At 38.7% G+C, this 134,162-nt stretch overlaps 1 protein-coding gene across 5 annotated transcripts; it reads right to left on the reverse strand.

Moving 5' to 3' along the window:
- Positions 1 to 35,023: 35,023 nt before the first annotated feature.
- Positions 35,024 to 120,356, reverse strand: LOC118824208 (TOG array regulator of axonemal microtubules protein 1). 5 transcript variants are annotated; one of them, XM_036594212.1, is made up of 23 exons: positions 119,677 to 120,354; positions 117,980 to 119,081; positions 100,791 to 100,854; positions 96,540 to 96,656; positions 95,343 to 95,594; positions 91,727 to 91,968; positions 91,377 to 91,606; positions 73,703 to 73,779; positions 72,842 to 73,006; positions 72,675 to 72,740; positions 70,655 to 70,824; positions 67,906 to 68,074; positions 67,585 to 67,812; positions 66,877 to 66,994; positions 59,991 to 60,096; positions 49,670 to 49,905; positions 48,782 to 48,940; positions 48,511 to 48,637; positions 48,236 to 48,348; positions 47,972 to 48,143; positions 42,553 to 42,772; positions 37,173 to 37,259; positions 35,024 to 36,716 (listed from the first exon to the last, which is right to left on the reverse strand). In XM_036594212.1, the coding sequence occupies exons 2-23, from the start codon at positions 119,009 to 119,011 to the stop codon at positions 36,457 to 36,459; spliced, it is 4,410 nt and encodes a 1,469-aa protein (XP_036450105.1). In that variant the 5' UTR covers positions 119,012 to 119,081; positions 119,677 to 120,354; the 3' UTR covers positions 35,024 to 36,456. The 5 variants fall into 5 exon arrangements, with proteins under 5 accessions (XP_036450105.1, XP_036450107.1, XP_036450106.1 ...); XM_036594214.1 differs by having other exon boundaries at positions 95,343 to 95,474; positions 117,980 to 120,354; XM_036594213.1 differs by having other exon boundaries at positions 72,842 to 72,928; positions 117,980 to 120,354.
- Between the last annotated feature and the right edge of the window lie 13,806 nt (positions 120,357 to 134,162).

The raw sequence follows: 134,162 nt of genomic DNA on the forward strand, positions 1-134,162 counted from the left end.
AGCGTTTGAGTGCTTGTGGAGTGCTGGAAACGCCTTTTCAGGGACAACAAACGCCGACAACCACGACTTCACGATTGTACAGGTGTAGGCACCCAAGTTAAAGCAGTCATATTTTTACTAAAGAAAATATTATTTATTATCCTTCAAAATTCATTTAAAGGATATTCTGTCGCAGAAATATATGTTTGTCATCATTATATGATCATGTCTGGCTCAGGGTTACTTGGTCTTGTCTTCACAATATTAGTTTCCTCCTCTATTGTAATAAGATAGAGGCATCTGGGCCTGTGTTGAAGAGCTCATGTCCCATCTGGCTCTTTCGAAATGGAATAGCTCAAACTGGGTGTTGGCTCAGATATTCTATTGCACTTTCTTTTTACCCTTGGCCTCAGTTAAGGAGTGCAGTAATAAGACCATGGGCTTTGGCCTCCAAATTACCACTCAAATATAATAGTTCCTATTCTAATACGTTGGGTCTTTGCCTTATTCTGATATTTTGCTTTGCTGATATGATACTGCAAACTGGCCTCAGAGCTCCTATTGCAAATTTTATTCTTTGGAGTCCAAACGGCTGGGTTATAGTACTGAACATTTGCCTGCCAGGGTTTTAGGTCTTTCTTGTCATCTTTATTGTCCCTGTTTTAAGGTTTAGTACATTGTTACTGGGCTACGGACCCAAGCCATAGAACACTATTTCTGGCCTTCAATCTTTATTAGCTAAACGAAACAATCTTGAGAACAAGACCCTGGGTCAGGCTGTTGGGGGAGATGATGTTAGGCCTTTGCTCCTGTTCAAGTTTCTGATTTAGACACTGATTGTCTGGGTTATGGTTATTTATTCTCTTCTTGGGCTTTAATAATTTCATTGCAATTTCTTATTAGCCGTGGAGTCTAATCAAGGATGTACTATATTTTCTATGTGTAATTCTTGGTGTTATTTACTGGGCTTTTGACCTTTGCCTCAGAATCATGGCCTAGATTTCATTATTTCCAAGCAATTTGGCAGGATAACCTTAGGCAGGGCCTAGGCTTCAGAGAACCAAACAAAATTTCTTGGTGCTATTGTAAGAGTTTGATTTCGAGGCAGATGATGTTAGGCCTTGTTTCCTTTTCAAATGTAAAATTTTTTCGGCCCTAAATGTCTGGTTGATGGTGCTTATTATTTTCTCAGGCTTTAGTAATGTCATCGCGATTTCTTGTCAATCATCGAGACTAATGAGGATTTTATTATATTCTCTGTCCTTACGTGTTTGTTTTCATTTCCAGGGATTTTGGCCTTTGCCTCAGAATCCTGCCCGAGATTTCATTATTTCCAGGCCATTTTGCAGGCTAACCTTGGCCTGGGCCTGGGCCTTAGCTCTGCCATAAAAATAATTTGCTATATTCTAAGGTGTTTTAGGTCCGCGAGAAGACACTGGGCCTAGGCCTTATAGCTTCCATTTTACATTATTAATCTACAGTCTGGCTTGGGCTTTAGTAGCAGATCCTTGCTTGAGTGTCAGAGCTGCATTTTGGGTCATTTTTAAATTTTTGATTTTCAGACACTGAATGTTATGAATGGGTTATGGGTATTTGTTCTAATCAAGGATTTACTATATTCACTATGAGTAAGTGTTAGTTTTTGTTCCTGGGCTTTTGGCCTTTGCCTCAGAGTCATGCACCAGATTTTGTTATTTTGAAGCAATTTGGCAGGGTAACCTTGGCCTAGTCCTGCACCTTAGCTCTCCCAAAAAAAATGATTTGCTATATTCTAAGGTGTTTTAAGTTCTCGAGAGGACACTGGGCCTAGGCCTCAGAGATTGCATTCCACATGTTAATCTTTTACAGTCTGAATGGCTTGGTCTTTGGTAACAGACACTTGCCTGATCCATATTTACAATTTCTGTTCAAGCATCTGAACAGTTTGGGATTTTGGTTCAAAGACCCAACGACTCCAAGCTCCCATTCCAATATTATATTCACAATTGTTGAGGGTTGTTTATTATTTAGTGGGCCCATGACCTTTGGTTCAAAGCTCAGTGTGAATATTTTTTTCAGCCTAAAATCTGGGTCATGGTCACTTGGTCTTGTCTTCACAATAATATTAGAGGCCTATGTTGAAGAGCTCATGTCCCGTCCCATCTTACTCTTTCAATATGAAATGGCTCATACTGGGTATTGGCTCAGAGATTTCATTGCATTTTCTTTTCATCCTTCGCCTCAGAAGAGCATTTATAAGACCCTGGGCATTGGCGTCCAAATTTCCATTCAAATATTATAGTTCATATTCAAAGAAGATGGGTCTGGGCCTATTTCTAATCGATTTTATGTCCATGAACTGAGGCCAAGGATGAAAAGAAATTGCAATGAAATTTCTGAGCCAATACCCAGTTTGAGCCATTTTGTTTTCAAAGTGTGTGAGCTCTCAAAAACAGGCCCAGAGGACTCTATCCTATCACAATAGAAGAGTGAATTAATATTTAGAAGAAAAGACCTAGTAATCATGACCCAGACTTTTAGGCTTAAAAAAAAATTAATCTGAGCTTTGAGCCAAACGTCATGGGCCCTCTAAAAGTGACCAACCCTTAAGAATAGTGACAATATTATTAGAATGGGAGCTTGGAGTCAGTGGATCTTTGAACCAAAATCCCAAACTCTTCCGATGCTCTAAAAGAAATTGTGAATGCAGCTCTGAAACCCACATCAGGATCTGCTACCAAAGACCAAGCCATTGAGACTGTGAAGAATACAATGTGGAATGGAAGCTCAGAGGCTATGGCCCAATGCCCTGTTGCAAACATAAAAAACTTTAGAATGTAGCAAATCATTTATTTTGGGAGAGCTAAGGCCCAGGCCCAGGCCCAGGCCAAGCGTACCCTCCCAAATTTCTTCGAAATAATGAAATCTAGGGCATGATTTTGAGGCCAAGACCAAAAGCCCAGAATATAAAACCAATAATTGCAACTAGAGAATATAGTAAATCTCTGATTAGTCTCTGTGGTTTTAATAGAAATTGAAATAAAATTACTAAAGCCCGAGAAAAGAACAACTACCCATAAACCAGATATTTAGTGTCTAAAGATCAAAAATTTGAACAGGGTCCAAGGACTAACATCATCTCCCCCAAATTAAAATCCTTATAATAGTAGCAAGACATTTTGTTTGGTTCTCTAAAGCCCAGGCCCAGGGTCTTGTTCCCAAGCCGCATTTGTTTAGCTAAGAAAGATTAAAGTCTTGGATTTGTGTTCTGAAGCTCTTGTCCACAGGCCACTAACAATAAATTAAACCTTAAAACAGGGACAATAATGTAATAAAGAAAGAACTAACACCCATATAAAGATCCTGCAGCATGAGTGGACTCTAAAGAATAAAATTTGGAATAGGAGCTCTGAGGCCAGGGCCCAACATTCATATGACCAACACAAAATCCTATAGAATTAGACTAAGACCCAAGCTCTTAAAATAGGAAATATAATACTTGAATGGTAATTTGGAGGATAAAGGCCAGGGACTTATAACAGCTCTTATTGCAGAAATGTCTGTCGCTCATCATTATGATAAGTTCACGTTAGGATAAATACTGCATAGTGATTCCAGCCTTTCTAAAGCGTTTGAGAGCTTGTAGAGTGCTGGAAACGCCTTTTTAGTGTGAAGAAACGCCTAAAACCACAACTTCAAGGTTGTACAGCTGTAGTCACCAAACTTGACGAAATCTTTTCAGTGTGAAGAAAGTCCATAAAAAACAACCTCAAGATTGTACAGGTGTAGTCACCCAAGTTGAAGTTGTCATATTTTGTCTTAACATAGCATAGAAAGACTGGTTTATAGCAGAAATGTCTGTTTCTGACCATTATGAGGAGTTCAAGCTAAGAGAATACTGCATAGCGTTACCAGCCTTTCTACAGCGTTTGAGCGCTTACGGAGTGCTGGAAACACCTTTTTAGTGTGAAGAAACGCCTAAAACCACAACTTCAAGATTGTACAGCCGTAGTCACCAAAGTTGAAGAAATCATATTTTTTCCTAAGAAAATGTGATTTACAGGCTGTTCAATTACAAATAAAGAGGGTTTCATAACAGAAATGTCTTCTTCTGATCATTATGAGGAGTTCATGGAAAGAGAATACCGCATAGTGTTACCAGCCTTTCTAAAGCGTTTCAGTGCTTACGGAGTTACGGAGATGATGTTAGGCCAGGGCTCCTGTTTAAATTTTTGATCTTTAGACACTGAATATCTGGGTTATAGGTATTTGTGCTCTTCTTGGGCTTTTGTAATTTCGTTGCAATTTTCTTATCAACCGTGGAGACTAATCAAGGATTTACTATATTCTCTATGTATAAGTGTTGGTTTTAATTCCTGGGCTGTTGGCCTTTGCCTTAGAATCATGCCCCAGATTTCATTATCTCAAGGCAATTTGGCAGGGTAACCTTGGCCTGGGCCTGGTCCTTAGCTCTCCCAAAAAAATTATTTTTTCTGTATTTTTTTTACTGTATTCTAAAGTGTTTTAAGTTCACAAGAGGACATTGGGCCTATGCCTCAGAGCTTCCATTCCACATGTTATTCATCTACAGTATCAATGGCTTGTTCTGTGGTAGCAGATACTTTCCTGAGTATCAGAGCTACATTAACAATTTCTTTTCAAGCATCTGAACAGGTTGGGATTTTGCTTCAAAGACCCAACGACTCCAAGCGTCCATTCCGATATTATAGTCACTATTGTTAAGGGTTACTTATTATTTAGTGGGCCAATGACATTTGGCTCACAGCCCAGATTGAATATTTTTTTAAGCCTCAAAGTTTGGGTCATGGTTACTAGGTCTTTTCTTCACAATATTAGATCCCTCTTCTATTATAATAGGATAGAGGCCTCTGGGCCTGTGTTGAAAAGCTCATGTCCCATCTTATTCTTTGACAAACGAAATGGCTCAAACTGGGTATTGGCTCAGAGATGTCATTGCACTTTCGTTTTGTCCTTGTCCTCAATTCAGAAGTGCACATATAAGACCCTGGACTTTGGCCTCCAAATTCCCACTCAAATATTGTAGTTCTGATTTTTAAATATTAAGACTTGGCATAATTTTAAAGGATTTTGTGTTTGTCATATAATGCTGGGACCTGGCCTCAGAGCTCCAATTCCAAATTTTAGTGTTTAGAGTCCAAATGGCTGGCTCATGGTACTGAACCATTCACTGGGTGTTAGGTCGTTCTTTTCAACAGTATTGTCCCTGTTTTGAGGTTTAGTTCATTGTTTGTGGGCTGTGGATCAGAGCTTTATAATACAAATCCTAGACTTCAATCTTTTTTAGCTAAATAAAACAAGCCTGATAACAAGACCGTGGGCCTGGGCTTCAGAGAACTAAACCATGTTTCTTGGTACTATTATAAGAATTTTTTTTTTTTCGGCTCCTATTCAGATTTTTAATCTTTAGGTACTACATGTCTGGTTCATGCGTACTTCTTCTTTTCCTGGGCTTTAGTAATTTCATCACAATTTCTTATCAATCATGTAGACTAATCAGGGTTTTGTCATATTCTCTGTGCAGAAGTGTTGGTTTTTGTTCCTGGGCTTTGCGACTTTGCCTCAGAATCATGGCTGGATTATGGTACTGAACATTTGCCTGGGTCTGGGCATTAGCTCTTCCAAAAAAATTGTTTGCTACATTCTAAAGTGTTTTATTTTCACAACCGGACACTGGGCCTAGGCCTCAGAGCTTCCATTCCACATTGTATTCTTTACAGTCTCAATGGCTTGGTCCTTGGTAGCAGATCCTGGCATGGGTTTCCAAGTTGCATTTACAATTTCTTTTCAAGCATCGGAAGAGTTTTGGATTTTGTTTCAAAGAACCAACTCCAAAACCCAATCCAGTGTTATAGTCACCATTGTTAAGGCTTGATTATTATTTAGTGGGCCCATGACCATTGCCTCAAAGCTCAGATTTAGTATTTTTTTTATATGTCTGGCTCACTAGGTGTTCTATTGTAATAGGCCCATGTTTAAGAGCTCATGTCCCATCTGCCTCATTCCAAATGAAATGGCTCATTCTGGGTATTGAGTCAGAGATTTCATTGCAATTTCTTTTTATCTTTGGCTCATTTCAGAAGTGCCCTTGCTTTTGGCCTCCAAATTACCATCCAAATATTATAGATCCTATTTTAATAGCTTGGGTTTTGGTCTAATTCTATAGGATTTTGTGTTAGTGATATGATGCTGGGACCTGGCCTCAGAACTATTTCAAATTTTATTCTTAAAGTCCAAATGCCTGACTCATTCTACAGGACCCTTGACTGGGTGTTAGTTCTTTCTTTTCAATATTATTGTCCCTGTTTTACGATTTCGTTTATTCTTACCCGGCTGTGGGCCAGAGCTTCAGAACACAAATCCTAGACTTTAATCTTTCTTAGCTAAACAAAAGAAGCTTAAGAACAAGACCCTGGGCCTGGGCTTCAGAAAACCAAACAAAATTTCTTCATACTATTATAAGGATTTTAGGTTGTGAGAAATGATGTTAGGCATTGGCTCATGTTCAATTCTTTTTATCTTTAGACACTAATAGTATGGGTTATGGGTACTTGTTCTTTTTTGGGGGGCTTTAGTAATTTTATTACAATTCCTTATCAACCGCGGAGACTAATCAGAAATTTTTGGCCTTTGCCTTAGAATCATGCCCCAGATTTAATTATTTTGAAGCAGTTTGGCAGGGTATGCTTGGCCTGGGCCTGGGCCTTAGTTCTCCCAACAACAATGAATTGCTACATTCTAAAGTGTTTTATGTTCACAAGAGGACACGAGGTCTAGGTCTAGAGCTTCCATTCCACATTTTATTCTTTACAGTCTCAAGGTCTTGGTCCTTGGTAGCAGATACTGGCATGGGTTTCTGAGCTGCATTCACAATATTCTTTTCAAGCATCAGAATAGTTTGGGATTTTGGTTCAAAGACCCAATGACTCCAAGCTCCCATTCCAATAATATTGTCACTATTCTTAAGGGTTGGTTATTATTTAGAGGGCCCATGACGTTTGGCTCAAAGCTCAAATTAAATATTTTTTTAAGCCTAAAAGTTTGGGTCATGATTACTAGGTAATTTCTTCACAATATTAATTCACTCTTCTACTGGGATAGGATAGAGTCTTGTGGGCCTGTGTTTAAGAGCTCATTTCCTATCTTACACTTTGAAAATGAAATGGTGCATACTGGGTATTGGCTCAGAAACTTCATTGTAATTTCTTTTCATCTTTGGCCTCAGTTGAGAATTGCAGTTATAAGACTCTGGGCTTTGGCTTCCAAATTATTATTCACATATCATAGTTCCTATTTTAAAAAGTTGGATCTTGGCCTAATTCTATACGACTTTTTTGTTGGTGATATGATGCTGGAACCTGGCCTCAGAGCTCCTATTCTAAATTTTATTCTTTAGAGTCCAAATGGCTGACTCATGCTACCAGAACTTTGCGTGTGTGTTAGTTCTTTCTTTTTCAATATTATTGTCCCTGTTTTTTAAGATTTGTTTTATTGTTAGTGGCCTGTGGACAAGAGCCTAAGAACACAAATCGTAGACTTTAATCTTGCTCATCTAAAAGAAATCAGCTTGAGAACAAGACCCTGTGCCTGGGCTTCAGAGAACTGAAAAAAAAGATTTTGTAAGTATTATTGGGTTTTTAGTTTGGAGTATGTGATGTTAGGCCTTGGCTCCTGTTCAAATTTTTTATCTTTAGACACAAAATGTCTGGGTTATGCATAATTAGGAACAGGAACTATAATATTTGAATGGAAATTTGGAAGCCAAAGCCCAGAGTCTTATAACTGCTCTTCTGTGGCCAAGGATGAAAAGAAATTGCAATAAAATCTTTGAGCCAATACCCAGTATGAGCCATTTCATGTTGAAAGAGTAATGGGATGGGACATGAGCTCTTCAACATAGGCCTAGAGGCCTCTTTCCTATTACAATAGAAGAGGGAATTAATATTGTGAAGACAAGACCGAGCAAACATGACCCAGATTTTAAGCTTAAAAAATATTCAATTTGAGCTTTTAGCCAGAGGTCATTGGCCCACTAAATAATAGGCAACCCTCAATAAGATAATAAGAAATTGCAATGAAAGAATAAGAAATTGCAATGAAATTACTAAAGCCCAAGAAGAGAACAAATACCCATAACCCAGATATTCGGTGTCTAAAGATCAAAAATTTGCACAGGAGCCAAGGCCTAACATCATTTGCCCCAACATAAAATCCTTGTAATAGTACCAAGAAGTTTGGTTTGGTTCAATGGAGCAAAGGCCCAGGGTATTGTTCTCAAGCCTCTTTCATTTAGCTAAGAAAGATTAAAGTCTGCCTCAAATTAATGAGATCTGGGGCATGATTTTGAGGCAAAGGCCAAAAGCCCAGGAACTAAAACCATCACTCACACTTAGATAATATAATAAATCCTTGATTAGTCTCCACGGTTGATAAGAAATTGCGCTGAAATTACTAAAGCTAAAGTAAAGAAAAAATACCTATAACCCAGACATTCAGTGTATAAAGATCAAAACATTTGCACAGGAGCAAAGGCCTAACATCATTTGCCCCAACATAAAATCTTTGTAATAGTACCAAAAAAAGTGTTTGTTTGTATATAGCCCAGGCCAATGGTCTTGTTCTCAAGCTTCTTTCATTTAGCTAAGAAAGATTAAAGTCCGGGATTTGTGTTCTAAGGCTCTCGTCTGTAGCCCACTATCTATGAACTAAACTTTAAAACAGGGACAATAATGATGAAAAAAAAGATCTAACATCCAGGCAAAGGTCCAGTAGCATGAGCCAGCCATTTGGACTCTAAACACTAAAATTTGGAATAGGAGCTCTGAGGCCAAGTCCCAGCATCATATGACAAATACAAAATCCTTTAGAATTAGGCCAAGACTTAATCTTTTAAAATTGGAACTATAATATGTGAGTGGGAATTTGGAGGCCAAAGTCCAGGGTCTTATATGTGCACTTCTGAACAGAGGCCAAGCATAAACAGAAATTGGAGTTAAGTCTCTGAGCCAATACCCAGTATGAGCCATTTCATTTTGAAAGAGGAAGATGGGACATGAGCTCTTCAGCACTTTCCTATTACAATAGAAGAGGGATCTAATATTGTGAAGACACGACCAGGTAACCATGACCCAGACTTTAAGGATTAAAAAAAAATTATCAATATAAATCAGTTCAATCGTGAGCTTGCAGTTTTAGGGGTTTGTTTAGACAAAAATCGCATTCAGTGCACTCAATAAGTGAACAAGCCAGAAGCCCTATGCAGTACTGTCTTAACGTAAAGACATTTTAATAACTATAAACAGACATTTCTGCCAAAACATACCCAATGATTCCAAAGGTACTGAGCTATGACCAAATTTTAATGACAAAGAACACTAAAGCATTAACTAGGGTGACCAAACCTGTACAACACTGAATGCTCATGTCACGCATCATTCAGGCTCTGAGGTCTCTAGGGACTCCATTTCCCAGAACCCCCAGGGGGATCACATGATTCTCAGTTCTCCATCTCGCCCCAATCACCGCTCTCTGTCACCGGAGTATTAACTGGTTTCACCTGTTGTCGTATTCACCCAACTTGAAATAATCATACCTTTTCTTAAGAAAATGTGATTTGTGGTGTGTTCCATTGCATATAAATAGTGTTTTATTGCAGACATGTCTGTTTCTGATCATTATGATGGGTTCAAGTTAAGAGAATACTGCGTAGCCATTCCAGCCTTTCTAAAGCGATTGAGCGCTTGTGGAGTGCTGGATACGCCTTTGGAGAGTGAAGAAACGCCTAAAACCTCAACTTCAATATTGTAAATGTGGTCACCCAACTTGAAATAATCATATGTTTTTCTCAAGAAAATGTGATTTATGGTGTGTTCCATAGCATATAAAGAGTGTTTCATAGCAGAAATGACCTTTTCTGATCATTATGTTTAGTTAACGTTAAGAGAATACTGCATAGCTATTCCAGCCTTTTTAAAGCGTTTGAGCGCTCGTGAAGCGCGGGAAATGCATTTTCAGTACAAAGAAATGCCTAAAGCCACAATTTCAAGATTGTACAGGTGTAGTCACCCAAGTTGAAGAAATCATATTTTTTCCTCAGAAAATGTGATTTACAAACTGTTCCATTGCGTATAAAGAGTGTGTTATACCAGAAATGTCTGTTTCTTGTCATTATGATGAGTTCATATTAAGAGAATAATGCATGGCGATTCCAGCCTTTCTAAAGCGATTGAGCGCTTGTGGAGTGCTGGAAACGACTTTTCAGCCTGAAGAAACGCCTAAAACCACATGTTCAAAATTGTAAAGGTGTAGTTATCCAAGATGAAGTAGTCATATTTTTTCTTAAAAAATGCAATTTAGGGTGTGGTCCTTTATACATAAAAGGTATTTTTTTGCAGAAATGTATGTTTCAGATCATTATGATGAGTTAAGAGAATACTGCATAGCGTTTCCAGCCTTTCTAAAGCGTGTGAGCACTTGTGGAGTGCTGGAAATGATATTTCAGTGTGAAGAAACACCTAAAACCTCCACTTTAAGATTGTACGTGTGTAGTTCCGATTTTAAGAGGTTGGGATTGGCCTAATTCTTAAGAATTTTGTATTTGTGATATGATACTGGGACCTGGCCTCAGAGCTCTTATTCCAAATTTTAGTATTTAGAGTCCAAATGGCTCATGTTACGGAAGCTTTGACTGGGTGTTACTTTTTTTTCAACAGTAATGTCCCTGTTTTAAGGTTTAGTTTAATATTAGTGGGCAGTGGATCAGAGCCTTAGAACACAAATTCTGGACTTTAATCGTTTTTAGCTAAATGAGAGAAGTTTGATAACAAGACCCTGGGCCTGGGCTTCAGAGAACCAAACCAAATTTCTTGATGCTATTATAAGATTTTTTTTTCAGATGAGATGATGTTAGGCCTTGATACCTATTCAAATATTTAATCTTTAGGCACTAAAGATTGGTAAAACATGGGTAATTGTTCTTTTCCTGGGCTTTAGTAATTTCATTGTAATTTCTTATCAATCATGGAGACTAATGAGGGTTTTACTATATTCTCTGTGTAAAAGTTTTGGTTTTAGTTTTTCAGCTTTGGGCCTTTGCCTCAGAATCATGCCACAGATTTCAGTATTCTGAGGGCAGGCTATTCTGGGTTTGTGTTTAAGAGCTCATGTCCCATCTTACTCTTTCAAAATGAAATGGCTCAAATTGGCTTTGAGATTTGATTGCAATTTCTGTTCATCCTTGTCCTCAGTTCAGAAGTGCAGTAATAAGACACTGGGCTTTGAGTGTCTCCAAATTACCATTCAAATATTATAGTTCCTATTCTAAGAGGTTGGGTCTTGGCCTTATTCTAAGGGATTTTGTGTTGGTGATATTGACAAAGATTTAATGAAACATTTCTGATTAATAATCAATAAACTAAATATTAGCTAACTTCAGCATTTGGAAATCTCCTGAAAAAAGGTATCATTGGGAAGTAGGATATAGACCACATGCATTTGAGATATCGCCTCTAAAGGGGATGAACTCAACGAACTTTTGAACTCACACATAAAGAGATTGTACAAAGTGTAGCTACTATTTAGGGCTGAAAGGAAGGGAAATTCTGGATGACAGTATGAACTATAGCCAAGGTAAAAACTAATAAAAGGGGAATTCTGTTAGATGACAGTACAAATTATATCTGAAGTGAACTCCTGAACTTGGGTGAAGGAGCTGTGTAAGATGACCTTGAGAGGATGAAACAGCCTGGTACATCCAGGTCAGAATGATTTTTAAAAAAATGACATCATGTGCGTTTGGTTTTAAGGGGAGCCAAAAAGGTGCAGGGTTTGGATACAATGGGGACTAAGATGATATGGAATTGTGTAAAAAGGGGTGGGGTGATTACTTCATCACCCCAAAAAGGATATAAAAAGGGATGCTTTGTGATGATATTTGCATTGTGGTTGTCCGGGAACCATCTTGCCACTTAAAGCTCAATAAAGAGAAGGCCTTTTCCTTCCTTCCACAAGAACTCAGCGGCTGAAGTCTTTTTATTCTTTTTCGTTCCTTTTAATCCTTTTTTACTTTTTGTTGATATTCCTTTATTCCTTCAATTCTTTTTTGAAGAAATTAGACTACAGTTAGTTATCAGGGCAATAGTATCGAACATATTAGAGATATTCATCTCACAGCCTCCTCATGACTCTGTGGAAAAAGGTCTGCCCACAGCGCACACATACTAAGGTGAGCAAAGAGGAAAATGTAAATAAGAAAAAAATATTATAAAAAGGAGTAATAGTTAGAAAACAACTGGTGGAAAAAAGAAAATAATTCTATAAAACCCTCGCTAGAAAAATGAAAATAATTAATGAAATCCATCAAAATGAAAATAATGATGAGAAAAAATATCGATTGACCAAAAACAGTGAACTAATAAGAGAAAAAGCATGCCAGAGAAATGAAAGGATGAAGAAGAAATAAAGATATAAAGAGAGAAAAAAGCATGCTATAGAGAAAAAATGCAGAGAGATAAATGCTAAGTGTTTGTCTGTGTGATTTTGTCTGAATACGTGGCCATAAATAAAAGGGGTTAGGGAATAAAATTCTAAATACATGACTGACTGCAGCACTTATGCGAAAATTAGGAAACAGACTTATATTTCATAGAAGTGTAGAGGTGTGTATTACAACACTGAGAAATTTTGAGTGAGTTGTAATTAGGATCACAACAGTAATGATAAGAAATAACAAAGTCACAGAGCAGGAGGTGAAAATAACTGGGTATCAGTAAAAATGAGAATATATCCTTTTGGGAGATCCATTAGATCAGATGAAACACGTTTGTTACCAGCAACACAAGAGTACGTACCAGCAGTGTCATTTAAAGCCATAAAAATATTACTGTTCAGAAGGAAAAAGAGGCAAATGATGAAATTACTTGAAGTGAAGTTTAAAAGTAGGATTAAATATGAGCAGTTGACAATAACAATTACAACAGTAACGAGTGCAAATGTCGATGGAGAGAGAAAGTGGAAATTAATTTAGACTTGGGTAGGCCCCAGTCTAGTCCATAGTAATAGGACGTAGCTGAGTCCTGATATGAACCGAGCCCTGGGCGCATCAATAGAAAGCAGAGTAACTGGATACCAGTTGTAGCCATCCCATGGATAATAACCTATTAACAGAGACACAGGGAATCCGAACTCATTTTTGGTTTGAAAAAAAACTTATAGAGACATAGAAGGGAGAGAGAGAAGGGAGAGAGAACTGAAAACGTTGCATGGAAAAATGGAATGAATTAACACGATTTGAGGAAAAACAGTGGCCTCTTGGGGGATCATTTGACACTGAATTATGCACAATCGAAAAACATTTAGAGGAGAAGGGAACAATGAACACACAAGCTCAACTAGCTGAAAACCAAAGCAGATTAACAACTGCAAGAAAGAAATTGAAAAAGACACAGGCCCAACTCACTGAGAAGCAGCGTAGATTAGCCATCCTGCAGGCCTTTGGAGTATGTGCCATACAGTCAAAAGAGAAAGAGCAGAGTTATACACAAACACGGGAAGCTGAAAGAAAAATGGTCAATATGCAAAAGCAAATGAAGGGAGACCTCCACCTTATGCACAAGAGCCCCCTACTGCTCCAAAATGAAAGGATGTGGCTTGTCAATATCCAATGCTCATTTCAGAAGAATTGACAGAAGCAGAAGTGCAGATGAAAGGATCTGTGAGGCTCTGCTGTACAAGGGGATGAGGTGCACCTATGTGCCTTGGTCATTCATGTACCTGAAAGGCCAAGTTGAACAGCTGCCAAACATGAATAGCGGAGGCCAAAAATGGATAACTGCCTTTGAAGAACGTACAGCAGGACAACGATTGGGATGCTATCAGAAGAGAATACCCATCAGTAATGATACCATAGTGATGGATCCCAGACAACAATGGAGCTGAAATCAGGTGCATGTGTCAATGAATTCATCAGCAATTTCCAAAGAAAATGGTTGGAAGAGACAGGCTCATCCTGGAACCAAACTGTAACCAATCAAAGGCTTTTTCAAATGATGCTCAAGAGGAGTTTACCACAGGAAGTGCAGAAAGCACTTGACAAAGTTGTGGGACTACACAACATGGAATGGAAAGTCTTTAAAGATCATGTGATTCATCATGTATAAAGATACAGGAAGAAGAAAGAACAAGAAAAAGAAAACAATGAGAAATTGGCAGCACAACTACAGAAGGCGAAGCTGAACGAGTTAAAGAAAAAGGACAAGAAGAAAGAGGATAACGCCAATCAAGCTGCAGTAATAACCCCACAGCTGGGAGGAGCCCCAGTAGGCAAGCAGCAAGATCAGTTAGTCTCTGCCTCACAAGACAATGTAATTACACAAGCAGCAGTCGCGACTCAGCCGAATCAAATACCAGTCAGTAACCTGCAGAATATGCCAAATGCACAGCCTGTTCAAGCAACTTCAGGGTTACCACCCATTAATGTCTATGTGAATGGGGGACCAGGAAATAGAGGAAGAGGAAGAGGAAGGAACAGAGGAAGAGGAGGCCCAATGAGACCAATAAGCATGCCTCCAATGGGCATCCCACCTCAAGTAGGAAATCACTCAAGGTAGTCAACAGTATCCGACCCCCAGTATACTGTTGGACATGTGGACAAGTGGGGCTCATAAGCCGCAATTGCCCCAACGGAGAGATGCTTGATCAAGAATTGTATTGACGGTGCCCAGAGAGCCAAAAGGGGGAGTATCTGCAATTTGTGGCCTCCATCTCATCAGTCGGGGAACCCAAACTGCAGGTGTCAATCAATGGTTTACAAACATTACCTTTTCTGGTGGATAAAGGGGCCACACATTCAGTGATTGGCCCAGAAGGGGCTTACCTCCCCCTGTCTAGTTAGAGGATCAGGACATAAGGCTTCTCTGGGAAAATGCAAACATTGAAATTTACTGAACCACTAGAACTGGCCATTGACACACAAAAAATAATAATGCCCCTGTTGTATTCAGATACGTGTCGAGTCAACTTATTGGGAAGAGATTTACTTTGCAAATCGAATACAGACATTAAATGTACCCCTGATGGAATTCTGGTAGACTTTCCTTTGCCTGTGTGGCAAATGCTTTTGACTACTGCTAAACATGAACTGCAAATGCCCAGTTTCCACTGGTTTATTGGCTGCGACTGATGGAACCCAATCTGTATAATAACTTTATGACATGGAAGACTTGGATACAGGCAGTTCAACCTGAAATGAAGGAACTGTTTGATGACTTACACTGCACACTGTTATATGACCCAAACACCGCTCATGAAGAATATAACTTAGCTTGGAAAGAATGCATGGACGGACGATCCATCCTTGTGACGACTGAAGACATGATTATAGGTCCACAAGGCGTGGCAGTGGAAGCAGAATTGGATCTAGACACAGCTCAATGGTACAAAGTGCCTGATGCCGTTCCACATGTTTCACTAATAGGTTCAAAAGACTGTCAACCCAAAGATCTTGAACCAATGATGAAAGCCAGCAAGGAAATAAACTGGAGCAGATGGGTCATATTACCAAATAGCTATAAAGTCAGTGGACAGAAAAGTGGCAGAAAAGGTGTTAGTGGACAGAGTAAAACCAGCTTCTCAATATGTTTTGAGTACAGAACAAGAAGAATTGTTGAAACACGTGCCAGATAAATTATGGACCCAATATCACACTGATGTAGGCTTAGTGAAATCTGCAGGAAAGGTTCAGATCAAAGTAAAACCAAATGTGCGACTTCCTTTCCAAAGGCAACACCCACTTAATGCAGCAGCCTATGAAGGCATCAAACCTACAATTGAAGGGTTAATGGAGGCAGGAGTCTTGGTTGAAATGAAAAGCCCTTGCAATACCCCAATTTTTCCAATTAAGAAACCAAATTCAGACAAATGGCGCTTAGTGCATGACTTACAAGCAATTATTTTGTGGTTGATGCTCAAACACCTATTGTACCAGATCCATATACTTTGCTCTCAAATATACCAGCAGATACTATGTATTACACAGCCTTCTTCAGCATTCCATTGCATAAACAATCAAGGTATTTGTTTGCCTTCAGCTATGGGAGTAAACAATACACGTACATGAGACTGCCACAAGGCTATTGTGAAAGCCCATCAGTGTTTAACAGAGTAGTGGCGACAGATTTAAGTGACATTGAAGTGGAAAGTACAATCCTACAGTATGTAGATGATTTGTTGATTTGTAGTCCAACTAAAGAACAATGTGAGAAAGACTCTATTACTGTCCTAACAGCACTAGCAGAAAAAGGGCACAAAGTAAACAAGGATAAGCTACAATTTTGTGCAAGGGGAGTGGACTATTTAGGCTGACATCTCAAGGGAAATGAACGCTCAGTTATGCCATCTCATATAAAGACAGTCCAAAGTGCGCCAAAGCCAACAACAGTTTCTGAAATGTTGACATTTTTAGGCACGGTAGGGTACAGTAGACAATGGATATGTGATTTTGCGCAAAAAAAACAGCCCCATTAAGAAGACTGATACATAGTGCAGGTCAGCAAAACCTTAAAGGAAGGTTAGTATGGGGTGATGAGGCAGAACAGGCTTTTGAGTGTATCAAAATGGATCTATGCACTGCCCCAGCACTCGCTAGTCCTGATTACTCCAAACCATTTCAGTTATATGTGGCTACCAAAAATGGGTATGCTAATGCTGCTCTGACACAAGAACATGACGGCCAAAGCCAACCAATTGCCTATTTTAGTACTCAACTTGATAAGATTGAACAAGGAATGCCACCATGCTATCAAGGGTTGGTGGCCGCAGCATTTGCATACGAGAAAGCAACATCCACAACGATGGGACATAGGTTTGAACTTTTTACAAATCATGCTTTGTACACCCTGTTAACATCTAACTCTTTTGTGTTGACCAGTGCTAGGAGGACAGGATATGACACCATTCTTTCAGCTGCTAAGTTTCTGTTGAGAGAAGTCATACCTAGGTTCGGCATACCGGATAAAATTAGCTCTGACAATGGCCCATACTTTGATAATAAAGTCACTGACAAAAACACACAGGCATCACGCAGATTGGGATGAGTATATCATCCATAATCACAAGGCATGTTGAATGTCAAAATGGTATCCTTAAAGCTAAAATCGCTAAGCTGTGTGAGGCAAGTGGACAGAAAATTAATTGGCTTAATGCCCTACCTCTATGAGCATGAGAATGACTACCAATCGCAACACACATCTGACCCCACATGAGATGCTTACCGGATGACCAATGCCAGTAACTTACTTGAGGGGACCTACTAGAGCCGCTTGACTCAAGCAACTGCAAAATGAACAGCACAAGTGCTCCCTGGTGACTACGTCTACATAAAGACATTTAAAAGAGGCTGGCAAGAACCGAGATGGGAGGGTCCCTTCAAAGTGGTCCTAGCCACTCCAACAGCAGTCAAAGTCGAAGGACGAAAAGTGTGGATCCATCTGAACCACTGCTCCAGAGCACCAGCAGCGCTGAGACCATGTCAGCCGAGTCAGACTACAGACCATCCACCAGCTCAACAGGAAGATTGTGACCGTGAAGATGACTCTCCAGAAGGACCAAGTGGACTCACCAGAGCTCAAGCCCGTCGGGAGACACCACCTGTACAAGTGGACAGCGATGACTCAGATTAAAGTAAGGATAAGGAAATTGAGCAGATTTAAGGATGCAGCTGCAACTTTTTTGATGACGTTTTTGGCCATGTTTATCACCATTGCTCCACAAGGACTGACTGTGTGTATGTTGTATGCAAAGTACAACCCTCCAACTGGAACCTGTTGTCTGCAAAATGACACAAGTAAAACAAACTACTACTCCCATGAGCGAGTGAAAAGAGCAGAACCGGAGTACTCGCTCATCCAACAAACCTGGAATCTAACTGACGGTGTGCAGTGTGAACGTTACTGTCCAATTTCCGTTCAAAATGTCTGTCAAGGACTCTGTGGAAAACCAGAAGATTTCCTGGTGTTGCACGAATGGACAGTGACAAAAGGGACACAAAAATTCAACCGATCTCACCTTTGTCTGTGGTTTCCAGGTATTTCCAACTGTACACCAACTGAACCAAACTGTGTAGGGCCCAGTATGGCTCCCAGTAGAAAGAACAAAGGGCTGCAATGTGTGTTATCTCTTTTGTTGCTCCTCAAACATAATTATTCACTACCAGCAGGAGAGTCCTATGTAATGTATAGATGCACAGGTACTAAAGCCTTTCTAAAAGACATTAAGGGGAAGATGAAAGGAGTAGGGATTCTGAAAACTGAATAATGTAAAGTTCCTATAAGAATGACACAAGGAGTGAGATGTGAGTCAGTTCTTTGTGAGGGTTATCAATGTGAGCCAATCATTTGCTATGAGATGAGAAAAAAAATAAATCCAGGAGAGCTGTTGTTCAGAAATGGCATGCACATGAGTTAATGTAATTAGGTCAGGAAGACATAGGAGACACACTAGATATTGTTGAATCTGATGAAAAAGGATTAATAGTCATGGACTATGCATCACAAAATATGTTGTATCGTTACTTGTGCTATACTGCTGAGACTACCACTAATGAAGATTGTATAGCATGTCACACCAAACATGTACCAACAATAGTAGCTATAGGAGAACTCAGAGGCTGTTGGGAAAGTGTTGCCATATGTCCTTTGCTCTGTTTACTGGACAGCTTGAATCCAAGAATGGTTAGAAGCAAAATTTTGGAAAATTGTACAGCCATGAGTAAGCCAATGACTGCTCCGCCACCTGTAATTAGAGATGGTTCGATACCCATTTTGTTTTTGTCAGGGTGAAGACTTTGGGGTTAACAGTATTATAACCAGATGTGACCAAGTGTTAAATGCTACCATTCAGATAAGTACTAAGGGAAATGTCACCTTAAACGTAGACTTCACTGAAGGTTCAAATCCTGTAGCAGACATATTTTGGGTTTGAAAGAAGGGAAAGAGTTGCTACAAGCCCTACCAGATAATTGGATATGTTCTTTTGTTTGCATGGGGACAAATAACTACTAGACAGAAAAGAGATATTACTTGGGAAGCAGAGAAGCCAACATTAAACTGGGCAGGTATTCCTGTTAACATACCGTCCAAATTTTCAGCCATGACAGATGTAGGTCTGGGAGGTTTGTTTGCATTTCTGCCAAGCATCCAAACAGCTGGAAATACAAAATGGATAAACTATATCTGGTATAATCAACAAAGGTTCATGAATTATACCATTAAGGCTTTAGAATTGCTAGGTCAGCAATTAGATGCTACATGGCTATACAGAACAGGTTTGCAATTGACATTATGAGAGTACCAGATGAGGGAGTGTGTGTTCTATTTGGGGATAAATGTTGTACGTTCATTCCAATGCACACAGCCGAAGAAGGTAATTTTTCAAAAATAATGGATCAGTTAAGGGCACTTAGAAGTGAACACTTATCAAATACTGGGGGTCCTTCATTACTGACTGGAGGTTGGTTTAAATGGTTATTCTGTGGCCAATGGAAAGCCATTTAGATAAGAATGGGGAAGATTTTACTGATTTCTTGTTGTTTTGTATGTTTTGGGGCGCTGTGTTATACCACTGGTATGCAGTATGATAGGGAAAATTGTGTCCAAAACATTGGGATGTTATCCAGTGCAAGTTGAAAATCCTACAGACAACGGCAACATCTGTTTAATCAGCCGTGTCGTACCTATAGCTATGGATGATTGATTGGGTGAGATGATGTACTGGTGACCTCTCATCTTGGCCTACATCGTGCCTCTCTACGTGATGTAAAGTCACTGAGGCAGAAGAGGAAGATTATGCATTGTCTACAACTGTTTGTGTTGGTTTTAACCATTTATTTTTGTTAACCATCAGTTACTCAATTTTGTAATCTACATTTATTTCTCACTCAGTATACTCCCACATATTGTGTACACTTTTCTATTACATTTTATCCTCATCTAATCTGTCCTTTAGTGCCATTGATTTGTGCTTTGGGACCTGTGACCAATGTATTGGCCAACAAAAAACCTTGCTTTAAAGAACTCTCATGAGTCTGGCTTACTTTTTGGCTAAAACCGGTTTGCCAAAAAGTAAGCCAGACTCATGCAAGGAGTTGGGGTTTGGACACTGGCTGTCGCCCTTGGGGCTGATTTGGGACTTCTGAAGGGAAATGATGGTGGATTGAATTTTGATTTAATTCCAATTATTCTTGGCTTAATCCTGATTTGGTTTTGACCTTTGACTTTTTGATGTCTTTGATTTATTTTGCTTATAATTTGATTTTGATTTGATTTCACAATTTACAATTTAGTCCCAATTCTTACATATCAGTTTTCACTTATGTTATTTTACTCATTTGGCATTCATAGTATATTATCTTGTATTATTCACAGAAAACAAGTTAGTCAATTATAATGTTCATGGTTAAAAACCATGAAAAAGAGAGAAATGACAGAAATATTTAATGAAACATTCCTGATTAATAATCAATAAACTAAATATTAGCTAACTTCAGCATTTGGAAATCTCCTGAAAAAAGGTATCATTGGGAAGCAGGCTATAGACTGCATGCATTTGGGATGTCACCTCTAAAGGGGATGAACTCAATGAACTCTTGAACTCACAAAAAAAAGAAATTGTACAAAGTGTAGCTACTATTTAGGGCTGAAAGGAAGGGAAATTTTGGATGACAGTATAAACTATAGCCGAGGTAAAAACTAATTAAAGGGGAATTCTGTTAGATGACAGTACAAATTATATCTGAAGTGAACTCCTGAACTTGGGTGAAGGAGCTGTGTAAGATGACCTTGAGAGGATGAAACAGCCTGGTACAATCAGGTCAGAATGGTTTTTAAAAAAATGACATCATGTGCGTTTGGTTTTAAGGGGAGCCAAAAAGGGTGCAGGGTTTGGATACAATGGGGACTAAGATGATATGGAATTGTGTAAAAAGGGGTGGGGTGATTACTTCATCACCCCAAAAAGGATATAAAAAGGGATGCTTTGTGATGATATTTGCATTGTGGTTGTCCGGGAACCATCTTGCCACTTAAAGCTCAATAAAGAGAAGGCCTTTTCCTTCCTTCCACAAGAACTCAGCGGCTGAAGTCTTTTTATTCTTTTTCGTTCCTTTTAATCCTTTTTTACTTTTTGTCGATATTCCTTTATTCCTTCAATTCTTTTTGAAGAAATTAGACTACAGTTAGTTATCAGGGCAATAGTATCGAACATATTAGAGATATTCAAATATGTCTAGACCCTGGGCAGAAGAGACAGCTCTTGGTCTCAACAATATGTTCAAATGGCTGGCTCATGCTACTGGACCTTTGCCTGGGTGTTTCTTCTTTTTCACGATTATTGTCCCTGTTTTAAAGTTTAGTTCATTGTTAGTGGGATATGGACCAGAGCCTTAGAACACAAATCCCAGACTTTAATCTTTCTTAGCTAAATGAAAGAAGCTTGAGAACAAGACCCTGGGCCTGGGCTTCATAGAACCAAACAAATTTTATTTGGTAGAATTACAAGGATTTTATGTTGAGGGAAATTATGTTAGGCCAGGGCTCCTGTTCAAATTTTTGATCTTTAGACACTGAATGTTTGGGTTATGGGTATTTTTTCTCTTCTTTGGTTGTAATAAATTCATTGCAATTTCTTATCAACCGTGGAGACTAATCAAGGATTTACTATATTCTCTATGTGTAAGTGAAGGTTTAAGTTCCTGCCTGGGCTTTTGGCCTTTGCCTCAAAATCATGCCCCAGATCTCATTATTTCAAGGCAATTTGGCAGGGTAACCTTGGCCTGGGCCTGGGCCTTAGCTCTCCCAAAAAAAATTATTTGCTACATTCTAAGGTGTTGTAAGTTCGCGAGAGGACACTGGGCCTAGGCCTCAGAGCTTCCATTCCACATGTTTTTCATCTACAGTCTCAATGGCTTGGCCTTTGGTAGCAGATCCTTGCCTGAGTGTCAGAGCTACATTCACAATTTATTTTCAAGCATCTGAACAAGTTGGGATTTGGGTTCAAAGACCCAACGACTCCAAGCTTCCACTCCAATATTATAGCCCATGACCTTTGGCTCAAACCTCATTTTAAATGTTTTTTAAGCCTAAAAACTGGCTCATGATTACTATGTATTTTCTTCACAATATTAATTCCTGCTTCTATTGTAATAGGATGGAGGCCTCTGGGCCTACGTTTAAGAGCTCATGTTCCATCTTACTTTTTCAAAATGAAATGGCTCAAACTGGGTATTGGCTCAGAGATTTCATTGCAATTTTTTCTCATCCTTGGCCTTAGTTCAGAAGTGCAGTTATAAAACCCTGGGCTTTGGCCTCTAAATTACCATTCAAATATTATAGTTCCTATTCTAAAATGTTGGGTCTTTGCCTTATTCTAAGGGATTTTCTGTTGGTGATATGATGCTGGGACCTGGCCTCAGGTTGTCTATTCCAAATTTTGTTCTTTAAAGTCCAAATGGCTTGATTATGCTGCTGGACCTTTGCCTGGGTGTTAGGTTCTTTTCACCATTATTGTTCCTGTTTTAAGGTTTAGTTCATTCTTAAACACAGGCCCAGAGACCTCTATCCTATTACAATAGAAGAGAGACTTAATATTGTGAAGACAAGACCTAGTAATCATGACAGAAACTTTTAGGCTTAAAAAATATTTAATCTGAGCTTTGAACCAAAGGTCATGGGCCCACTAAATAATAAGCAACCCTTAACAATAGTGACTATAATACCAGAATGGGAGCTTGGAATATTTGGGAACTCCCTTGATATGCAATGGAACCTACCATAAGTAACATTTTCATGAGAATGAACACTGAAGCTTTTAATTTGGTGGCTAAAAGTGAACTACACTGAAATCTTTGTTGTAGACGCTGAGTTGCCCTGAAACGTCGTTTACAGCACTCCAAAAGTGCCCAAACGCTTTAGAAAGGCTAGAAACGCAATATTCTCTTAATGTGAACTCATTATAATGATCTGAAACAGACATTTAATATAAACAATAAAACACCCTTTATATGCAATGGACCGTAAAACACATTGTTTGAGAAAAAATACGACTATTTCAGTTCGGTGACTATACCTGTACAATCATGACGTCATGGAGTTTAGCGTTTCTTTACACTGAAAAGGCATTCACTGCACTCCTCAAGCACTCAAACACTTTACAAAGGCTAGAAATGCTACGCAGTGTTCTCTTAATGTGACCACTTTATAATGATTATGAACAGACTTGTCTCTAAAGGAACAAATTTTCATGAGAAAGAAGACTAAAGCATTAACTAGGGTAACTAAACCTGTACAATACTGAAATCGTCCTTAAGTACGCTAAGATACACTGAAAAGGCATTTACTGTACTCCTCAAGCGCTTAAACACTTTTGACAAGTTTTTTATTTTTGAAAAGTGTTCTGTTCATGTGAGACAACATAATGATCATATACACACATGTCTGCCATAAAATATCCTGTATATGTAATGGAAAAGATCATAAATCATATTTTTAAGAAAAAATATTACTATTTTAAGTTGGCTGACCACACCTGTACAGTCATGATGTCGTGGGTTTAAGCTTTTCTTCACTCTAAAAGAAGGCATTTCCGGCACTGCACAAGCCCTCAAACTTCTTAGAAAGGCTGGATACGCTATGCTAGTTTAGGTGTTATTAGGTGTATTAGAGTTAGGTGTTATTACTCCTTATTAAAAGAGTGTTTCTGATGTTCATGAGCTTATTATTTGTTAATCATTTTTGATAATCATCACTTTTTACACTTAATTGTTTATCATTTTATGCAACAAATAACACTGTATTTGTATTTGTTTACTTGTCTTTTTTTCAGTGTTATTCTTGTTATTCTTCAGTGTGGACCAAAGAGTAAAGATGGAGATAAACAACTGAACAATTAAAGAAGATTATCTGTATAGAAATGAAACAGAACAGAAATAATAAATTAACAACATGTCTATATATGTATATCAAAATATAGTTACTAGCAGTGAGGATTACCAGAGACTCCACAGTATGAAATTATCATGGTATTTGAGTCATGTTATGATTCTACTGTGATTTTTAAAGAGTTCTGATATGCAGTATATGAAATATTGAAAGTTTTGGCTGTAAATTTTGCTATTGAAAGAAACATTTCTTTGTTTTGTCAAAATGTACACATTATGAATCTCACTTTAATATTTTAATTGAAATAAAGCTGAATTTTAAAGTAGATAAGGGAACTCATGATGGACTTCTCAGCTCCATCTTGTGGACGAAGAAAACAATGCATTTGGGTTTCCTATTAGTCTACCAATGAGTTTAGAAAACATCAATAATTACAAAGTGAATTATTATCCTCCACAAAACATTGTGATGTGTTGTATGATTTTATTCTCCCAGCCCTAATAATTACATTTATATTTAAATAAGGTATAAACTCTATCAGAAGTCTTTATCTCATCTTATGTACCAGCACAGTCATTAACCAGTGAAGACATTTTTAATCCACTCACCAACCTGCAGACAAAAAGAGGAAGACCCTGCATACATTTCCACACACTGACAACTGTATATCATTTAATACACAATACATCATTATTTCAGACAGTTTGTTTACTTTCCTTTTTCAGTGCTGTCATTCGTCAGAGTGTAGACTCAGATAGGGAGGCGGTAAAAAGCGCTGTTAGTCATATTTAGATATACAGTCATATGAAAAACTGGATTCATACCTGGAATAGTTAGTATAGCTTAGTATAGTAATAGCTGGTATAAGCCAGTTATGGCTGATTCAAGCACAAGAAGTCATCATATCTTAATATATGTTTATTTACTTACGAGCAGTATTAACTGTTTCAATATGATGGACATGCAGACACATCACTGTAACTTTTTTCTAACACAGTGACTACAGGATGGACACACAAAGGAGCCATAATGACTGTTTCGGGGTAAATAAATACGTTTAAATTCAGATGTCAATAATTGATTTCACTGTTATGTAAAGAATCTGAATCAGCATCTATAACAGAGTCATGACAAAAGCAAACTATGAGACTAAATGAAGAATAATGTAAATAAATTCACTGCTTTACATCATCTCATGTTTTCTTTTTACACGCACTGATCACACGTTTCATTTAATGACACATGCACTCTGTTGTGAGGATCAGGATTATTCATCAGTTACAGATTAAGATTAGCATATGAATAAACAACATATTTAGTAAACCATAATTAAATATATGTGCACAGATCTGCTTTTGGAACAATCCAGCGATTCTAAAACCAACATTATTTTCAAACAATATTGATATTAAGAATATTTGGACTCAATATTGTTTTAAGTCAATCACTCCATGTAAAAAAATCCTCAAGGGAATGTTTATTTATTTGTTGGGTGACAATGTTGCAGCCAAAAAGTCTCCAAATGAACCTTCAGAATCTTACCTTTTTGTTGATATATTGATTATTGAGCAGAGCTGTTTACTGTGTTTAAAGATGATGAATTTATCTCAGACCCAAACAGGGTCCCTTTCCCAGAGCTGTCCAGAGTGCTGAAGTCCATCACCTCTTACTGAAAATAACTGTTTGTTTTATTTTTTCTTTATTTTATTTATTCATACATAAAAAGAACTTGTTCTGTTGGACATATAAGCACGTTTAACATATCACAAACAGTAATAATGAACTAAACCGCTAAACAGAGGATCATCCAGGATCTTTTGAGACAGTAAAACTCATCTCTGTCAGTGTTTTTCAGATGTCAGGCATCGTCTCTAGCAGGTCCAGAATCTCTTCAGAGCAAAAAAGATCCTCTTCAGATGAAACTATGGCATCATAGTGGAGTCAGTTCGAAGTCGAGTACATGGAGGTTCCACTGTGGCCTCTTTATCAGAGGTGGAGTGATCTTCATCAGTAAAGTCCCTCCTCTTCCTCTTCCTCTTCCTCGGCTCTTGCTTCTGCAGCTGATGTGTAAGTAGATCTGCAAATAACATGCATTAATCACAACTGATCCTTTAATGTTCTGTGCTGCTAAGAATGTTCATTAAACATGTCTGTTTAATAAAAAGTAAAAAAGTAACATGGTGGACAGAAAAATTAGAAATAGGGAACAATTATTAAAGGTGCAAAAGTCAATTATTTACACTTTTATTCTTATAAATAACAAGAACTCATATACAATGTAGAACTAGAAGAAAAACAATTGATGTGAAATCAGATTTCTGAGAAAGCCTGTTTGGAAAAACTGAGTTTCGGACAGAAATCTTGTTTGTGTTTATATGAACTTCCTGTCAGTTTTATTACAGACTCTCTCCAATGCCCTTTCACTCCACCCACATCTTACCAAGGTTAGCCCTGCTTAGCTTCAAAGATCAGTCAAGCCTAAGGGTTCCCAGCCTCATACATTAAATTCCAGTATTGGCCATTTAAAGAATCTCACCACTCTATTATGACTCAATAGAGACTGACTTTTTAAAAATTCTTTATTGTGAGTCAAATTTATTTTTATTTCAAAGTAAAGGTTAGGTTCACAACCTGATTGCATGTCTAATGTCAGTCAGTTTTCAATACAAGCCTTGACCAAGCCCCACCTTTCTTAGTTCTGACATGAAACCAGACCAAGAGTTCTCACAGTTTTGTATACAGTGATTGAAGCTGGTAGCCAATACAGGTCTTCTAAAGTACTTCAGTAGAATATATAACCGAGTACATGCAGACTTCCTATGTTCTGCCTTAAGTTTTCTGCTTAGCCCCACAGTATAAACTACTTTTCACTGTATCCAAAGTTTAGTTTCAAAATAGATGTTTTGGTGGAAAAGCTTAGGACTCCCGGGGAGGCAGTGTGGTCTCCCATCCAATTACTAACCAGGACCGGCCTTGCATAGCTTCATAGATCAGTCAAGCCTAAGGGATCCCAGCCCCATAGAGCCACTGGTTGAGGCTGGCTTCCAGTATTGGCCATTTAAAGAATGTCACCACTCTATTATGACTCAACAGACACCGACTGTTTTAAAATTCTTAATTGTGAACCAAATTTATTTTTATTTCAAAGTAAAGGTCAGGTTCAAAACCTGACTGCAACTTCTAATGTCAGTCAGTTTTCAATACAAGCCCTGACCAAGACCCACTTTTTGTAGTTCTGACGTGAGACCAGACCAAGGGTTCTCATAGATTTGTATACACTGTACTGTACAAGTATTTCAGTAGAATATATAACCAAGTACATGCAGACTTCCTATGTTCTGCCTTAAGTCTTCTGTTTAGTCCCACAGTATAAATTATTTGTCACTGTATCCAAAGTTTAGTTTCAAAATAAAAGTTTTGGATGAAAAGCTATGAACTCTCGCCAAGTCAGTATGGTCTCCCATCCAATTACTGACCAGGATTGGCCTTGCTTAGTTTCACAGATCAGTCATAGATAGGCTTATTTGGAAATTGCAAGATTAAATCTTTAGCTGTGTAATGAACATTCCATCTTATAGATGCTTGCAGTTCCTGTCTTATGCATTAAGAGCGCAAGTTTTTTTGGATTTCCTTTCCTTCTTTCTTTCTTCCTTTGCTTCTTTTTGCTGTAATTATTTTGGTAATATGTTACATTAAGGGTGAAATTAATTACTGCATTAGTTAACATTAATAAATCATGAACTTCAACATTATTAAGACATAAATAATGTTTACAACGTATTTAACACTTGTATTAAATGATTTGAATGGTTTGTTAGTGTCAATTAAATAAAAAACACTTGAATTATATCATGTTTTTTCTATGACTATTTTTTTACTTTTTCTTTTTTTACTTTTTTTCTTGTTTATATCTTTGCATTTATTCATTACAGAATACGATTTCATATACTCAATATTTACTATTTCATTTAATATTTAATGTTTAAGAACTATAAAGCAAATTCAAAATTTCTTTACGATGTCTTTTTACAGGTATCATGTATTTTTTCATGCCTTTAAATCTCTCACTTCATTCTCAGCCTTTTGAGAATTGGGCTTGTGCCTTTTTTTCCCCCCTCACCAATCTATAGAACTTCTCAGGTTTTTTCCCCCTCACCAATCTATAGAACTTCTCAGGTGGCAGAGCAGTTCTGTGAACATGACAGAACAAATGCACCTGAAAAAAGCAGAAGCACTTTAAAAAATAAAAATAATATAGTGCTGGATAATTCACTAATGAGTCAAATGAAACGATGGAAAAAGGAAAAAAAATCAGGTTTCCTCCTATCAACCAAACAACCATCACAGGATGAAGTAAATTTAAATTGCCACATTGCTAAATATTCTCCGTCCAAAACCAAAATTCCAGACAGCAAGCATATATTGGTCCACTGGTTTGAAAAGGTAGGCACCCCACTTACTGTTTACCACTGCTGGTCCACCCTCGGACCACCCAAATTATTCACCTGCATACAAGCTCTAACTAGTTTTTAATCTCCTCAAATGCCTTAAATGCCCAGAGACTTTTATTTTAGAAAATAAACTTACACAAATTTTACAAACAACCAAGACAAAAAAAAATGACTAGGCCTAATAAAAAATCATTCTATAGAAAATGTTGCTGACACTGTGCTAGATTAAAATTATTTACTAATCTGATTTACAAAGTGTAACTGAAGAAAGGAAGGAAGGAAAAATCAGTAAATTGGACTGTGAGTGGAAAATGAGCGATGATGAAGTGGACTTCTGTGTAATATTCCGCTTAACCGCCAGTGGACGCGCTGCCATTTTGGGGCGGTCGACATCACTGCTGGACTGCATTCAGTACTATTACAGAGCGGCAGTTAAAAAAAAGATACTGTCCAAAATAATACTATTTCAAGAATATTGCACTGAGAAAGAGGGATAGGATTATATAACGGAGGGAACGCGGCGATCCACGCTCATGTTTCTGAGACGCGTATTGTTTGTGTAATGTTTATGTGTAGAGATGGCTGTGTGGTTGGTGATGCGCAACCTGTTGATGTGATTGTTTTTGCTCTGGTTTTATATTAAACTTATTTAATTTAATAATCGATTCAGGGGATCTTAACGTTATGTAGTAGTTATTTATTTACAATGATGGTTAATACATTGTAGCTAGGCAAGTTATAGCATTTCTTAATCCGTGTAGATATAATAGATTAACGTTAGCACACAAACCTGAAGTTAGCTTCTTATTTGCCAGCATCTTGTTCAAATTTTCCTGTTCCACTGTAAATGGTGCATCAGCCAGCATCTTGTTCGAAGCCAATATAGCTTTGTCCTTCTTACTGTGTTTTGAGAGGTTTATTTTTATTTTGATGGGGCCCACTCTCATCTGGACAAGGGTGGTAGCACTGTAAGAGTCATGTTCTTTGATTTTTCCAGTGCCTTTAATACCTTTTAGCCCCTCCAACTGAGAGATAAGCTGGCGAGTATGCAAGTTGATCCGCACCTGATCTCTTGAATTACTAACTACCTCACGGGGAGATCACAGTATGTCAGGCCGAAGGACTGCACAGGAGCACCACAAGGGACTGTACTTTCCACTTTTCTCTTTACACTGTACACCTGAGACTTTAAGTACAACTCTGAGACGTGCCACATGCAGAGGTTTTCTGATGACACTGCCATTGTGGCGTGTGTAAGGGAAGGGCAGGAGGAGGAGTACAGGAACCTGGTGAAGGACTTTGTGTCATGGTGCTGTAGGAACAGACTGCTACTGAACACTTCCAAGACCAAGGAGATGGTGGTGGATTTTCACAGGGCTGGGCCACTCACACAGCCAATCTCTACTGAGGGGGCTGAAGTGGAGAGGGTTCTATCAGACCATAGTTGCCAGCTGTCTTTTTTGTGCTGTGGTGTGCTGGGGAAGAAGCATGAAAAAGAGAGACAGATGCAACTGGACAAGCCAGTCAGGCATGCAGGGTCAGTGGCTGGTGTGAAACTGGGCTCTGTGGTTAAGGTGGCTGAGAGAAGGACATTGCACAAACTGTTCCTCATTATGGAGGATGATGGCCTGCTGCACACCATCATCATGGACAAGAGGAGCATGTTTAGTGGCAGGTTGCTGTCACAGAGCTGCTCAACCAACAGACTTCAGAATCTTCTTCAGAATCTTTTGTCCCTAGAGCCATAAGGCTCTTCAACTCTTCACAGTGGGGCCAGAAGAGGAGAGAGAAGAGGGAAGAGGATAGATTACGACTGAATCTCTTCTGCTAAATTACAGGTTTATTTTATCTATCTGCACATATGGACACCTTACTGTACATATTGCACTTTCTGCACATCTTTTCACACATCTTGCACATCTGGACACTATTCCACACCTAGACACTTTATTTCATTACCAATATATGCACATATTTATTCAGTATTGTCATTATATGCTGTTACACTCAAAAAATGATTTATGGCCATCATAAACATTAAGCAAATATTTTATATAAAACTTATTTAAAAAACATAAAAATATACTTTACTTATTTATATTCATTAGAAGCAACCCAATTGGGATAAATCCAAAACTGATTTAATTGAATTGTATAAGACCTATTAGATTTTTCCACTAAATCTTATTAGGAGGCACTGCGCATGTGCAATAGTAACAGGAAACGCATCATCAACCAGGAAATTGCTTCAGCTGGCACAGTGGACATAAAATGGCTCTTTTTATTTTTACAATCTCCTGCCATCCTTTGATATACAGTGCTACTGCAATGAAATAGTGATGCGAATTAACTTAATTTGTGTTTTTAATGTTTTTGACCATATATTAATGTTTCATTTTGCTTATTTTGAGAAATACTCTAGACAACACCAGCAAACTAGCTACCTAGCATCCTTGCTAGGTCTGCTGTCATGTTAACGGGTACAAAAGGTAGATTAAATAAACAATGGGAGTGATTTATTGTGAAGCATAGTATATAAAGATGTATTCCATTAATATTCAAACCAACAGTTCATGGTTTTTTGTAACTGTAGGTGACCTCAACATATTAGCATGGCATGACGTGACTGATAGCGTTAGCTAGCTAACTTGCAAGATGGTTAGCATGAGAGTTGCACCTCAATAGGAATGTTGTGTGCACATAAACATTTGCTTTGATTAGTAGTTAAGTTGCGAGTGAACAGAAATTCTACACCAGGGAATTTGATCACAGCTAAAATATCTAAAGTTATATTTATTAATTTCACATTAGACTTTAAAGTTTACATGTGTCTTGTAATGTGCATCAGCAAATACTGTTTAAAACTGTTTGGAATACAATTAATGTTTGTGAATTTAATATGTATTGTAATTTAATACATTTACACAGTCTAAGCAATTGTGCTGTGAACACAGAAGGTAGTATTAACTCTTTAGAAATACATAAATGTTATGTAAAAGAATTGCATAAATCCTACAAGTACTTCTAATTTAAACGTTATTTAATTCATTCAGGTTAACTGAACATGATGGAGAAACAAATTATAATACCATTTTTTTTACATTGGATTTATGTATTTAAATTGAATGGAAAATTGACATTTAATAATAGACATAAATTTTAACTTTTGGGCTTAAATATTTTTTGAGAGTACCTGCGACTCCTTGTACATTCATTATAGCCCTGCCTATTTTATCTCAGGTTATAGATCTTATTGCATATTTTTGGATATTTCTTTTTGTATATATGCCTGTAAATAGGCTTTTGTATATATTCTTCTTTTTATATTTTATCACCCTTTTTATTATAACTGTTCTGTGTTGTGTGACTGCTACTGGCTGCAAAATTTCCTTCAGGATCAAGTGTCAACTTGTCTGTCTGTCTGTCTATCTATCTATCTATCTATCTATGTATGTATCTTTTATTTTTATGTTTATTAAGATTAGAATTAATTCACGCATTGATGGATTTGCTGATGTGTGTCAGTTTCTACCGGAGCTCGTCCTAAACTCAGTTTTTAACGTCAGGTGCTGACTGAATACTTTTCTGCTGGTGCGGACGGCTAATTAGCACAATCAGTTATTAAAGAAATAAAAGCTACCGAGAGCATTCCGTGCAACATAGATTAATCTATGTCTGAGGATTATAACAAAACAAATGTGCTGAAAATCGGTAATAAGAAAGGCCGATTTAATCCTGAGAACTCATCGGATCTTGACCGCTCCAACATGGCGGATGCGCAGACGTATTGCCTCAGATAGAGAACATCAGACAACGCTGCACCTAGGTATGCAGAGAACCAACCCCCTCTTCACAAAGATGTAACCACCGATAACCTAGTAGACGACCGCTGCCGTCGAGTTTTCCTTCAACAAAAGAGACAATTTCCTCCGAGTCTACCTGGTTTTAGTGGCTCTAAAACGCCGTCGTACATATCTCCTTAGTTCGCTGGTCTGGCCTGCAGTACTATGTAGGTCCAGCGTAGCTCCACAGGAGTAATCAACTCAGCGGAACAATAAAAATTCTGCTGGCCACCAGTAAACTTCGAACTGGGCAGACCGACTCTCCATAGAATCCTAGGCTGAATCTTTCGGGGAAGGAGGGGATATGTAAATTCAGCGCATTCTTCCTTATGCCTTAACTAAGAGACGGGTCTAATTGCAGCACCATATGAGGGCGTTTCTGTGATGGAGACACGCCCCCCAGGAACGCCCGTCATGTGACGTCAGGGGCAGGTGGGATTTGGAGTAAAAGCTACAGTAAAGTGAGTAAACAGAGCTAGGAAGGCGTTTTAGGGCAGCTGTTAATAAAAATAAAAATGGTAGACTTTGAGAATAAAGTCGTAATATTTCGAGATTAAAGACGTTAAGTTACGAGACTAAAAGCGATATTTCGAGGATTAAGTGCTAACTGTAGGGGTGCTGCCATAACGCGTAGGGGTCTCGGTTGCTGTACTGGCGACGGCAAAGACGCTGAGCGCGCCAGAGTTCCACTCACTCCTGTCTCTTTGTAGATCGATCATTTTGATCATCATTTCCATTGTCTGTGAAACTTCATGCCCTCTTTGAATGGCGCGGAGATGTAGCCACCGATAGCCGTGTAGACGATCCTGTCTGTGGTTCTCCTTCAACAAAACAGACAGTTTCCTCCGAGTCCGTCTGGCTCTTTATTCTAAATAAACACAGTCTCCTGCTCAGCCGTTTCAGCCGTTTCTTATACTAATAACAGGCAGGTGCTGATGTGGAGGAGAGACAGGGAGTCTTAATATTTCTTCATGGGTGAAATCGATATGAAAGTGTAACTCCACCAACTCAACGCCCCTCATTTAACAGGAGGAGGTGCTGCCTTCCCTTTTACAGACCCTTTGGCCGTTATATTGCGAGCTTTCCTGGTATTAATGCCACTGTAATGTCGTAATTCTACAGTATTATCATCCAAATATTATTACTTTCTTCTCAAAATATTACGATTTTACTCAAGAAAATACGACTTTTTCTCGAAATATTACGACTTTATTCTCGAAATCTACTATTCATATTTTTTTAACAGTGGCCCTAAAACGCCCTCGTACAGAACACCGCGAAAAAAATGGGAAAGATTAATAAGGTCGAAATCAACGAGCGCTTTCATTGCAGATTATGATGTCGCTAAGTTTACTGTTACATTACCATTTTAGTACGACCTTAAAACTTGTGGAAAATAAGCACATGGTTGCTTAATAGTCAACAATACTCAACCTTGCCAGTTAAGTTATTGTGCAAGCTGGCAGCACCACGGTAACCCCTGCTGAATAAAACCATTAGGATTAAAATCTAATGGTTTTTGCCTCCTAATGGTTACCATTAGAGACCACTAGTTTCCAAGTAGAATTAGAAATGTATCTGGAACCTTTACACTATCAACCCATAAAGAAAAGCCAAAATGCATTACAAACCCCCAAGAACCAACAGAAACTCTTAGTGGTTTCTATGTTTTGTTCTCAGCAGGGACGTTAATATTATAATCCACTATTACACATTAATTTAAATAACGACTGGTATGGAGCAGATTGCGTAGTACTGCTGAAAACACTGCTGATTGCTACCGTTATGATAGGCATACAGACCGCAAGTTCAAGTCGGGGATCACAAAACCGCGAGACAGAACTCTATACAAATCACCAGAAGCTATACATTACATATAAATATTTGTTTTTAAATGCCAACATTAGGTAAATATGTACAAACAATATTAATTTAGTATTAGTAACGTCTTTACAAATACTGATGTATTTTCCCCATTGAGTCGTACCCACCAATGAGAGAAGCCATTTTGCAGATATATCGGTCAATGAATGATAAGTGGGCGTTCCTGATGTGGGCGTTCTTGTTTTACGGAAACGCCTTTCATTGCAGTTCGACTCTATTAGGGAAGCAAGTCACAAATACATCTTTGTGAACCTACTACTGTTTGAAGCAAACGTTTAAGCACTGTTGTGTACGCGGCACTGAGCACATGGTAGACCGAAAGTTTCCTGCTGCTCCAGACAGCAACTAGCACGATGATTCACTTATGAAATAGCAAAAAAAAAAAAATCAACCAAGAGCCTTTAAAGTGACATGCCTCTCAAAATAATGCAAAAAGAAAAAGACTCCTTTAATGTCACAAAACCCAATGTCAACCCTCTTAATTACAAACAAACTGAAAAATGACCTATTTTGCCAGTATTTATGAAAATATTTATATACTAATAAATGAGTCACATTAATCTGATTGTAACATTTCTTTCTAAAATCCAGTCATATTTGATTCTGTTTTCTCTTCAGGTTATGAGGGCCCGGATGTGTGCTGTTTCTGTGTTAAGACAGTAATTAGCTTAGGAATCAATAAAGTGTTGAAGCATTTCCCCCCTACTTGCAATTCCTTTCAGATAGCCAAATGTTCTTAATGGGGCTGATTATATACAAACAAGAATGCATACAAAACTGATATTTATGCTGATCAATAGGTTTTCTCATAGTTTAATGGCTTTTATTCAATGTAGTGGCAGGAATAACAAAACATAATAGGAACTGAAAATGTGAAAGATTATTTATAAATAACAATCATAATTACTATAAATATTTGTGTTCTTTTTTTGTCCTAAAAGGCTGTGAATAATGGTATTTATAATCATTCTACAATGAAGTAAACATTTTTCCTTTTTTCCTTTTGGATAAAATTGGAATTGGAAAATTGGAAAAATTCTGTATTTTATTTTGATATATTTTGTGGCAGGATTGGGCAGTTTGTTTATGTTTGTCACACTGGGGTATTCTGTCATTTTTCACACACTTTTGCCCTTTACCTGTGAAGAAATGAGAAAACGATGTGTGTTGTAAATATAAATTCATAAATGTTTACAGAAATAAAACATTTATTATATTGATCAATCTACATACCACATTGAGTATAGTTTATAATTTAATTTAACTTCAGATTTCAAAATAAACTACTTGAGACTGGCACTATACTAAATAAGAATTAGAGATCTGGGCATAAATGTGTGTGTTGCCTATTAATATACCTGCTAGTTTTGAGCCAGCTTTCATCATTTTGCCTGTTCACCAGAAATACAGTTGTTTTACATCCAGATTTCATTCTGGTGTTGGCGTACATCAAATTGTCTGACTAGTACAAATACATTCTTTTCATTCCACCAATAAATGTGTTCATGCAAAATTGTTAGGACTAGGGTCCCACTTATAACAAAGGCCATAATTACTCAGTTAAGTTACTACGGAAGTGTTCATCTATGCATATGATGCATTGCATATTGCAACATTATACAGCAAGTACATTAAGGTAATACTGTGCCTCTACACTTCTTAACTACACAGTAGAAATGTTTTTTGTAAATAACTTTTACTTGCACAAAGGTTTAGAACAACCACTTAGGACTCTTCATATTCAAGTTTTATCACAAACATCAAAAAATAAGGGTACACAGCCTTTTCATTTTGCATTCCAAAAATTACATTCTGCATGGTTGTCTCAGGATATGTCAGCATTTTGAAAAACCCACAAACAGAAAAATAACAGTAACAATCTCAGAAAAATGTATAGCTATAGTCACCATGCAACTTATGAGGATAGTGTTAATGTTTCAAAGTGCAAAAAGAGCAGCGCTCTTGAAAATATTAATCCTGATTCCATAAACTAAAATCTGTACTCCTATACTGAAGGACTTTTCAGGACTTAATGTCCTGCTACTTCAAAGTTTTAAAAATCTTTTTTTTTGTAGCTTTTTCTTGTTCGTTTTTTCTAAAGTGCAAACTTTCTGAGAAATGCAAAAACATATCTACCGTAAAGTACTATAAATGTTTGTAATCTGTGTTGTTTTGGTCTGGACATCTTAGTCATAGATCTCAAGGCTGGGAGGTTCTTCAGGAACAGATTCTTTTTTTCTTTTCTTGTTAAAAAAGTACAGGCACTGTAAGAAATTCAAGAACACATTTCTTGAAGTAGAATTCATGTTTGATTAATTGAGTGTAGTTGTCATCTGGACATTTGGGTGGGATATCTCATGGGGTTGGAAGGTTCTTCAAAAAGTGATTCAGGCTCTGGTGAATGTTCAAAGGTTGAGAAGCAGCACAATCTATCAATGCTTGGCCCATGTGCGTGTAAAGGGCTTGGCACAGGTTGGCAGTGGCCCCTCTCACACTACCGCCCCTCCCACGGACAGTGCCACTGTTGCTTGAAGTCCCCAAGAGGTGCCAGAGTAGAGGCAGCACTTTCTGCTCTACTAGCTGTGGTTTGCGTGGGTACAGCTCCTTAACCAGTTCTACAAAATGAGAAAAAAACAAACTGACAACACTAAGCATGCCATGAGCTCAAGAGCATTTCAGGAAAAGGATTCAGAGGATTAAGATATGACAGTAGTGCTGAGGCAAAACTCTAACTTGGGTTTACATGTAAATAAATTTTTCCAGTGGCTAACCAACCTAACCAAGAATTTTCCATCACATTTTTACCCTATTTGAAAAAGTGAAAACTACTTGAAGTCTTTGGTTATGATTACTGACATGACTGATGTTCCACTCAGATGAGATGGCATTCACTGACAAATTTAAAACTAGACTGAATGATTTTAGAATCAGTGGCATTGTATTATGATTACTATGCATTATGACATTTTTGGCACAGCAAACTGCCAATAGTGTTTCTTGAAACAGTTGACTGTGCAAACTCTCCATGATCACGTCAAAGGCTAAATGCACCATGGATATCTTGTACTTACCTGCAACTTTATCAACAAGGTCCACTTTAGCCTTCCCACTGAGAAACTGAGCCTTTGTGCAAAAGATCTGAAGAAGAATCGTGTTGTCTGAAAAATGAGCAACAATTGGTAACATATGGTAACTTGTTTAATTTCTCTGAAATGTATTTTGCTCATTTTGCATTGAAAATTAAAAACTCAAACCAGCTAAAGAGAATGGCTAATTATGATCACTAAATATACATGCATTGCATACTCCATTCTAACTTCAAAAGATCACACCAAAATCCTAGTGCACAATCATCCGTTTTCACAATAAACAGAGCAGAAGAATCCATCTATTCTAACCCACAAGATACGTTAACATAACTTTTTTTAAACATCACCAGTTTAAACATTTTATGAAGATAATGCATGATGCACATCAGGCTGTGAGTTTGATATCATGTCATTGCTATTTTAGCTTACATCCATGTCCTGACAAGCCTAAATCTGAAGGTGTGTGAATGTGTATGTAAAGTTATGAAAAAGAAATATCAGTAAGTCTACACTATCAACTAAAATCATTCATTAAAACCATTTTAAAGTAGAAGACATCCACAAGTAGCACTAGCTGAGAAAACAGTAAGAGATGTGCATAAAAGTAAACGTCAGCTAGCTAACGCAAACAGTGAGAAAGTTCAACTTCAGCTAAAAAGCTCCACATAACTTTTCACGAGTCAACTAATCAAAAACAAGGACATGTCAAATTGAACCAGAGAGCGAACATAGGGCAGTAGCACAGTTTTGCTCGTATTTACAATTTAAAAAATATTCTACTCGAGAGAAAAAATATTTATACACTGGCATTTTAGCCTTTCTCCTCCCAAAAAAATTCACTAAGTGCAAGTTTCATGAGAACAGACATACTCTATTCTCAGTGGCGGTGCCATACGTTTTTTACAGAGCTGCTAAAACCTTTGACAAGGGGGTGCTTTACCTATGGCTGTTGTGGTAGCAAGATTAGTGATTGACCCATACTGGCCCACAGTTTTAGCTACACACTGAAATTAGTGTGAAGATGATATTAAGTTGCAGTATTCAAGCGCACATCTAGGACTTGCTGTCACCTTACTTTCATCAACACTGGGTAGAAAATGACACATTCTATCAAGGATGGGATCCATCATTTATAAGTCCTACAGGTACATTGTGTGAACATAGCTGGAGCTTAAAATTCAAATGCTGGTGCACCGACAAAGAACTGAAGGCTTGAGGCAATCGCAGCTAGCAACAGTTGCTAATCAGTGACTGGAGGGCCAACAAAAAGGCAGAGCTTGGCGGAGAGTGTAATGATTTGACTGGCCATAATACAGTGACAACGATCAAAGAAAACAAATCAAATTTCTTTATCTTAAAAATGCAGCTTTTTTGTTTTAATATTCTGTTCTCATTGCAGTAAAGAAAATGATGAGTTAATCCACTCTAAGTTAATTTTGAGTTATGGTACATTTAAACACCACAAGCCCTGCACTATATATTTTTTTCCAGAAATATGATTGTGATGTGCCATGGTACCGTGGTGTTGTGGTGGTCCTTACAGCCATGATCACAGGACCTCCATGATGCTTGGTCCCCCATGTGATCAGAAACAGAATAAAAATACTGCTATTTGTTTGTGCTGGTTTGTGCTGTAGGAATCATCATTTGTGCTGGTACCGTTTTTGAAAAATTAAATGTATTTTATTACCTGTGGTGTCACTCAGCCCCCTCATCAATGTCTACATTGCAAAAAAGTCTCTTTCATTTGTGCTATCTTTGTGCTGCTAAAATAAACATTTATGCTATTTTAATTCTCAAGTTATTAAGCAATGAGGTTTGAAATGTGATGTCACTCAGCTCCCTATCAGCAGCTAAATCTATATATATTTATTTTAACTACATGTAGTAAAATGTCATTATTCCTAACTATATATTAACTACATGATCTACTATCTCCAGCTGATGATGATGATCTGAGAAACATGCATTTTGTCTCCTGCTTTAATTATTCAGGTTCATGATTGCCTTGAGCAGAACTAAAAGTGACTGAGTAGAAGTGATGATTAAAATTTCTAAACTGTTTTAAGCACATTTTCATAATGAATCAAGAAGCATAATTATTGTGAGATTACATGTTAATGTCACTCTTTTGCTGTGTGCTATTGTTAATTTGTGACTAAGAATCCTTACAATTATCCCAATAACAGCTCTAGACTTCTTGTGTATATTCCTATCTGTCCCATCTCAAAGGATTCTTTCAATTTTATTTTTACAACCAACAAATTGCAAAGCTAGTAGTTTGTTATATTTAAAATTTCAAATTCCAAAAAAGCTTTTAATATGGTATAGGGTCAGGAAGCCTTAAATTTAGCTTCAATATTGCATGCAGAAATAAAATATTCATAGGTGTGATAGAAATGTAGGAATAATTTTCAAAGACTAACGTTTGTACATAAATAGCATGACATAAAAAGTACAGCCTCTAAAAAATTGACCAGTTGTGGGAATTTATTAACATTAAACCAAACAGCTTAAAGTGAAATACTCTTCCTAGCATATTTATATAGTTAAAATTTCAGTTCAATCTGTAGGCAAATTAAATATTTAAGATGTAATTTAGTATTAATGGGGCAAACTTAAAAAAAACTATAACTTTTTCATTTTTCTTTAGAGACCAGACAGGTTATTGCTATGCTGCCATGAACAATATTTTTTGTGACTGATTGAAGGTCAGCATTTTAGTGTCAGCTAATGGTAATGTTTTGACTAAGAGTTAACTAGGTACACAAATTACTTGTGTGTACGCATATCTTGTGGAAGGTGGAAAAGACTTATGAACTGGTAACCTAATTGAATTTATGAACATTTTCCCATAATTTTTCCCCCATCACCTGCATAGTGCTGCACTTGTGTGTTCTTTTTAGTGGGTATCAGAAGATTTTTTACATTGGCATTTTGACAAGTTATGTGACCTAAACCCATGCCAAAAAGGTTACTTCAGCAGAAGACATGTAAGCAGGAAGAAGCAGCAGGTCTGAAGTTTTGTGTGTAAACGATGTGCAAGACTGTGTGTACATTTAGAACTACTCCTAATCATGCACATGCAGAAACCTTTAATGTTGAAGAATGTGACTGTGGGCAAATGATTGAGAAGCACAAACTCACACTTACTGTCAACCATTTACCAAAATCAACGGAATGACTGTTTACTATGGAGCTCATATGGATGAGGTGCAAACAGATGTCACAGATAACAGCTGATTTAGATTTATAGTTCATAGAAATCATATATAAGGACCACTGCAGAGCAGGTATCATTTGGGTAGTGAATCATTCTCAGCACTGCAGTGACACTGATGTCTCTGGGCGTTTTCACACTGGAGCCGTTTCAGCGTCTGAAGTAGACTCAGACCGCTGAGTCATGGTTTCTTTTGCATATGTGAACACGCCAAACGAACTCAGACCCCCCTAAACGGCCCTAAAAACGAACCGAACTGAGACCACCTCTCGAGCTGGTCTCAGTTCGGTTCGTTTGTAGTTCGTTTTGTGGTTCGATCAATTTGTGCATTGTGAAAACAAAACAGCCCCAGTCCGCTTTAGCTTTGCTTTATGGTGAAGACCTCGATGCTCGCCGTACACACAGTCTTCAGCACTTCAGCAGGTAAACAGACCCAGGATCATTTATACGGTTCTACTCAGGATAAAGTCTGTCCGTGATCTACAGCAGCGCTGACTTATTAAAGCGAGCAGATGCGAGAGCTCGCGTGATTATACCGTGTTAAAGGCTCGAGCTGGGCACGCAGCGCAGTTTTCAGCTGCTTTCACACTGAACGCTGAATGAATGAAAACTCGCCGGGTGGAGCTTCAGTGAGGAGCACAGCCGAAAACGGAGCCCACCACGGCAGACCCGCAGGGCCGTGTTTCCAATTTTGCGCGATGCACTTCGGTCAGTCGTTTCAGCGCGGCCATTAGGAGAGCAGCAGGCGGGTCTGGCGGTTCTTCTCGTCACCTGATAGCTCGGATTTATCAGAGAACGCGGCCCACTTGGCGAGCGCTGTGCAATGCTGAGAATGATCCATCACCCATATAACACCAAATCTGTGGGGATCCTGACCACTGATGCATGCAGAGAAAGAGATGGACTACAATCTGTAATTGTAGAACTACAAAGTGCACCTATATGGTAATTTGACCTGATGAAATGGAAATTGACTGATGATGCAAAGAGGTGTACTTAATCAAGCAGCCTTTCAGCATACAATGTTACAAAATTTTTACATGTCACCGTTCAATTAAGCATTTCACATGATCCAATCGCCTGAAACAACCACTACATTAGGATACTGGCAATGGCTGGATCTTCCATCAGAGCAACCTGGTTGAGCATAGGGCCCTGTGTGATGGAGGGCCTTTAGTGTATTGGGGTAAACACTAAAAACATACTTAGGCAGGAAGTGTGTTATACTCACAAGTATTTTGCAACTTGTTAAACAGCATAGCCCAGATTGATCACAGATCTACTAAGTCAAAATGGGGAAAAGTATTTTCAAAGTGCTAATTTAAGAGAATAAAATTTGACATTTTATTTGGTCATCATATTATAGGTAATCAAAGTCCTGACACTCTGCATCATTCTTGAACGTGCAAGGTAGTCCTTTTGACGATTCCCAAGACCTTCCTTACTTTCTTAGCCCTCCAATCACTGCTTACGATCTGTTGCTATCTGTCCTCACCAACCTGTTTTCTGCTCATTTCCAAGGCCAAAAGTTTCCAAGCTTTGCAAATTTGATACTTGATCCTCTTTTATAACAATCACTCAATAGTCTCTGTCAAAATGTCAAAGCATTGTCTATTTACTAAAAACATCACAGAACTCCAAAATGTTTTTATGTCCACCATGGCAATTTGTTTCAGCCCAAAATGACTGACAGTAAATTTTTGAGCTGGTCTTGTTTTTGCAAAAATTTTTGTGTATACCTGTCCTATTTTATGCTTCATTCTTTTGCCTTGTCCATCTGGACTTGCATCCGTTATTTCATACATTGCAAAAATATGTAAAAACAGATTATGTAACATAATTGTTTTTGCCATACAGTGACAGTACTGCTAATTATGCTTTATTTGTATTTATCAAAGCACCACCTGTTTTGATGTTAGTGCTGCAATCAAATGATATATATATATATATATATATATATATATATATATATATATATATACACACACATATACATACATACACACACACACACACACACACACACAGCAGGCATTTTCAAATTGCATCAATAAATAATAGTACAAAAACATAATACAAAGGAAAATCATTTATTTGACCTCAGCAACAAGTGACATATTTTAAAGAGACAAAGGAACTCACCGATGTTACTGATGAGAGCTTGAATGGCACCTGTTGCAGCCATGTAAACTGCATCATTCTTGGAGTTGAGGTGATTGTCCACTATAGCTGGCACAAGGATGTAAACCACTTGGGCCAAGTTGTCTCTGAGCAATGGGATTATCTTCTGTAAGGCCTCCAAGGCATACAGGTTAACCTTGTTATTTGACTCCTGCAGTCGTGATTTAAGGGCATCAAATATCTGTTGCAAAGGAAGAGAGACCTAGAGTGAGCAAGATGTGTCCAAGTAAGTTAACCAAGTTCTTTTTGAGTAATTTCTTGAGTTGTCTGACCAACAGCTGCTTATATTGCTTAAATGGTTTGTTATTTATTGTAGCTGCCTGGCTATGGAAGCTTATCAGTATCTAAATTAAAATGAAATTGTAATATATGTAAAATAACAATGTATTTTTATGTCTGCATATTTAGATTTTCCACTCATACATGTAAAGTTAAGCTCAAAATTCATATAAGTACTGATTTTAATTTGCCATTTAGTATACCATTATTGACATTTCATTTACAAAGAGATTTTAGAAGCTTTATGAGTAGCTTTATTTAAATTAAAATGTATTTCCAGACCTGCATATGTCTAAAATGCTAATGCAATAATTGTGTCAAAATGATGATTAAAATATAATTTATCTTATTTATCTTAAATGCATTTCACTCCCTAATAATGCATTTAAATTGCATTATCAAAGAGAACATCAAGCTAGAAAATGGCAAATTCAATGCATGTGGGACACAGTGCTTCTCCTCTTTGCAGTTACATATTCTCACCTACTGCACTCAATTTGTGTAAAAGTCTTTGACAGGTTGGGAATACCATGAAAGTGATAGTCTAGTCAAACTCATTTTCAATCATCCTATCAGGTCAGGGCCAACAGTATGCTCAGCAGAAAAGACTTCATCTAAAAACATGGCAGCCTTAGAGTTTATGGCTACTCTTATGCTAGCAGATGAGGCGAAGAAGAAAAATATAGCCACTTGTGATGCTTAATGTCTATATACATGACCCCATGAGAAAGTGTTTAGTTGAACGTGTGGCCAAGTTCTGTGGTTTATCAATCTGGTTGATAAGAATGAGGCTTCCTTTTCACCAGCATGTTTTTCAAATTTTCCAGTCCACCTTACAGAGCGTCTGAATGTTGCAGCAGCAACGTTTAAGGTGGAACAGGAAAAAAAGCTAACTTCAGCCTTTATAAACTGAGAACAGTGGGTGAAAGTGAAGCTGGACACAGAGATTCCAGTTGATGCAATGCAGGGATATCTTTTACAACATGAGCATCAGATGTGGATATATTGCTCTGCCATCAGCTCAGCTGCCAATGTACTGCATGAATTTGAGGACTGCAGAATTAAGCTAGATAGCTAACGCTACATTGTGCTCACTATGTCACACACATATACTAGTGATTTTTAAAATATTAATTTTTAAAAAGCAAAGCAGGACATTAGAGACCCCCTAGCTGAATTCAGTTAGAATATGACAGGGTACCAACATGGTACAGTGGCTGATACCACTATGACAAGGCGGTTATGTGATTTACACGTCTAAGTGTACTGTTACAATTACAGCAAATTTTATGAGTACATTTTTTGTAACAGATAAAGTGGAACACAGCAACATCTCTGATGTTCACTTTGTAAGTTAGAAAATTGCCCACAAACCTTGATTAATCTCTATCTCCTGCATCTATTGCCTATGGTTGGCTAGCAAAAACAATGTTAATGCAAACAGGACGGGTGCTGTTTCCCATTTACATTTGAATTTTGCCATCTTACTAGCTTGGGGTTCTCTTTGTTAAAGCAATTTAAATGCATTACTAGTGAGTAAAAATGCATATAAAATTGCATAAAGCATCTAAATCATTGTGTAAATTAAATGTCAATACTAACATACAAAATGGCAAATAAAATCACAGTACTGAAATTGAGCTCAACATTGCACAAATGTGTGCGAAATTTAAAGGCAAATATACAAATACATTACCATTTTACATTTTAATTTTAATTTTGACACATATGCTTTCATACCTGATTACATGATTCAGAAATCTCTGTGCCTTCTTGCATTAGCTACTCACACTTATCCCTGATATTTTACATGAAAGCAGAATGTTTTGTACACTACAACACTGCTTTGGACAACATGTGAAAATGGACACTTTTCTACTGTAAAACTTGATGAACTTTTAAAAGAATGTTTTTTCACCATGTTAATGGTTCCAAAGCACATTAGATGCTGAGTTCTGATTAATGCAGAGTCATGTAGCACTGTTGGATGTTCCACCAAAATAAGTTAGAGAGCACTTTTAGAAACTACTTTTCTTCATCTTTCCTGAATATTTGACTGATGCATATTTTATGATTATTACATCATACATATGTGCACTCACCAAGACAAATTCTTTGTATGTACAAAATGCTTGCCAAAATAAAGTAATTCTGATTAGTTTCCTTCCATCATTCCACATGAGTATATATACACATGTATATCATAACTACCTACCTACATACCTATCCATCCATCCATCCATCTATTTATCATTGTAAAATATTAAAATCCTTTTCCTTGAGACTTTACTGTGATATATATATATATATATATATATATATATTTTTTTTTTTTTGATACTGACACTGTAGTCTCTATGTTCTTGGTTCTGAGTGTAGCATGCTTTGCTGTTTTTAATTCATAAACTTATCAGAACGTTTTGAGCAAAGTGAGATCTGCATCTGCATGCGGCAGCATGTTTAGAAGGACAAATAGTAAATTTATGGCTGACTGCTAAAGACACGTCTCGCAACCCCCATTGGCCCCCCCTTTGGCAACCTGGTGCAGAAGTGGGGAGGGGGGTGGCTCACCTCAGAACAGACCTACTTTGACCCAGAGGTCTGAAGACTTTCTTTTTCTTTTGACTAACAGTTTAAAGGCAACGTAATGGAACGTCATGCCACCCCTTTATAAAAATCCTGAAGAGACCTTTGGACATCATTGAAGTAAATTTTGGGATACTGATAAATTGTGACTTTTGAAAATTCCTTTCCCTCTCTCTCACACCCATACATCTCACCTTCCCCCACAAAGAGAGACATCTAACCTAAAACAAAGGCCAAAGATGGCCCACCAATTAACTCTGGGTGAGGGGACTGTTGAGACCTCACGAATCCCTGAGCAGACCCTTTGGTGTGGCCAGATACTCTTAAGTGCATTCCTTCAGTATCATAAATTTGGGGTCTGTGCAGAGGCTAGGCTCTTGGGAGCCCTGCTTTCTGGCAAATTATTCACAATGTGATCTTTAATCAAGTATCAATCAAATGCCTTTCCTTTATCAAACTGTGAAGAACACCTCTGTTACTGTTAACACGTTGCCTTGTCAGACGTGAATTGATTAATCCCTGTCGAAGGGAATTAATACCAAACTTTCTACACTATACTCTTTTATATTCTAGTAGTTATTTTGATTCTTGAATTGTAACCCTTCTTCACTGATCTAGGTTATTGTATTGTTCTTTGATCATTCACAACTGTTAATTTCACCCATTATATAATTTTTCTTTTGTTTGAGAAACAACCCATATGTTTCAGGACCACCGTTAATCTTATATATCTGCTTTTCTTGCAAGTCTTCTTGTAGTGTTATTAGAAGTAGGATTCTAAAGTGTGTAGCTTGTGTGACTATGTATAATCATAGAGTTTCTGCCAACATATCTACAGAATTATTGATGATTACGTACTCAATTATTTTACTCTGAATTATTATGTAACCGTTCGTGTAAGCATTGTTTAGAAATAGTAGTGTGACGTATAACCTTGAAATTGTCTTAACAATTTAATTCTTTTGTCTATGTAGTTCCTACTTCTTATATGACTAGAATGGTTAAGGATTCAACTAATTGTATGTAACCATATTATGGTATACGTTTAGGTATAATAATCTGTAAGCTCCATAGCCATTTGTAATAGTCACTATGGAAACAATAATGTTTTATGTTTGTGAAATTGCATGCTTCTAAGTTTCTTTTACTTAAGTGTAACCACACCCAGAATCTCCAAAGGATTATGTGACACTTGAGCAGCATTCAAAGAAATTACATATTCATTATATGTAACAAAGCAACCAAAACCTTTTCCCCGCCTTAGCTCTGCCCCTCAAAGTTCTTTCTTTAAAGCCGGCAAGAAAGAGTAACAGTCAGGAGAACAAGAAGAAGAAACAGAAAGACAGGGAAAGTTGGCCCTGAAGGGAGCGAGACAGCCAACATGTAACCTTAATGAAACTCCAAGCAAAGAAGCCCGCTCTCCTCGTTCTGCAGATCTTAAACGTTAGTTGTTTGTCTTGTGTCTTAATCCGTTTTGTTTCATTTACTCAGTAATCTTGAAGTGATGTAATTGTAAGGTTAAGACTATTGAAGAGCTGCATCTAGCTGCGTTTGTTTTTCAAGTTTCGTTAATCCATTTTGAAAGTCTAATTGCCAATGATAGGCCGCTCAGAACCTAGTTTTAGAACGGAAACAGAGGTAAAACAGTGCTGACTGAAATCCACATCAAGAGCCTGCTCCGACCACTGCCTGTCTCCATCGCCAAGAAGAAGATCTGTGTTCCTCACCAGAGAGGCCGCCAAGCATTGCAAGAAGCCTGCTTGCCAGTGGGGCCCAGTCCAAATCATCAACCTGCAGACCCGTCCTAGCCTGTGTGAGCAGCGGGCTCCTCTTTCTCAACATGGCACGCGCATCAACCCGGCTCTGAGGCATCCAGCAGCTTTGACCTTTGACCTGCGGACCCTGCTCCAGCCCATGCCAGCAGCGGCCTCTCTTCCCCTCAACGCGACACGCGCATCACCGCAGCTCTGAGGCATCCAGGTCGTAGATTCACTTGCACTGCCCTTTTGTGGTCTCAGTCTCACTGTGATTTTGCTTTTCTTTATTGACACTTAAGGCCAGCTTTACACTAGTGTTAGGGTTGTTCTGCTGGCTGCTCAAAAGCCACAAAATTTGGAAAATCAGCTAATCTTAGTACTTTTGTTCAGTATATTCAATATCTCTGGTTTCTTTCCACAACTAGTAATCCAATATTTAGTGCCTATATACCTTTGTAATCTATTGCTTTGTGTTTATATACCTCTATCAATAAATAACCCTCTGTCACGGTGTGCATATGAAAAACTTCAATTCGGTTCTGTTCCCTGGACCATGGTCAAGCCCTCACTTGAATTTAAATATTGAATTTAAAAAATACCCGTGTCTGCAAAAATAACCCAAAAAAAGATGTCTGCAAAGTCCTTGGGTGAACGAATTCTAAGTGCCTGAATTTTGATATTTCTTCTAATGTGTTGACATTTACATTGACATCGTAGGTCTGAAAGCTGCTAAATGCACTAAAAATCAAATGAGTTACCGGGAACATGTTGCCCAGGATCATATAGGGGTTATCCTCACAGTCAGTGACCAACTGATCAATGCCCTTGATGCGTTCCCTGAAGTCTTTTGAACTCAGCAGGACTGCAAGCTGCTTGATGTACTCTGTCTTGTCTGCAATGCTGTGGGTCTGTGCTTTTCCACCGTCTTTACTGAAATACACAACAGTAAAAGCTCTTTTACAGAGCCTGAGCAGACAATTTATATAATGCATTTAAAATTAAAAGACCAAAATCACAAAGACCTGAGGGTAAGTTGAGGTTCACGAGCGTGAGAGGAGACGCGCACCAGTCCAACACTAGGGATGGAGTGTCTGCCTCGAGCTGAAGGAGTATCATGAGGCATCTCACCCAGACCCTGAAATCACATAAACATCAGTCTCTGACTGTTGTGATGATTCTCAAAATAATAATGCAAACTTCATTACACACACAGAACAAGTCAGTAAATGAGAACTCTGATCCTAACAAAAAATACTTGGCATTATCATGCATTCAAATAGATGTGCTGTACTGTCACCTTGGTTTTCAGTGTGAGGACAGTGTCCCTGATGGCTGCCAGGTCTTTGTCAGGGATGTACTTTGCCACCATTTTATCAAAGTCATGATGAGACAACAATAACAGCAGCATCTGCCGACCAAAGTATCTAAGAGAAATAATGAAAACACAAAAGTTTAGTTCAACTGAGACTGTGTTGAGAAAACTTAACAGTGATTCAGTATTAGCTGGGTAATTTAAACTGTAACATTTTTTTGTGATCTGAAATTGAAGTAATAAGGGTAGTGCAAACCTGGTCTCTTGGGAAGAGTCCTGTGCCAGTTTGGCTATAGCAGGCAAGATTCGGTCTGTGAGATCTTTGGTCCCAGACAGTAAGCGCCCAGCACCAATCTTTTCTACCAGAGTAGCCAAGTGCTGAGAAGTGCACTTTCTTACTACTGGATTCAAGTGACTTTTGATGAAGAAAACAGAAAAAGTAACAGACTTTATTTATGGCATTCATAATTAAATGGAGAACTCATCCATTCAAATGATACAGTACTTTCTAATTCTGTAAAAAACACTATACAGTCCTAAGTAAATGACATACTTTGTTGATTTTCTAAGCAAAAATATGTTATCAAATCTTGTACAGGGAAAAAACCTAAATGGAAAAATGGCATTACACAATTTATATTTATTAGCTTTAATACAGAGTTTAATATATTGGGGAAAAAAAACAAAATATAAAATGTGCCATAACCTTTGCACAGGCCATAATTTATGTATTATTTTTTTAAATATGTTAAATTAACCAACTATACAGTGACTGTGCAAAAATCTGTGTACTTACTTTCACATAGAAAATGACCAGAACAAGTAATTTGACCAAGGGTGCCCAAACCTTTGCATACAACTGTATATAGCTATGGTCGAAAAAAGTATCCTGTGCTATTTAATAATTTTTCTCTGTTTTTTCGACAAAGCTGTCCTTATACGTGGATGCAGTGTTTAATGCAGTTTTACAATGTTAACCTACTATATAACAAGTACTTTATGATGCACTGCCCATATACATGACCATCTCTCACACTACTGTGTCAGAGGATAAATGCAGAAAAGACTTTGAGCCAAAAATATTTTTAAACAAGTTATTATATGACTTCCTGTGACTGCTGCCTCTAGCTGGAAGCTAACTGACCCAAGTCCTCCAGTGAGAAGGGCACTCATGCCACGGGTAGGTGTGCAGTTCTGCACCATGCTGTCCAGTGCTGCATCCACATCCTGCCTGATAAAGGCATTGGATTCTCCTGCTTTGTGTAAGAGTGCCTTGGTTGTAGCTTCCAACTCCTGGTCCATTCCCTTCTGCAGACAAGAGTACAACTCTCCCAAAGTCACTACTGCCATGCGTGACACTCCAGAGCGCAGGTTTCGCACCTTTTTGACAAAAGAAAACAAACAAAAAGAAAACAGATGTGCTCCAACAATTTAGCTTATTCCAAACATTACAATTACAATCTTTGCATGAACTTTGTATTTGCTAGTTAGTAAGCTCAATGCCAAACGGCATTCTATTGGTAATGCTCTTCTATGGAGATTACACAGCTGTGTGCGCAAAATTAATTGCTTCAGGATCATTTTCTGGGGTTTGATTCTATATTCAAAGAGAAGACTCTCATTGGTCCACTCCATCAGGGCTGTTCCACTCAGTCACACCCCCATCAGGGTTAGGGTCGGGGTCAATGTCGTCATTGTATTGCTGTATATAACTCAAAAATGGCTCCACTGGACCATAGCACTGTGAGACTATACAGTGACAACTAAAGTTTCCTGAACTGTCAAGGAAATACAGATTTGTTTACTTGGTCTCTTTAAAGTAGCTTAATTTGCTAATTAAGTGTCTGGATACTTTAGACATTGATATTTAGTGTGTAATGATGACAAAGTACTTACTTCCTATACTTGCTAAGTGGCTGACAGACACACTAGCAAACAAACTTCTATGTATCATACTACAATTAGAATAACAGTTTAAAATCAAATATGAAAGTTGTTTTTGAATAATAAATTTCAAGTGCTATAATAACTGACTAACTTTATTGAAGGATCTGCATATACTTTTAAGCAGTCACATCATTCAACGTACATGCTGATGACAAATAAGAATTTAAAGGTGTTATATAGATATTTATGAGTCAGTAGATTATTCAGGTTTTTATTAATAATCTTAAAACAGAATCTTTAAGCTGGGTCATCCGGGACCGCCAAACTGCATGTACACACTCAAGGGGGATGAGTCCATGTTGGTGCATGCTCAGGGAGTAGAGGGAAGACCCTTACAGCTGTGCCACAGACAAGGAGATCTAGTTCAGCAATTCTCTCATTCTTTGCACATGCCCACGAGAATGCACGCATGCATACACACAAACACACACACCCTCATTGTGACACACATAAACATCCACATGAACATTCCCACACACTCATTAATGTAATTTATCTATCTTATTAATTCCATATTCCATAAACGTCCTGTTAAGCACATTGTGATAGTTATTGTTATCATTGGTGTCACTGTATTGCCATCATTGCCAGTGTTTCTGTTATTCATGTGCTGTTATTAGGGGTCCAAGCACCTTTAGGTGCATGGAACCCTATTGCTTTTGCTAGGATTTTTCTTCTTCTTCTTCTTTTTAGGGTACAGTTTTCATCCTATCTTCATGTTTCTGGTGTCAAAAAATTCAGCATAGCCAGAACCTCAATAATTACTGAACATATTTTAAATTTTTTAAACAATATGGCTGCCATATGCTAATTAATCCTTCTGGAACAATCAATTCTTATTTAATTAAAAAGCTGTAACTCAGCAACTTGACAGGCTTATTCCTAAGGAGACTCTGAGGAAGCTTATCAATTTTTGTGTGCACAGGTCATTAAGGGGTGCTGTCAATGCTACATAGCTTTTTCTCAGCATCCGTACATCCGATTAAGTTGAAACTTTGCAAATAGCATCTATTACAAACACTGTAAGTGAATCTTTAAGGACACGTGGATATATTGAAATTTATGGCCGCCATCAGCCAATAAGCTTTCAGCAGCCCTTTGAGAGGCTTACCATTGGCCAATCATCATGATACTTGACACCTGTCTCTATCTCACCACCTTCTAACAACCTGTGAAGTTTCAAAATATATGGCCACTGCGGGGCGCTATTAATGAAAATCAAGCATATCTTGTACAGATTTTGATTTCTGGTCAAACAACTTAGATGACCTCATGCAGTGCAGTGTTCCAAACAATTTTGTCATTATAAGTGTACTAAAAAGGTGCATAGTTTTTTTCAATCGTTAATTGTTTGAAAATAGCACTTTTCGAACTAGTCTGTGGAATTTGAAGCTAACTTCTCAATCCTGGTCTAGAAATCTCTCTAGGTAAATAATTATCCAGCACATTTTCATTTTTTTGCTCATTGTGGTCTCCCTCCATCACTGAATCATTGTGGTCATGGCATTGCTAGCTTAAATTGATATAGCTCATCAGTCATTGGTCCAAATCACCTTAAAAAGTGTCTATGAATTGAGACTCTGATGTGGCTTGCGAAATTTGATCCTGATTGGCCCATAGGGGGCGATTTAGCACTCAAAAATACCTAAAATCTTTAAAAATGTTATTACAACGATACTACAAAGTCTACAGATAAATAAGAGGTGCCCTTTGATTCAGTTCAATCATCTGAATAACTTTGTAATTACATGTTATGTCATAAATTGCGCTCCTTCTCTAGTATTTTGAATTATTCATTTAAAGACTACAGCTTATTATCCCAAGGTCAAAAGGTCAATCTGAACAAAACTCACTCATCTTTGATAAAGGTCCCTGATCAATTTTCATAACATGTGGAGACCGTTGGGCCAATTCTGACCCTCTTTCACTGAGGTCCTTTATGCTAAAAGGGCCCTTATGAGTGCATTGGGTCTCTTTATGCCATGCTTATCAAAGCCTTTAAAATAGAGAAACAAAATACTTTGAAAACACTACTAAGACACTACTAAGACAGAAATTTTACCATTACTCATGTATTTTTGACATCATGTTGATAATCTTTCGCATGTTCTACAAACCTTTGTAGATCAGTAAAGTGAAATGTAAACATACGTTAGGTTTAAAGCCCCCTGCTCATTGTTCATGACAATCGAAGGCCTGTTGATTAACTCAGACTTCTTTTCAGCCTCTCTGCCTAGAAGGCCCAAACTGCATTAGGCCTTATTAGGCCTATTTGGCTCAAAGTGCACGAGAGCTTCTTGTGCTTATGCATGCTTGGACCCACTCATTGTCGCTTGCAGCTATACAGCTATATTTATTATTTATTTCCTATTGTGGATTGTGGAGAAGACACCGTAGTCATCCAAAGACCAAACTTGGAGGGTAGATATAGAATCCCCCCCACTACTCAGGAAACTGAAACGACCCCAGTTGGCCTGATGGTGGCGCTATAGAACATTTTACGTTTTGGCTCATATCTCCTGAACCGCGGGGCCTACAATCGAAATTCTTGCTTTTACATAATGCTTGCTTTATTCTACATAAACGCTCCACTGCATGTATTTTGCTTCGCCCCCATATTTTCCATCATAATTGGCAAAATATGTGACATCTACATTTTTCTACTAGTCTGAGGTTTTTCAAGATATCAACATGTTCAGGGAAGTCTGGAGGTCAAGAATTATCAAAAAAAATTAAATATTTTTAAACAATATAGCTGCCACGCGCCAATTAAGATCCTCTGGGTTTGGCTTAATTCACATAAATGGCTACAGATCGAGATTGCTTTGGCCAATTCTCATCAAAGGTATCAGTATGATTCTGTGGAAGCCCACCAAGTTTGATACCAATTACTCAATAGGGGGCGATACCAAAAATCTGTTTCTCAGCAACCGCTTGGCCAATTGAGCTGAAACTTTGCATGCTATATCCATTGCCTAATATATATGTGATCTATTACGGACAACTCAATCATTCTACAAATATGGCTGCCAATGGCCAATAAGCTTTCAACAGGCATTTGGAGGGCTTAGCATTGGCCAATCATTACAAAAATTCTCTCATGTGTCCACATAGGCAATCTCTAATAGCCTATAAAGTTTGACCTCAATTGGCCATGAGGTGGCGCTATAGAGCATAAACAAGAATAAGTCCTACAAATTTTATCACAGATCAAAATAAATCAATTCATATCATTGCTTACACTGATAATGACATTATCAAATACAAGTCTTTTAAAATTCTGTAAAGTTTTTCCTTGATTGATCAATGTTTGAAAACTGAGCTTTTCAAACTAGTCTGTGGATTTTAAGACAATTGTTTCAATGTTGGTCTTAAACAATCTGTGGAGTCTGTAGGTAAATAATTATCAAAAAAACCTTGACTTTATTGCAAGACCGGCAATGAGACACCAATGTATCTGTTCAGCCTAGCCTTTTCTGACTTCGATATATATAGATTCTTTAGTTTTTATGTGATTGTGACAAATCTTGGTAAACATGTACATTATTTTCTGAGGAAACATGCAAAGTTTCATTTAAATTGTCCCCTACAATACTTAATCTACTGCCCTGCGATGGACTGGCGACCTGTCCAGGGTGTATCCTGCCTTCCGCCCAATGACAGCTGGGATTGGCTCCAGCACCCCACCGCGACCCAGAAGGATAAGCGGTTTAGATGATGTATGTATGTAATACTTAATCTAGGGCATAATTATTAAAATGTCATTATTTTCTTCTATGATTGAAATAAAGAAAAGATAATGGTTTCAAATTACACATCTCATTAACATCTAAAACATTGCAATTATATGTATGTTCCAAAATTGCACAGAAAATGTGAATATTTGACTTAAACCGAGGTTGGCCACATAATCAGTAACGGTAATATCTTTTCTGCCCAGCAGAGGAAGCATCAGCTTTAAATGCAAATTATGACTTCAAACATACTTATGGTCGTAGTCTTTGCAATATCTATCTTGTGGCAAAGGAAGTTTCCGAATTTTATGTACTCCACCAAGCCAAGCAATTTTGCATATACAAGTCTGTTAAAAACTCTATTGTTTTTCTGTAAATCATCAGAGTTTGAAAATGAAAATGTTTTTGCATCATCTCAAACTTGGTCTCAAAACAACCATCAAAGTCTCAAGATCAATAATTATTTAAAAAATCTTGTCTTTTAAGCACAATGTTATTGCAAGTTATGGAATAATCAGTTCAGTCTGGCCTATTCTGAAACAGGGGACCACAAATTTGTCTGTTATGCTCTGATTGTGACCAAAATCGATTTGTATATTGATAATCAGTTGAGGAAACGTATGACATTTGGCTTGATTCTGCTTATGTTAGCTCTTACAATTTTCAATTTACTGCAAAAAATCAAAAATGTAATTGTTCTTGTCTAAGAATAAAAACAATGAAAACATGACAATTGTTTCAAATTATGCATCTTAATGAGAATTATCACTTTGCAAATATGTGTAGGTTGTACTGTACAGGAAATCCTATAATTTGATTTCAGCAAATTTTGGTCAGAGCAACAAGTGTTGTATTTTTCTCTGGCCACCAGAGGGAGCCAAATCAGTAACTGCATGTGTCATTGTTGACATATACATGGAAAGCTTTACTGTATGTCTTTAAGCAAACAGCATTTCTGAATGTTATTGAAAATATCATGACTTTTAAGCACAGTGTGGCTAAAGATTTGAATAAATTTATGTGAATTGGCTTATTCTGCTATAAAAGGCTAAAAATGCATCAATAACTGATTATAACCAAATTTGACACAAATATACAAAATGACAAACTGACCGTGTATCATGATTTCATTTGGAATTATACTACTCAATAGTCACAGTAATTGCAAGGTGGGAACTAATTCCCAAAATGGTGCTTGGTTCCTTATTGCTCCATACCAATAAACTGTCTCAAAAAACAGCCTTTGAAGATTAAGGTCATGGGTTTGATTCCCTGTCACAGATGTTGGATGGTGCTGTAGCAACTGTTCTGAACACACACCTAATTATCTTAATCTTAAGGAAGGGTCTTTGTTAAAAATCCAACGATTTGCCATCTATGACCAGAGACATGAAATTTGTTTATGCTGCTACTTTTCCTAAAATGGTGCATGGTTCCTTGATGCTTCCTTTCAATACATTGTTTCAAAAATTGCAGCTGTGCCACAAATGTCTTGTGGCTCATCATGAAAGCCTCTGCCTTTGAACTCTACGGTCATGGGTTCGAATCCCTGTCATGGATGTTAAACTGATTTGCGTAGATTATAGCAGATATAATCACCTTAATCATAAGAAAATGAGATCCTTCTTAAAAATCTAAACATCTGCTGCATTCTATGACTAGAGGCCACTACTTTAATCCTCAATGTCTTCCTGGTGCTTGGACCCCGCAGATTGCCGCTTGCGGCTATATTTTATGTATTGTTATAGTAATTACTATGAACTATTGTGTAATCATTGTGTGACTACTATAGTTGATAATAATTAGCTGTAGTGCGAGATGACGTTATTATGATGACGATGTCCGTTACAGTAAAATATGATTAAAGTAAATAATTAAATACCTTTAAAATCATTCCAACTAATTTTATCATTCTCTGCTGTTTTTTGACATTTGACCTGACAGCAATCATTTTATAGCCTAGTAATCCTAGCCTATGTTTGAGCTTTCACTTCCTATTTATTAGGCTTTCAAAATGAATGACTACTTTTTTATTTTTTAATCATGTGCAGTTTGTCGTGCTTGCTTCTATAGTAATTATAGTAATTACTATAACAATATATAAAATATAGCCGCAAGCGGCAATCTGCGGGGTCCAAGCACCAGGAATAATATTTTCTTTCCACGCCGTAAGTTTACTATCTGGTGAGTCTGTGGATTTTAAAAGATATTAATTATTAATATTGTAGATATTAACTGTTTTCCAAAAGGGATTTTGTACTAGTATACTTTCCAAAACAAATAAAGAAGGAATACTCCAGAGCTGACATTGATAAGCTGCAATAAAACTTTTAAGTTGTCGAAATTAAAAAAAAAAATGTTTTGGGGAGAGATATCAAATTTTTTCCTCAAAAGAATATCGTCATCAGATGTAAAGACATCTTTAATTTGCATTATCCCTTTTTGAGTCCAAAGCTTAAAGCCTGTATCAGATACTCCTGGTATGAATAACTTATTTCTCCAAATTAGGCTGTAATGAGAGAACTGAAATGATTTCTTCACATTTCTTCACTTCAGCCATATCACTGTGATATTTCTCACTATAAGATTAGAGATTGATTTCTTTAAGTTTTGAGGGGTTGGCTGAACACAAAAAGGAAGGGAGGGGGTTACCATCAGGGAAAATCACACTGCCTAGTAATACAATCTTAAATTGAGAAGTTTCAATCCCCCTCTATCAAAGAGATAGACGCAGTCTGGGATGCCTATTGTTCCAAATAAAATTGCTAACCAATTTCTGTAATCCTAAAAAGAAACCAGGAGGAGGCAGCCTATTCTGAAAAAGATAGCAGTTTGGGGAAAATACTCATTTTGTTTATATTAATTCTTCTAATCAGGGAGATTGAGTGTTGTCATTCTATTAAGGGATTTTTCAATATGTTCATCTTCCATGTTAGAGTAAGCAACTTACTGTAAATTTGGTAGTATTTTTACTCTTAAACAAATAAAATAATTTACTGTGTTAAATTTGCAATCCTGCTGTGGTGGGCTCTTCCTTTCTTCTGACTTAAGTAACAGAATAGAGGATTTCGAATTATTTACTCTGCACCCCGAGAGTTCGATACAATTGTTGGTTTCCAGATATATTGGTATAGAATTGCTTACATTTTTTAGAAAAATGATCATATCATCAGCATAAAGAGCCACCCGATGCTCTGGTCCTCCGATGTGTATACCTTGAAGTCCTGTGTTCTCACTGCTATTGCCAAAGGTTCTACAGCAATTATGAAAAGATGGGGTGATATTGAGCAGCCTTGTCCACAACCTCTACTAATTTGAAAAGGTTTAGAAATCCTATTAGTTTTATTACTAATCCTATTATTATTTTTGTTTATGGTTCGTTATACAAAAGTGTTATCCTTTTACAAAATATTTTCCCAAATCCAAATTTCTTCAGAACTTCAAAAAGATATACCCATTCTGCTCTATCGAAGGCTTTTTCAGCATCTAGAGATAAAGGGCAGTATCTAATAACTCTGATATTGATATTAAAAATTCCTCTTACATTGTGAGACCCTTGATGACCAGCAATAAAATCATTCTGGTAATTTTTTCATTATAGTAGGTAACACATTTTCTAATCTATTCGCTAAAATTTTACTAGGTGTTTTTAAATCTGAGTTTAGAAGGTCAATGGGTCTCATATCTACACTATATTGCCAAAAGTATTCACTCACCCATCCAAATCATTGAATTCAGGTGTTCTAATCACTTCCATGGCCACAGGTGTATAAAACCAAGCACCTAGGCATGCAGACTGCTTCTACAAACATTTGTGAAAGAATGGGTCGCTCTCAGGAGCTCAATGAATTCCAGCGTGGTACCATGATAGGATGCCACCTGTGCAACAAGTCCAGTCATGAAACTTCCTCACTACTAAATATTCCACAGTCAACTGTCAGTGGTATTATAAGTGGTAGGCCACATAAAATGACAGCGGGGTCAGCGGATGCTGAGGCGCATAGTGCGCAGAGGTCGCCAACTTTCTGCAGAGTCAATTGCCACAGACCTCCAAACTTCATGCGTCCTTCAGATTAGCTCAATAACAGTGTACAGAGAGCTTCATGGAATGGATTTCTATGGCTGAGCAGCTGCATCCAAGCCTTATATGACCAAGCGCAATGCAAAGCGTCGAATGCAGAGGTGTAAAGCACGCCGCCACTGGTCTCCAGAGCAGTGGAGACGTGTTCTCTGGAGTGACGAATCATCTTCTCTGTCTGGCAACCCGATGGACGAGTCTGGGTTTGGCGGTTGCCAGGAGAACGGTACTTGTCCGACTGCAATGTGCCAAGTCTAAAGTTTGGTGGAGGGGGGATTATGGAGTGGAGTTGGGCTTGGCCCCTTAGTACCAGTGAGAGGAACTCTTAATGCTTCAGCATACCAAGAGATTTTGGACAATTTCATGCTCCCAACTTTGTGGGAACAGTTTGGGGATGGCCCCTTCCTGTTCCAACATGACTGCGCACAAGTGCACAAAGCAAGGTCCATAAAGACGTGGATGAGCGAGTTTCGTGTGGAAGAACTTGACTGCACAGAGTCCTTACCTCAACCCGATAGAACACCTTTGGGATGAATTAGAGCGGAGACTGCGAGCCAGGCCTTCTCGTCCAACATCGGTGTCTGACCTCACAAATGTGCTTCTGGAAGAATGGTCAAAAATTCCCATAAACACACTCCTAAACCTTGTGGAAAGCCTTCCCAGACGAGTTGAAGCTGTTATAGCTGCAAAGGGTGGGCCAACATCATATTAAACCCTATAGATTAAGAATGGGATGTCACTCAAGTTTATATGTGTAGGCAGATGAGCGAATACTTTTGGCAATATAGTGTATCAATGGGTTTCCCAGGGTTTGGCAAAAGTGTGATAAGTGCTCCCCTGCAGGTAGTTGGAAGAATTCCATTTTTTAAAGATTCTAAAAAGAAATCCTTAATAGCTGGTCTCAGCTTTAATTTGAACTTCTTATAAAAATCTACAGGCAACCCATCGGGCCCTGCTGCTTTTCCATATTTCATTTTCTCCAGTACATCCATAATCTGCATAGTTATCTCAGCCTCTAAAGGCTGTTTATCTTCCTCAAAGATTTGGGGGATATTAAAACCATCTAAAAATGTTTTATATCCTATATAACATAACAGTTTATTATATCTATTTCTTGATTTCTTTCAGTATTGTACAGTTTTTCATGGAACTTTTCACACATTTATTTTAACTGGTCCCCATTATCATTTTTAAGGGCAGTGAAAGATCTTTGAGATTGGAGTTTCTTAATACGCCAGGCCAATATTTTTCCAGGTTTCTGGTCAAACAAAGATTGATTGAGTTTTAATAAGCTAGCAGCCCCTTCCAAGGCAGACGTTTCATTATATTGATCCCACAATACAAAAATCTCTCAATGGAGTCTGGGCTTTGGACAGAAAACAACAGAGAATATGGCCTCACTGTGAAACAAAGTAAATCAATCTAAATAAAATAGGAAAACCAATGCCAACCTAAAAAAAAACAAGATAAAAGAGAATACTATAGATATAAGAGATATAGAAAAAGGGAAGTATAGAGTAAAGAAATGCATTTTCAGTTCAAAGGAGATGGACAAGCAATTACAAATGCATTGGGGTGAAACAAATGACACTGATATGCAAGTTATGTAGTCATTGAAGTGAGAAACTGATGTGTGTGCCCACATACGGGCCTTTTGGGTTTAAGAGGTTTAGTTACAGGGAAGTCACAAGAAGGTAGTGATTCACCTCTTGAATGAGAATCAAGCAGACATCATGGAGCCTGCTAATAAGCACATCAGAATGATACTGTGCTAAACCACGTAGAAAACCCAGGCCCTCAATTTTCTTCTCCCTGTATGAAGAGATCAGACAAACACAGATACACTGAATAGGTAGAAGGTTATTGTAACTGAAATTTAGTAATGAAAAGACAAGGAAAGACTGTACTAAATGTAATCTTGAAGTACACAGAAAAATCAAAGTTATAAATTACTAAACACTTCTAGTTGACAGGTAAAATCAAGTTTTTTGTTTTGGGTTCATAATACCAAAGTCCCTTTTAACCCCTTTTCTAAAACAAAGACAAAAAATGAGAGGTACATGATGATTAGACAGTACAAAACATCATGTTACTATTAAAAAAAATTACATGGAACAGCAACACGTGCTCTAACTTCTATATGATGAGGCTATAAAGTTTTTAATGCCACATTTGTCATGGCACGCTTAATAACTTGTCAGACATAGCAACAGCAACCAAGGGGGTAAGAGGACAGCTGATTTGTTTGACATGTTGTACCCATATAAAAGCTAGAAAGCTAGCTATACCTGTACAGCTACTGAAAAATGTCAAATGGATGGCTATAAACTAGTGCTGTAAGTCTGCTCTTTTTCTGAGTATTGCACCCAACTTGAGTTTCTGGGAAAGCAGCATGGATTCGGGAAGGTGTTTTAGTAAGGGGTGCTTTTTATATATATATATATAAAACTGACACATTGAACCACTGCAAAATCTTTGGATGAACTTGAACATCGCAAATGAGCTAAGCAGTGACCAATCAGATTATTGATATGGGCCACAGTAACCGACTGTGTCACACCCTCAGTTACACAGTGAGATTTAATGTTGGAACCCACAATGAGCAGGAGATATAATGGTTGACAAAATGTTACTATTACGTTGGATTATTTTTTTAAGTTAAAAAACAATATTAGACTGCGTTGGAGCTCGATTTTCTTCTCTTTGCATGAAGAGATCAGACGAACACAAATACACTAGAAAAGCAAAAGGTTATTGTAATTGAAACAGAACTAGCCTATAACTCCGCATAGACATTCCCTCTTTGAACCTCAACCTGCGAGTGTTTGAGGATGCACCCGCAAAGTGGCCAGCTGTTTTCGGCTCACTGTAATGAAATACGGAGTTAAGCAAAGCAGGGCTACTGCAGATTTTGAAAAAAGAACTCCACTCTGAAACAAGCACACAAGGGTCTTTACTACACTCAAATTATTGTAAAGTTCAGAATGTTTTCTTATTATAATTATTATTATTATTAGCAGTTGCAATCCCAAAATCGGGGGTGCAGCAGCACCCCCACTTCCCATGTCCCTGCGATGCACGATGTATTGAACAGATGAAAATGATATTAACATTAACTATAAAATAAAACATTAAGTATAATAGCTAAAATACCTCACAGCACTTTTACTTTTGATAATTAAGTATATTTATTTGAACCAAGGTCTTTTTATTGTTTTTAGACAATAAAAAAATGCATATAAAAAAAAGAAACATGAGAAACAAAAACCCTCCCAACAACGCTGCACCACAAAGGGTCATTCAACCAGTATACACTCATATATACACATAAACATACATATAAACACACATATAAAAACAAGGAATTATATAATACAGTGAAAAAAGTGACACATTAAAGTCAATGAAATAAACAAACAAACAAATAAATACATTTTTTCAGAGGGAAATTTCAAAAATGTGAAATATCGATTGAGTCCATGTTTTCTACCTGTGTCAAGACAGGTTGCCAGGTCTTACAGAATTTATGATCACAACCAGTCACAGCGTAAAGAATTTTTTCTAGACTCACGTAATGCATTAAATCCCTAATCCAGTATTTAAAGGTGGGTGGGAACTCATCCTTTCAGTAGAACAAGTTCCTCTTCCCACGGTTGTTTCAATAAAGTTAGAGGCTTCAAATTATATGAATTAAGCAGAGAGTACACCACACCAATGTATTTCTTAGACTGTGGGCTGGTTTTCAATATAGTATCTAAAAAGGAGTGAGGCGGTAATGATGGAAATTGCGAACAGCTTGATATAAAACTACGAAGCTGTAGGTATCTAAAAATTGTGATTGAGGAATATTAAAATGTGTTCTAAGTTGTTCAAAAGATAAAATATCCCCAACAAACAGGTCTTTAACTATTCTGATTCCTTTTTCAACCCAACATTTGAAGACACTATCGGCAACAGACGGGATAAACATATTTTTTGTTATTAGGCTGTAAACAGAAAATTCGTTAAGTGAAAAAGCCCTCCTAAACTGTGACCAAATCTTAAAGGAATGTTTTACATTGGATTGAAGGAATAAGTAGACACGGGCTCAGACAGAGGCATCCTTGAGCAGAGTAGCGTGTGCACTGAGGTATGGCTACAGGATGCACTTTCCATTGATAACCACTTGGGAATAATCTGATCATTAGGAATATTAATCCAATAGAGTAAAGCCCTAATATTAGAGGCCCAATAATAATATTGAAAATTTGGCAAGGATAGTCCACCATGCTGACGACGTCGTTGTAGTGCATCTTTGCGGGGGTTTTTATTACTCCAGAGAAAACCAGATATCAATTTGTTTAAATAAATAAAAAATGATTGTCAGAAAAATGAGGAGACATTGAAACGAGTATAAAAATCTAGACAATACATTCATTTTAAAAGGTATTAACTCTACTCCCTAAAGATAAAGGAAGTAAATTCCAACGTTCAAGATCTTTCCTGAGACATGCTATAAGTGGGGGAAAATTAGCTTCATAAAGGTTTTTAAACTTGTGTAATCCCAACCCCTAAGTATTTGAATTTTTCTGTGTTTATCTTAAATGGGAAGGAACTATAAGTAATCTTCTGAGAAGCTGCATTAATGGGTACAAGCTCACTTTTTTCCAAATTAACTTTATAGATAGATTAACTTTATATAGATATTACGCTAAAAGTCTCCAAAAAATTAAGTAGTTTAGGCAGACTAACAAGGGGATCAGTTAAATATAGGAGCATGTTGTCAGTGTATAAAGAGCTCCCCCTCTGTATACCCATAATAGAGGTCTCATCACGCAACGCTGTTGCTAGTGGTTCAATCATTATGGCAAATAAAGTGGTGATAAGGGGCAGCACTGTCTAGTTCCACGATGTTATGAAAAAAAAGGGGACAGATTATTATTCATACAGACTGCTGCTTAAGGAAATGAGTAGAGTAGAGAACTTTGATCCAACTAATGAATTTTGGGCCAAATCCGTATCGTTTTAATGTATAAAAAAGATAATCCCACTCCACCCGATCAAATGCTTTCTCTGTATTAAGTGATATTACTATCTCCGGAATATCGGATGGAGTGGGATCGTAGAGGATATTGAGAAGCCGACGTATGTTAAAAAAGGAGCACCATTTTAATAAATCCTGTTTGATCATCAGATATTATGGAGGGTAAAACTGTCTCTAGTCTGCCAGCCAACATCTTAGCAAGTATCTTGCTATCCACATTTAAGAGTGAAATGGGGTGGTAAGAGCCACACTCTAAAGGATTTTTATCTTTTTTAGGAATGAGAGATATGACTGCTTGACACATAGTTGGAGGTAAAGAGCCAGAAATAAATTATTTTTCGAACACAGAAATCAAGACAGGGGCTAGATCCTTTTCTTAAAAAATTCACTCGGAAACCCATCTGGTCCTGGGGCCTTTCCGTTTTGCATTGATTTCACTGCGGAGATAAACTCTTCAGTAGTAAATGTTATCGAGTTCCGCTGCAGCCGTCATATCTATAAGTGAGATATTTAACTTATTGAAAAAATCCTCAAACAAAGACTCGTTCTTACGTGACTCTGAATTATATAGTTTAGAGTAGAACTTATGAAAACATTGATTAATCTGTAAATATTCCGTATGTTTAACACCTAAATCATCATTTATTTGAGATATACATCGATCAACAGTCTTCTGCCGTAACTGATACGCCAAAATCTTACCAGTCTTATCACCATGCTCATAAGTCCTATGCTGTGTCTTATTCATGAGAGTTTCGATATGTTTAGTAAGTAAAAGATTGTATTCTGTTTGAAATGTTAATCTTTGTTTATATAGTTGAGGCGATGGTGACCCAGCTATCTACTTTTAAGCTGTCATTTGTTAGATTCTCAAGACGCTGCATCCGAGCTTTCCTCATCTGAGCACTGTACAATATAATTTGCCCTCTTAAATGTGCCTTCATTGATTCCCATATGACTGACGCGGACATTCCAGGCGTTATTGTATCGTAGAAAGGTGGCTATTTCATTTGACACAAAGATAACAAAGGTCTCATCCGAGAGCAGTAGTGTGTTCAGACGCCAGGGGTGGTAGTTATCACGTTTAGTTGGTAGGGGCAACATAGGGTCATGAGCAATGGGGCATGATCAGAAATTACTACTGCGTGATATTCAGTCACTTACTAAAGGAAGAAGTTTCCTGTCTAAGAAAAAAATAGTCCATATGTGAGTATGTCTTGTGAACCTGTGGGGAAAGAACAGAGTAGCTCCTAGATAAAGGGTTCCAAAATCACCAAACATCAGATATTCCATATGTGTCAAGAAATAATTTATTGTATGAGCTGATTTAGTTTGAGTCATGGTGTTAGATGAACTACGATCTAGAGATGGTGATAGTACACAGTTTATATCTCCTCCCCAGATAAGATGGTATGAATCTATGTTTGGTAGACGGGAAAGGAAATTAGTAAAAAATGTGCAGTCATCCCAATTTGGCGCATACACATTGGCTGGAATGACTGGCATATTGTATAATCTACCTGTAACTATGACATACTGACCTGCAGAGTCTGCATCAACCTGTGGCATAATGAAAGGAATATTCTTGTTAATAAGAATTGCAGTTCCTCTAGATTTAGAGTGAAAGTTAGAGTGAAATGATTGGCCTATCCAGCCTCCTCTCAATCTAAAATGATCAAATGTACGCAAGTGAGTTTCCTGAAGGAAGGCGATTCCCACCTTAAGTAGCTTCAGATGTGAAAGCACTTTGCTACGTTTAACTGAATGATTCAGAGACTTAACATTCCAACTTGCAAACGTTACCTGACAACCTGCAGACAGATTAAGCGGCCATGCTTTTGCAATTTAAAGTAATAAAAGATATTAGAATACAGTTAAGTACCTTGACATAGGACATAGATTAAACAAAAAACAAAAAAAAACAAAATTAACTTCTGGTGCAGCAAAAACCCAACCTTTGTCACCTAAAAGAACAGGGTGACCCAACGACCCCATAAGAAAATATCCACACATTAAGTGCTTGTACTGGTGAGGCCTAGACGAACAGGCTGCTCTGCTATACATATTAAATTGAGCTGCACCTTTAGCAAAACTTGGATACAAAAAACAAAAAAGCTATTAATTGTCCAATGTAGACACCGGGGCAGAGTACATACAATAAAGTAAGCAATCTAAATTGTAAACATTTGTTCTTTCTTGATAACACAACTGAAGGTTCTTAGAAGGTAAATCGGCTCTAGCTGTGCTTCTTTTACATCACGACTATTCTAAGAAATATTATAATAAATCTGTCTCTCTAGTGAAGCAACCCTACACCAAACCTGTTGTGTTCATCCACCTTACAGAACATTCGCCTTCACACAAGCCATTGCCTGCTCTGGATCCCGAAAGTCCTTTTCTATTCCGTTGTGCGTGACGTGGAGCCTGGCTGGATGGAGAATGCCATAGCGAATGCCATCTTGTCCCCGGAGTAGTTTCTTAACATCATTGAAAGTGGGGGGGATAGTCCGGGAAAATGAGGATTGTAGCTCCTCTGAATTGCAAGGGTCCTGCTTCTCTGGCACGGCGAAGAATTTCGATGCAATCTTGGTAGTAGTGCAGTTTAGCCACGATAGCCAGCGGCTTCCCGCCAGGCCGCTGCGGTTGAAGACGTCGGTGTGACCTATCAACCAACACCTCTTTATCCATGTGCAGAGCTTCTTTTAGCAGCTTTGAGACAGCGGTTTTTTCCTGCAGATTAGCCACCTCCGCCTCGAGCTTGCGTACAGAGGCTTGGAGAGATGTCACCTCGTCTGAGCACGCAGAAAGCCTGCGTTCCATTTCTGTTACAGTCCCCTTCATCACATCCAAGTCAGAGCGAAACAACTGTCTTTACTACTTGCAGTTCGGCATTCACACCATCGAATTCGGCAGCAAGAGAAGACTGTAGCTCTGACCTGAGAAGTGTGGAAATGTCCGCTTTTAGAGCGGAAAGAATCTCGGCTTTCGTGTCTGCCATGTCGGATTGCTTAGCTGACGGCAGCGAGTCGCTCGGCCTGTTAGCGTTGCTCTTCCCCGTGTACGTGTGTTGACGCAAATTCTTGGCCATGTACGCGTCAATATCAAAGGAGACGAATGAAAAATGAAAAATAATAAATTTAGGAATATATCCTATACGTTTTGCTGAGCCAAAAGGTGCCGAATGTATAATTTTATATCGAATTTTAGCAGAGCACGCCAAACACACAAACTACTCCATTACTGGCTCACTAGACGATAATTAAGTATATTTAAAGGAAATACGTTTGCACTTTAATTTAGAAATATAAACAGTGGACTACGTTTACTTCAGTAATGCTTCACAACAATAAATGTTATAATTGTCATCAGTGATTAATCTCAGGCGCGAATGGTAGACTGAAGGGTTTGAGGATTAGAGGCTAAAATGCATATATTGGAATCTTAGCACCCTCAATCCCAAATGAATCAAATCGTGTGGTGTCTAGAAAACAGGCATATGTTATAAAGGAGATCATTCATGTATCATTCACGTGCTTCATGGGTCATAATTCTGCCGGTGGCAAACTCACCAGTCTTCTGAGTTAAGCAGTCTGAAGCTCTGAGTAAGGGCAAAGTCTGGTTTAGAGAAAGGACGCAGCTCATTCTGCTCAGGAGGATCTTTCTTGGGGGTACCTGGTGTGAATTCATCTAAGGAAAGAAATAAAAATGTGTCTTCTATCAAGATGTGGTCATAAACAAAAGGAATTGATGGTTTCCTTTCCTAAACTTACTATCACATGTGCAAGCTTGAAGTCCAATTATAGTTGAGGTAGAGGTGACAAAACAGTCTTCATAATAATATATATTTAAAAAGTATTATCCGTATATTAGTCTAGATCAAGGGTGTCCAATCTTAGCTGCAAAGGGCCAGTGTGGCAGTAGGTTTTCCTTCCAATAAAGCAGAGGCACACATGCTCAATTGTTAAACTGATTAAACAAGTGGAATCAGGTGTGCACCTGTTTGTTTGGAATGAAGACCTGCAGCCCTTTGCAGATATGATTGGATACCCTCCTCTAGATCAAAAACATCGGTTTGGATTGGCTGTGAATGCGTTTATTTAGGAAGCTGGCAACGTCTTATCAAAATTTACCAACATATACAAGATACGTAGAAAAAGCTGCTGAACAGGATGGAAACCATCATTCCATATAGCAGGACATATTTTAGTTCTCAAAGTAAAAACAAATACTCACAACTGTAAGTCACTACACATAAGGGGCTGGACAACATCACTTACCAGAGCTATTAGAGACAGATGGATGTGTTCTATTTAGACTGGTAGCTCTTCTCCGACGTGGCTGCATGCGTCTAGTGGGGAGGGCTGTAGGGGGACTGGGCTGATGGTGTGGACTGAAACATTTAACTGGACTTTGCGATTTCTGCAGACCAGTAGGGCTTGAAGCCAAATCATCTGCAGGTGTTTCTGTCTTAGTTGAGGCTACAACAGTACCGTTCAGCTGAAAATCTAAGAGAAGTAGGTAAAGAGGTAATAATGATACCATCTGTGTGAGCCCTGCTTGACATGGAAAGCAGGATAACTGCTTAGTTAAACTGTAACCTTTCAGAGGTGCTGATTCATCAGAGCCCACTTCAGACACTGTGTGTCTAAGATGCTGCCTCATTCGTTCCATGCGCTGTCGCTCACTCTGCGTGGGGTGGGCTTCTTGTTGCTCTAAACAACGCTGATGCATCTTTTCTCTTGTAAACCTGGACATCTTTACTCTTTCCTGTAAATTTACAAACTTAAAATGCTGCTTAACATCTACATGTGAGACAAACAATTAGAAACTCTAGCTGGCAAAAAAAAAAACACAACACAGTACTGTAGATAATATGTAAATTAATATTCATATTCATTCATATTCATTCAGCCAATGGCCTTAATCAATAAGAAAATTACTTAACAACCCAGCACATTTCTGTTTTTTTTTTATTCAATTACAAAAGTAACATTTTAGCAAACTACATAATTCAATCACCTTTCAAAATGTTTTCCTAAAAGAGCCTTTTTTTCTGTCAACTTTTTTCAATGCGCTCTGTGAGCATAAACCCCAGTGTATTGCACATTCCTTTTGACTGCTAGCTTCTGCATCACACTTAATGGTGCAGTTCTAAGCTTCACATATGCCACACAGTGAAAACAACATCACCCTAACCCAAACTTACAAGTAAAAATTATTGTAAGTCTTATGTATTTATTGTACTGTATTGTCTGCACTGTGCATATTGTATTGTTTTGCACGTGTTCCTGTGTTGCACCATGGTCCTGGAGGAATGTTGTTTTGTTTCACTGTGTACTTGTATATAGCTGAAATGACAAGTGTATAAAAAAGTACACGGCCATGCAAACTCCATAGACAAATATTGGCAGCAGAATGGGTTGTACTGAAGAGCTCAGTGACTATACATGTGCCACTGTCATAGGATGCTTCTTTTGCCATAAGTCAGTTAGTGAAATTTCTGCCCTGCTATAACTGCCTCAGTCAACTGTGTTATTTTTGTGAAATGGAAGTGTCTAGGAGCAACAACAGCTCAGCCCTGAAGTGGTATAGAGCACGCAAATGCAGGGGGTGGGGGTTGTAGTGTGTAACTCCTCTGTTGCATCACTCACTACCCAGTTCCAAACACTGGAACCTCTGGAGGCAACAACAGCACAAGAACTGTGCATCAGAAGCTTCATGCAATGGGTTTCCATGGTAAACCAGCTGTACACAAGTCTAAGATCACAGTGCACAAAGCAAGGTCCATAAATATATATAGACACGTTTGGTGTGGAGGAATTTCAGTGGCCTGCACAGAGCCCAAACCTCAACCTCAGTGAACACTTCTGGGTTGAACTGTAACATCGCTTGCGAGCCAGGACTTCTCATCCAACATCCATGCCTAACCTTCCTCTTTTTACTGAATGGGCACAAATTGCCCCTTCCCCAGATAAACCGGTATACGGCCCACTACAACTTCAAGTTATTTTTTGCCCTCTTCAGAGCACAACATCAGTGTGTTTCAATTGGGAGGCAGCTGTCTAAGAAGGATCCATTTTAAGGCAGCATTTGTGCGGTCCTGAGACAAAGGCTGTCCCATTCAGAAAGCAGCAGAAGTCAGGTGCCTGCAAAGGTGCCTTATTTTGACCAAATCTGAAGGTAGCATCACATGCATCTGTCTCAGCAAAGGCAATCCCACAATACTGTTTGCTTGTTCACCAGCCGAGAGTTCCGTCGCTTCAGGTAAATAAACATGGCGGACAGAATGGGCTTTTCTGCCAACAGAGGAGTTTACAAATGTAAATTATTTCTTCTGTATTTATTATTGACTTCTGTCTTTACTGTTTTGATTGATTGGTGTATTTGTGTGAAGATTTTAACATATTTGTGTTTGTAGATCTCTAGAAATGCTTTCTATTGAAAAATTTAGGCAGTTTGCTTGTCTAACGTGCCCTGGCAGGCACCCTGGCAGGCTGTGGGCTAGCTGTGTAAACGTGCTGGCTCTTCAAAATGAGAGAAAGTCCAGTTTAAAATATTGGCTGCTTGTGTAGCACTTTTTGTATGTAAATAATTATCGATTAGATTTTTTTTCAGAAGTGGAAAAGCGCTGGCTGAGGAGCTGAGAAAGAGAAGCTGTTACGGGAAGAAAACTGCGCTAAATGGCTGGAAACAGCTCACATGGCCAGCCTATGTGTGGAACCAGCACTACAGACTGACATTCTCCCTGAAAGATGAAAAATACTTATTTAAGTAAGTATTAAGATGCCTTAAAGCAGCCTGTACTTCATACACAAATTTCCACAACAGGTGTCAATGTAAGGAAAACAGCTGCTGCAAATGTGAGAGCCATCCTTATACACTGAGGTGACCAGAGGTGAGTGTAAGCTAACCAGCGACTGCAAGTAAACAGATAAAACATGTACAGCGCAGTGAAAGTTATGATGTATGATGGCTCTGAAGCACTGCCCGGAATGCGATGCCTGCTAAGGTTCCTTTTCAGTTAAAATGCTCCCCAAAGAGAGAGGTGCCTTTGAAGACAGTGACTAGTTAGGCAGCTGCCTCCAGAATGGAACGCACAACATATGTTGTTCTGAAACTGAAGCATGTAGACAACTGTGGAGTTGCTACTAGGTTAATATTTTGAGAATAATAGGACAAGACTGTGCTGGACCTTTAAGCTGGCACTAAATCACATTAGATTCACTCCATTACAAAGTAAATAAATCAATGTTAAAGTAATGAGAGCTAGAATAAAGATGAGACTGAAGGCACTTAATGAGTGAAACATTGCTTGACTGGGCAATAAAGCAAACAAAGATGTCTCACCACTATCTCCTCTGGCTCAAGGTTTATGTCTGAATCAGCATGGCTGGCAGAAACAGCACTGCCGTATACTCCAACCGGTGGATCCCAAGGGACTTTGCTTAGAGAGTCCTCCTGCCCATGACCTGTTGCCACACTGGGGTGGGAGGCAAGGACAAGGGAACCAAATACACCTGAGATGGAGTGAAAAAGGTTTGAGGTAAAGTTACATTACCCTCAGGTTATTTCACCTACAAAAGAACACATTAATCAAAGTGAAGGCAAGACAACTTATACAACCCCATTTCCAAAAAAGTTGGGACACTGTGCAAAACGTAAATAAAAACAAAATGCGATGAGGTGTAAATCATTTAAACCATTGAAAATAGTACAAAGACAACATATCAAAGTGTTGAAACTAAGACATTTTATTGTATTTTGAAAAAATGTATGCCCTTTTTTAATTTGATGGTAGCAACACGTTCCAATAAAGTTGGGATGGGACAACAAAAGACTGGTAAAGTTGTGTAATGCTAAAAGAAAAAGATCTGAAGGTCCACAGGCAACAGGTCAGCAACATCACTGGGTAGAAAGAGCATCCCAGAGAGGCTTTCAGAAGTAAAAATGACGAGGGTATCAGCACTCTGTGAGAGACTGTGTGGGCAAACAGTGCACTAATTTAAGAATATTGTTTCTCAATGTAAAATAGCAAAGACCTTTTGCTTTTCATTACCTAGAGTTCATAATATCTTTAAAAGATTCAGAGAATCTAGAGGAATCTCTGTATGCAAGGGAAAAGGCCAAAAACCAGTATTGGCTAGCCAAGATCTTTGGGTCCTCAGGTGGCACTGCATTAAAAACAGACGTGATTCTGTAGTGGAAATCACGGTATGGGCTCAGGAACACTTCTGAAAACCACGGTTTGTGAAAACAGTTTATCACTGCATCCTTAAATGCAAGTTAAAACTCTTCTATGCAAAGAAGAAATCATATGCAAACAGGACCCAGAAATGCTGCCACCCTCTCTGGGCCTGAGCTCATTTGAGGTGGACTGAGGCGAAGTGAAAAAGTGTCGAAACAAAACTTGAAATTCCTTTTGGAAATCATGGACACTGCACCCTCCAGGCTAAAGACCATCAGGCTTGTTAGCAGCACACAGTTCAAAAGCCAGCATCTGTGATAGAAGTAAATTAGTGCACACGGCATGGGTGACTGGCACGTCTGTGAAGGCACCATTAATGCTCAATGATATTTACAGGCTTTGGCAACGTGTTCAGATGACGTCTTTTTCAGGAAAGGCCTTGTTTATTTCAGCAAGACGATATGAAACCACATTCTACACATATTACTATAGCATGGCTCTATAGTAAAAAAGTTAGGGTGCTAAACTGGCTTGCCTGCAGTTCAGACCTGTCACCCACTGAAAACATGGCACTTTATGAAACAAGAAATACGACAAAAGAGACCCCGAACTGTTGAGCAGCTGAAATCCTATATAGAGCATGAATTGGGAAAACATATCACTTTCAGAACTACAGCAGTTGGTCTCCTCAGTTCCCAAACGCTTAGAGTGTTTTTAAAAGAAGAGGTGATGCAAGAGTGGTAAACAAGCCCCTATCCCAACTTTTTTTGAACGTGTTGCTGCCATCAAATTCAAAATGGGCATATATTATTCTCAGTTTTAAAATTTAATAAGTTGTCTTATTTTTAAGACAATAAGTTGTCTTATTTTTTAAATTTAACAAGTTGTACTATTTTCAAATAAATCTAGGGTTTAAATGATTTACATATCAATTGTATTTTTGTTTTCATTTACATTTTGCACAGTGTCCCAACTTTTTTGGAAATGGGGTTGTATAAGTTGTCTTGCCTTCACTTTGATTAATAAAACATACTCATAAAACAATAAAACTCATAACTCATAAAAAATAGTTTTAAAGTGAACAGTTCTCAAAGCAGATGATATACATGTTACCAACTACAAAAATCTCATTTGACCTGTGACTTTATACAAAATCAGAAAAAGCAGAGAGATTACAGTGACCTCGGCCAGCTACTCCTTCAGACATGTCACCAGCAGGGGAAGACCTGATGCTGTGTATCTGAGATCCTGAGAGACAGAAGTGAAGTGGGGGCAGGCATGTTAAGAAAGGAAAAAAAATTCTGCATCTCTCAAACTCAATTTCAGTAAGAGCTTCAGAGTTATCTCACCTTTCGTAGGTCTTAGAGCACGGACAGGATCCCGACCTGCAGGTCTAACATGAGGAGACAACACTGTTTCTCTGGACCTCTCTTCATCTGTTGGCCCATTAGAGTAAATTACACTCTGACCAACTACATTTACATTAGAGAGAGCCTTTTCTTGCTGTTGGACATCTGCAACACAATTTATGAATTTATACATACTAACTAACTCTACAGAATGACCATACAAAGAGTGCTAATTTGGTCTCATGGCTTAAAAAAAATTCTTAGGCTACGTTCGCATTACCAGGCTGAAGTGGCACAAATACACATTTTTGCCCTAATTTGACTCAGATCTGATGTTTTCAAGGCTGTGTGGACATGCAAATCTGATATTTTCAAATCCGACCACTCTCATATGTGGTCCTAGATTGGATACTTATCCAATTTGAGGCCATGAGAACTTAATGTGAATGCTCAGAGTGGAATTTGTGTGCTTTTTTTCCACTGCGCATGCGCCATCATTCAGCATTACCATGGCAGCAACTCCAACAGACGTTAAAGCCTGTAAACGGCGGAAAAGCAACACCTCACCTTTTTTGCCTTCCTCTCGCTCTAATAATGAACAGCTGAGAGCTGATCAGAGTTAATTATCTTCGCAGTGAAGGCTCGTTCTGCTCAGTAGCTTGTTTGCTGATGATGAACGTGACGCACGTGATTCATTCACTTGACATTCCTAAGTAGGATGTGCGCATGCAGGTCATTCACATTAATGACAGACTTAAATCACTTGAACCATCATTTCAGAGAGATTGGATTTGGGCAAAAAATCTGATTTGAGCAATGAGGCTTGTAATGTGAACGTAACATTAGTGAGTGTTAGCTTACCTTTAGAACTTGCCTCCATTGAGGTGAGAGTCTCCTGTCTCCCTGATGGCACTCTAGCAATCTGTCCGTTCCAAGGGCTGTAATGAGAATTTAACAACGTGACATTTTTACTACACATAAAATTTCAATAAAGAATTCAAAACTGTACAGATTTTTTTTAAATTAGCAATCATACTGTGTTAATAAAGTATTATTTTGGAAGATCTTCAGTCAAATTATTAAAAATGAACATCACAGCACTCAATCACATTTACAAAGAGAAAAAAAAAAAAAACATACTTCATTGTATCTGGTAGTTAATGTAGAAATTCTGTTTTAGTAATTTCATTTAGACCTTCAAAGTACTTCTTTTTTTTTCTTGCCAATCACTTTCTTTAAAAATTACAACCCCAATTCCAATACAGTTGGGATTCTGTGCAGAATGTAAATAAAAACAGAATGCAATGATATGCAAACCATATTTTTAAAGGAAAATACTACAAAGGCCCCGACGAGGACGGCTGCGAGAGCCGGCAGGAAGGCGGGGCCCGAACATTGAGCAGCGATGAACCCCGGTGGGGAGAGAGCCGCGAGTGGGTGGGGGACGGAGTGCAAAGCCTGAGCTCTGAGTGACGGCGAGAGGAGGAGGACGACGACAGTGCTGGCAACAAGAGGCACGAGGGCAAGGAACGAGTCCCGCACCCCGCCCACTGTTCCGCAGCGAGGCCGTTTCACGATCCCTTAGGTTCGACCCGGGCGGCTGAGCTGCAAGCTGGGGGCGGTGACGTGGAGGCGGAGCAGCGAGCTCTCGTTCCCTCTCAGCTCGGGTCCCTTTTTAAAGAGCTGAGAGGGAACAGAGCGAGAGAGAGGGACAAGCAGCAGCAGCAGTGACTGAAGAGCTGAAAAGCTTGAGTAAGCATCCTCCTCTCCCAAATAAACACAAAGAAAAACCTAACCAAAGGTACGCTGGCCACTTTTCAGTAAATAAAAAACTACAATGTGTGACAAAGCAACAAAGAACAGAATAGAATCGTTGTCATTATTCTCAGGTACAGTGAAATTTCATGTGACATCTCTCCTATAGAGGTCACTAAGGCAGCAATAATAAAAATGGCAGAAATAGCAGCATACTGTTAAAGTGATGTGCAAACTACAAAATCAAATTTAAATCTGAATGTATAACTACATTTACATGTTTACAGTGGATTGGGTATTACAAATATTAATAAATATGAATGAATAAGTAGATGTCTTTCTGAGTAGCATCTGTGGTAACAGTCACTGAAAAGGAAGGAGACTGTGCATGTATATGTCACAGTCCCTTTTGTGTGTGCGTGTGAGCGTGTGAGCGTGTGAGCGTGCACGCGCAACAGTCCACAATATGTGTGTGTGCGCATGCTTAAAGTCCTTGTTTTCAGCTGTTTAGCTAGACAGGGAGGGGTATGATTAAGGCCACAGCTCTGGGAAAGAAGCTGTTCCTCTGTCTATTTGGTGGGATCTTACTGTCCTGAACCGTTTGCTTGATGGCAGAGGTTCCAACAGGGACTGACCAGGGTGTGCAATGTCTTTGATGATACTGCTAGCCTTCTTCCTCAGTCGGCTAGTGGCGTCATAATATGTCTCGGAGCCCTGATGCAACAATGCACTGTGCCGCCTTCACCACACAATGCAGATCCTTGAGCTCAGCAAACATGTAGCTGGCACAGCACAATGTGATGTAGTTGGTTAGGATGCTTTAAGTGGTGCTTCTGTAGAAATTCACCGCTGTGGGAGCGATGCCTGTTCCAGCTTCCTGAGGAAGAATATTCTTTGTAGGGCTTTTATTACCTGGTGTGAGGTCCATATCATCTGTTTCAACACACAGACTAAAAGGAACTTCAGGTTTTCCACCCTTGTATGTATATGGAGGAGGAGGTGGCCTCTGTTCTCTGTTTTCCTGAAGTCTATGATGAACTCCTTTGTCTTCAAAGTGTTACGGATCAAGTTGTTGTCCCTACACTACTCGGCCAGATGTTCCATCTCATTCCTGTAGGCAGTCTTCTCATTGTCTGAAATCAGTCCAATTGTTGTAGTGTCATTGGTGAATTTATTCATGGAGTTGAAGGTGTGAGTCAGAGTGCAGTCATGAGGGAAGAGTGTGAAAAGCATAAGGCTCAGCACACAGCCCGGTGGGGTTCCTGTGTTTAGAATAAGGATGTGTGGCTTCCAATTTTGACCTGCTGTGGTCGGCCCATGAGGAAGTTCATGAGCCATGAGCACATAGAAGAACCATGACAACTCAGTTTCACCAGTTTTCTGGACAGTTTGTGGGGGATGATCGAGTTAAATGTGGAGCTGAAGTCCACAAATAACATTCTCACATAACTGTCTAGTTCTTCTAAGTGTGTCATAGTGGTGTGTAGCACTTTTTTCATGGCACCCTCTATGAAACAATTTGGCCAGCAGGCAAACTGGTGCTTATCCAGAGCAGGTGGGATGCCAGTTTTAAAAGCATTTCATGAATATAGGCGTTAGAGCCACCATTAATAGTCATTTAGGCACTCCACAGCTGATTTCTTTGGCACTGGCATGATGCAAAATTTAAGACACGTTGGAACAACAGCTTTTTGTAGCAATAGATTGAATATGTAACTGAACACATCTGTTAGCTGGTTGGTACATGGTTTCAGTATTTGGCTGGGCACTCCATCTGGACCTGCTGCTTTGCTAGCACTGACCTTCACCAGTGTGGTCTTCACCTGGTGGTGCTGTAGAACCAGTATCGGCCTTCTGGCAGGTGGAGTGGGGCACAGAACAGGTTCAGGACATCAGGCAGTGTGGCATCATCACTGAGCAGCATGTGGTGTTGTAGTCAGTAACTGCCTTGATGCTGTCCCATATGCTACATGGGTTGTTGTTGAAGTGATTTTGTCTATGTCTGTTTTTATATCTGCGCTTTTCATCCCTGATGCCTCTCTTGAGCTTCCCCATGCTTCACTGTAGGTTTGTTTGTCACCTGATCTGAATGCCGCATCTCACTCCTCGAGTAGTGTCCTCACCTTGCCATTTATCCATAGTTTTGGTTAGGAAACACCCTTACTGTCCTTTGTGATAACACCTCTTCCGTGCAGAAGTTTATGTAGCCCAAGACTGAAGTAGCATATTTCTCCAGGTCTGTTCCCTCTGCAAACTAATTCCAGTCTATACTATCAAAGCAGACTTGTAGCATTGTTTTTCTCAGACCATGTACTGTCCCAATAGCTGGTTTTGTTCTGCAGATCCATGGAAAGTGATTCCTACAGAAACACTCAGTGGGACGTTTACGTTATGAAGTAAACAGAGCACATTTCAGTTCTAACAATCCCCAACTGCATCCACAGGACCACAAAAGCAGGTCTACCTTATGTTGATTACAAATCATGCATATTTGTAAAAGGTTTATATCTCTTTATCTAGAAAAAAATAAAGGGGAGTAAAACTTACTTTGCCTATCTTTTAAGATCTGTCTGAAATTTGATCTCCAAATGTAGTGTGTCAGTGCAGCCTGTAAGGATGCCTACACATAAGAAGCTGACACAGTGTCACAAAACGCAGTGACCCAATGTATTTCAGTTAGGACGCTGCGTCAGCTCTGTTGGACTACAAACGTGCCTGTTTGCAGTGAGAAGACGCATCCAAACCATTTCGCCTTTTGCTGCAACAGATTCTGACGTGGAGGCACGTCACCCAATAGAAATGTGCGGGTAGAAGACATTGAATATGCTGTATAATCTTTTTCTGTTCTATACGACTTCTTTGCCTTTGTGGCTGTTGTCTGCTTGGCTCTGTGTATGGCCATCGCCTAAATTTTCTTTCGCTGGCCTGTATTTCTTTGACGGACAAGATGCGCATGCGTATGCGTATGCGTCTACCACTCTGTCCTTGCATTGTCCAGTGTGTAGGCACCCTAAGTCATTGTTTAACAGAGAGCATATGTATCTTCTTCCAAGACAAAATTCAGCTTTGTGGCTTCAATTATTCTACAAGATACAAAGACTTGTTAAGCTGTACTTGCTAAGTAATTAACTCTGCAGTCAATTTGATTCTCCTAACACAATAATCAATGCCTCTGGGTCTAGCTTCACTTCAAAGACCTCAGACCACCTTAAAATTATCTATTTAAAGCAGTGGTTCTCTGGGACCCCCAGATAGTTGCAACAATAGCGATAGAGCAAAAATGTGGACCATCAGGGGGTGTAGTTTAGTACAATTTAGTAACTGCTTTGACATAACTGCAAAAACAGAGATCAGAGTCCATTAGTACACCTAGGTTATGTGCCACTTTTTTAGATTATAGGGCTCTCGAATCCAGATAGGCAGCTATTCGGTCTGCTATTCCCGAATAAAATAATCTAGGTTTTAGTTTTATTTAACTGCACAGTTTGTCCTGTCCTGTTATTGATGTGCTTAAGGCACTTACAAAGTGAGTCAAGGGCTATGTTCACAAATCAGGTAAAAGTGTCCAAAATCTGATTTTCTCACCAATCCAATTTTGTTTGAATCTTTTAATGTAAAGTAAAAGAATGATGAGTTACGCAATGACATCACATGTGAAATATGTAATGAGGGAGAACAGGGAGAAAAATGTAAAGAAATTTCCGAAAACAATGTGTGAAGTCCAGTAGATGGTCATGGTCAGCAATTTTTCCTTGAGAAGTGTTAGGGAAAAATTATGTAAATTTTAAGTAAAATTTAAAGTGTTGTATATGTGAAAAGATTGTGGTTGAGAGGGCCATGATTGCTGTAAAAAGCCAGTCATCACAGAACTCTTTGCAAGCAATTACAACACCCCAGCTGGGGATGAAGCGGAGGTGACAAACCTTTTGTTGGACTCGTTGTTAGACTAGAAATCTGTGAGAAGTACAATTATACTCACAGACTCTGATGAATCAACAACAGCTCCAGTAGAAATCATTCACACCTCAGATGAAAAAGATACATCAAAGACAGCGTTCACTCAAGAATGACCAAATGCTATCTTTTCCAAAGCAGCCAATTCACCAACAATAGGAGCATGCATTGTGCTTTTAGATGACGAGAATGCAGGCAAGTCACCTCCACAAAGACCAGGCATTACCGTTTTAGAAGATTTGAAGGCCACAAATTCACCTGTTGCGTCAAATGTGCAAAGAGATAGTGTCATTACATTGGACGAGGAAGATGTCACAATTTTAATGTCACAAAGAAGACCAAGCGTTGTTGAATGCAACTCATCAAAAGTTTGCGTATACAGAAGTGACTGCGATGAGGAAGGGTTGGTCTCGCGTTATAATCCAATCTCTGACTGTAAAGATAAGATTGATTAGTCACTGGTCCAGTATAATTTTAGAGAGCTTGTATCCTTTGATCACAGGATACTGAGTGTTGGCTTTGAAGATGTGATATGTAGCAAAGAGAACTTTGGCTCTCTTTGCGTGGAGGATCCAATCGATTTGTTTCATCCATTAAATGGTGTGTCTCCACCATTTAATGGATGAAACATTTTGCCCCAGCATCATCTAATACAATGGATGATGGGAGTGCTTCTCAACAAACCAAGACTACTGACAAAAGCTAATGATGGATTACTGTTGCAGGACGAGCGAATTTTTCGGGCTCTACCCCACATCTGAAGGACCTAGCAAGGATGTCTGTATTGAGAATGTCAGGGCAGCAACTTTGGATGGAGTTTCTCTGGGTGAAAGATTTATGTAGGTGTCGGGAAGGATCTGTAGATTATTCAGACAGCAACGCCACCACGGGGTTTAATGGTGGTTTTAGCGAACACAATTTTCAAATACATTTCTCAGATCTAGGTACCGGTTTGAATTTAATTCAGTTCACACAGGCTATGCACCACAAAGTAGACTGGTTTGTTGCATAAAGCCAGACCTGTTTCACAGGAGGCGGATGATATTGTACAGTTAAGTCTGTGGGGTGAAAATTTATTTACACCATTAGTATGGCAAACCATCAGCAGTCAGCTGAAAGCCAAACATTTTCTGAATTATGTGAAATCTGTAGTACATCTAATAAAGACTGGCAGTTTGCTCACAGTAAACGTTCAAACAGAGAGAAATGAAAACATGGCTACCTACAGGTAAGTACTTTTGCCTTCTTATTTCATTTAGTTACTCAATTAAACCTTTCTTGACTTCCTCAAGTGTTCAGAAATATAACAGTGCTTAAACTGTTTAGTTATATTGCTAAAGCAAGCAACATTAACTCTTAACATTTTTATAAATAAAACAGTTCATATTCAACATTAAGTTTTTTCCTCTTTTTTTCCCCTGCAGGTTTGCTCTTATTCACCATTCAACTTCAGCTTTCCAGCATAAACACTATCAATCAATAAAGGCTACTTAAAAACAGCATGTGTCTGACTCTTTGAATATTACAAGGAAAGTCTTTGCAAATATATATTGTGGCGGAGGGCAGCTCCGTCACACAGTCCATTTCAGAAAACGATTGTTTTATTAGACCTATTTTACTGTGTCCGCAAACACAGAAATATGTATTTGACACTGAGTGAAAATTAACATTTTCCGATTCATATCCATACTATTTCATACAATGGTCACCAGAGGACCATGATGGGTAATGACTGCATCGCTATAAAAACATACCTTCATTGCTCACAACAGCTGTGGTTTTGTATCAGATTTTTTGTGCAAGTTTCTAACAAAGAACAAAACTGTACCACAACTTTTTACCCAGTGTAATAAAAATTGTGTGACAGATTTGGATTAACTTTTATTAAAATCATTATGACGAGCTAAAAGCTCTTTTAAAAAACTGATATTCCAGAAAAAATTAACCCAAGGGACGCACTGTTTGGAGGTAAGACCAATGCTCTTCGTGAGATAAACTAAACAAATTAGTTTCCATGCTTTGTAGGACCTGAGCTGATGAGCAGGCGAACGACATGTGTCAACATTCGGAAGAGGAGAGGGCCATTACAGGTACTTATTGTACTCAGGAGGTAAAAAGGAGTTTACGACACAGACACATGATAGGAAAAATTTGTGAACTGTGGCATTTTTGAGAAAAATCCAAAGATCTGTTTGCTCAATACATCAATTTACATGTGAAAAACATGAAAAATTCGAAGCCACCGGCTTCCTGCCAGGTGTGAACACTGATGCTCAAAAAAATAACTATTTGTTTGAGTTCCAGCAACTGGCTGGCTCAATGGGGCATTAGCAAACTTTTTCTGAACAATCTTTGGGGGGAAATTAGGACAGACGACAAATCGAATGAACACGGAATTAATAACTTGGCCGTGTGACTTTTTAGAACTGTTATTTTGTAAAAATAAATGCATTTCTTGTTTTACTTTTATCAGTAATGGCGTGGCATTGGTACAGTGGCAGTCCAAAAACGATTATTTGCAAAAACCTGTGGTTTCCAACATTTCTGTAGAACTTGTGCAGTCTCAAAAAAGAACTCTGGTGGCTTTGGATGATTTGATGAAAATTATGTGTCAGTCGGTAGAAATATAATGCACTTTCCCAAAACATTCTCATCACAATAATCCTAGTGTGATACATAGCATGATACACAGAATCTATTCTGTCAAGGAAAGAATTCTTACACTGTTACCTGTACACGTTTCATACCTGGTGCTTTTCTGAAAACCCAGAAATAGGTTACAAATTTCAATTCTGGCTAAGTAAATGTAACCCAAGCAATCAAAATATTTCCTGGAATCGCTCCAAGATACTACGAGTAAATTGTTCAGATATTTAATTATGGATCACAATGCCAGAAAGAATCCAGCTACGGAGCAGTCTGTTGCCCAGCGAACAATCTTACGTCCCTAAAACCTAAGAAATTTGTTTAAATAAACAATGGACCTCATTCACCAACTGTTCTTAAGAAGAAATTTCTTCTTAAAACCCACTTATGCAGTTTTATGAAGATTCTGACATTCACCAGTGTTTTCTTCTTTGGGATTTGTTCTTAGGTAAGAACAGAATCCACACACACTCAAAGGTGCAAGCAATTCTGCACTTTAAAAAGATGTCATGAATCTTCCTTTTTTCGTAAGACCTTTCTCAAGAACAAAGTAAAGAAAAGACTTAGGAAGATACTTGTGAATGAGGGCCAATGTATATCCATTTGAAAAAAGTGCTACCTTTTCTAGCTGACTGGATAAACACACACACACAAAAAAAATAATAATAATAATAAAATAATAATAAAAAAACACCACACACAAACATTAAAATACAATGTTCCCATAACGGAATCTCAATCTAAACTATTTAGGAGGAGGAGAAACTGTTTTGCTTTTGGCAGACAAAAGTTGTCCTGTTGGCCGCCAAATGTAAAATTATCCATGGCAGTCACCTTCACCTTATCGTCACCTTTGGCCACCAGAGCCCTGCCTTTTGTGCTGCAATTACTGACAACCTAACAACAATGAACCATGCGTGAAAGCTGTACGTTGTTCCTGCTGACCAAATGCATAAATTAACACATTCTTCTAAAGGGGACATTCATGAAAAAAGCAAAAATGAGCTGGACGAGGAAATCTGTTTTGGAGAGAACGAATTGATCCATGGATGCCATACTGGATTTCTATTCTCAGCTTTTGTGGACATATCTGACTCTCGTCAAACAAAAATCTTTTGAAAAAAAATGAGCTGACTTCAAATTTTCCACGCAGATTCCTTCTCAAAAAGGTTTTGGATCACTTACCAGTCCATTCAAGAAGCAAAGCCCAACTGATTATGGACACACTGAAAAACGCATGGACAGCTTTTAACGTATAACACACTGGTGAACACACACTTGCAGGCTAAAAAAAGAAGAAATAAAAAAGATACTTTGATCCAGTGGGTTGGGTGATGTATCAAAACATTTTGATCTAGACCAAGGTGTATTTTCAGCTCTGGTAGTATGTTTTTTAATAAACTAAGTGTTTTGTAATGTGTGTTTGAATAAACATTTTAGGTGTAGTAATTTTACTGAAATCTATAATGTACAATATACAATTGTAGTATGTACAATATAAAAGTATGAATCTATCCACAGCAAACTTTTCCTATTTTTTAACCAAACACTCATTTACTTGCAAATTGGAGTTATAAGATTTTATTACTTCAGGAAAGGTAAGTTCCCACAGACATTGCAGTAAAAAAACAGTTACAATGATTGTCCACATGTGCTGGACGTAAAGTCTTGTGAAGTGTTACATAAAACACACAGTGAATTCTTTTTAACAGAAAAAAACAGATGTAGCTGGAAAAAGGTTAAAAGTACAGCGGAAACCAATTGGAATAAAAAATTCTGCATTTCCACCCAGTAAAATTAAAGCCAGTGTTCACTGGGTTGAGTGTGAGGGTGTATGTTGACTATAAAACCTGATGGGGTGGGTTGTTTACCCTCTAATATTAGTTGATCACATGCGAATACGCCTTTAAAACCTTTGTTGCAACACATGGCTTTAGCAATCCGCTAATGTCCATTTTTTTCAAAAAACCTTGAATTGGTTTACTAATGCATCCCATCACATAAAATTGTGGCAACATCACCCTTACACACCTTCTTACTGAATTGACAAGACCCTAAAGGACCTAAAAGATCTCACCAAGTCTCCCCTGATCAACTTAATTCTATCAAACAGAAAGGACAAAATTAGTGCCTCAGGTGTTTTTGATCTTGGCTTCAGTGACTGCTGCCCTATGCAATGCAGAAACAGCTGAATATAAAAAAACAAACAAAAAAAAACACAGGCTCACAGACGGAAGACTTTTAATGAACAAGCTTTCCTTCATGACTTAGCACTGAGGGAATTTCATTATACATCCAAAACTCCAGACATCGATTTAGCACTAGAATGTTTTATCAAAACTTTCTTAGCGAGAGTAAATATTGAGAAGATAAGCAAAAGATAAAGCATGGACCATTGCCAAATGCACTGGTGAGACCACTGACCCTTGTGTAGGCCGTTGAGAATAAACGTACCTCTTGCCAATGGAAGTGTCAAGTCAGATTATCTTTGTTTCATCACTAGCTCTTCTTTTAATACTGAAAGTTTTTGGAAGGCAGTAAACTCCCTTAAAAACAACCTTTTCCCTGTTCTGACACATATCGTTCTAGCTGATCATGTATTATCTGATCAAAGAGAGCTCAACTTTTTAATGCAGCACTATTTTTTACCACACATTTTAAATGATAATGACCATAATCAGAAAGAAGCAGTGGCTGCCCTTTTTATTGATTTGACCAAAACTTTTGACACTGTTGACCACTTACTTCTTTTAGGTAGCAAGCAAACAACTGGTTGCCATAAACATGCAATAAACTGGGCCCAAAACTACCAGGCTATTAGATAAGCACTTTGAGCTGCCACCGGCATGAAAAGTGCTATATAAATAAAATTATTATTAATTATTATTATTATTATAATTATACGTGGCACAGGGTACCTACAAATCAGATTTAATGCACATCACTACAAAGGTCCCGTGAGGTCCAATCCTTGGCTTAGTCTTATTTAATTTATGTATTAATGATCTTAACGATGATGACTGCAAAGTGCATCTGTATTGTTCAGCAGACTTTGTTCATGCAGCACTAGAAAAACTTCCATGTTCCTTCAATGCTCAGTATAAGCAAAAGCTAGTTAAATGCAAAAAAATACACTCATGCCGTTTTCCAGAACCCCTAGTATTGATTTTAACACTGGGAATATCAACACCTTGTCAGAATCCATTATTGAGAGTCACCGAACATAAGTACCTTAGCATATGGCTGGACGATACATTTACAAACCGGATTCCAAAAAAGTTGGGACACTAAACAAATTGTGAATAAAAACTGAATGCAATGATGTGGAGGTGCCAACATCTAATATTTTATTCAGAATAGAACACAAATCACAGATCAAAAGTTTAAACTGAGAGAATGTATCATTTTAAGGGAAAAATATGTTGTTTCAAAATTTCATGGCGTCAACAAATCCCAAAAAAGTTGGGACAAGGCCATTTTTACCACTGTGTGGCATCCCCCCTTCTTCTTACAACACTCAACAGACGTCTGGGGACAGAGGAGACCAGTTTCTCAAGTTTAGAAATAGGAATGCTCTCCCATTCATGTCTAATACAGGCCTCTAACTGTTCAATCGTCTTGGGCCTTCTTTGTCGCACCTTCCTCTTTATGATGCGCCAAATGTTCTCTATAGGTGAAAGATCTGGACTGCAGGCTGGCCATTTCAGTACCCGGATCCTTCTCCTACGTAGCCATGATGTTGTGATTGCTGCAGAATGTGGTCTGGCATTATCTTGTTGAAAAATGCAGGGTCTTCCCTGAAAGAGATGACGTCTAGATGGGAGCATATGTTGTTTTGGAACCTGAACATAGTTCTCTGCATTAATGGTGCCTTTCCAGACATGCAAGCTGCCCATGCCACAAGCACTCATGCAACCCCATACCATCAGTGATGCAGGCTTCTGAACGGAGCGTTGATAACAACTTGGGTTATCCTTGTCCTCTCTGGTCCGGATGACATGGCGTCCCAGTGTTCCATAAAGAACTTCAAATCGTGACTCATCTGACCACAGAACAGTCTTCCATTTTGCCACACTCCATTTTAAAAGACCCCTGGCCCAGTGCAAACGTCTGAGCTTGTGGAGCTTGCTTAGAAATGGCTTCCTCTTTGCACTGTAGAGTTTCAGCTGGCAACGGCGGATGGCACGGTGGATTGTGTTCACTGACAATGCTTTCTGGAAGTATTCCTGAGCCCATTCTGTTATTTCCTTGACAGTGGCATTCCTGTTTGAGGTGCAGTGACGCTTAAGGGCCCGGAGATCACGAGCATCCAGTAGAGTTTTACGGCCTTGACCCTTACGCACAGCGATTGTTCCAGATTCTTTGAATCTTTTGACGATGTTATGCACGGTTGATGATGATAACTTAAAAGTCTTTGCTATTTTACGCCGGGTAACACCATTCTGGTATTGCTGCACTATCTTTCTGCGCAACAATGGTGGAATTGGTGATCCTCTTACCATCTTGGCTTCAGAGAGACACTGACACTCTGAGAAGCTCTTTTTATACCCAATCATGTTGTCAATTGACCTAATTAGTGTTAATTGGTCTTCCAGCTGTTCGTTATATGCTCAATTTCCTTTTTCCAGCCACTTATTGCTACTTGTCCCAACTTTTTTGGGATTTGTTGACGCCATGAAATTTTGAAACAACATATTTTTCCCTTAAAATGATACATTCTCTCAGTTTAAACTTTTGATCTGTGATTTGTGTTCTATTCTGAATAAAATATTAGATGTTGGCACCTCCACATCATTGCATTCAGTTTTTATTCACAATTTGTTTAGTGTCCCAACTTTTTTGGAATCCAGTTTGTACATTTAAATATCACATTCATAAGCAAGTCAGTAAATGTAGTCATAGGAATAAGACGTTTCCCAATGCATACTTTGAAAAGGATTGTGGAGACAACCTTATTATTCTTGCTAAACTACGGTGATGTAATCTATAGAGATTGATCTACCAGTAGCCTTAAACCAGTAGATTCAATCTATCATTCTGCTCTGTGATTCATTACAGGAGACACTTACAGCACTCATTACTTCATACTATATGAAAAAGTTGGTTGGTCCTCTCTAGCCATGTGGCAGGAAACTCATTGGTTTGTTTTTAATTAGAGTATTTATATAGAGTGCTTTCCAGCCATGTGCCACCTTATATTAAACCTATGCTCTTAGTAAATAATGTTTTTTTATCAGACTTGTTCTAGTGACTGGAGTAGCTGGTAGGTTCCTAGAGTTTTTACTGAATTGCGAAAATCTGTTTTTCAGCTACAGTGCACCAGTGAACTGGAATAAATTACAGGAAACTCCAAGGCCATTTTAATGTTCTAATCACCAACCACCTCCACTCTACTTTTTATTTTTCTATTTTACTGAATAATTTATTTGTAAAGTTTTTCTTTTTTTTATTGTCTTTTATCTTAGTTGTTTTTTTATTTTTCATGTTTTTTATTTTTTAATTTTTTGTTTATTTTTTAATACATTTTCTTTGTTTATTTATTTTTGTTAGTCTTGATTTGTTTGAATGAGTAAATTTAATTTTAATTTCTTCAATCCCTGTTTAATCTTGCACAGCCACATCGTAAATGAGGGTCACCGTAAATGTACTAAATGTAAATGTATGAAATAAAAGTTGATTAAATAATTGACTGATAATCACAGGTGGCGCTTGCATGTATCTTTTATGGCCAGAAATTGCTCTACTGAACTTTAAACTCTTATCAGCTGCACACAATTTTATTTACCCGACAATTTTACTCTATAATTCTGAGTCTCTGCCCCTGCATCCTTGTTTAAACTCCAGTAACTCTGCTGTAGTTTAAAAAGAAACACTCAGACTCCATTATCTTCCGCAGAGACTTCAACCACACAAACCTGAGGGCTGAACCAAGATATAAACAACTGATCAGCTGTCCCAGAAGACAAAACACTTGACTACTGCTACAGCACCATCAAGGACGTGCACCAGGCAGCCACCCATGCCCCCCTTAGAAAGTCTGACCATTCCCTATATATTTATATATTTATACAGGCAAAAGTTTAAAGCCTGAGGTAAAATTGGTGGGAACATGCTCTTCTGATGCCACAAACGATTTGAGAGAATGTCTGGACTCCAACTGGATGCATACAAAACGGCCAAGCATGCCCTCAAAAAGCATCAAAGACAGCAGCAGACAAGACTCATTAGCGGAACCTATCCTCCACTGGTCGACACTGGATATCAAAACTCAAGATTTGAAAAACGCTAAGGACTTCTACCTCTTCCCCTTCCCCCAGCCTAGCCAGCCAGTCTGCAGCACCTTGTCTGTAGTCTTTTCACATCTCCCTTCTGTTCTCGCCTCCACACAAACCGCTTCTCACCACGTCAGCCCTGATGCCCCTTCAGGACCCTCTGCAACTTGCATACAGAGCAGTTGCTTCATTTTATGGGTGTTGCAAAGCACTTAGCACATACAGTTCACAAAATATAATTGCAGCAGCTGCTATTCAAACACTTGCCATGCACTGTGCAAAGCATTCAATATTTTGTCACAGTGTCTATGGAAAATAGTGCACTTGACAGTGCACTTTTCCAAATGCTGCAATGTGGTGGGGCACTTCAAGCACAGTCCACCAAATATCGCAGTAATACACAGTTCTAACACAATTTTAACAATAAACAAACAATTTTAAACACTGGAATTAATGTATAACTGCTAATTCACCAACCTTTAACCTTGAAAATTGTCCCAAAGAGCTGAATGTTTTTCAGCACATATACACCGTATATATGCTTTAAATGTGTCTTATAGTAATCTGATATAATAATGTGATATGTAGTGTTACACACCTATAGCCTAAGTTTATCAATAATCAAAAACTTAAAATCCAGGACAGACTTTGTGTACTTTGGAGTAGAATGAATGAATTATACTGGTTGGGTTTATTGTCCTCTAGATTTCAAACTAATTAATATTTCTTAGTAACGTGTTGACAAAGTCACTAGCATTAAAGATGCAGTTCTTCTAAAAGACAATCTGTTCAAGTTGTGGTCTAATATAGTTTGTTCTATTTATGTTCACCAGTGTTATTTGCCTTGAATGAATTTCACCTGTCACCATAATACATCTGCTGCCTTAGTCTGCAATAGTTGTTTTACGACAAAAATGGGATTCCTGTATAAGAATTGCAACTGCTTTGCTTTAGCAGAAAAAAAGTGCCCACTCATCTTTTTGTACTGCCAATTAGTAATACCACACTAATGGCCTGCACTGCTGAAGAACATGGGTGCAGTGTGTTACTGCAAAAAAGATGCAGTGCAAGGAATAACACTGTACATGGAGATGATTTTGCCAATATCACACTATGCATGCGTATCTGTCGTACGTATACATATGTTGCTATGTATATGCATCTTAAAATATTTACTTTTTTGTACTCCTGAGATTAAACACTGAGCACGTTTACATGCACAGAAATTCAGATTTTATCAGTAACATGGTTACAATAATATGCATTTACATGCACTTGATAATCAGATAATTCTGGGACTACATGAGTTGATTGGATTTCTGTTTTGCAACCAGACAGTGAACTCACAGAAGATGTGACGCAAACGTAATGTAAAACTCAAACGTCATGCCACGGCTCTTTTTTCAAACACCGAGCCACTTTGAAAATATGCTCATACATCATCTAGAAGATGAAGAAACCCTCATTTTCTCAGACATATTGTTGGTTTCAGCAACGTTCAAAAAGTGTTTTGTTGACATCTCACGGATGCTGTGCTAAACACTGATTACTTATTTCCGGTACTGCAGTCTATTTTTTCACATGCACAGACTGAAAAAACCAAAGGAAATCCAGGTAAGAGTATACATGCACTGAGCATTCCGATTACTGAGCTGAAATACAGCTTTCTTTATTTCTAGACCTTACTCCAATCAAAAGAATCGGACTATGCTGTTTACATGACCATTTTAATAATCAGATAACTTCAGAAATCCAAATAGAATCAGATTATTAAATGCATGTAAACACACTCACTGATACTTTTTGACCTTTTATTCAGGTATATTTTGGCTCATCTTTAACAAGATGTGTCCATACTTTGACTTAAATACAGCGTCTCTGTACTTTGTCCATCTCTGCAAACTCTGCTACAAAAGTCTCAACTTGCCTTGTCTTGTAATCTAAGCATAGTATTGGACTAAATTACTGGGTATTACTGTGCATAAAAAACACAACCTGACAGCCTAATATATTGAGCAAAGCAGGTTAAAAACAAAAACTCAAAACTCTTGGCTTAAACTAAACAACATCTGTAACTTCCTTACTCAAAACAACCCAGGCTCACTAAACAGAAACAAGTTCAAACTTGATGGACCTCATGAAATTCCAAGACAATTTCCACTAAATTTGATATCTGACCCTCATACCGCCTTTTTCTTTTTTGTGGAAGACGATTAAAAAATGTCTAATTTTTATAGCACATAATTAAATGCTTGTAAAAAACTTGCTCAGAATACATACATACTATGGCTTGCAAACATGCTATAGGTTGAGTTGGTTAATTAAAGGACCCAAGCTCATTAAACAGAAACAGTTGGGCCTTTGAGGTAGAAAAACAGTTCGCATGATGTTGCACTTTAACAGAGAAACTAAAATAGATCAACATTTTCTATTATCCATTATTCTACCGGAAATCCACAAAATGTGAATTTAATTTACATTTAATTTAAAAATGCAAACACTGGTGGCTCTAAAGAGAGCTCCGTCTTTATATGTCTGGCTTCTTAGCCAAAGGGAGCAAAATTATTTATGGTGTGTGTTTTGGTGAGGCAGAATGAGACTCATATTTCGGTAAAGACTATCCTGGAAATTCATGAGGTTGAGAACTACTTTTGCAATTTTTTGTTATGTACGGCCACCACTTTGTCTCTGGTGCAGAGAAGTCAGGCATCAGACTATAATTATGACTCTGCATATTCTGCAAATCAATATACAACCCCAAAAGTTGGGACGCTGTGCAGAATGTAAGTAAAAATACAATGCAATGATTTTCAAATCAACATATATATACAAAGACAACATATCAAATGTTGAAACTAAGAAATTTTATTGTTTTTCAAAAAATACATGCCCATGTCGAATTTAATGCCAACAACACATTCCAAAAAAGTTGGGACGGGCATGTTTACCACTGTGTTTGATCACCTCTTCTTTTAACAACACTCTATAAGCTTTTGGAAACTGAGGAGACCAACTGCTATAGTTTTGAAGTAAAAGGTTCTGAAATAGGATTTCAGCTGCTCAACAGTTCGGGGTCTCCTTTGTCATATTTTTCATTTAATACTGCGCTAAATGTTTTCAGTGGGTGACAGGTCTTGACTGCAGGCAGGCCAGTTTAGCACCCAGACTCTTTTAATACAGAACAATGCTGTTGTAATACATGCAGAATATGGTCTGGCATTGTCTTGCTGAAATAAGCAAGACCTTCCCTGAAAAAGACATTGTCTGGATGGCAGCATATGTTACCACAACCTGTATATATCATTCAGCATTAATGGTGCCTTCACTGATGTGTATGTCACCCATGCCATGTGCACTGATGCAATTCCATTCCATCATGAATACTGGCTTTTGAACTAAGCACTGATAACAAACTGAGAGGTCTTTAGCCTGGAGGACAGTGTCCATGATTTCCGTGAAGAATTTCAAATTTTGAGGAGTCGGACCACATGACACTTTTCCACTTCCCCTCAGTCCATTTTAAATGAGCTCAGGCCAAGAGAAGGTGGCAGCATTCCTGGATCCTGTTTATATATGTTTTTTTTTTCTTTGCGTTTTAGAGTTTTAACTTGCATTTGTGGATGCAGTGACAAATTGTTTTCACAGACAGTGGTTTTCAGAAGTGTTCCTGAGCTCATGCAGTGATTTCCTCTACTGAATCGTGTCTGTTTTAATGCAGTGCCACCTGAGAGCCCAAAGATCATGCCCAGCAAATACTGGTTTTGTTACATTTTGTTTTTATTTTAATTTTGCACAGCGTTTCAACTTTTTTGGAAAGGGGTTGTACCACTGTCGACCGTAAATCCAAACAAGTGTGCACTGAAAACAGAAAAAGGAAATAAAAAATGAAAGAAAGAAAAAAGTCCAACCTGCTCTTAGTGCCATTGGTAATGGGAGTAGGAGGGGAGCAGAGGCTGAAACGGCTGCTCTCGCTCAAGGGTCTGGGCACAGATAGTGAGGTGTGGGAGAGTGAATCTAGATTTGGATCAAGCTTCACTGCTGTGTCTGGACTGTCTGGGTCTGGTTCAGAGCCACTCAGGTTCACCTTGGCCCGCTTCTTAGCTGCACTGTTGCGCAAAGAGCGCAAGGAGTTCATCATCTAAAAAAAAAAAACATACATTAAGTAGATCATATCAATTTCTTGCTTTGATCAAGGACAACTAGGTGTTGGGTGAATCACAAAAACACCCATGCAAATACAGAACAACTTGTTGATCACCTCCTCCCTGTCCACTGGCTCCTCATCTGGGTCCTGCAGGTTCATGAAGGACAGGTCAAGATTAAGATTCTTACTAGGCTGATCTTGCTGGGCGCCATCCTGCATAGACTGCTGTGTGACTGGGAAGATGGGTGGAGACAACCTGGCAGCACTCAGGGCCTGAGGAAAAGATGAAGCTGAGGTGCCATCTGCCCGAGAAGTGCGCACAGGCAGTGGTGAACACCTGCTGGAGCTAGGCTCACCTGCAGGAGGATATGAAATGTATTAAACTTATTTAATCTATTGGGTGTCCTCGTCAAACAAACACACAGGTATGTACTTTTAACTCCTCCTGCTAATTCTGTCATATACTATAGGCTCTATATTCATGAATGTATAAGCAAACCTTAGTGGTATAATGCCAGTGGTATGGCTCATGTTGTTTAGGTGTAAGTTATTTTTTTCCTGTTCTCAACCAGTTGCTATTTTTGTGGCCAGAAATGAATGTGTGTGCACTGATGTGGGTGGGATGGCACAACAAGAAATATGCCATTTAAAATTCGCCAGTTCGGTGCTACTGTATTTTCGAAAGGTACTTTGGCTCTTTTACTTGGTCACATCCTGATCCGTACTAATCCACAACCCCAAGGCAAACATGGTATTTTCCTGACGTCAAGCAAACTAACCTTACTAAATACTACTTTATCCTTTCTAGACAAGACCAAACAACGTATGTATGGTTGCTAATGTGAAATAGAACAGCTGATACATCATTATGCACAGAATGACATACAGTTAACTGCCCTGGTGGTGTTTTGTACTGCAAGGAAAGCGACACTACTCTGCTGTCGCCACGAGAGGGTGCACTTCCGAGTTTATCGACATGATTAGAGGGGGAGGGGGTCAACGTCTGAAACGTGGAGTTATATATTGCCTGTTTGAGTGAAGCGATCGGCGATCTAATCTCCTGTGACCAAGTGTGAGTGATGAGATAAGTGGCATAACTGTACTGTCTTAGAGTGAACTCACTTCTTTCCTTACATCCTAACAAGCTTTAGCAGCATTAAATTACATCTGCTCCTCACAACTACAGCGCTATTACAGCGCTCAGTCATATTTTAGTATTAGCGCATTCCCAAGCAACGAAAGTAAAAGCTCTGCTCGCTGGTGTTTGAATACTGTCATATACTCTGACATGGATGTGATAGGAGTGATGGCAGTAAAGCCGTGTAATCCATTATTGACCTACCGAGCCAGCTAATGTTTGCTGTTTGTATTAAGCTGACATGGTTGAGAAACTAAACAGTTTCTAAACAGCACTTGTAACCAGACAGCTAAAAATTATCCGTTTTCTTTCTTAAATTATGACTATTACAAAAATTGCAGCCTGTTTGTCATGTTCTGAACATAAAGGATTGTTTAAAACAGCAACTGACCACTCGGGAGCAAAAATCAGCATTCAAACATGTCGAGCGATATGAAGTTTTTTTATCGTGATAACATTTTTGGCCCCATCACCCAGCTCTACATACAGTTAATAAAATAGATAGAATATGTAATCAAAAAAATTACACACCAGACCCTATAAATTTTCTGCCATCACAGAGACAAGGAATTAACCAATACAAAAGCTCTATCCAAGTACTCACATGTGGACAACAGGAATGAGAAGACAGAAAATGCACTTGTTATGTCAGCCAGTCAGACATCTATCAACAACCTAATAATATATTTTTTTTCCAGTGTATGTAGGAATATTGGCAAACATCTGTTTCTACATAGGCTGCAAAACATCAACCCTGCCATTATGAAAATGTCACTGCTAGTACTGTAGTACTTCAGTCTGGTCTCGGTTTTGAGACTGTAAATTAGCCTTCTTAGTCTTGTCTTGGCCTTGACATTGTTTCTGTCTTATTTTGGTCTTGGGTAAGGTGGACTTGTAAATTGCTCTGGAGACTAGCCAATTGCAATGCTTAGCCTGAGGTAATAATCAGTATAGAACAGATTTTCTGTTATTACTGAATATCAACAATTCCTTTAAAAAGAATAAAACCTGTTTCTACATGTTTAAATAAAATCTGTTCACAGCCAGTTGAGGATCTAATTGATCATTTTCGATGATGGCTTAACTGAGTATTATTTGTTTTTGGTTTTCACTGGTTCCAAAATTAAAACATCTTCTGAGGACAGATCAGAATGTTCATTTTACTACACTGACAAGCCAAGAGTCATGGGATAGCAGTATGTAAATTGATTATAAAAGGGCGTTAACTCAGAGAACGGCTTGGGAACGCCCACACCTGTATGTTCTGAGGTGTTATTTTGTGAGTGAGGTTGAACACCAGCCAAGCATGCTCAAGGCACGGTAATGTGAATTAAGTTTGAACGAGGTATGATAGTGAGTGCCAGATGGATGGGACATTCCATTTCCAAAATTGTGTAAGCATTTAACATTTCTGAATCCACAGTGTCATGTATGCCAGGAATACATCATAGAAGGCATTACCATCCACAGTGGACAACGCAGTGGCCACCCAAGGGTGATCAGCAGCGTCTGGCTAGAACTATGGTGAACAGACAAGCAACTCTGGCAGAAATCACATCCACATTCAATGCAGAAGGACCCACACACATATACCGGTCAGTGCAGCATTCTTTAGCCTCCATGGGATATGTGAGCACAAGACCCACTAGAGTGCCTCTGTTAACACCACAATACCGGACACAGCGCCTCACCTTGGCCCGTGAGGTTGCTAACTGGACCCTAGAGGACTCTACCCGCAGGCCTCATGAAGCCATGAACCACAGCTATCAATAAAGCACTGTGAAGCTGCTGGTGGATCTATACTGGTGTGTGGTGTGTTCTCATAGGTTTCTGGGTTCTCGGTTGGGTCCACTGATCTGCGTAAACACATCATTGACCAGCGACCGCTACGTTCACTGCTTGGTGACCATTTGCAGCCCTTCGTGAACTTCATGTACCCCCACAATGATGAGAGTTCTGACAAATGGCGTGGCCTGCACGTTTGCCTGACATGGGCCCAAGCATTGATGGGATGTGGTAGAGAGGACCATTCACACCAGAGATCCTGCACCTACAAATACCACGGAGCTGCGGGTGGCTATTCTGATGGCATGGCTCAACATCCCTCCAGCATCTTCCGTCCACTTGTGGAATCGATGCCACATCAAGTTGCTGCACTTCACCAGGGTTGAGGCGGTCCTACACTATACAAGTTCCTGTCCCATGACTTCTGGCACGTCAGTATGTTCTAATTAATTTTAAAAAATGATTATGTTTTGGTTTATATTCAAGTGACTTTAGGTGGTGATTTCTGAACAAGTTTTAGGAAAGAAGAGAACCTTACTATCGTTCCCTTCTAAAAGTTACAGTGCAAGGTGGACTAAGAATCTAATATAATAATTAATATTATTTTACACTACATTATATTTAACGTCATATTTTGCTAAATATATTTATAAGTGTAGTACAATTTATTAACATATATCACGGTCTTGACTCTTACTTACTACTAATGATCTTGGCTACAACACTAATCACCGCACTGAGCTGCTATTCATTCTAACCCAAACTTCGCCAGGTTACCAACTACATCCCAGAAATATATATCCTCACCAGTATTGTCCCTCCATGGGCTTGGGTCCCTGTGATGGGGGTTAATCTCTTGCTTGCTAGGCCATGTGTTGGACATGGTGAGTGATGAGTCAGCATGGCATCTTCGAGGGAGGGTGGGAGTCAACTGGGCACCTGGCAGAGTTGCCAGAGGGTAGGAAGGCAGCAGGAAGGACCCAGGGAGAGTTGGATTGGAAAGAAGAGAAAAGGTGCGCTCTACAATGGAGTTACCAGACAGCAAGCAGCCAGGCAAACCTAGAACGTAGCAAGTATCTATTCTCAACATAGTACAGAACTGGCTGGAATTTATAGCATACAGTGTCCTCTAGAGTTATTTGCATCTTTGGTGAAGATGAAGAAAAAAGACTGAAAAAAAAAGAGAAATCGAACCTTATAATTGGGTTAAATTATTCAAAGACGAAAAAAAAAAGAACAAACAAACGTGTTAAATGTGAACAAACAAACATGTTAAGTTTTAACATTATTGACACCATCATGTTTAATACTTCATGTACTCTCCTTGTGTCAAGTTATCAGCACTAAAGGCCATTGCAAAATGTGCCTTGATGCAGCTGCAATAAGTGCTTGCAATATGCTAAGTTTGTAGGTAGTACCTGTGCACAGGAACACCTACTAATTGTGCTATGCTTGTAAATTGCAGTAGTTGAAAGATATATTGAAAAGGTAAGAACTGTCAATTATGGAACAATCAATAAGCTCAGGACAAAGTATAAAATATAAGTTCAGAGTCAAAGAGATAGAAGCATTCTTTCCCAACAAACCATTCTACAGGAATGTAATTGGCTCAGAAACACACAGAACACCACCACCATAAATTAGGCTAGGAGTTTCAAGAGTTTAAGTACTATTTTGTTAAATATCAGCATTTAAGCAAATTCAGCATATCTCTGAGGTTTGTGCTTCTGTCTAGCTCCTATAATTGCTGTCATTTTTAAAAGAGATCTCCAAACAACAGTTTTGAAGCTGTAATAAAGTCAAAGGGTGAACACTCTTGAATTACTGCCTGTAATTTTCAGTTAAATATATACTTCCTTTTTTTCCCAGATGCTGAAAAATTAATAACGTACTTAATGGCCATTTTGGAAATAAAACTGTTTTACAGAATATATGTTTACAGAATTCAAATTTAATAAAAAAAAAAATTAATTATTAAATAAAAAGTCAACATCATCAAGTCACCTCTTTCAGCATCAGTGGTGCTAGCTCGGTCCAAGTCTAGGCTACCACTTCGCTGAAACTTGCCCATTGTTTCTGTCCCCAAGCTTGGAGTGTGTGGCTGGAGAGGCTCTGCTGAACCTGTATATTTAAACAAAAACAGACAACTTGACAAATGAATCACTCGTACTGTACATACTGTTCATAATAATAATAACTAGAAAGGGAAAGTTTGTGAACGAACTTTAAGTTAGCTTGAAAAAGCCAGCTAATTGCCAGCTAAATGTTAAAATGGTGGAAGACTGCTGATGATTGTTAAAACGTTGCTAAAATGTTGATATGCAGATGCTGCAGTATCCAAGGTGGATGGTAATGCATTGCTAGGTGCTATCGTAAATGAAGTTTAGTGATACCTTTTTTGGGGTTTACCCAAATTTCTCCCCAATTTAGTCATCTCCAATTCCACTCGCTAGTTAGGACTCCCCCAATCACACGATACTACCAATGCTAGGAGGGTAAAGGCTAGTACCGGCTTCCTCCAAGACCTGTAAAGCGTTAAACTGCTGCTCATGCAATGTCTTTGGACAGCTGAACATGCTTGGAGGAAAGCGCCAACCGCCAGATCTGTTACATCAGCTAAAAGATGCCTGCGCTGACTAGCGGCGCGCTGTGTGATAGGGGGAGAAGCAGGGGGCCATCCTACCGACCCAGAGAGCAAGGCCAATTGTGCTCTCTTGGACTCCCGGCCACGGATGGCTGTAGCATCACCAGGGATCGAACTTGCAATCTCCTGATGATAGAGCCAACACTTAGACAGTTGCGCCACTTGCAAGCCCAGTGCTACTTTAAATGGAGTTCCACCTTAAATTCTGTGCCACCTTAAATGCAGTTCCACCTCAGATTCAATACTACCTTAAATGCAGTGTGTTTGGCGATTATATGTATTTGTAGGTGCTGTGTTCAGCATGCACTGTGTTTAGTGTGTGTTCTTTGTGGTCTGTGAATGTGTGTGGTGTGCTGTGTGTATTGTTACTGTTATCACTGTTGTTACTGTTTTATTTCTGTGTTAACTGTATAATTAGTTTTATTTCTGTGTCAACTGTTTAATTACTGTTTTATATCTGTTATACCAGTTTTAGTTTTGTTATTACTGATATTGCTGCTGTTATTGCTGTGCATTAGACTGTAAGTGTGTGAATCTGCGTGTACTGTGTATACTGTGTATGATTGTCTGTGTGAGAGATGTGCACTGTGACATCACTTGCATCAGTTAGTTTGAATGTTATGAACATTCCAAATGTTCATGTTTCAACAACGTTTTGTGAAAACTATACGTTGGATCGGTCCAAAAAGCACAAGCTCACTATTCCCGTATATGAGGAACATTTGTGCAAAATTTGGTGATTGTACGTCAAAAACTGTTAAACTGTGAAAAGTTTGAGCGTAGAATAATAAGAAGAAGAAGATTATGAAGAACAGTAAGTTGCCTTGGAGGGAAAATTCGTTCACATTGAAAAAGCTAGCTTATACTGTTAAAATGTTAAAACGGTTGAAGACTGTTGATGGTTGTTAAAGTGCTGCAAAACTGTTGCTAGGCGGTAACTACAGTATGCAAGGTGGATAGTAATGTGTTGCTAGGTGCTACCTTAAATGCAGTTCCACCTTAAATTTACTGAAATTTACTGATGACCTTAAATTCAATGCCACCTTAAATGCAGTTCCACCTTAAATTCAGTACTACCTTAAATCAATTCTACCTTAAATTTACTGATACCTTAAACTCACTGCCACCTTAACTGCAGTTCCACCTTAAATTCAGTGCTACCTTAAATGCAGTTCCACCTTAAATTTACTGATACCTCAAATTCAGTGCCGCCTTGAAGTTACTGCTAACGTAAATTCACTGCCACCTTAAATTCAGTGCTACCTTAAATGTAGTTTCATCTTTAATTCAGTGCTACCTTAAATGCAGTGCCATCCTAAATTCACTGTAACCTTAAATTTACTGATACATTAGATTCACCGCCAACATAAATTGAGTGCTACCTTAAATGCAATTCCACCTTAAATTCAGTGCCACCTTAAATGCAGTTCCACCTTAAAAGCAGTGCCACCTTAAATTCATTATTTGTTATTGATATTGCTGTGCATTAGGCTACATATACTGTGTACTGTGTATAAGTGTCTGTGTGAGAGATGTGCATTGGCAGTTACATTTGAATGTCCTAAACATTCTGCCGTTCATTTTCTAAGGGGGAAAAAAAATGTCCGTTTATCGCCCACGGTATGAAACCCATACATAGGATCACTTAGAGCACAAGCACAATACCAGGGTATAGGACCTACAATCCTGCCAAGTTTCATGGTTCCACGTCAAAAACTGTAGGAGGAGATACTTAAAATTTTAATCATGGAATAATAATAATAATACTAATAATACTACTACTAATAATAGTAACAATAATAACAATAATATCAATTACTAACAAAGTTTAACAACTGTTTTTTGTTATTATAATTAAAAATACATTAACATGCTTAAATTCAAAATTTTAAAGTAAGCTGTTTTAGCTTTTATTTCCTATTTATCTCAGTCTCAGGAATTTGATTTGCACAGGTGAGAATTAAATATCAAATAGTGACTAGTATAAATTCAGTTTTACTTCTTTGAAATGCATTTTTACCATTTTCATCTGATGCAGGAAGAAGAGTTTTAAGGACACTGCCAGTTAAATCTGCCGAAATCCTGCTTGGGAAAGTCACTTTCCCCTCTGTTCTGCTAGAAGATATACTGTGTTGCTCTCTCCAAACAGATCAAAATGTGTCTTTTAACTATACTGCTAAATCAGCTGTGTGTGTATATGTGTGATTTGTTGTATGTGGGACCAAACATGTTACGAGACATTGCAGAAAATATTGTTTAATCCATATCTGCTTCTTACTGGGAAATATACTGCCACAGCAGTTCAGACATTAGTTTTTTGCAGGACTGTGTCATGTTATGAATTGATAACACCATATTCAAATTAGATAATATCACAGCCACACTTCGCATCGCACAAGCAATAAAACTCATCGGTAATCCAGTTTATGAATGAGCAAATGTGTTACATGTTTGCCACACTGTTTGCTCTTACTGTCAAGGTAAATCTGGTGCTCCACTTTTCAAATATTTATGTGCTTTTTTTTAAATAATAGTGTTGCATTACAATTTGCAGACATATATCATAATTCACTTTGTTCCATGCAGAGGTGGTTTTAATTTAGCTTGAAACTTTGTTTGAGAATCAACAAAATGTGTCATTTGACCAGGGATGTCGAAATATTTGCATATCAATGTTCCTTTGTTAAGCAGTGGTAGGTGACACACCTTGCTTTCACTTTCTTATAACTTTTTTACTCTGGCACAACAAAAGGTCAGCATTAGGTTGGCCTAGTTTCTTCGATTAACCACCACTGCCAGCCTGAACCATTCTCGACAAGACTATGATGGCTGCAAAGTTCCTCAAGTTACCAAACTACAGTCACCAGAGACTTGAAGTAGCACACCAACATAAACTCCATTGCATGGAAAGTCTTTTGGAGGATGTACTTCCTGCTCCAGCTAAAGTAGTTCAGTCTTACAAAGGAGCTGGTGATTCAGTTCTACACAATCATTATATGGTCTGTCATCACCACCTCCATCGCAGTCTGGTGATGACAGCTCTGCCACCAAACATGACATTCACAAGCTTCAGCGCATCAATATGTCCGGAGACACCTGGTCCAAATCTGTCCAAACTACTTCACTAACACAGCCCCAGAATCAGAAAATGTGCAGGGAAAATCACTGTTGACCCATTGTACCCTGGCCATCGCCTATTTCAGCTCCACCCCTTGGCAGACACTTCAGTCAAATGAAGGTTAAAACAACCAGACAATGAGAATAGTTTTAATCAGCATTACTACCTCTTACATGGCTTAGATTTTTGCACATTCTTTCCATTCTTTATGAATGTATGTGTGACTTATATATGTATGGATGTGTGGGTAACAGAACTTAGAAGGGCTATCACATGCATGTGAAAACAGCTAGTGTATTTTTCCCTCCTCCAACAAACTTAATACAACTCATTAAAGGCTTGACAAGTAACTGTTGAGTTGAATTAGGGATAGAGGTGGAAACTAGGGACCTCTAAGATAGTAAAGGAATAATGAAGAACCAGTTATGGAGAAAATTAATGCTTTTAGATGAAAACCCACAAAAAGCCAAGAAACAAACACTAACAAACTTACCAAAGCTGGTGACATAGGATTCCTGATTCAGTCTCATAGAGGTAGCCAGATTGTCAATGCTTGCCTAGGGAAACATAAAGCCTATTTAGCTTGACAATTTGATATTTAGTTGACACATTCCACAAATATTTGGACATTGACAAAGTTATTGTTATTTCAGCTGTCTACCACAGCATATTGGGAGTTAAAACTGATTAATGTAAGCTTTAATGTAAGTGCACTTGCCAATTTGGGTGAACAGTGTAGGAATTACAACCATTTTCATACAGAGGCCCTCTGTTTTTGCCAGTGCAGATCATTTTACTTTTTTGCCTTAAAAGTCTTGGGATGCGTTTGTAGGATGTCTTGGGCCACCGTCCTTCTGCACTGTGAAGCACCGTCCAATGAGTTTTAAAGCATTTGGCTGAATCTGAAGAGATAATACAACCCTATACCCTTCAAAATTCATCCTACTAAACTAGTTCTACTGGCAGTCACACATGCCCATGCCATAACACTACCTCCACCGTGCTTGACAGTATCATGGACCATGAGCAGTCTCGTCTCGTCTCGTCTCTTCTCTTCTCGTCTCGTCTCGTCTCGTCTCTTCTCTTCTCTTCTCTTCTCTTCTCTTCTCTTCTCTTCTCTTCTCTTCTCTTCTCTTCTCTTCTCTGGTACATGTTTAACTGTTCTTAAGATGTTACCAATGCCTTACCAATGGATTACATCTTGTATTGTAGTAAACTCTGTATTTACTCTGGTGAAGTCTTCTCTTGATTGTTGACTTTGAAACAGATATGCCTAACTCCTGAAGAGTGTTCTTCTTTTGTTTTTTGTTTTTTTCTGAGCTCACCAGTGCATTCTTTCTTGTTAAAATTGTACCAAACAGTTGATTTGGCCACACCTGATGTTTCTGCTGTCTCTCAAGGGGTTTGTTTTGATTTTTCAGTCTAATGATAGCTTGCTTCTTTGGCAGTGATGGCTCTTTGTACTTCAGTTTGGGAGTTTACAGCAACCCATTCCAAATGTATACTTTAAATCAATTCTACATGTTTTCTCTGTTTACTTGTAAATGAAATAATGAAGGAAGAACACACATTTGGCCATGGATCAGTTGGGCAGCCAGCTGTCCAATTACATAGAGCCCCTAACATTGAGGCAGCTATGTAAAAGATACGGTGGCTGGCTTCACAGGTCTCGGAGGAAGCCTGTGCTAGCCTCGCCCTCCTAGCACTGGTGGTATCGTGTGATTTGGGGAGTCCTAACTAGTGGGTGTATTTAGATACAATTAAATTGGGGAGAAAATTGGGGAAAAAAAGGAAATGGTTGTAATTTCCACAACGTTGAGCCAATTTGGATGCAAGAACACTCACATGAAAGTCTGCACTGAGCTTCATTATTTAATTTCATCTCCAATATGCTATGATAGACAGCTAAAATAAAAATAATTTTGTTTAGGTCCAAGTATGTACACAAAATGCCACATTCTTACTAACTGATTTAACTTCTTTTAGGATGTTTTATTAATCAATAAATAAATAAATTGCAGAATTTGTGCTAATGCTTGGCAATCGATGAGCAAATTACAGTTAATAATATTGGCAACCGATAAGCATTCATTATAGATTTAACATGCATTTTGTGTCCAAGACCATTATTTTGTCAAAAAAAACAATTACATAAATACCTGGTAAATGTCAAATTAAATACACCTACACACACGCGTATATATATATATATATATATATATATATATATATATATATATATATATACACACACACATAATTACAAACCAAAAATAATGATTATTTATCTGTGAAAGATATATACATCAAGATGTAAAAGTTATTTATGATTGTGATTTTAGCTCTGATTTGCCATTCGCAGAAGTTTTTTAGGATCTTTGTCAAACTACCTAGCTCTTTGACAAATTTCTTTGCATGACAACCACTCACATGTAACCACTAGGCATAAGTGCCACAGTATGTCACTCAGCATTTCTCCATTATGCCTAGTGAACACTACACAACTTTCAAAACAACATTTATTTCTCAAGACCAATTGTATGTCGAAACAATGGTGTGCACACTACATGAGCAATTGTAGACAAAATTTCCAAACAAATGCAAAGTATTTATCATGTGCCAAAGTCAAGCTTAAGAACCTTACTGCATTTGCTGTTTCTGCACTAATTTGTAAAAAAATAAATAAATAAATAAGAGACTGAAAAATCAAATTTGAATCATTCTTGAAGTAACTCATGAAACAGTTCATTAAAATGGGTTGATCTGACAGCCTCCTGACAGAGACACGTATACTTCAAAGGAACAAAAAATGCTTGGCTTTGCAGAACGTCACGACCTTTAAGAAATTTTATTGATTTGCAATTAAAGGATCGTGCAAGCAGACTTTTCCACTGTGCTTTATGAGATTTCACATCAAACTAAAGCAGGCGTGTCCAATCTTATTAGCAGAGGGCTGGTGTTGCCACAGGTTTTCGTTTCAACAACTGATGAAATCTCTATATTTTGTGTATTTTTAATATATTTCAGTTTCGGTATTTTTATTTTGTTTACTTTCTGTAGAGTGATTACCTGAGCCTCACCACAAGCATTTCAATGCATGAATGTCCTGACATGTTGTGCAAATGACAAATAAACGTGAAACTTGAAATGTTTGAAGACTAAGACCAACTGATTAAATAAGTAGAATCTGGTGTGCTGCAGCTTGTTTGAAGTAAATACTTGCAGCCACACCAGCCCTTTGTGGATAAGATTGGACACCCCTGTACTAAAGTTACCTTTTATCAGGGCCCAGCCATTTGGGGAAAATGTGCTTTGTGTAAAGACTGTTGGGATGTTCTCACCAAACTCTGAGCGGAGAGCCAGACAAAATAGTTTTTTTTTTGACGTTTGGCAACATAATTATGATGAACTACTGGCGCGTAAGCCCAAAATTTTATTCAAGGCTTTTATTCAAGAGGCACCGAGCGGTCTGAATGACCCAGAACTCATGCTGCCTCACCACAGAACTCAGGTGGTTTTGGATGATTTAATGGAAATTACGTATCAGTCGGTAGTATTAGAACAGGCTTTCACAAAATATTATCACAATAATCTCAGCATGATATACTTGAATCAAATCTTGTACTGTTAGTTTGTACACTTCATATGTGATGCTTTTTAAAAATCCAAAAATCCAAGAGATAAGTTACAAATTACACTTTCAAGAGACAAATGTCTTCTGGACAATCAAATATTTCCTGGAATCATTCCAGGACACTACAGGGTAGCCAGCTACGGATGGCTGTAGCATCACCAGGGATTGAACTTGCGATCTCCTGATGACGCTTAGATGGTTGCGGGAGCCCTGTTTTTAATATTTTAAAAGGCAATGTCCAACTGATGAAATCTAAGTATAAACAATTTAAGAAAAAAGAAACTGTCTAAAGTTATGTCACATACGTCTGAGATCAGAGCCAATATAGTTAGATTCCACTCTGTCCCTGTAGCTCCTTTTGGCCAGCATGATAGTCCTCTGAAGGACATATCAGGCCTTCTTGTTGCTAGCCAGGTCACCAGAGTTGTTTGGCTCAAACCTCAGCACTGATCCAGGGTTTCTGGCTGGGAAATGTTCTGATATTGATTTGGCACAATGTCTTCAGTGCATTTACTAATGTAGCTTGTGATGGAGTCAGTGTATTCATTGATGTCTGTGCCAGCTGCATCACGGAACAGCTTCCAGTTGGTGGATTCAAAGCAGTCCTGAAGTGTGAAGATGGCCTCCTCACTCCATTGATAGACTGATCTGAGAAGGGGTTTCTCCTGTTTCGGTCTTTGTTTGTATGCTGGCAGGAGAAGAATGGAGGTGTGATCAGCATTGCCGAAGGCAGGGCGAGGGAAGGGTTTGTAACTGTCCTTGAGTGCAGCTTGGCAGTGGTCAAGAGTTTGTTCTCCTCGGGTGGGAAATTTAATTTGCTGGTAGTACTTGGGCAGTACCTTCTTAAAGTTTGCCCTGTTAAAATCCCCAACCACAATAAAAACAGCCTCAGGGTGAATGTTCTCAAGTTGATTAATGGTCTCATACAAAACCTCTAATGCACGTGACTTATCTACCTGAGGTGGGACGTAGACTGTGACGAGAATGACTAAGCTAAAGTCTCTGGGCAGAAAAAAGGTCGAACTTTGACTGTTATGAGTTCAATGTCTGGAGAGCAGTGACTGGCTAGAATCGCTACATCTGTTCCCCATCGAGAGTTCACCATAACACATATCCCACTGCCTCTGCACTTACCAGAGTCCAGAGTTCTGTCCTGACGGTAGATGGAGAAAAAGGTCACCAGCATCACCAGATTTCACGCCATGTGACTTTTTTTTTTTTGTGGGGGTACGTTAAGGATTCTATTTATATGCCACCATTTTTTGGCCAAATGTGTTTTTAAATACTTTTTTAATTAATTGTTTTAAATCTCACACATCTAGTCGACCCCTTCATCATCACAGGAACAGCAATACCAGTAACCTTATCCATCAGCCAGTGTCATCAGAATCTCTGACCAGAATGCCAGGTGGGCTCTGGAATTGCCAATCCACAGTTCAGAGGGCAGACTTCACCTCAGCCCTAGCATCCCTCCATTCACTGCACTTCCTGGCCTTGACAGAGACATGGATCACCCTCAAGAACTCAGCAACTCCAGGGGCCCTGTCCTCTGCCTTTAACTTCTCCCATTCTCCCAAGATAGACTGGCAGGGGCAGGGGCAGGGGCACAGGTTTGCTTTTGGTACAGAAAGTGGCATTTCACTCCTTTCTCTTTTTCTCATCTTTCAATTTCCTCCGTTGAGTACATCCTCAACCAGTCTCCTCCAACACACAAAGTAGGCAACGTTCTGGACCTAATCTTCAGCAGACCTAACCCAGCTTTGTCCATGTTGTCCAACTTCACATACATGCAAACATGTACACACACACACACACACACACACACACACACACACACACACAGTGCCTCCACACTTTTATTCACGGCGGGTTCACCCCAACACCACGTGTAATATAAATGTGTAGAGGGTGTACAGTGTGAAGTCACTGAAAATGTGTTATTTTATATGTTCTTCATAGAAAATGAGCAAAGGCCAAGGAGTCTGAGGTTGAAATAATAATAATAAATCGCATCATTTTTTCTTTTGGTAAACACTGAAAATGGGTCCAACAGACCATTTGTAATATACATCTTCCACTTTTGTTTATATTAATTTATTTGATGTCTTATACTAAAAACATGACTTGTTCCAGTTATCGCTTCAACATGCACTTTTGTCTTCTTAGGGGAAAAACCTTTTGAAATTACCAAATAAATAAATAAATAAATGCAAAAATTATGTTAGCATTTCTAATTGTCTGTAAAATGTATCATATTTTGATGCAAAAAATGGCAACATATCATATTGAGAAATTTGCTTATTGTTGTACCCCTACTATGTTCAGTGATCAGCCTCATGCCAGAAATGCCAGTGACCTGTTGCACCAGCTGTGTGTAAGTTTTTACTAAGTTTAGCTTTATGCATTACTAAATCAGAACTAGTTGCACTGCACAAACTAGTTTTAACATTGAGCTTAGTAGTTACTAAATATTTACTTATTTAATATAAGTGATGGGGAAAATATCAGAAACCACATAAAAAGCACAAAAAAGACCAAAAACATGACTTTTTTTGGTTTAATAAACTAAAAATTCTAAACACTATACGCTGTCATTTTACTTGCGACTCTTATCATCACCCTGGTTTTAACTAGAAGATAACACCCACAGCTCCAGCTCAACAGCTGCCCAAACATCTAAACCTGAGCTGTTGCATCGGTTAGCCAGAAACCATTGTTTAAAACCTGAATATTTGGCTGTCTCAGGGACATACTAAAGAATAAAGAGACATTGACTATAAATAATTAGTTTTATTCAGTTTAACTTGTACACAACATTCTCTTCTACACCAGTTATTTTGTTCAATGGAAAAAGTCGGCGCAGGCTGCCATCGCATTTCCATGGCAGCAGGTTAACAGACTGGTTCTGAACATTAAACCAATGTTATGTCATGTTAAAGCTACATATGCATTAGTTAGTTGTTACTAGTTAAGACATGACTTATGGATTTGTGATACAACCAAATGCAGGAAAAGGATAGTTTGAAACTAACTAGTGTTAACTAAGGACTTAGTAAAGACTTTATGCCCAAACTTAAATATAAACTTATGCAAACCTGGTGCAACCCAGTCCTGGACCTTATTTTTTTTTTTAAATACAATTTAAACAGCACTCACAATATTGGTTAGAAAACTCAAAAATATCTCTAAATCATTCAGCCCTAGTGAATCATAGTTTAGGGAGATATAACAGAATTGGAGTTTGTCCAGAATTAGAGTTCCAGTTCTTACATTACTAGAATTATGCTTTACATGATTTATTTACATGTTTTCTAATGTGTCCAAAGAATGACACTGCCACTCTGAGTTTTGAAGAAACATGGAAGATGGTTCGCATTGGCAAGGTGTAAACATTTCTCCACGGTCCCAATAGCTTAATTAGCAGTTGCTGAAACGGGGAGAACTATTTTAACGGAAACCACTTGTTCCAACGATGCTGCCAAGAAACAAGGAGCATTAAAAACAAATCCTTCATAATTTTTTTTAAAGACTTTTAAAGGTAGCCAAGGTTAAAATGCTAAAGATCAAACAATTTTAGACCAAACTTTTGAATCAAAAGAAACAAAAAAAGATAAACTTTGTTTCATGTAGTCCTGTGGTAATGTAAACGGATGGGTCATCATTAGGGCAGTCAATATCTGAACATCAAATTATTTGCAGCCTTTTATGGATTCCAAAATACTTGGAAAGAAAGCCTGATGTACAATCACTTTATCACCCTAGGATTTAAACAGGGAGGGAATCACTACAGGTCCCACAATGCACTCTTAAAGATGGTTCTACCAGGGTTCTTAAAGTAAAAGGTTCTTCAGTAAAGAAAATGGTTCTATATAGAACACTCAAAGAACCCTTTGCATGATTAAAGAGTTCTCTGCATCATGAAATGGTTCTTCAGATTAATAGAGAATGTGCTGCAGATAGTCCTTTCTGAGAAGGGTTCTATATAGGCCCAAAAAGGGCTTTTCTATTTTTACAAGCATTTTCGCTAAGCACTTTAACAGACAACATTTCAAAACTTACAAATACTCCTACAGAAATGGTTTGACATTTATAGGAGTAACATTATGCACTACCAATTTTACACATTATCTCACTTTTTTTTTTTTTGAAGCAAAACAACTGGACATTTTATCCTTACATTTACATTTTAATATCCAATTGCTCCTATCATACCACTGACAGAGTGCTTTGTCTCACCAGAAAGAAACAGTGCCATCTTGTGAAGCATTTGATACCTGGGCCTCCATGTATTGGTACAATTTTATACCCAAAATATCACAGTATTCTCTTGGACTGCCACATATTTTACACAATCGTCTAATCACAATTATAAGAGATGCTGCAACAAATAATTGTGAATTGAGTGGTGTTGGGTTGAGGCAAATAAATTAAAATAAATGAAAGCAGTAGATGCATTACTGAGACATGAGGCTTGTGAAATGAACAAAAGGTCTAATTTTGCTTACATTTTTCTTGTGAAGAACTTGTGGCTTTGCTTAACTGCAGACATTTGTGTGAGCGGGCAGGCACAGCAGTGTGTGCACAACACTGGGCTTTAAAAGGGGCAAACATAAACAGGAAAATACAATTATTGTTTATCACAATTATTCATGCTAAAATTTCATGATAGAGGCAGCCCAAGAACTATATTGTGATTTGATATTACTTATGTCAGTTCTATGGAGTTACTTTTGTGCTAAAAGTTTCAAATAAAATAAAGTCCACAAGCAAAATATTAAGTATCAAAATGTCCAAAATATTTTGCAAATAATGAGATTTACACTAAACTTAACTTTACAAAAAGACACTTATTTTCACTCATTCTGACATAAGTGTGTTACTCATTTTGCTAGTTTTTGCTTATTTTTTTTTTCTATTTGCAGCTATTGCTGATATATTTTTTGCTACTGAAATCGCTCTTTTGCTTCTGATTTTTGGCACTTTTTAACAGGGGGGTGGGTCTTGGAGGAGGGTGTTCTCCTGCACTCTCTATTGGTAAACTGATTTGGAGTGACAGGTCTTCTGAACACACAGCCATTCAGCATGAACCACCCCCAGCATGGTGGAACACGCTGTACTGCGTGCTGCTTTGAGCGCAGCATTTTACTGGCATATCAGATGTTAATAAACCCTGATTTAAACAGCTGCAAAGCTCACCTTGTTAGCACTTTAGCGGTCAAACCTTTGTTAGGTAGCGATAGCAAAACAAGGCTGCACACCTACCTAATATACTTCAATTTTACACAAGGTGACACAGGACCCTGTGCTTGTGTTACATTAACAAATATGGCAAACATTGTTCATAGGATCAGACATACCAGCGCAACCCTCTTTGGCAATAACATTACTACGGTCAGTATGAATAGCTCCGGCATGCTCGAGGTAGATCACAGCTCACTGAGTGGGTGTGGCTATGTGTTCAGAAGATCTGTCACTCCAGATCAATTGACCAATAGAGAGTGCAGTTGAACGTCCTCTTTTAAGACCCAGTCCCTGTGCCAAAAATCAGAAGCAAAAGAGCGCTTTCAGAAGCAAAAAATGAGCAAAACATTTATATAAGAATGAAAATGAAAAAATAGAGCAAAATGAGTAAAACATTTACATACAAATGAGTGAAAATGAGTAGTAATCTTTCTGAAAAGTCATTATTTATATTTGCAAAATAATTTTGGACATTTTGATACTTGTGGACTTTATTATTTTATTTGAAAGTTTTGGCACAAAATTAACTCCATACAACTCTAGTTTAAACCCTGAGGTTGTAAAGTTTTAACACATTCAAGCAACACTCTTTACTTTGTACACTGTAAAACATGGTTTATCAGTACAACCTTTATGTGATCAAAGCAATTTAACTGGCTCAATTTCTTCAAGTCAAATACCCTGAAAGAAACAATTTAATGCAAAACTTTAGTTCATTTTTTTTTTTTATTTAATTTTGTATAATTTCAAACAAAAACATTTTTAGATCATCTTTTACATTGTATGGTTTACAGTGAAGCCTTCAGTAAATATTTTAACTAAAAATCTAGCCAGCATGAAATTTTCATGATGAATGGACCAATAGAAATGGAACAAAAACTTGGAAATAAATCTTGTTAAATTAACTTAGGCTAAAAGTTAAGAATGTTTTTTCCTTCTCCTATCAAGCTAATATTCTGCAGCTAAGAGATTATGTTATGACAGCAATGATATGTATAGTATGGTTTCAGGCCTCTACTTCATATGTGAGTAATTTGTGACTGCAAACATCAATGATGCCCACCAAAAGGACTTAAATTCTAATAGTTCCCCTTTTGAAGTATCTTTAGCCTGCAATGTGAATCAGAAGAGTAGGGATGCACCGATATGGGAATTGCAAGCTGATATGCGTTATTTGTCCATGTATATTTCTGACCATGCTAAGAAATAAGTGTAAACCTGGGACAACGTAATAATAATAATAATAATAATAATAATATTAACAACAACAACAACAACAACAACATGTTTAGCTTATACAGTGAACACAAATCAACACTATATACAACACTCTTACTCTGCAGGTTGCACAGGGTGGCATTTGTTGTAGAACAGTTTGTCAATCAGAAGGAGATTTACACTCCTATGCCTATGGAGTCAACACTAGCTCATACAGCTGGCTGAAAGGAGATTTTCATTTGCTGTTATGGAGGTTAGCTCGTAGTTGGCAGAGTGAAAGTTTCTCCGTCCAAAAGAAGTTAACTCATTGCAGACTAAGAAAAGATAGCAAACTGTAAAGCTGCTAATCAAATAGGTTAATAGGGCAAATTACAAAACACATTAAAAGATCATTTAAAAACATAACATAATTAAGACCAAACAAGCAATGAAGTGCCACAACTAAGCTATATGAATATACTAAATTTTTAATTGCTTTTTAAAGGTCTTACAACATAAATTCAAAATAAAACATTTGCAGACCATTTCCAAACAGAAAAATACTAAAACGACATTTACAAGATCAAGCTGTAAAAAAAATAGGTATGGGGAGTTCAAGACGGGGAATTACCCAAGTCCTCCGAAGGGAGGAAGGGACATGAAAAAGATGATGAAAGGTGACCAGCACCTATAAAACTCGTCCACAGAACCCCTCAAACTAAACTTGATCTTCTCAAGGCGAAAAAAGAAAACAACATCTCTCAACCAAAGGGGATGAGAGGGAGGAGAGTGAGACTGATGAGAATTCACCTTGCTAATAACAGAGCAAAAGCAATAGAGTCCAATTCTAGGGAATTCAACTGGGTAGTGCTGATGTAAATACTAAAAATAGCTAGCAGAGGACAAAGACTTGGACATTTTTTAAAGACTGTAGAAAGAGCACAGTATACAAAGTCCCAGAATCTCCCCAATTTGCAACATGACCAAAACATATGAAAAAGAGTTGCTGGGTCCTCGTCGCAGCAAGGAAAGGTTGGCTTAACCTCGGGATAGATTTGTGCTAATTTAGCATTGCACAGATGAGCTCTATGAATAACCTTTAGTTGCATTATGTTCAACCTTGCACAAGAGGACAAAGAGTTAACTCTAGCTAAAGCTTCAGTCCACAATCTCTCCTCAAACTTAACACCCAACTTCACCTCCCATCTAGTCTTGGCCTCAGAAATCTCGGCCTTATTAAAAGACAAAATCTTATTATAAAAAAAAATTAAATAAGCTTTCCCTCGGTTTGCACAGTAAAAAAGTCCTCCCAGGGAAGAGTTGGGGGACATTCCAGAAACATGGGGAAAAGGGATTCTGCACAGTGACGAACTTGGAAGAATCGGAAAAGGTCTGTTCGAGGAAGATTAAATTTGGAAGCTATCAAGGAGAAACTGCTAAACGTGTCATCAAAGAAATCCCTAAAGGTGGTAATACCTCTCTCCTCCCAACTTATAAACCTAGAGTCCAGGGTTGCGGGCTTAAATAAATTATTTTTACATATTGGACACCTCAGTAAAGTGAAACATTCTACGAAACTGGGTCCAAATCTTTAGAGTAGTCACTACTAACGGATTGGAGGAGAAATGAGAAGGGAATATGGGAAGAGAGGAATAAACCAAGGTACGAATAGAAGATGAGTGGCAGGAAAGGGATTCCATGATACACCATGCAGCCTCTATTTAAACCAAAAGGCCATTTTTGTATGCTGGCTGTGAAATAGTAATACATAAAATTAGGGAGGGCCAAGCCACCAAAAGAACGGCGACACTGAAGAATTCCCTTGCTGATACGGGGGACACGACCACCCCAAATAAAGCCAGTGACAGCCTTATCTATAGAAACAAAGAAGGATTTGGGGAGAAAGATAGAAAGACATTGAAATAAAAATTTAGGGAGGACATTCATCTTGATGCACTGCACCCTACCTGCTAGAGAGAGGGGAAGGCTACTCCACCTCCGGAGGTCACTGCACATTTTAGTAAGTAAAGGGGATAAGTTAGCATCCTGTATGAGTGATATTTTACGAGTACTATTAACGCCTAGATATTTAAATCCATCAGGCACAAGCAAGAAAGGGGGTGAGTTACATATATCAAGAGGTCGTCCACAAAGAGGGAGACCGTATTTTCAATTCCATACCGAGTGACTCCTTGTATACCAGGAGCAGAATTAAGAGCAATTGAAAGAGGTTCTATGGCCATAGTGAAAAGTTAAGGCGATAAGGTGCATCCCTGGCATGTACCTCTATGTAAAGTAAAATAATCAGAATATGCAGAGTTTGTATGGACACGGGCTAAATGGTGCAGTGTAGAGGAACTTAATCCAGGAAATCAATGTATTCCCGAACCCAAATTTATTAAGAAGTAAAAATAAATAGTCCCATTCTATTCGGTCGAAGGCCTTCTCTGCGTCTAGCAAAACAACAGCTTCTGGAATCTGCAAGTTATCAGATATATATAATATATTTAAAAGTCTACGGATATTAGAGTGTAAATGTCTCCCTTTGATAAATCCTGTTTGGTCCCCTGATATAATAGATGGAAGGACAGTCTCAAAGCATGTGGCCAGAATCTTAGCTAGGATTTTGTGCTCATTACAAAGCAAAGAAGGGCAAAGAAGCCCTTCTCAGAGACTCATTAAATACTTCCAGCAAAAAAGGAGACAGTTGGTTGTCAAATTTCTTAAAGAACTCTATTCCAAACCCATCTGGTCCTGGGGATTTACCACTACTTAAGGATCTAATAGCTTCAGAAATTTGCCCTAAGGTAAACGGGCAATCCAACTCTTCAGCCAGTATAGGGTCTAAAACCAGGAGTGCTAGTTTATCTATAAATAAGTGCAAAGCAGTAGCGTTAACTGGGCCATCCGAAGTATATAACGAAGAGGAGAATTTTTTAAAAACCTTGTTAATGTCTTTAGGATGAGTCAATGAGTTCCCATAAGTGTCCCTAATTTGGTGTATTACTCTAGATGCAGCCTGTCTCCTTAACTGATGCACTAATAGTCACCTGCTTTAATCCCCACACTCATGAAGAAAACCTTGAGAACGTAAAATAAAGGCTTCGGCATATTATGTGGAAAGCAAATTGAATTCTGCTCGTAGGTCAAGCCACTTTTTAATCAATTCTGGAGTGGGACAGGAAGAAATCTGACCATCTAAAGATAGCATGGAAGTAGAAAGCTCGTCCAACTTTTTTTTGTTTGTGTTCTTAATATAAGAGGTGTAGGAGATAATTTCACCACGAATAACAGCTTTAAATGACTTCCATAACACTGAATTAGAAACAGAATCAGTTTTGTAACTGTAAGAAAATGTTTTTTCTTAGTGTGTAAGAAAAAACTAATGGAATCTGAGATTTTTGTACAGAAATTCTCCTCTGAAAGTAGTGTTGGATTAAAACGCCACTGAGGGCGATCTCTCTGATAATGACTGAAGGTAAGATCCATCTGCAGCGGTGCATGGTCTGAAATAACTATCGGCAAGTACTCAGCTTGGGTGACAAACTGCATGAGCTCGCGATTGACAAAGAAAAAGTCAACTGGGTAAAAAAAAGAAGAATGTACTTAAGAACAAAAAGAAAAGCATCTTCAATGAGGGTGAAGTTCACGCCATGGGTCGACACAGCTGTTTTCATCAATAAAGGAAGACAAAGATGATGCAATTTGAGGCTACTGTTGATGTCAAGTTTGACCGATCTAATGTGGGATTCACACACAATTAACGTCCCCTCTGAGAATTTATTAGTGTGAATTTAGATTAGGAATGATGGACAGCAACCTACCCATAAAATCAACATCATCCCAATTTGGTGCATATATATTAATTCATACCCCCCGAGTTTGGAAAAGTGAGCCCACTACAATAACATATTTACCATACTGGTCAGATATAATATTGGAAAGTATAAAGTGTATTCTTTTATTAAATCAATATTGCTACTCCCCTGGATCTACTACTATAGTTACAGTGAAATACTTGGCTAACCCAGGGTTTACGGAGTTTGGTATGCTCAAGTTTAGAGAGATGGGGGCAAAGGGGGAAAAAAATAAATAAAAAAAACGCACCCCAAACACATTTTGAATGTACTTCCAGTGAACACTCCTCAAACAGACCTAAAACATGTCAAGCATATGTACTTTTTAAATAAACCGCCACTCCTGCAGTTGCCAACACATATTCCTATACAATGGGAAAATGGCAAAGTGAGGGGGGAAAACAGAACAAAAAATAACCCCTGAGATCTTGGTCAAGCATCCACACGTATTTACTAACCACAGAAACTAACTATTTATGTGTTAACCTTTGTGTTTGTGCATTTTCTATTTGTCCTTAGGTACTAAGTTATCAGAAAGGCCAAGCCTAATTGCTATATGCATAGAATATGTAAGCAAAAAGACATATAGAGAAAGTAATAACTTCTTACATAACATAAGAGGTTCTATACATGCACAAGCCGCATAAACCGCATAAAAATAACAATAATTGAAAAATTAGAGAAATACCTTAAGTACCTTATTCACATATGCACTGCAGCTTGTGCACCAAGAGAACTTTTATCACAGCTAAATGTAAGTGAACTCTTACTGGTTAACAGAACATGAAATATGGAAACAGGAGCAAGTCACTGGTATTAAGCAGCATAAAGCTACTTTACCTCACAAGGCATAATAGTAGCACAGTGATTGTAGCGATCTTTCAGAAACGCCTGGGCTACCTCTGGAGTTTCAAAAAACTTGAATCCGTCTATGGAAACAACACATTGTTGAGCAGGGTAGAGCAGGACCCCTTCTTTGTGTGTTTTCACCGCACGAATGGTGGCCCGTCACTGAGAAAGGTCCGCGTTTGTTTAATTGAGTCCAGAGTGTCGCCAATGAGCTGTAGAGCACTGGAGAGAGCCACAGTATTCTCTCACTCAAATTGTGTGACATCAGACTAACCCCAATCAAAATAAGGAAAGCGTCGGGGAATTTTCAACAAGATAACACCTCTGTTGTCGCAAAAGTATAAAGTACATTAGTGTGTAGCTACGGGAGTGGTGCCAACACGCATCTACTCGGAGCGCATTCCTAACCGGAAATCGAATATACTCAATTTTAACACTCTTGATTCACACTTAACTTTTCGTCCAGTACAAAGCAGTAAAAAGGACCCATTTTATTTAGAATTCAGGATCAGAAAATATGGGAACTCATTTTACCTATTAAGTACTTTTCTACTGGTTCAGAAGGAATAACGAAAGGTACAGTAAAAGAATTGACTAGCCTTGACTTGGGGGGACAACCACACAGCACTGCAATATTATTTTGAACATAGATGCTTGTGCTTGAATAATAAGGACTCTGACGAAGTAATTTAAAAGTGTTTTTTCTTTCCCTATAATAAAATCACTGTTATAATGTCCCATGACTTTGTCAAGGAGCTTCGGGGTCAATACATCAAACCATAGACTGGTAAAAAAGATATGCTAAGTCCTTTTCACCCATCTCTGCATTGTTGGCAGGCTAATTTTAAGCACCCTACATAGCCTGTGTGTCAGTGTCCGCTGATAGGTCTTACACAGGTTTTAAAGCACTGCCAATCCACCTGGCTCACATCTGTCAGTGGCTGGTTCAATATAGAAGTGTGTGGCAAAAAAACATCACAATACTTAAAGTCTTTTTCCCAGTAAATTTAAATTACACAATATTTTGACACACAGACACAATTCATTAGAAGTGTCACATTTAAAACTGCCATCAAAAACTCGGCACAATGACTTTCAACTGATTTAAAGACTGAGCATTTCACATACTGTGCTACACTAAATCCAGTTAAACAAGACTTATTATGTTCTCTATTTAATGAAACATGCAGCTAATCAGAGTTCTTTAAGTACAAGCGATATTCATGAAATACCCAGAGAGGCATACTGTTTGTGACAAAAACAAAATGTATCCCAATAACAAAATAGTCACATTTCCTATTTAATTACATGCGGGCACTCTCAAAACATGTTCGGATTTGGTCTGTAATAATGTACAAACACATGCATGCACAGCCTCACTTTATAATGCAGTATTTGGATTGCCAAGTGCACTTTAAATTTAAAGTACAGTACAGTAAAGTGAGTGGTCCAGATTTTGAGACTGCCTTAAAAAAAAATTTAGCCCTGGAAAACAAATTGTGCATTTGTAATGATCACATATATGGGTACCTATTGGTATGTTTGCTACATGCACTGAAACATACTGTACAGTATATTACTGATATATCCTACATAACAGTATATGTAACCTACATAACCTCTCTCTGGATCCTAACATTGGCCACTGTACCCTTCACAAGACAAATCCACTCAAAAAAAACTAGATGAAACAGAGCAATCATAATATATGCAGGTTTACAGATTTCTTCAGAAACACTATAATACAATAGGCTACAATACAAGATTGTCCCACAACTAACATTTAAATCAGATGTCATATGCGTTTATATTAAGTTCTAGTACACTGCAAGAGTAAATACATATGCTTACATTACAAACACACAAACGCAGAGCCTCATGCACACACACATGTGCATTTGCTCCAAACTTAAATTCAAAGGCAGATCAACCACAGGACAGAAACAAATAAGCTAACACAGGAGAACTTCAAATTGCACATGCCTCTATTTTACATTCAGCAGAACAGAAAGAGGTGGGACTGATGGTTAATAACTTCAACTATCTATATCCACACCACCCCTTAAATGCAGACTTTTGTTTTTAAATGTAGTTTACATCTCTTTTGGGTAAGCTAAGGTCCTACTGGCTACCCCATAACTCCCACACTGATTTGGTTATATTAAAGCTGCATAAAAGAACAACATTATATACTAAACTGTAGACCTTAAACAAAAAAGCAAGGCATAATAAAAAAACAAGTGAAATTGCACCCCCTAAGCAATCAATAAATAATGACCATGTAGTCATTTGGTCATTCCTTTTTGAGCAGTCTACACTTTCCATGCCCTGGTCAGCAGGCTCACAGGGGGCTAAGCAGCAGGAGAAACACACATTATTTCTGAAGTGGAGAGCAATTTTCAACCCCATGGCTAAAGTGCACTCTGCAAATGCTCTCATTGAGGTGAGAGCATTTGCAGCTTAACAGCAATAACGGGTCATTTCACCACTGTATTAGCATAATGTATGGGTAGGCAAAGTGCTTGGGGATGTCTTGTACGGCCCATATCATGAAAAAAACATTTTGAATACACTGTTTTTTGAAGCCACATAACCGATGCATTTACATATATCTGCCTAGTCGGGCTACAGCAAGTTAACCCTGACCATTCACACAGGAGATATGCAGTGTTTCAGGACTGCTTTTTGAACGAGGCACAAGAGTGCAACGATTCTGAACAAAGATTATTAATTGTAATTTTTAAAGACGAAGAAAAATTGGGAAATGGTCGTCAAAATTAAATGACAAATAAATGGCACAAACACCCAGGCAAAAAAGTCTGATTAATTTTCTCATGTTGCCCTATATGTTCTCTCCTAATTTTTTTGTGCATGCAACAATAATAGCACGAGCTAAACACCTACCTTATCAGGTGACTTTTCATTTGATGCACTGCTAGGCTGCAGGTTTACTGTGCATTGGAGGCTTGACCTCTCCCAGGGCAGCTTGTTTTTCCCCTTTCCAGCGCTGACTGTTCTCCTGTGTAACGGTAGGTCATCTGTCAGGGATCCGAGGCTGCCGTAGCCACTCAGCCCATCCGGGTCCAGTTCTGCTCGGAGGCTGCTAGCACTATTAACTCTCCCTCCATTAAGGACCCAGTCCAGATCAGCCCCAGAGCCCAACTGGGGTCTGCGTCGCTGACCAGGCTTAGGGATAACCAGTGCGTATTCTACCATGCCATCTGCGGACAGGCGAGGAAGAATGTGCCTGGCCCTTCGTGCCTGTACAGCAGCCATTAGCCCCTCCATATCTCCAGTGAGCTCGACCCTGTCAATGGCCTTCATGAGTGGCTGCTTTTTTCCTGTGTCAAGGCAGTAGTCAAAAACAGCAAAAAGCTCTAGAGCTGCATGGCGGACCCTCTTTTTGTTGTCTGCAAGATAAGGAGCAACTACAAAACACAGATCGGGGATGCTGAAGTCTTTCCTAGGGTGTGTGAGTATTGCAGCTGTAATGATGTTGAGGACATCCTCTCTAACACGGGAATTTTTGTGCTTCAGGTGTCCTATTACAAGATCCAAAACCTTTTGTGGACCAACAATCCTCATGAGTTGCCTAAAAACATTCATGTATTCATTCCGGGAAACAATGCGTGTGTCTCCCAACGTTTTGAGAGCCACAAACACAATCTGCTTATAATATCTGTCCACACTGTAATTCAGTTTTTGAACAAGGAGGTTGATAACCTGTAGAGTGCCATACAGGACTTTAAAGTTAGTGTCATCTAGGAGTCTATGTAAAAAGTGGATGAATTCCACAATACTGTCAGAGGAAACAGTTTTCAAGTCCAGATCGGAAAGAATGGTTTTCAGCTCTTCTACCCCATTTATTCGATTATGGAAGTTCTCATAATCAAGGAGTTGTGCATGTAGTTCTGGAGGTATTAGTCCATAAATCATTGTTGATGGTACTCCTCAGAATATGGCTAAAGCCAAGGTTTCTAAGAGGCAGCAGGTCATCGCTAAGAATCTGCACATTTGTCGAGATTTCAAATGATTAACGGTGTTAAGAGCTGAAAGCTTCACTATGAACTGTCCCTGATCACGTAAGGCATGCATAACATGAGAGCATATAAAAATGTTACATTATAGCTTAATAAAGGCACTATGATAATAATAATAATAATAATAATAATAACAATAATAATAATAATAGATCAGAAAAATGTAATTACAAATGCGAGATTATACAGATGAACTACAAGGTAATCCTAGGAATCAATACACAAGACAGTAATTTGTAACACAATCTGCTGCAAAGGCCAAATATAGTAATTTACTCAGAAGAAACAGACAGTGCAGCTGTGACACTGGATAGGGACAGAGAAATTTACATGAACCAAAAAGAGCGTACCTCAAATACGTACCTTAACGCAAATCATGCGTAAAATCAGTTTGTAACTAAGGAACTGCAGTATTCCACACTATGTTATCACAAATTTAATCCAAGATTCAACTTGCTAGCCAAAGTTACCCGTCCAACTAGTTAAGTGTTACATACGTGTCTAGCCAGCACAGAAGTGGAAATACTAAGTATAGATGTAGCAAATAAATAGCAAACAAACCTCTTAAGAGCCATCCTTATGTAGTTAGCTATAAACAGTGTTCACTGGCTGTGCAGCAACCGTTTCAATCATAAAAAAGGGGGGAAAAAGTTGCTTGTATCGGGCAAACAATATTGGACCTTAGCAGCTTGCTGCTGTCTACCATCGATTCGACGTGTCTTAATGATGGAAAAAACGACCATGTAACCTGATCTCAAAAAGCAGTAAGCTAGCTCTGTTACGATTCATGCATCACATGTATTAGATGTTATTAACTGGCATCCTTATAATGAGCATGGCCTCCGATAAAAACGAGCCCAAACAGCGTTTTTTCTTTAAAATTACAGTTCAACTTGTCCTTTAACGTGTGGAAAACTACAAACTTCTCTAGACTTTCTTCTTGGTCCACGGTTAGTTCTGTCGCCGTTGCTGCCTACTCCAATTGGTGTTTGGAATCAAAATGGCGCATCATGTCACAAACCGACTGCTTCCATGGTGACGCGCGAGCTCGAGTAACCGCGGACAACTGAAATCGCGCGTGGAAATGCGGGAGTTGTAGACAGCTAATTCAGTAGGTGAATTCCAATCGCCCTCGTAGTTCCCTGCAAAGTGTACTGCACAGGGTATTCAGACATAATAAGGGTGATTCTAAACCCCAGGAAGTGAAAATGTTCCATTGGAAGGGAACTTCAAACTGCACAGGGAGTAGTGAACATAGTGAACATCGGTGTATCACTTTATAGGAAGCTGCAGGACAGTTTACCCATCAGTCATTGCAGGTTCCGAATAAAGGTTTTTTCACATGCAGTTCCCTTAACCGGCATCCAGTGCTCAAGTGTGTAGGGAATATAACAGTACTGCTTAGGGACCCTGCGAAATGGAATGCAGCAAATTATTAGGCGTGTTCGACTTAACCCGGCGCTGCGCAAACCTATCGCCGCCTTGCTCGGTATGCCGGTTAGTTTTTTTGTCTGTCTTGCGTCACGATGACATACGGCGTTGTAATCTCGCGAGTGCGAGGTGGCTGCAGGCAGAGAACTCGTAGAGAGGAGAATTATCACTCTGCAATATCTTCCGGTTTTCTCAAACGCTAGAGGGCGCTCCAGAGCGAGTCCAAAATGAATGGGTTGATATGGAGCATTTGAGCAAAATTATAGTTTATAAATGCTTAAACATTTTTAATGTAAAATAATGCAATCATTTGCTGAACACTGAATAGCATAACACATTTTAACACTGCTGTTATATTTTTAAGAGCTTTTAAACTCGAGTTATAGGAGTTTAAAACGGCACCCCATGCATGTCCATGACGTCAGTGAGCGCGAACAGCCAATGAGCTGCTCCGCTCGCCAATCAATCATCACTCTCTAGCAGTAATGCCCGTCTTCTGTTGCCCAAAACCTGTTTGCTGCAGAAAAAAGGAAATATACAGGTAAGTTTTCTTTGCGAGAGCAGCCGATTGCATGCACAACATGGACAACATCCTTATCATTTTGAAGGACAGCCAAGGAAATATCACCATATGTGCACCAAAAACTGTTGCAGAAAGGCTGAAGAATGATGAGTCAACAATAAAAGGATGATGCGACTGCAATGGTTTTGAGAATACATTATTCATTTTGATGTACTTTTCCAGATAAAGAGTATTTGGCTGACAAAATGAATCAAATAAGAACTGCAAGGAAAACAAAAAGCTCTGGGCCTGCAGGTACACTCTGTGTTTATTAAACTCTGCTATACCCCTGTATGACTGCTTCGGCAGTGTCCATAGACAGGCTAGGACACGCTTTGTCAGTGGCAATTTTTTCTGCTGTGTATTCATATAAACAGGGCCAAGGGTGTTGATCAGATCATAAATAGTAAGCAAGATAAAAAAGGTTATCATAATAATATTAAAACCATTTGGATGGTTATGTGGCTCCACATACTCTACAAACCTCTACTTGTCCTTAGAAGAGTCTGAAATTACCTCTACATTCTGAGAGGCTATTAGAGAGGGATGACATCTAAATGTTGTATTTTTGGATACAAGCCTAAAAAGGGGAAATGTGATTAAGATCTTACATACAAAATGCGTATTTAGACAGTTTGGACTTAAAGCCACTTTGACACAATATAACTGGAGTCTGTTTACCATATATGCGACCTTAATGATTAAGATCTGACTGAGTGCACTTGATCATTTCCATTTAATTATTTCTAGAATTTTGTATATACACTGTTTATCAATATTTACTCTGTCCACACTTATTCAGAACACACGGTTCTTTAAGAAAAGTAATATTTTGAAAATAGTAGGCCTTGGAGCACTGGCACCAAATTTTATATCAGAATAGAAAAAAAACAGCAGATTTCTGACTGTTTGACTATTGCCCGTGCTCACAACTGGAGCGGCTGAGTAATACTGTTTTGCTGTTACTTTATTAACATAATCTTACTCAGGAAACATCAATCTATAAGAAAACTGGCATTATGAAGGAAAATAGATCTCTGATCCACTAGCACCACATTTTAAACTAGGTAAATAGACAAAATCAGCACAAGTAGTATTGCTGAGTAATACAGTTTTGCACTGGCACTTTATTGATATCATTCTATGGACACATGAATCTATAAGAAAAGTGGCATTATGAGGAAAAATATAGGTCCTTGAACTACTTGCAACACATTTTGTAGCAGGTGTACACAAAATCAGTAGATGTCAGACATTTTGTCTCAGATGTCTATACTAAAATTAGTATAGAATTAGTATTAGTTGCTGGGTTTTGCAATGGCAATTTATTAATATAATCTTACTCAGGACACATTATGCACTGCTGTATCTGATCCACATGTAACACACACTAACATGCCACCACCACGTCAGTGTCACTGCAGTGTTGAGAATGATCCACCACCCAAATAATACCTGCTCTGTGGTGGTCCTGTGGGGGTCCTGACCATTGAAGAACAGGGTAACAAAGTATGCAAAGGAACAGTTGGACTACAGTCTGTAGATCTACAAAGTGAAACTGTATGGTCAGTGGAGCTGATAAAATGGACAATGAGTGTAAAAACAAGGAGGTGGACTTCATGAAGTGGCTGGTCAGTGTATATATGCACTTATGGATACATTTTCTAACATAGAGCTGTGGTTCTGGGCGGCACATGGTGCAGTGGGTAGCGCCACTTGTGTGGAGTTTGTATGTTCTCCCCATGTGCGTCGGTTTCCTCCTGCAGACCAAAGACATGCAGTCAGGCCATTTGGACATGCTAAATTGCCCCTATGTGTGAGTGTAAATGTGTATGTCTGTGTGTCTGTGTGTGTGTATATGTGTATGTCTGTGTATCTGCCCTGCGATGGCCTGGTGACCTGTCCAGGGTGTTTCCTGCCTTCCACCTAATGACTGCTGGGATAGACTCCAATACCCCCCACCATGCCGTGACCCAGGAGGATAAGCAGCTTAGAAGATGGATGGGGCTGTTGTTTTTGTGCTCTTAACACGCCTGATTCAAATATATTAATTAACAGTGGTGGACAGTAACTAAGTAAATGTAATTCGTTACTGTACTTAAGTGTTTTTTTTGTATATCTGTACTTTACTAAAGTATTTCCATTTTGGGTGACTTTTTACTTTCACTCCACTACATTTCAAAGTCAAATATCTTACTTTTTACTCCACTACATCATGTGAGAACTGTCGTTCCTTTGGCTTATGTGTGTATAAAAACGTAACATGTCAAAACGAAAGAAGCGAGAAGCAAGCACACCAATTAGGTGTGCCAATCAGCACGCACTTTGTTTTGAGTTTGTTTTGACCTGTTGGACATACCTACCCAGTGTAAGCATACAGTTCAACGTCAGTGCAGCAGCGTAAAATTTTGAGAGTGCCTATTCCTACATAAATGATCAAACTAACCTAACTTTGTGTAAATAGTCCACAATATAGAAATATGTACACATATGTGGTTGTGACTGGCATGTGTCTTTCTTCTGAATTTATACAAAAACTATCTAATTTTATAGTAAATTTGTTTTTGCTAGTTTATGTTTAAGAACAGAGACCTACAAATGCAATATAGTAAAGGAAAACTCATTTGTGAATCTGTGTTTAAAGCAAGTTTTTATTAAACTTAAACTTGTAAATAAGTTGCAAATAAATCTTAAACTGAAACTTCGCTTGTTTGCAAAAGGTTATTTCTTGGCCACTTGGTACTAGCTAACGGAAATTGTTTGCCTTCTGAAATGATGCTTGCAGCCTGTTCTAAAAAAGTTGGAACAGGAGCAATTTAAGTGTCACGCATTCGGCGAACTCTCAGAAAGAGACGGACTTCATCTCCCAGAATCCTCTGGGAGATCACATGACTCGTCAACTTCCCTCAGACTCTGACTCCGACACGGACTCCATTGCCCACAGTTCAATGGGGGCTCATGTGACTTCTGACACTCACTCACGCTCCAATCAGCGCTCCAACTCTCCCGAATACTAACTTGTATCACCTGTGTAGTTTACTTTATACGCCCGGGCTTTAGTGCAAACCAGTGCGAGGTATTGTTTCTTTGTAAACTACTGAGCGTTTGTATTCTGACTGCCATTATCCTGTGTTTTGACCATTGCTTTGTTTATATTGATTCTGCCTTTTTGTTTCATCCCTTTTGTACTTTTGCCCCTTCTGACTGATCTGTGTTTTGGAAACTTTTGCCTGTTTTTGTGACTTCGTCTTTTGCTCAGCCCTTTTCAGTTTGTTTGCCTGGTATTATTAAACGCCATCGTCTTTTACATCCGCGAGCGTCTGGTTTCTGTTGACACGTCACATTAAGACTAAAAACACAAACAAAAACCAGTGCAAGATAAAACATCAAATATCATTTTTTGGTACTGTTTTCAATTTTTAATACAGGCCAAACAATTTATTTAATCAATGCTGTTTTAGGTCAGGTTAATCATTCCAGCCATATACAGGTGTGCAATGGTTGAAATAGCTTTCTCCAAGACCTTGGGGCAACATGCAACAGCACAGTAAACAAGGCACAAATGTGCTGGTGTGTAATACAGAGAGTCTTTCACATGCAGCAGCATATTAAAATAGTGCCTAAAAAAAGAGCCTAAGCAACATAATGGATTCCTAGAGTGTAAAGAGGGTGAATAAAATAAGCGGCCATAGCCTCTGTTCATAATGGGTATAATTGATGCCACAATTTCAGTTCATATATTACTGATATTATTTTATACATTATTTATTTTGTGTTTAAATGTACACCTAAATATGTAGGAAAATGTGTAAACAATAGTTACTGTGTATGTACTTAGGCTTACACACAAATCTGATAAATATGAAATACTTATATAATAATTATTAAATCTATAAGCATAAAAAATAAATATAGTTTGTTTTGGAATGAGACTTGTGTAGCAAGCTACTCTTAGATTTTAGGCTGGATCTTGCTTTGTTTTGGGAACGGTAGGTGAAGGTGAACGGAGCGGAAAGTGAGGATGTGAATTTATAGAGTGTTGCATTGGAAGACAGAGGGATTTCAGCCATGTTCCTCCCCCCAAAATTCTGTTATAACTACATTTAGTGTTTTCCTGATGGGTTGATATCACAGTGTCAAGGACTCTACTGGTTTGACTCCAGATGCATTTGACGGTTTCCTAGTGGGATCTAAAGGTGTCCTACAGAAAACTAGTGGTCTCTAATGGTAACCATTAAGCTAATTCCCATTAGAAAGCAAAACCACCAGGTTTTAATCCTAATGGTTCTAATGGTCTCTTTTCATCAGTGAAGGGACAGATGCAGAAAACATAATATCTGTATCATAAATTTCAAAAGCATAGCTTTGTTTAGAGTCTATTAAAATATTCTTTAAAATAGAGAAAACTCCACTTATCTGCCAGAGGCCATCTCAGACGGCGGTGAGTGTGTCAGTGTAAGAGGTCCTATGTCCTGTATGTGGAGTTGTAATACATTGGCGGCCCACTAGGGGCATCAGGACACATTGGGAAATAGCGTAGATAATTTTTAGGTCTGCAGCTTTAAAACGGCGCTGAGACACGTAAAATCCTGCCACTATTACAAGTAAATATATTTCTCCTGCACGTATTTAAAAATAACATGTACAGGTGTCAAAATGTTTCGTCTGTATACGACCATGCTTGGCCGTCTGCACATGGAAATATTTTGCATGTGCACGTTATATTTCTTTTACTTTATGTACAATGATGATATTACTGTCTGTAGGGGAAAAGTCTTTAGACGTTTTGTCACTATTGGCTTTCGATACGCAGACGTGGTTTCACGCGTAGTTGCGTTCAAAAATGTGTCACGACGCATTTCATAACGCGACGCAAGCGCGAGCTGCATTCTGAACGTTACAACAAGGGGCTCTAAAACGACAGCCAAGGCTGACCAAGCGGTCTTGTACCGCCAGCGTGCTTTCTCAACTGCCATAGCAGTCGAGTCTCATGCAAAGATGGCATAAAAATATGATTTATTATCGCATTTCCAATCCAAGAGAAGAGGTAAAGCGGCTCACTCTCCTCTACTGTCCATGTTTAGCTGTTGAGGCTGTTGGAATAACAGTAGATCCCTCTCTGATTTGTACTCTATCGCCCCCTTCAGTACTGAGTGTTTTAACCTCCACAGCAACATAAGAACGCGCGGTGAGTTTGTACAGAAGGGCCAGATGTTTGCAGTGCGTTGACCAAGCGCTGTCATTTGCGTTCGCATCCTTGCGTGAAGTATGTTTCGGGCCTAATCCTCATTGGCTAGAAGCTCCGCTCACGCGATGGCGTTTGTTTCTTTTCATAGATGACTGTAGTCGTGCATCATTCTGTAGTCCTCGTTATGCCCATATTAGGAACTCCGGGTCTAAGCTCCATTTCTCTATGGCCAGAAAATAGGGTTTTCAAAAACAATTTCATCATACTAATGTCATCACTGATGCTGATAATTTATGAATACATGCACTTACAAACAGCAGTTTTATACACGTAGGAGTACTACAATTAACCTAAATCACACACACAATGGCATTCACTGCTAACTGAAATGTGTTCAATTTAGGCTAAAGACAGGGTCAAAACTTTTTACCTTCAGTGTTTTGTGTTTATGATAATTTTAGGTCTCCGGTCTGCAGCATGCCCCTTCTCACAAAATTGGGTGTTAAACTAACCTAACAACATCTAGATTGCACGTTAACGTTTGGCCGCTATTGCTTAGCGATGTCATCACTAAATCCATTTTTCGTCCATAAAACAGCTAGAGGATTACATTTAATGTACCTCCCTGTTCAAAAAAGTCATAGAACCCATTAAAAGTGTCTGTTGGTTCCTAGTGGTTTTCAGTACTCGCTAATGGTGTTCTGTGTTTTCCTCAAGGGTTGATATCACAGCCTAAAGAAATCAAATGATTTAATCACGTGTTCTGGGACCGATTCCATATGTTGTTCGTTTCCTACTGGTCTCTAACTGCAACCATCAAGCCAACTCCCGTTAGGAAGCAAAACAGGTTTTATTCCTAACAGTTTTAATCGTCTTCAGCATGGCTTTCATGAGTTTCAGCGGTAGCCTGTCTGTTTTTTCTGTGAATAAACTCGACATTGTTTTATCGTCGTGGTTTTATTGTGAAAGTTTCCATATTTAATTACCTTATTATCGGTGTGGCAGCGTTAATTTACATTCAGTGTAACTCCTGTTGCCCAGCAGTACGTGATTCGCTGTTTTTCCTCATAAAACCGACAAAAGCACTGCCGTGGCAGAGCGTGCACTGACGTCATTAACAGGCTGGCGGTGCATGTCAGGCTGAGAGTGCACGTCTGCAGCTAGACCCTTAGATTGGCTAAAGCAAAAAATGACGGACAACTCGTTCTAATCTGCGGTTGGTCAATGCAAAATGTGATTGACGGCCAAGAGTAGTTATTTAATTGGCGGATGCAAAAAATGATTGACAGACTCCCATCCCCAGTTCCCCCCCTTTAGGTCTCCGGTGTGCAGCATTCCGCTTAGCCCAGTACGTACAGAGATAAACAGAGCGGGCAAGCCACAGCTGTTCTGAGGTCAGCTGAGAACCTGTCAATGCTCATTGGGTAGTTTCGTCGCTTTTTTCCACGTTGAATCTCAAAAACCCTTCAGAACCTTCGAGGACCTCAAAGTCCCAACACTAGTCACGAACATCGCTTGCTAAGCAGTTATTAAAGAGTTGAGGAAAATAAAGCGGAGCTTGGCAGAATTTGATTGGCCACAATACGGTGACAGCGCTCACAGAAAACAAATCAAATTTCACTTAAAATGACGCATAATAAATTATGTCACCTTTTGGGTTGGTCATGAACAAAAGTATTGGGACATCTACACATTACACCTAAAGGAGCTTAATGATAATCCCATTCTAAATCCATAGGCATTAATATGGAAGCCCCCCCCCCACCTTTGCGACAGCTTCCACTCTTCTGAAAGGACTTTCTACAAGATTTTGGAATGTGTCTGTGGGAATTTTTACCCATTTATCCAGAAGAGAATTTGTGACATTAGACACTGACGTTGGACAAGAGGGCCTGGTTCTTCCACCAAAAACTCACCCAGCCATGCATTTATATGTACTGGGGCACAGTCATGCTGGAACAGAAAGGAACCTTTCCCAAACTGTTCCCACAAAGTTGGCAGCATACAATTGTTCAAAATATGTTGATATGCTGAAGCATTAAGATTCCCTGGAACTAAGGGGCCTAGGTCAACCCCTGAAAAACAACCCCATAGCATTATCCCTCCTCGACCAAACTTTACAGTTTGCACAATGCAGTCAGGCAGGTAACATTCTCCTTGCTTTTGCCAAACCCAGACTCGTCCATCAAACTGCCAGATAGGGAAGCATGATTCATCACTCCACAGAATGCGTTTTCACTGCTCCATAGTCCAGTGGCACCATTCCCCTCTACGCTTGGCATTGTGCATTTTGATTTTTGGCTTGTGTGTAGCTGCTCAGCCATGGCAACCCATTTTTGAAGCTCCTGATGGCTGATGCTGCTTCCAGAGGCAATTTGAAAGTCTTTAATGAGTGAATCAACAGAGGATAGCACTCGGCGTTCCTGCTCTGTGAATTTGCGAGGTCTACTGCTTCGTGGCTAAGCTGTTGTTGCTCCTAGGTGCAGAACAGAAATTTCGCAAATTGACTTGTGGCAGAGGTGGCATCCTATAACAATGGCATGTTTAAAGTCACTGAGCTCATCTGTATGACCCATTCTGCTGCTAGTGTTTTTTATCGAGATAGCAAGGTTATGTTCTTAATTTTATCCACCTGTTAGCAATAGGTGTAGCTGAAACACCTGGACTCAATAAATAGAAGGAGTGTCTCATTACATTTGTTCATATAGTGTATCTCAAGGAAATGAGCAGGATCTTCTCACATGAAGCAGAGCAGACCCAACAGCGCTACTTCCCTCTGTCACTGTTTAAAAAAAGGAGAGACTGTCACGGATTCTCCCTTTGTCCCTCTGAGTGTCTGTTTCTTCACTTCTGTTGTAGCCATGTGCCTTTTTGTTTTCTTTTACCATGTGCTTTTGTTGTTGTTCTGTGTCTCCTCCCTGGTCCTGCCCCCTTGTTATCTGTTCCACCTGTCTGTGCTCCACCCCTCATTAGTCCCAGGTGTTTCTTATTTTCCCTCAGTGTATTTATACCCCTGTGTTTGTTCAGTCTTCGTCTTGCATTGTGGATGTTACTCTGTGAATGTAATCTTGTCGCTTGTAGTTTGGTTTTGTTTTGTTTTCGTTATGGACTCTCATTTCAATAAAAACTCGCATTTGCATCCCGCCTCCATGCCTCAGACGTTACAGAATGCAAGACCACACAGGGAAGCAGCGAGTTTGCAGGACCTTATCAAGGAAAATGAGGTCAGACTTCAGGAGAGCTACCATCTGCTCTGTCGGCTTCAGCTGTTGCTCCCTAGTAAGGAGAAAGCCTCAGCCATGGACGTCACAGCAGGCCCGCCAGCCTCAGCCATGGACGTCACAGCAGGCCCGCCAGCCTCAGCCATGGACGTCACAGCAGGCCCGCCAGCCTCAGCCATGGACGTCACAGCAGCGCCGCCAGCCTCAGCCATGGACGTCGCTGCAGGGCCGCCTGCCTCCGAGGACGTCGCTGCAGGGCCGCCTGCCTCCGTGGACGTCGCTGCAGGGCCGCCTGCCTCCGTGGACGTCGCTGCAGGGCCGCCTGCCTCCGTGGACGTCGCTGCAGGGCCGCCTGCCTCCGTGGACGTCGCTGCAGGGCCGCCTGCCTCCGTGGATGTCGCAGCGTCCCAGCCTGCCTCCGTGGACGTCGCTGCAGGGCCGCCTGCCTCCGTGGATGTCGCAGCGTCCCAGCCTGCCTCCGTGGACGTCGCAGCAGGCCCGCCTGCCTCCGAGGACGTCGCTGCGGCCCAGCCTGCCGCCGAGGACGTCGCAGCAGGCCCGCCTGCCTCCGAGGACGTCACTGCGGCCCAGCCTGCCGCCGAGGACGTCGCAGCAGGCCCGCCTTCCGCCGAGGACGTCGCTGCGGCCCAGCCTGCTGCCGAGGACGTTGCTTCCGAGTTCCCTGACCTGCTGGTAGCCTCTACATCCCCAGACCTGCCCATGGCCTCAGCGTCACCAGTCCCAGTTCCTGCTCCCTGGGCCACTCCTGCTCCTGCACCCTGGGATGCCACAGTTTCTGCTCCTGCACCCTGGGCCACTCCTTTTCTCATTTCCTGTCCTGGTTCGGTGCCGGCCTCTCAGCATTATGCTCCGCCGCCAACCTCCCAGCGACCCCCTCCTATGCCAATCTTTCAGCGTCCAGTGACGGCCTTCCAGTGTCCTGCTTCAGTGCCGACTTTCCAGTTCCCTGCTCAGTCTGCCACCCAGTTCCTTCGCCTGCATGAACTTAATTCTGTGTTTTCCCCCAAGTCTCTAGTCCATAGTTTTGTTTTTGTCCCTGTAACCATGTATATATCTGTACCCGTCTCAATCAGTGTTCCTGTTTCTGTGTTTGGTCTTATTGTACCTGTTCCGGTCCATCTTTCTGTCCCTGTCCCAGTTACCATGTCTGTTCCTGTCCCCATGTCTATGTTAAGTCCATCTCCTGTTCTCTCTCCACTTTTGTCTTCAGTATCATCTCCTGTCTTGTCTCGTGTCCTGCCTCCTGCTGTCTCATGTGTCTCATCCTTTGTCTCATCTCCTGTCCAATCCCATGCTCAGCCCGCTGTCCAGTCTCCTGTCTGTTCCACTGTCCAGACTTCTCTCTTGTATCCAGTATCTCCGCTCCAGTCTCCTGTTCTCTCTCCACTTTGTCTTCAGTCTCGTCTCCTGTCCGGTCTACTATCCTGTCTCCTACCCAGTCCCTCCTCCTAACCGGCTCCCACTTTGGATGGCCTTTGTTTTTCGCGCCTCGGGAGCTGCGCGTTAGGAGGGGGGTTCTGTCACGGATTCTCCCTTTGTCCCTCTGAGTGTCTGTTTCTTCACTTCTGTTGTAGCCATGTGCCTTTTTGTTTTCTTTTACCATGTGCTTTTGTTGTTGTTCTGTGTCTCCTCCCTGGTCCTGCCCCCTTGTTATCTGTTCCACCTGTCTGTGCTCCACCCCTCATTAGTCCCAGGTGTTTCTTATTTTCCCTCAGTGTATTTATACCCCTGTGTTTGTTCAGTCTTCGTCTTGCATTGTGGATGTTACTCTGTGAATGTAATCTTGTCGCTTGTAGTTTGGTTTTGTTTTGTTTTCGTTATGGACTCTCATTTCAATAAAAACTCGCATTTGCATCCCGCCTCCATGCCTCAGACGTTACAGAGACACACTCACACACACAAATTTGAAAGATTTTTAAGACTTTAAATTATTCTTTTAAGAAACAGTAAAGTTATTAGTAAAACAGCAATAACAGTGAATAAAACAATCAGCACATCAGAGAGGAAAAACTTGAGCAATACTGGCTTCATCAATTAGTTGAATAAAGTGGCAAAGAAAGTATAGCAAAAGGAGAGAGAAATAATAATCAGTTTTCAGGCTTTGCATCAAGTCTCAATCTTTATCAAGCCTTATTATTCCCTCATTTCTTTTTGAGTGATATAAGTCAAGGAGCTTGGAAGATGCTGACCCAGGCCTTCATAAAAGGACAAATGTACAGACATGATCCTGGTCAACAACTGAACACATGTAAGCCAACATTTTAAATAGATTTTCAAAAGATAAAATTTTTGGCCAGCTGTTTTTCTGGGATTCATTCATTACGAAAACAGTACATTTTAAGCCATTGTTTCTGGAGCTTAGTTCTCATATATAGGCTGTATGGAAAGGAGTGTGAATGGTTAATTTTGAAATTTTAACAGTGTTTACATACTACATTTAAATGACTTTTAAAGGTATTTACATAAATACTTGATCAGCTGAGTGCTTTAATTAACCACATAGAGAATTAACTCATTTAAACTGTTCCAGGTTTATTCGGTACACTTACTGTTGGCCATTTTTATCAGAAACCCCTACCATATCAGTGCACTCTGTAGGTTTACAGTTAAAGACTGTAGTTTATCTATTGCGGAACAATTTATCAGGGCCCTTGTACCAATAGAAAGAGACCTCCATTGGAACACCACTGATCACATACACCAACCAGCCACTTCATTATGTACACTTCTTTGTATGTACATTCATTGGACCTCATTCACTAATAGAGTTTTTTTTTAACTTAGTTCTTGAGAAAGGTTCTAAGAAAAAGTCTATTCACGTCAGATTCATGAATTATTGGCACATTTGTACTCTTGTGTGTTTGTGTAGATTCTGTTCTTCACTAAGAACAAATCCCAAATAAGGAAACATTGCTGAATGTCAGAATCTTAGTGAAAACTGCCTAAGTGGGTTTTAAGAAGAAATTTCTTCTTAGGAACATTTGGTGACTGAGGCCCAGTGTTCTAATCAGCTCCACTGACCATGTAGGAGCACTTTATGGTTCTACAAATACAGATTGTAGTCCATCTGTTTCTCTGCATACTTTGGTAGCCCCCCATTTTTTAACATTTTGATTCCTGCAGAACAATAGCATGGATTAATAAATAATTTTAGTCAGAAGCAATGTATGATGTGCTTAAATTGCAGTTAATAAAGCATTTATATGCACAATAGTGATCCTATATCTTAACAAATATGAGTTTATATAATATCATTACATGCACCACACCCTAGTGCTTTGAGGACATTAATTAAACTAAAATAGCCCTACAGTACCTGCTGAGTGAGTTACTAGCTCACACTGGTACCAACATATGAACACTCGAAGGAGATTTTTATGTTCATGGGTTAAAATTTAAGCACTCTGTTCAAATGCGCTGTGGCTATTATCCGAGAAATTGTACAAAAAAAGGCAGTATATTAAGACTGCACTGTCACAGCTAAGTTTCTAAATAGCAATAGGCCGATGCTAGCTGGCTGATCAAATGCTACTACCAAGACTTGGAGTGAAAAAATGGACAACATATGCGCAAAAATGGGAAAAAATGTGTTAAAATCTACATATTACAAATAGTGTTGTACATAAATCAATGAAACCAAAACACTTAAATATGAGCCGTCACAGTTCCCCTCAGCCTCGCTGCTGAGCTCATCTTCTACAATCTGCGACTATCCTAGAATGCACAGCAGCATCTTTGTGTCTTCGCACCTGACATGACATCGCAGTGTTTTCCAATACAAAGATGAGATGACTTCACCAAGTAATCACAAACCTATGGCAGTTTTTTTTTTTGCAGAGATTGGCCTCTATTTTCATATAATAAAATAAATAAGTGAGAAGATATTGAGCCAAAAATAGGCTACTATCTCTCACCAGCTCTGCTTCAACAGTAAACATGTAGTTAGCATATATGTTGTGCTTACCATAAAATAATCACCAGTCACTAACATTTGTTTTTCTCAAATTAAATCCCAAATTAAAAGTATGCCTTGTAATTTCATAGCTACATCAGCTGGAATGACAAACTCACTTAACTGTTAAGATAGCTCCCAGGGATATCTCAAAAAAGGTTTACACTCTGATTTCAACACTCTTTACTGTATATGCTTTATGATAACTTCTACTCAATTCTGCTTGCTGAAAAGCATTTGGGCACAAAGCTGGTTTGTCCTCTATAAATAAATTTGACCTTCACAAAGGACATTCAATAATGTGTTACCGCAACAACATTTCCAAAACATCCCCGGAATGTTTAAGGCAAAACATTCTACGTTTGTTAACATATCACATTACAGGAATGTATATATATATATAAAAAAACATTCTGTCATCTCAGGCCTCAATAATATTCAAATGTTACAATGAGAATGTTCTTCCTTTGCTTTTTATGTTCTACCTTTGCTATTTAGTTAGTAACATAATCTGTGGTCCAAACATCTTCAAAACTTTCTCTGAATGTTGCGGTTAAAAGGTTATGTCTTAATTAACATTTAACCTTATGGGAACATTATTTGAAATGCTAAACATCCTGAAAACGTTCTTTGAACAGTACATTAAAATGTTTTCCTTAAAACTTTATTAGA

The sequence above is a fragment of the Colossoma macropomum genome, unplaced genomic scaffold (assembly GCF_904425465.1).
Source record: "Colossoma macropomum unplaced genomic scaffold, Colossoma_macropomum, whole genome shotgun sequence".
In the NCBI taxonomy this organism is placed as follows: Eukaryota; Metazoa; Chordata; class Actinopteri; order Characiformes; family Serrasalmidae; genus Colossoma; species Colossoma macropomum.

Coding starts and splice junctions, on each gene's coding strand:
- LOC118824208 (XM_036594212.1), bottom strand. CDS start 119,011: ATGATTTATGGACTAATACCTCCAGAACTACATGCACAACTCCTTGAT. Junction 68,075..70,654: donor TTGAGCCAGAGGAGATAGTG/GTGAGACATCTT, acceptor GTAAATTTACAG/GAAAGAGTAAAGATGTCCAG. Junction 67,813..67,905: donor TGAATCAGCACCTCTGAAAG/GTTACAGTTTAA, acceptor TACTTCTCTTAG/ATTTTCAGCTGAACGGTACT.